Here is a 144,179-nt window from a genome sequence, read left to right on the forward strand (position 1 = left end):
TCCAGTACTTGGACAACATTACACACACGGAACTCAGTGCCCCGATCACTACTCAAGATATCATTTCTACACTCCACGCATAATGCAACACTGCTCCTGGTCACAACTGTGTTACCTAGCATCACCTCCATGAACCTCCCGTCTCCTTCCTCTCCACCCTGGCCAAACTATATAATGTGGTCTTGTCCACCGGCTTCTACTCTGACCTGTGGAACACCTCCTGGATCCAGATGTTCCTGAAACCTGACAAACCGCCATCTGCTGTTTCCTCCTACTGTCCCATCAGCCTTACCTCAGTCATCAGCAAGGTCTTGGAATCCATCCTCACCCAACGCATTCACAGCATCTCCACGCCTCCTTTCCACTACCAAATGTGGCTTTCGGCTGTCCTTCTCTGCTGATGACCATCTCCTTCACCTCACTCACCTCCTCTTTGAACAACTCAACACCCATCGCTCATCCATCTTCCTCTCCCTTGACCTTGAACGTGCCTACGACCATGTCTGGCATTTGCGTCTCCTCTTCAGGTTCCAAACCTTCGCCCTTCCTATTAACTATGTCTGCCTGATCGCCTCCTTTCTTTCCCTCCGTCCTTCCTACATCACCATCCATAACACGGACTTCTACACTTTCTACCCCTCTGCAGGTGTGCCCCAAGGTCCCGTCCTCTCCCCCCTTCTCTACCTTCTTTACATCGTAGACATGCTGCCGCCTTCACCTCCCTTGCACCTTCTCCAGTATGCCGATGACACTGCCTTCCTTGCCCTTGCCCCCACCCTGCAACACTCCCAGCACCTTCTCCAATCTCTGCCCCTCCACTCGTTCCTGGCTTCCAGTACTTGGACAACATTACACACACGGAACTCAGTGCCCCGATCACTACTCAAGATATCATTTCTACACTCCACGCATAATGCAACACTGCTCCTGGTCACAACTGTGTTACCTAGCATCACCTCCATGAACCTCCCGTCTCCTTCCTCTCCACCCTGGCCAAACTATATAATGTGGTCTTGTCCACCGGCTTCTACTCTGACCTGTGGAACACCTCCTGGATCCAGATGTTCCTGAAACCTGACAAACCGCCATCTGCTGTTTCCTCCTACTGTCCCATCAGCCTTACCTCAGTCATCAGCAAGGTCTTGGAATCCATCCTCACCCAACGCATTCACAGCATCTCCACGCCTCCTTTCCACTACCAAATGTGGCTTTCGGCTGTCCTTCTCTGCTGATGACCATCTCCTTCACCTCACTCACCTCCTCTTTGAACAACTCAACACCCATCGCTCATCCATCTTCCTCTCCCTTGACCTTGAACGTGCCTACGACCATGTCTGGCATTTGCGTCTCCTCTTCAGGTTCCAAACCTTCGCCCTTCCTATTAACTATGTCTGCCTGATCGCCTCCTTTCTTTCCCTCCGTCCTTCCTACATCACCATCCATAACACGGACTTCTACACTTTCTACCCCTCTGCAGGTGTGCCCCAAGGTCCCGTCCTCTCCCCCCTTCTCTACCTTCTTTACATCGTAGACATGCTGCCGCCTTCACCTCCCTTGCACCTTCTCCAGTATGCCGATGACACTGCCTTCCTTGCCCTTGCCCCCACCCTGCAACACTCCCAGCACCTTCTCCAATCTCTGCCCCTCCACTCGTTCCTGGCTTCCAGTACTTGGACAACATTACACACACGGAACTCAGTGCCCCGATCACTACTCAAGATATCATTTCTACACTCCACGCATAATGCAACACTGCTCCTGGTCACAACTGTGTTACCTAGCATCACCTCCATGAACCTCCCGTCTCCTTCCTCTCCACCCTGGCCAAACTATATAATGTGGTCTTGTCCACCGGCTTCTACTCTGACCTGTGGAACACCTCCTGGATCCAGATGTTCCTGAAACCTGACAAACCGCCATCTGCTGTTTCCTCCTACTGTCCCATCAGCCTTACCTCAGTCATCAGCAAGGTCTTGGAATCCATCCTCACCCAACGCATTCACAGCATCTCCACGCCTCCTTTCCACTACCAAATGTGGCTTTCGGCTGTCCTTCTCTGCTGATGACCATCTCCTTCACCTCACTCACCTCCTCTTTGAACAACTCAACACCCATCGCTCATCCATCTTCCTCTCCCTTGACCTTGAACGTGCCTACGACCATGTCTGGCATTTGCGTCTCCTCTTCAGGTTCCAAACCTTCGCCCTTCCTATTAACTATGTCTGCCTGATCGCCTCCTTTCTTTCCCTCCGTCCTTCCTACATCATCATCCATAACACGGACTGCTACACTTTCTACCCCTCTGCAGGTGTGCCCCAAGGTCCCGTCCTCTCCCCCCTTCTCTACCTTCTTTACATCGTAGACATGCTGCCGCCTTCACCTCCCTTGCACCTTCTCCAGTATGCCGATGACACTGCCTTCCTTGCCCTTGCCCCCACCCTGCAACACTCCCAGCACCTTCTCCAATCCCATCTTGACCGATTCACCACTTGGTGTAACCAGTGGCTGCTCAAGGTCAATCCTTCTAAGACCCAGGCGATCATTGTAGGCAAAACCACCCCTTCCTTCCGTCTCCTCGATTTCTTTCTCACTATCTACAGCTGTCCTATCAACCTCACCCCCACCCTCAAGTACCTTGGCGTCACCCTTGACCATAGCCTATCCTGGACCCCCCATCTCCAGACAATTCAAGCCAAGGCACGCTCCTGACTCCGCCTCCTCAAGTTCCTTTCTGGCTGCACATGGGGTCTGTACCCCTCCACCGTCCTCCACACTTATAAATCCCTCATCCGCCCTATTCTCTGCTATGCCCATCCCACCTGGATCGCCGCCCCTCCTACCTTCTATAAATCCCTTCAAATCCTGGAATGCCATGTGCTCCACCTCACCTATTGCATCTGCCTCTCTTCCCCCATACGGATCCTCTATGACTTAATTCTTTTCCCACACCTCCTCCTTTCCTCGAATGGATGCAGATCCTTTACACCTCCCGCAAATTTTATCCTCCTCACCCACTTGTCTCTCCCATCCTTTCCCACCCCCATCCACTGCTGTGCATGTACTCCTACATCCCACCCGCTCTCCATCTCTCCACACTCCATACCCTTGCCCAAGGTGGCTTCCGCCAGCTCCCCCTCCATGACCCCTCCTACCAACTTTGATCCTCCCCTTCCTCCCCTTGTGTTTTTCCTCCAGGGCATCCTCTTTCCTGAGCTCCCCCCTAACCTCTCCCCTCCCCCTCCCTTCTCCTCTCCCACTGGCATCAACACCCTACCCCTCTCCCTCCTACCCACACCCCTCTGGCAGGTTTTCGGCTTTGTGCGTGAACAGTGCATCTTCATGCGCCAGAGGTTGTTGCCAGTGCTCGTGTGTGTTTTCATGTCAGTGCTTCAGTGTCTCTCCGTTTGTGCTCCTCCGTTCACGTGTGTAAATCCTGTCTTCCCCGCTGTGTACAGCGATGAACGTTTTTTTATCCAATCGGTGCGCCCGTGAATGGCTTCATTTATTTTTACTATGTCTGTCTCCTGTTTTTGTCCAGCAGGTTTGTTAGTTTTTCTGTCTTTCTGTTTTCCTGTTTGTGTTCACTGTGGCCAAAGAGCAGCGTCTATAGGCCGCTGCTGGCCTACCTTTATTGTAAGGGTATTAAAATAACGATAAAGAAAAAAAAATTTCAAACTCTGTCTTCTCCGCTGTGTACAGTGATGAACGTTTTTTTATCCAATCGGTGCGCCCGAGAATGGCTTCATTTATTTTTACTATGTCTGTCTCCTGTTTTTGTCCAGCATGTTTGTTAGTTTTTCTGTCTTTCTATTTTCCTGTTTGTGTTCACTGTGGCCGAAGAGCAGCGTCTATAGGCCGCTGCTGGCCTACCTTTATTGTAAGGGTATTAAAATAACGATAAAGAAAAAAAAATTTCAAACTCTGTCTTCTCTGTTGTGTACAGTGATGAACGTTTTTTTTTATCCAATCGGTGCGCCCGTGAATGGCTTCATTTATTTTTATTATGTCTGTCTCCTGTTTTTGTCCAGCATGTTTGTTAGTTTTTCTGTCTTTCTATTTTCCTGTTTGTGTTCACTGTGGCCAAAGAGCAGCGTCTATAGGCCGCTGCTGGCCTACCTTTATTGTAAGGGTATTAAAATAACGATAAAGAAAAAAAATTTCAAACTCTGTCTTCTCTGTTGTGTACAGTGATGAACATTTTTTATCCAATCGGTGCGCCCGTGAATGGCTTCATTTATTTTTACTATGTCTGTCTCCTGTTTTTGTCCAGCATGTTTGTTAGTTTTTCTGTCTTTCTGTTTTCCTGTTTGTGTTCACAGTGGCCGAAGAGCAGCGTCTATAGGCCGCTGCTGGCCTACCTTTATTGTAAGGGTATTAAAATAACGATAAAGAAAAAAAAATTTTTCGTCAGTCTGCGATGGCTCACCTGAAGACGACTGGCAGGTGCCCAGTTGAAATATCGTGCGAGGTAGTGAACGACGACCGGCTGCAAGCTCGAAATTTGTTTGAACAAGTATTGAACAACTTACTAATATTTGTTAGTGGTAGGTCATGGGATACCGTCCATTAAATATCCCAGAAGATAAATGCCCCTTGTCAAAGTTTTAAAAACATTGCATGGTATCCCATAAAATTAAATAAAAGTAAAAGTCATCTATCATAACTGGTGTTCAAAAAACTTGCATGGTTTGTTGTTATGAGAAGATTTAGGAATTGAACACAATCGTAGCTCACGCTCTGCAGGCGACATCTGCTGAGAGCGGCGTGCACTAGTCTTAGGGGCCTTATATGCTTTCGTATCCAGTGTGATGTGTGCAATGAGAATATGCACTACATCTCTGGCACCTGCTTTACAGCAGATCTGATCCCATTTTGTTTCCATTGAACTGCGTCACATGTCATAACGAGGTAATCTGTTGCTATCTTCTTATTTCCAGTGTGGGCTGTCAATTTAAGAACAAAGTAGGTTACGTGATTTTTAAAAATACTTTTCAGTCATATTCTGTTTTATTTTATATTGTAGCTCATCACACAGTGTTTTTAGAGCTTTGACAAGGGGCATCTAACTGCTGAGTTATTTTATGCACGGTATCCTATGTATCCATCGCTACCAAATACCAGTAAGTCGTTCAATATTTTCCTGTTTATTCAGTTTCACTTAATGAGGTCACACCACTATCATGAAATTTTGAATTTCTTCCGTAGGGCAATCCGAAGATGCCAAAATAAAGCTGAAATGCTTCATTGGGAAATAAATTAAAAAGTTTAGCATTGAAACCTAGATTATTTGTTTTTTTACATCATATATGCAGGTTGCTTTACCAATCCCGTTATGAAACACAAAAAGAAGCTGAAGAGATAGAGAAAATATGTGAGGATACTGAACAGGTACTTTGGTACATAAAGGAAGATGAAAATTTAATAGTCATGTGGACAGGAATGTGGTTTCAGGGGAAGCAGTAGAAGAAAGAGCTACACGAGAATATGGGTTTGATAATGAGAATGAGAGAAGAGAAAGACTATTTTAGTTTTGCAATATGTTTCACCTATTAGTAGCGAATACTCTGTTCAAGAATCATACGAGCAGGAAAAAAAAAACGTGGAAAAGGCCAGGGAAAAAAGGAGTGTTTGCAGTTAGATTACATCATGGTCAGGCAGAGATTCCGAAATGAGATATTGGATTGTAAGGCGTACTCAGAAGCAGACATAGACTCAGAACACAATTTAGAATTGATGAAGAGTAGGCTGAAGTCTAAAATACTAGACAGAAAGAGTCAATGCGGCAAGAAGTGGGATATGGAAGTTATAAGGAATGGAGAGATAGACTTGGTGTTCTCTAAGGCTATAGATACAGCGATAATGAACAGCTCAGTAGGTAGATCGGTCTAAGAAGAATAATGCCTAAAAGGAGCAATCACAGAAGTGGGAAAGAAAAACAATAGGTACAAGAAGAGTAACAGCGTAGAAATAATGGATGACCGAAGAACTACTCCAGTTGATCGACGAAAGAAGGAAGTACAAGAACGTACAAAAACCTTAAGGACTACAAAAACCCAAGTTATCTAGGAATGAAATAATCAGGAAGTGCAGGGAAGCTCAGGCAACATAGTTGCATGAAAAATGTGAAGAAATCTCTCGAGTACTGACTTAGCATATAAAAAAGTCAAAACAACCTTCGGTGAAATTAAAAGCAAGGGTGTTACCATTAAGAATGCTATGGAAATTCCACTGCTAAATCTAGAGCAGAGAGCGCATAGGTGGGAAGAGTACACTGAAGCCTTTATGGAGGACTAATCTGGTGACGTGATAGAAGAAGAAATAGGAATCGAGAGGGAAGATATAGGGGGTCCAGTATTAGAATCAGAATTTAAAAGAGCGCTGGACGACTTATGATCAGATAAGACAGAAGGGGTTGATAACATTCCAACGGATTTACAAACTCAGTGATAACTAAACGACTATTGAAGTTGGTATGTTGAATTTATGAGACTCGCGATATACTACTAAACTTTTGAAAGAACATTTTCGTCACAATTCCAAATTTAGGAAGAGCCGACGAGTGCGAGAATCATCGCACAATCACCTTAACGGCTCAAGCAACCAAATTGCTGACAAGAATAATATAGAGAAGAATAGAAAAAATTGAGGATGGGTTAGATGACGATCAGTTGGCTTTAGGGAAAATAAAGGTACCAGAGACAGCTCTGACATTGCGTTGACAATGAAGGCAAGATTGAAGAAAAGGGAAGACATAGTCCTAGGATTTTTCGACCTGGAAAAAGCGTTTGACAATGTAGAATGTTGCAAGATGTTCGAAATTCTAAGAAGAGTAAGAGTAAGCTATAAGGAAAGACAGGATGGAACAACAAGAGTAGAGTCTGTAACGGGACATACTCCTCTAGCATTACTTTTCCTCAACAATAGTTGTCGACACCAGTACTATTTTTCGAATTTTAGACTGTCGGTATTATCACAGCTGCTTTTCTGAAAACTTGTATATAATTTTATACACAGTACGTTATATTTCAAGCTAAAATTTATGAAAAGGAATTAATTTATTTTGGATGTTATAATCGATAAGTACTAGTTCTGAATCTACAGTTAAAATTATGTTTTTTAGAAACTTTTGAAATTACGAATTATTTGGTACACTTAAAATTTCTATTATTAATTGCGGAATCTTGTACTGTTTACTATGAAAAGGAATTACTTTATTTTGGATGTTATAATCGATAAGCACTAGGTCTGAATCTACAGTTAAAATTATTTTTTTTAGAAACTTTTGAAATTACGAATTATTTAGTACACTTAAAATTTATATTATTAATTGCGGAATCTTGTACTGTTTACCATGTCTATTTCTGGATTCATTTACAAAATAATAATCGAAACTAACAGACATTTATTTGTTAAGAAAAACTGTAAACCATGTGGAATATAGTTATTTCCGCCGAGTGAGACAATAGTAAGCATGACTCTGTTGTGATCGTTCGTATTTTTGTATTTTGCGCGAAAAATTTAATTTCGGCTTTGTTAATGTGAAAAATCAGAAGACTGTATGATATACTAAAATGTGAGAAAATATATTAACGTAACACCAAAAATTCTGCAACAACGTTCTCCAAATTTACTTAAATCAGTTCGAACATGAGGGCCTAAAACGTGAGAATTTAAGCTTCAAGAATCAGGCCCCTAGACGAAAAGAACTGGAGCCATCTCTAAATGGAAAGATAAGTAAACTAGAAAGTTTATTGTAATCTTCGCTCCTCTCAAATCTTCACAAAAGACTTATGTGGACAATAGCTGCAAATTGGAAGGAGGAGGTAGATTACAAGTCTTTCAGACCTAGTGTTCAATCTATACATCGAAGAAGTAATGAAGAAAATAAAAGAAAGGTTCAAGATTGGGACTAAAATTCAAAATGAAAGTACATCATTGATAAGATTCGCGAACATCAACAAAAGCAAAACGAGGATAATGGAATGTAGTCGAATTAAATCGGGTGATGCTGAGGGAATTAGATTAGGAAATGAGACACTTAAAGTAGTAAAGGAATTTTGCTATTTGGGGAGCAAAATAACTGATGATGGTCGAAGTCGAGAGGATATAAAATGTAGACTGGCAATGGCAAGGGTAGCGTTTCTGAAGAAGAGAAATTTGTTAACATCGAGTATAGATTTAAGTGTCAGGAAGTCATTTCTGAAAGTATTTGTATGGAGTGTAGCCATGTATGAAAGTGAAACATGGACGATAAATAGTTTGGACAAGAAGAGAATAGAAGCTTTTGAAATGTGGTGCTACAGAAGAATGCTGAAGATTAGATGCGTAGATCACATAACTAATGAGGAAGTATTGAATAGGATTGGGGAGAGGAGAAGTTTGTGGCACAACTTGACTAGAAGAAGGGATCGGTTGCTAGGACATGTGTTGAGACATCAAGGGATCACCAATTTAGTATTGGAGGGCAGCGTGGAGGGTAAAAATCGTAGAGGGAGACCAAGAGATGGATATACTAAGCAGATTCAGAAGGATGTACGTTTCAGTAGGTACTGGGAGATGAAGAAGCTTGCACAGGATAGAGTAGCATGGAGAGCTACATCAAACCAGTCTCAGGACTGAAGACCACAACAACAACAACAACAAAATCTTGCCCTGAGTGAGAGTGAAAAACTGCACGATGTGTTGAATGGAATGAACAGTTTAACAAGTAGCAGGAGTGAGAACAGCGAAAAACTTAATATCGAAACTGGGGATAACGAAGTAGATGGAGTTAAGGAATTCTGCTGCCTAGACAGCAAAATAACCCGTGATAGCTGGAACAAGGACATAAAAAACAGACTAGCACTGAAAAAATGGGCTAGTATGAAGGAACAAATTTCTGAGAATGTTTTATCAAACCTCAAAGTATCCGAATGACGTGAATTTCATTCCGCCTGATTCTCATGCAGCCCACAAAACATAGCTGTTTTACAGGTCCTCTAATCTCTTTGCAGTACAATCGTTTGACTATAGAAAAAGGATACCACAAAGGATCACTAGAGAATCTGTTCTTTCAGGAAATCAGTCCAGATGAAAATCAACAGCACGACATTGCAGTACTAGGAAAAGTGTCATAAGAGATGAGACAATCCTTAATGCAATCTTAATGCAATCAATCTTAATACAGTAAGTCATATTTCAAAACCATTACGACACTCATTAGAATTTGAGGTGACTAAGTCCGTCACGTGAGTCATTCTAGATATCTTTAGGCAAAATTAAATGCTTCTATGAATAAGAGTTTTGAGACAGTGTCTGGTGTCCTGAACGTCTAGGACAATTCGAAATATTTTTTCCTTTTGAAAGGTTTTCCGACACCTATTAAACGTCATTCCTGATACGAATGGTTTGTCATAAACTGGATGTTGAACTAACCAGTTAAAAGCAACGCGGTTAACAGTGACAAACACTCTGAAAAGCACAAATTTAACATAGTATCAAAAGGAATTTCTCTGTATTGACGTTTGAGAAATTATTTGAAACTTCCTGGCAGATTAAAACTGTATGCCCGACCGACACTCGAACTCGGGACCTTTGCCTTTCGCGGGCAAGTGCTCTACCAACCGAGCAACCGAAGCACGACTCACGCCCCGTTGCTCAGATGGTAGAGCACTTGCCCGCGAAAGGCAAAGGTCCCGAGTTCGAGTCTCGGTCGGGCACACAGTTTTAATCTGCCAGGAAGTTTCATATCAGCGCACACTCCGCTGCAGAGTGAAAATCTCATTCGAGAAATTGTTTGTCCACATGCTTGAACTTAAGCGACGTGACGATCTTTTTTGTTCTGGCTTGAAACCAAGCACCTGTGGCTATTGTAAACAGGCAAACCTTTAGCGCCTCATCCAGACTCGATAAGAGCAACGTTCGTCATTGGAGACTAGGCACAAAGATTTGTGAAGTATCGAAGTTTTCACCAATATCAGTTAGCAAATATGAACTTGAAAATTTTTGTGCTTTGCCTTTAATCCTGTCAAGACCCTTATCTCCTTGTTAACTAACCACGAGAAACGTTTAATATAATTTCAAGTCTCAAAGTTTGCACGTGTTTAAAGCAAAGTGACATAACGTAAAGTTTTACGATGGGGACTTGTACGCAGCACATAATCAGAATGTTGACTAAGTAAAATTTATGTGGTGCGTGTTTCATAACCCACCTTCCAGCAGGATTATCGATCACAGAAGAAGTTGAACGATGAACGTTTTGATTGTTAAGATTTAACTATCAATGGCACCATATTGATACCAGAAGAGAGCATCGATAATTCTGCATCTAGTAGCACCACGGAGCGTCCTCATTTGTAAGGAAATGACCTCTTTTGTTTCTCTTCCGGTTTGGTAGCCAACGAGACCCAGCTTCCATTTATCTTCCTTCACTATTATGAAGTATGCCATAGCATGAGCTATTACAGCACTCTGCTGATGCATTTCCTTGATGCATTTGAGTCCTCTAGTATCCTATGCCCTCCACCGTTATTAGTCCTGAAGAGGAGACTGGGATTTTGTGGCCAGGCCTTTAGTTACGACCTCTGCTCGCTTTGCCCCTGGCATCCCCTGTCCAGAAGCGTGTGATGTCATAACTTTTCCGTGAAAAAGAAATGATAAACTGAGTGAAAGCGGCGCAGTGTAACTTCGACAGATATTTACACAGTACATCTGACTTTGAATTTCGTGAATGGAGCTATGAACAAGCTAATTGAAAATGGCACAGTAGCTATTCTGCTAGGTTTTATCAGAGCTGCTTGTTTTAGGATGCTGTTTGTGGGAGAGTGTGAGAACTTAGTAGCTGCTAACGCAAATGTCATAAAATTTCGACATAGTGCTGCCAGTGATACTTGTGTGGCAACTGTACATGCAGGAAATGGCTTGAGAAGCTATCAAGCATATATTCTATCTCCATTATTGAAATGCATCAGAAGATGCAGATGCGTTATGCTTTTGCCTATTTTACGACGAAAGTTTGAGGCAATGAAAAAAAGAACTGTTCTTTTCAACCACAGTTACTGGTAAGCTATCATGACACTGCTGCAGTACACCTTACTTCATTATGTCCATGCTTCCTTGTATAAATTACTCAGAATGTGATGTTAGAAAGTAATTATAGCTTAAGTGCCAAATGTGAAATCTAGGTTCAAACAATGAATTTTATTTACTCAGTGTCACTTCTCAAATGGAAGCCATTGAGACTATTTCACTAAGATGATAAGAAAGACCTAAAATCTGGCCGTTGGCTGGCCGCCACTGTACTAATTAAAATGTAATTCAAATTAGTACAGTATCATTACAAGGAAAGTTTACTTTAATAAAACATAAAATATCCATAATCGGAACCAGAGTGTCTATATCATCATGAATTAGTAAGATATTATTCGTTCTGGCCTTCAGAATGGTTCGTATTTACTTGCTGTCATGTGTGACAATGACATAGTATGGAAATGCAGCATTTCATAAATGTTTTTTTTTGTGGTATTCAGTCCAGAGACTTGTTTGATGCAGCTCTCCACGCTACTCTATCCTGTGCAAGCTTCTTCATCTCCCAGTACCTACTGCAACCTACATCCTTCTGAATCTGCTCTTGATCTCCCTCTACGATTTTTACCCTCCACGCTGCCCTCCAATACTAAATTGGTGATCCCTTGATGCCTCAGAATATGCCCTACCAACCGATCCCTTCTTCTAGTCAAGTTGTGCCACAAATTTCTCTTCTCTCCAATTCTATTCAATACCTCCTCATTAGTTATGTGATCTACCCATCTAATCTTTAGCATTTTTCTGTAGCACCACGTTTCGAAAGCTTCTGTTCTCTTCTTGTCTAAACTATTTATCGCCCACGTTTCACTTCCATAAATGGCTACACTCCATACAAATACTTTCAGAAACGACTTCCTGACGATGTATATACTAACACGAATTCTTTACCGGCGAATGGAAAAACTGGCAGAAGCCGACCTCGGGAAAGATCAGTTTGGATTCCTTAGAAATGTTGCAACACGTGAGGCAATACTGACCCTACGACTTACCTTAGAAAATAGATTTTACTGAGTATAGATTTTACTCGATGTTAACAAATTTCTCTTCATCAGAAACGCTTTGCTTCCCATTGCCAGTCTACATTTTATATCCTTTTTACTTCGACCATCATCAGTTATTTTGCTCCCCAAATAGCAAAACTCATTTACTACTTTAAGCGTCTCATTTCGTAATCTAATACCCGCAGCATCACCCGATTTAATTCGACTACATTCCATTATCCTCGTTTTGCTTTTGTTGATGTTCATCTTATATCCTCCTTTCAAGACACTCTCCATTCCGTTCAGCTGGTCTTCCAGGTCCTTTGCTTTCTCTGACATAATTACAATGTCACTGGTGAACCACAAAGTTTTTATTTCTTCTCCATGGATTTTAATTCCGGCTCCGAATTTTTCTTTTGTTTCCTTTACTGTATGCTCAATAAACAGATTGGATAACATCGGGGATAGGCTGCAACCCTGTCTCACTCCCTTCCGAACCACTGCTTCCCTTTCATGCCCCTCGAGTCTTATAACTGCCATCTGGTTTCTGTACAAACTGTAAATAGGCTTTCGCTCGCTGTATTTTACCCCTGCCACCTTCAGAATTTGAAAGAGAGTATTCCAGTCATCATTGTCAAAGGTTTCTGTAAGTCTACAAATGGTAGAAACGTAGGTTTGCCTTTCCTTAATCTATTTTCTAAGGTAAGTCGTAGGGTCAGTATTGCCTCACGTGTTCCAACATTTCTAAGGAATCCAAACTGATCTTCCCTGAGGTCGGCTTCTGCCAGTTTTTCCATTCGCCGGTAAAGAATTCGTGTTAGTATTTTTCTGCCGTGGCTTATTAAACTGATAGTTCGGTAATTTTCACATCAGTCAACACCTGCTTTCTTTGGGATTGGAATTATTATATTCTTCTTGAAGTCTGAGGGTATTTCGCCTGCCTCATACGTCTTGCTTACTAGATGGTAGAGTTTTGGTAGGCCTGGCTCTCCCAAGGCTGTCAGTAGTTCTATTGGAATGTTGTCTACTCCTGGGGCCTTGTTTTGACTTAAGTCTTTCAGTGCTGTGTCAAACTCTTCACGCAGTATCATATCTCCTATTTCATCGTCATCTACATTCTCCTCCATTTCTATAATATTGTCCTCAAGAACATTGCCCTTGTGTAGACCCTTCTTTGCTTAGAACTGGGTTTCCATCTGAGCTCTTGATATTCATACAAGTTGTTCTCTTTTCTTCAAAGGTCTCTTTAATTTTCCTGTAGGCAATATCTATCTTACCCCTAGTGATATGCTCCTCTACATCCTTACATTTGTCCTCCAGCCATTCCTACTTAGCCATTTTGCACTTCCTGTCGATCTCATTTTTGAGACATTTGTATTCCTTTTTGCCTGCTTTATTTATTGGATTTTTATATTTTCTCCTTTCATCATTAAATTAAATATCTCTTCTGTTATCCAAGGATTTCTATTAGCTCTCTTATTTTTACCTACTTGATCCTCTGCTACCTTCACTATTTCATCTCTCAAAGCTTCCCATCCTTCTTCTTCTACTGTATTTCTTTCCCCCTTTCTTGGTAATCGTTCCCTAATGCTCTCCCTGAAGCTCTCTACAACCTCTGGTTCTTTCAGTTTATCCAGGTCCCATTTCCTCAGATTCCCACCTTTTTCCAGTTTCTTCAGTATTAATCTACAGTTCATAACCAATAGATTGTGCTCATAATCCACGTCTGCCCCTGGAAATGTCTTACAATTTAAAACCTGGTTCCTGAATCTCTGATACCTTTTAGTATCTCCAGGGTTCTTCCATGTATACAACCTTCTTTCATGATTCTTGAACCAAGTGTTAGCTATGATTAAGTTATGCTGTGTGCAAAATTCTACCAGGCGGCTTCCTCTTTCATTTCTTACCCCATTCTATGTTCACCTACTACGTTTCCTTCCCTTCCTTTTCCTACTATCGAGTTCCAGTCACCCATTACTATTAAATTTTCGTCTCCCTTCAGTATCTGAATAATTTCTTTTATTTCATCATACATTTCATCAATCTCTTCGTCATCTGCGGAACTAGTTGGCATATAAACTTGTACTACTGTAGTAGGTGTGGGCTTCGTGTCTATCTTGGCCACAATATTGCGTTCACTATGCTGTTTGTAGTAGCTTACCCGCACTCCTGTTTTTTTATTCATTATTAAACCTACTCCTGCATTACCCCTATTTGATTTTGTATTTATAACCCTGTATTCACCTGACCAGAAGTTTTGTTCCTTCTGCCACCGAGCTTCACTAATTCCCACTATATCTAACTTTAACCTATCCATTTACCTTTTTCAATTTTCTAACCTACCTGCCTGATTATGGGATCTGACGTTCCATGCTCCGATCCGGAGAACGCCAGTTTTCTTTCTCCTGATAACAACGTCGTCCTGAGTAGTCCCCACCCAGAGATCCGAATGGGGGACTATTTCACCTCCAGAATATTTTACCGAAGAGGACGCCATCATCATTTAACCATACAGTAAAGCTGCATGCTCTCGGGAAAAATTACGGCTATAGTTTCCTCTTGTTTTCAGCCGTTCGCAGTACCAGCACAGAAAGGCTGATTTGGTTAGTGTTACAAGGCCAGATCAGTCAATGATCCATGCTGTTACCCCTGTAACTACTGAAAAGGCTGTTGCCCCACTTCAGGAATCACACGTTCGTCTGGCCTCTCAACCGATACCCCTCCATTGTGGTTGCACCTACGGTATGGTTATCTGTATCGCTGAGACACTCAAGCCTCCCCACCAACGGCAAGGTCCATGGTTCATGGGGGTCGGATGGGGGGGAGGATTTCATAAATAAAAGTAAATAAAATTTTGTTATTGACTGCTTGTAGCTGTGTCACGAAATGACTAAAAATGTATCCTTGGGCTAGTTTTCGGGTGAATACCTTACCTCACAACTAGTGGGATACTACAGCATTGTGCTCTCTTTTACTGTTCCAGGACAGTTGGGAAAGGTAAATTCGTAACATAAAAGACAAAATTAATTTCATTTTATATGTTGAATGATTTTCCTGGCTTCAAAACGATAAATTGATAACTTTGTTTCACACCTTATGTAATAATCACTCAGATTATTTAATGAAAATGATACACATATATCACTTGAACTTTATAGGCTAATACTGTGTCATTCAGGAAGTAACTTATCGGTCAGGCTTGCAAACAAATCTTGTGTTGTTACTAAGATTCAGGTATACTGCTAGCGGGCATATTCTCTACCATGTTGAGGTCCGGTGACCGAGGAACAAACGCCATTACGGTCGCAGGTTCGAAACCTGCCCAGGCATGGATGTGTGTGATGCCCTTAGGCTAGTTAGGTTTAAGCAGTTCTAAGTGACTGATGACCTCAGATGTTAAGTTTCATAGTGCTTAGAGCCATTTTTTTGAACAAACGACAGCAGATTTATTCTGTCTTGGACCTGAGAGCAAGCCTGAACAGCTCTGCTCTGATGGATGGTACTGTCGTCCTGTAAATAAGCTATTATCTAGTTATTTCATTTATTTATTTGTAATTGGCGCTCTGTATTACCATTTTTGTAGCATTTAAGAATTCATATCCAGTTAGGAACTCACCTCAGAAGATGTTGCCCGCAGTAGGCAACGAAACGTCAGGAAGGAGAAGCTGTTTTATATATGGACCACGCAATCCAGCCCGGAAGTTTTAATTAATGAAACGTAATTATATTACATTATATACATTATTGATATGCAGATGCAATAAATAAGTCAGCATTTCGTGAATATAAACCACTAACACTCCCACCAGTAATTGCATGCAAGTAATTTCCCCGATGCGAGCGATGAGACGCAGTTCTGAGGGAAAGGAGAATTTTATGTCAGCATGCCGCTCCACGTGGCTCAAAATCTCTCGCCAAAATCTCTAGCAGACACAATTAGACGCCGCCGTCACTGCGTAGGCTGCCTGCAAAAGCAACCCTTGTCTGTGCTTTTTACGACGACCCTCTGGAAAGCCTTTCTACGGATAACGGCGGGAGATCCCAGATGAAATGTCTGGAGAATCCCAACTCAAAACACTGGTGACTCATTGTAGCCAACTGCGTTAAAACTCGCATGAAAGAAAAGGCTGTTTGTCTCAGTATTACGTAGCAGCAGTTAAACTCTGCCCTATGAAAGAAACGACGCCTGTGAAAGGCTACAAAAATTCTAGTGGGTGGAGTTATAACAAGTACGAACACCCTGACTGGCCAGAAAGAAAACGCGTGGCCACCAGCTTTGGTATAGGCAAAGTGCAGTCAGAGTAATAGGCTCTTCTCTTCCAGAAAGTCGTCAAGTGTCTGAGCAAGGCGACTCCCACTCCGCTGAGATGATTACGAGAGTCATTATGTGAATAAATGTTCATAAGCTGTTCTTAATTAACTCATAAGGAGTTAAACTACAAAGTTTCCTAGTATGGAGAATCGCACAGACCACTGACAGTCAACGCTTGTGTGCGATTTGAGGGCAACTATGTACGCGCTTTCCAGCCAAATAGTGTGTATCATGCCAGTTAACTTAGCTAGGGAATGACTAGGAGTCTCGGCTTCACCGAAGACGTAGGAAATGTATCCGACTGATGTTTAACAGTCGAGAAAGATTTAGAGCAGATTTTCAGGTTCACAGCTCGCGCCAGCAGGCGCCACTGCCTCCGCCGACGCAAGGTAAACACACGTACGCTCGCGCCGCACCCACAAGTGATTTCAATTGACACTCAGAACTGCGGGTCTCTCCTATTTTTTTGTATATTCAACCATGAGCTGTAGTTAAACATATTCACATTATCGAGCCTAATTGAAGCAGAAACGCGAGATGTCCGTTCTAACGATAGGATTGATAAGCCACTGTAGAGTTATGAATGTTTTAATTGTGTTCTTCTTTACGATTGCTCTTTACCGACTCACATTCAATTTTGGGTATCTTCGTTGTACCTTTTAGCGTAATTGATATCTCTGGCCCCAATTGCACACTCCTGGAAATTGAAATAAGAACACCGTGAATTCATTGTCCCAGGAAGGGGAAACTTTATTGACACATTCCTGGGGTCAGATACATCACATGATCACACTGACAGAACCACAGGCACATAGACACAGGCAACAGAGCATGCACAATGTCGGCACTAGTACAGTGTATATCCACCTTTCGCAGCAATGCAGGCTGCTATTCTCCCGTGGAGACGATCGTAGAGATGCTGGATGTAGTCCTGTGGAACGGCTTGCCATGCCATTTCCACCTGGGGCCTCAGTTGGACCAGCGTTCGTGCTGGACGTGCAGACCGCGTGAGACGACGCTTCATCCAGTCCCAAACATGCTCAATGGGGGACAGATCCGGAGATCTTGCTGGCCAGGGTAGTTGACTTACACCTTCTAGAGCACGTTGGGTGGCACGGGATACATGCGGACGTGCATTGTCCTGTTGGAACAGCAAGTTCCCTTGCCGGTCTAGGAATGGTAGAACGATGGGTGCGATGACGGTTTGGATGTACCGTGCACTATTCAGTGTCCCCTCGACGATCACCAGTGGTGTACGGCCAGTGTAGGAGATCGCTCCCCACACCATGATGCCGGGTGTTGGCCCTGTGTGCCTCGGTCGTATGCAGTCCTGATTGTGGCGCTCACCTGCACGGCGCCAAACACGCATACGACCATCATTGGCACCGACGCAGAAGCGACTCTCATCGCTGAAGACGACACGTCTCCATTCGTCCCTCCATTCACGCCTGTCGCGACACCACTGGAGGCGGGCTGCACGATGTTGGGGCGTGAGCGGAAGACGGCCTAACGGTGTGCGGGACCGTAGCCCAGCTTCATGGAGACGGTTGCGAATGGTCCTCGCCGATACCCCAGGAGCAACAGTGTCCCTAATTTGCTGGGAAGTGGCGGTGCGGTCCCCTACGGCACTGCGTAGGATCCTACGGTCTTGGCGTGCATCCGTGCGTCGCTGCGGTCCGGTCCCAGGTCGACGGGCACGTGCACCTTCCGCCGACCACTGGCGACAACATCGATGTACTGTGGAGACCTCACGCCCCACGTGTTGAGCAATTCGGCGGTACGTCCACCCGGCCTCCCGCATGCCCACTATACGCCCTCGCTCAAAGTCCGTCAACTGCACATACGGTTCACGTCCACGTTGTCGCGGCATGCTACCAGTGTTAAAGACTGCGATGGAGCCCCGTATGCCACGGCAAACTGGCTGACACTGACGGCGGCGGTGCACAAATGCTGCGCAGCTAGCGCCATTCGACGGCCAACACCGCGGTTCCTGGTGTGTCCGCTGTGCCGTGCGTGTGATCATTGCTTGTACAGCCCTCTCGCAGTGTCCGGAGCAAGTATGGTGGGTCTGACACACCGGTGTCAATGTGTTCTTTTTTCCATTTCCAGGAGTGTATTTAATTTGTTTGTATTTTTATCGACCCCAGCCATGGTCATCAATAATCTTACCATTAAAGAACCTTGTAATTGTTAGGAATTTCGCTTCACAGTTGTGAAAACCCAGTATCAATATTTTACCATCCCGTACGTAATTTTGCTAACAATTCTAGGCCATGAAGTCGTACTTAGTGTAAAAATAAACCTGAATAGCGAAATATTAAGATTTTCATTTTTTGCTAACATATAGTCTGTGGAGAACGTGTGGGTGCTATTCTGTAATTCTGTGCAACAGATTAATCTGAGATGTACCCTTTACCCTGTGGCTCCTGCAAGATGCAATTTCCACCCCCACACTACTACAGAAGTCAGACAGACGCTCCTAACGTTCTAAGAGAAATGCCTGAAAAACTTTCAGCAATAAATATCTTCTGGAGTTGTCAACTATAAGGAAATGACACAAAAATTCACAAAATTTCATACGTAACTAGTGGGATACTTGGGTACTGGAGTAGTGTTAGTTAGTGTAAGAAAACCATGAAACTAAAGAAAATTATTATTGTTTTTGAAAAAGTTCTGAGAAATTACAATGGCACTTTTAGTTATGAGCTGAATAAGCTATTTCCGGGTTCTTTTCGGAATGTGAAGTTATCTCTTAAGGATAAGATTCGCTAATAAAATTTCTATACAAAGTTTAAGATGGTTATTGACTTGGCAGAATGGCTGAGAGCCGCGTCTACTCAACTTGAATAATTATCGGTTAGAATGTTGCTAGATATGGTCGAGGCTGTTGCGTGTGAAATGCAGTGAAGTGTCCTGTAATGGAGGAAATATGGGGCTTGCAAGAGCTGTAGCGCACAATACCGTAAGCTGCGATGACTGCTGTCTGCGCCGCTCGCTGCTGACAAATAAGATAACTCTCGTTCTGTCTGGATTGACCTTCGCCAATCAAACTCTCCCTATGCTTTGATGAAGTCAAGGACTCCTATTCGCCCCTAGTCTAATTATTGGGGTGGTACACCGGTCAGATAAACAGTCCACCGTGATGCCACTCAAAAATTCGCTCGCAGGCGTTTAACTGTAAATCTGTCCATTCACACCGCACAATAAGTGAGGCGGTCAACACAGTGAACAACGCTTAATCGCAAGGACTCAATATAGAGTCGCACTCCAATTCGCTCTCCACAGAGGTGCTCTCCCAGTGAAGTACTGAGGAGAGACTTGTTCCTCACTGTTTGAGTACACGTATGAGAGTGTACACTCTCGTTACGTGTTCTCGTTCCAAGAGCGACTACGGAACGGCCCCTCTCCATGCCAGACGTGAGGTCTCTGCCATTACTCCTTCAGCTCAAGGCGTCAGAAATATTGTCTGCCAATCAGCATTGCTCTTCTAAAACGGGAGAATGACGTTACGTTTAAGGCGACCAATCCTGAAATCTGTAACATCAGCGTTTGGCGTTTGCTGTCTCCCTGTGAAAACCTCTGAAACTGCGTGCTATGTTTGTAAAGAATGCATAGGCTGGGCGCTCCCACACAATGTAGCGGAATTTGCTTTTAAGCTGAACACGGGGTCGTTCTCCCTTTCACTTGGGCAAATGCTGTCTGCTCTAAGGGCGGTTGCTGGCCGATGTAGATAGGTTGACTCGTCCTCTGAAAGGACTGGCCTCCTGGCATGCGGTTTGCCTCTCCTGAACTGAAAGCTTTTGTGACCGTCGTGTCTTGAATGTGTGTGTGTACGCCAGCCTCGAGTATTTCAACCTCGGTGCGCACTTGCAATTTACTTGTTATTTGCATATCGTTTACATGAATGCATACAACATTGACTTTATCTTATCGAGTTTGGGTTCGAATGAAACGTCTTGATGTGTGGAATATGGTTGTGAGGGCGTAATATGTAAGTAATGGAGGTCAGGAGACCACAACGTCTTACAATAGTTACACCTGAACCCGTAAGTTAATTTCTGTTAGAGATAACGTTGATGAATTCTTCTCGGGTTATCAGCCAAGTGGTGGCGTCGTTTTGTCGCAACGTTTCAATGAGTTTCGTACCCATCATCTTCTGGCCAGAAGATGATGGGTACAAAACTCATTGAAACGTTGCGACAAAACGACGCAACCACTCGGCTGATAACCCCAGAGGAATTCATCAGTGGAATACGCCGAGAAAGACTGCAATCGCATATAGCGATAACGTTTCCTTTACTGGGAGTGTAGTGGAACCGACATTGAGATCATTGGCTGATTACTTCACAATCTGTACTGCTGCACTCTTATGAGCTCTACGTGTATGAGACGGCATCTTCCTACCTTTCAGGCTGTAGGTTCAACGCCAAATATCTAAAACACTCACAGAGCGTCCTTGCGCAACTGTGGTAGAAAGATAGATCAGAACCAGTCTCGCACATGGTAGATCTAGTTCATCTAAGGATTCTGATGAGATAGTTTGTATGAAAATATGTGAAATGTATGGCTGTATCTTCCGATTGCCCTGACTTTGAATCTTACATTTTGTACATCGCTAAGAGAAGGTAGACTTTAGTTTTTGACATTAAATTTTATCGAAACACCTCTACCCATTCCTGCAAAAAAGGAGTCCGACTGACGCATCGACAACAAAGTTGTCAAATAAGAGTTCCGTTTTTACCGACTGAGGTACGGAACCCATAAAATAATGTTGCAGTTGCTGTCCAGTGGATTACAGAAGACGAAATGCGAACTGGGGATGTCAAGAGAATACCAACCAATGGAGCTGTCGCCATTATGAAATGAATGAATGAATATTTGAAAACTATAGAAACACTTTTACGCTGTTTACTGTTCATACCTGTAAGAAACAAATGTCTCCTTGAGGGTGCAGCATCTCAATGCTTGGCTTCATCATATATTCTAGAATTTTACTGTAGGTCTCTCTGCTGAGGACGCCGTCAATATTCCACAGCGGCCCTGCTCCCGAGCCAATATATAAACCCAAACGCCAACACTTTCCGTCAGATACTTCGGATTCAAACACTCTCCTCATGGACGATACACCCAGTAAATTAACCTTTTAGTAAAGCCGCTTACAAATCCAATAAAACTATTTATTTAACAAATGCTGTATCAAACAAGTATAACTGTAAAAAATGCAAAAAGAATGTATAATGTGTATATTGCAGTACAATAACGTAAATCTAGATTTAACTGAAACGCACACATGTATGATACTATATATGAGCAATTTATTGATATCTCAATTTGGGCATTGATGTCAGAAGAAAATATTTTATCATCAGAAAATACGACTCACCTCCAGCCGAAGTCAATATATTCTTCTGAAAAAGCTAATGCAGTTGATCATCTGATGAACACTGAAGCGATGCTGTCTACAAGCTCTTTGGCATAAAAGTCTATTATATCCCCGCCTCCCTTTGAGGAATGGATTGGTACGTACGTTGTCGGACAGACATTGGTCGCCTTCCTCAATGGACAAACGCAGTCGTCCATTGCTATTCTTCCGCTCGATACGACATGTTTCAACGTACTCTCTCTGCTAACGCCTCGCCATGACTTTTGGCACGCCGCATCTCTCGCCAGCCTCGTACGGGCAGTAATACCCGTCCTCGATCAGTGCGATAACACGAACTCGTAGTCTCTTGATTTCACGGAGCAGTCGTTGGAACTAAATCCTTCGTGATGTAATGCACCCTTTAGAAAAAGTGTGTTTAGGGGCGCTCAACGTCGAGGTTATCAGCGCCCTCACTTACAGGGAAGACCATTTGCCGCTGACCGGAGGAATACAGATATATTAAATAAATATTCAGAAGTTTATCGGGTACTTAATGAGGTGTAAAACGAATTTTGTTACAGTACTACATTAATCAGAAATATTAAGACGAAAAAACAAATGAGACAGTACAAAGGGGCATTACACACTGAAGAGCCAAAGAAACTGGTACACCTGCCTAATATCATGTAGGGCCCCCGTGAGCATGCAAATGTGCCGCAACAAGACGTGTGATGGACTTCAGTAATGTCTGAGGTAGTGCTGTAGGGAACTGACACCATGAATCCTGCAGGGATGTCCATAAATCTCTAAGAATACCCGGGGGTGGAAAAATGGAAATGAGCGTTTGGCGTTACTGGCTGGGAGGCCCCTTACGGGGCAGGTCCGGCCGCCTTGGTGCAGGTCTTATTACATTCGACGCCACATTGGGCGACCTGCGCGCCGAACGGGGATGAAATGATGATGAAGAAAACACAACCCACAGTCCCTGAGCGGAGAAAATCCTCGACCCAGCCGGGAATCGAACGCGGGTCCCTTAGGATGACGGTCCGTCACTCTGCCCATTCAGCTATCTCTTTTTTCTTCTTTTTTTGCATTTTGTTCTGTATTGTTCGTTGCGTTTGGTCTGCGCGGACGTCAGAAGACATTCATTTACGTAGAGTATTGATTCCTTTACTCAGTTTTTTTATTACAGAGGGCGCGCAGGCCTCTGACCGAACACGCTGAGCTACCGTGCCGGCTGCTGGAACTGCTCAAGTCCATCGGAATGCACAATGCAGGGTCGTATCTAAAAGTATCAGGGGTCCCATATCACTCCAGCTGCACACGCCCCGCACCATTACAAAGCCTCCAACAGCTTGAACAGCCCCCTGCTGACGTGCAGGATCCATGGATTTATGAGGTTGTCTCCATACCTGTACACGTCCAACCGCTAGATCAATTTGAAACGAGACTCGACCGACCAGGCAACATGTTTCCAGTTATCAAATGTCCAGTCTTGGAGTTGACGGACCGAGGCGTAAAGCTTTGTATCGTGTAGTACACGAGTGGACCTCCGGCTCTGAAAGCCCATATCGATGATGTTTCGTTGAATGGTTCGCACGTTGAAACTTGTTGGTGGTCCAGCATTGAAATCTGCTGCAATGTGCGGAAAGGTGGCAGTTCTGTCACGTAGAACGAATCTCTTCAGTCGTCGTTGGTACCGTTCTTGCAGGATATTTTTCCGACTGCAGCGATGTCGGAGATTTGATGTTTTACTGGATTTCTGATTTTCACGGCACACAGACGAAACGGTCGTACGGGGAAGTTCTCACTTAATCGCTACCTCGGAAATGCTGTGTCCCATCCCTCGAGCGCTGGCAATTAAAGGTCGACTTGCACAGGCATATACCATCGCACATCAGAATCTGCGGTTAGCGGGGCATCGTTATACAGGGTGGTCCATTGGTCGTGACCGGGCCAAATATCTCACGAAATAAGCGTCAAAAGAAAAAACTACAAACAACGAAACTCATCTAGCTTGAAGGGAGAAACCAGACGGCGCTATGGTTGGCTAGCTAGATGGCGCTGTCATAGGTCAAACGGATATCAAATGCGTTTTTAAAATAGGAACCCCCATTTTTTATTACATATTCGTGTAGTACGTAAAGAAATATTAATGTTTTGGTTGGACCACTTTTTTCGCTTTGTGATGGATGGTGCTGTAATAGTCACAAACATATGGCTCACAATTTTAGACGAACAGTTGGTAACAGGTTGGGTTTTTAAATTAAAATACAGAATGTAGGTTCGTTTGAACATTTTATTTCGGTTGTGATACATGTATTTTTGTGAACTTACCATTTCTGAGAATGCATGCTGTTACAGCGTGATTACCTGTAAATACCACATTAATGCAATAAATGCTCAAAATGATGTCCGTCAACCTCAATGCATTTGGCAATACGTGAAACGACATTCCTCTCAACAGCGAGTAGTTCGCCTTCCGTAATGTTCGCACATGCATTGACAATGCGCTGATGCATGCTGTCAGGCGTAGTCGATGGATCACGATAGCAAATACCCTTCAATTTTCCCCACAGAAATAAATCCGGGGACGTCAGATCCGGTGAACGTGTGGGCCATGCTATGGTGCTTCGACAGCCAATCCACCTGTCATGAAATATGCTATTCATTACCGCTTCAACCGCACACGAGCTATGCGCCGGGCATCCATCATGTTGGAAGTACATCGTCAATCCGTCATTCAGTGAAACATCTTGCAGTAACATCGGTAGAACATTACGTAGGAAATCAGCATACATTTCACCATTTAGATTGCCATCGATAAAATGGGGGCCTCCCATAATGCTGCCCCATACATTAACCCGCCAAGGTCGCTGATGTTCCACTTGTCGCAGCCATTGTGGATTACCCGTTGCCCAATAGTGCATATTGTGCCGGTTTACGTTATCGCTGTTGGCGAATAACGCTTCGTCGCTAAATAGGAAGCGTGCAAAAAATCTGTCATCGTCCCGTAATTTCTCTTGTGCCCAGTGGCAGAACTGTACACGACGTTCAAAGTCGTCGCCATGCAATTCCTGGTGCATAGAAATATGGTACTGGTGCAGTCGATGTTGATGTAGCATTCTCAACACCGACGTTTTTGAGATTCCCGATTCTCGCGCAATTTGTAAGCTACTGATGTGCGGATTAGTCGCGACAGCAGCTAAAACACCTACTTGAGCATCATCGTTTGTTGCAGGTCGTGTTTGACGTTTCACATGTGGTTGAACACTTCCTGTTTCCTTAAATAACGTAACTATCCGGCGAACGGTCCGAACACTTGGATGATGTCGTCCAGAATACCGATCAGCATACATAGCACACGCCCGTTGGGCATTTTGATCGCAATAGCCATACATCAACATGATATCGACCTTTTCCGCCATTGGTAAACGGTCCATTTTAACACGGGTAATGTTTCACGAAGCAAATACCGTCCGCACTGGCGGAATTTTACGTGATACCGTGTACTTATACGTTTCTGACAATTACAGCGCCATCTATCACAAAGCGAAAAAAGTGTTCCAACCAAAACATTCATATTTCTTTACGTACTACACGAATATGTAATAACATATGGAGGTTCCTATTTAAAAGAAACGGGGTTGATATCCGTTTGACCTATGGTAGCGCCATCTGGCGGGCCAACCATAGTGCCATCTGGTTTCCCCTTTCAAGCTAGACAAGTTTCGTTCTTTGTAGTTTTTTCGTTTGATGCTTATTTCGTGAGATATTTGGCCCAGTCACGATCAATGGACCACCCTGTATTTGACGCCCAGCCGAGGTGCGCGGCGTGCAACTCTCCAAGCCACGTCCGCGCTGTGTGTTTACAGGGGTGGGTGGCGCAGCTGCCGGCTGGCGAGGCGCCAAACCCGTCGACTATGACTGCGCCGCCAGAGGCTTATACTACTGCTGTCCGATCCAAACCCCTAACGTGAATACGGACAACCGTAAAAGCTAAGGAGAAGCCCGTAGTGCCACCAGTGATACAGCAGAATCGAGACCACCAGAACCTAAAGAAATTGTGATAGCTGCAACAGTTTCAGTACAACAGACCCCGAAAGATAATGGCAAGGGCATTAGTTCCTCCGCTGTTGCGAATGGTTTTACGAAAACACCAACTCTCTGAATGAGCATCCTCACAGCGAAGAGATATTTCTTATGAAACCGACATGCAATGAAAGTACGAACGAAAAACTGAAACACCACCGTTTTAGGGGACTTGATGAATTCCTAGAAAGACAACAGACAGCGGCAGTGAAACCCAAATGACAAGCATTTGAACAGACTCCTGATGACATTCAAGAACTGGAGCAAAACTCTCACGTGCCAAGGAAATTCTCAAAACAGATCAAAGTGAAAGGTATGACGTGGTAGATGGTAAAATTAAAATGTAAACATCTGGGTGCCCAAGGAATCAAAATAAGTGTTGATATAGGATTGTGTCTTCGGTCGGAAAAACAGACATCCCCAACTCGAAAGAGGAAGTAATATCAACCTCACCTCTCCAACTGAAGAACGGAGGGAAACGGGGTGCAAACTTGGACCTGATAAGGGAACTGCGTGGTCTGATGACGCTGAGTGTGATCAGTCGTACCACTAAATGACGCAAGCATATGAAATTGCCACCTTCAATGTGAACAATATTGTTTTCAACGTGACGTTACAATCTCTAAACGACTGCTTGTACACCGCTGTCATTGACAGAGTGATGATACAAGAAGTAGTTAAGACGAAAGTAGCGGATGTGTAAGATATGAGGCAGTCTGGAACATACGCAATCAGTAAGTAACGGCAATATTGTTCACAAAAGGCATAAGCTGTACTTGAATCTGGAGGAGGAATAACTGCAAAAATATATGATTTACTTCTTGTAAATGTATATGTTCCCGTCGAATCTAGCGGGTAACGTGCGAGAAGGGACTTGTTCCGTTATGATATTGTCCCAATAATGACGGCTGCTCTTTTGAACATAATTTTGGATGGTGGTTTTAACTGCGTATTGTGTGAAGAATATCACGTTCCGAATTTCAACTTTGCGAGGAGCTGTTGCTGTTGACTTGGACTGGATTTAATAGATTGTTGGTGCCACCTCCGTCCGCACACACGAGGATACATATACGTATCGAGTAGTTCGCCAAACAGACTAGACAGGGTGTACGTAACGAAAGGCTTTATCCATAATGTACTTGACTGTGAAATTTGGACCATTAACTTCTCGAATCACTGAGCAGTTCCTATAACTACGCAGCACACTAAACAAGAGACATATCTGGGAAGGGGGCGTATGCCAGGACGTAGATTTGCAACAAGAGATCAACGGCACATGGCAAATGTGCCTTTGGACGCAATCCAGATATTCAGCACCCATCATGTGATAGCTACAGTTTGTTAAACCGCAGATAAAAATGCATCGTGCGATATGGTCTCATGAGAGCGTACTGGCGAAAACGCAACTTGGAGTATCACTCCTTATGCCTCCGCGAGCTGTATGACTACCCCATGGAATTAATAGCAAACAGCTCTAGAATAAAACGCACTAAAGCAAGAATCACAGCGTTGATACGACAATCTCTAGAGGGGAAAAAAGTTAGAGCGCGTTCTCCGACTTAAATTATGCAGGAAAATGTATCGATATACATATGATTCGGGAATGAACTTGTACCAAAGTTACTCCATACTCTCAGCGACGAAAGGGGACACGAATACGATCAACAATCCACAGTAAAAAACTACATGGTGTAATATTATACCGATTTTTACACCGCGTCGGCAATTGATATGACCGCAAGTGAGCCGCTTTTGTCCTACATTCAACCCACGGTCAACGCGAATGACAACCCCGACCGACCTAATATCCAACATTGCAGATGAAGAAATATTTACCATCATCAAAGACTCACCTACAAATAAAACGGGTGGTTTTGATGGCCTGCCCATAGAACTATATGCCTGCGTTTGGAACGTCATAGGGACAGAGTTCATCAAAATGTACAACGAGTTAATGGGGGGCGTGCAGGTGCCACCTCAGTTTACAGAAGGACTGATTGTCCTGATCCAAAAAAGAAGAAGAAGTGGCACTGTGCTGAAGGATTTTCGACCACTAACGTTACTCAACTCCGGCTGTAAAATCTTCAACCGACTCATAAATGGTAGAATGAAATCGCTACTTCCGAAGGTAATTGGCTCTTATCAAATGAGTGCTGCCCCGTGGAGATCTATGTCAAATGCATTATGTGAATATAGGGATATTATAAATTTATCGCCTTTCTAAATGAAACGTTGGTCTCATGTTTTTAGATATTCAGAAGCCATTTGACTGCATCAGCCACCACTTTTTACTAACCGTAATGCAACGAATGGGGTTCAGTGATCATTTTAATCGCTTATATACAAGTGTATAGTCTGAACTTCCGCTCGTGTCAAAATTAATGCCATCTAAGTTCACCAGCCCCGATTAAACAGTTCTACGACAAGGCTGCCTCATTCCTACGACACTGTAGGCAATCACCGTAGAACCATTGCTGTTAAACCTGCTCACAGGTTACAAGGTTTAGTTACAAGGTTTACAGATGTTCCGTACAAAAACCGTGTGTCACGCTTATACTGACGATATCAGTATGATACTTAATACGACGTCTGAAACTGAAACCGTTCAAGAAATAATTCATGTTTACGTTACTTCTTCTGGAGCCAAGTTCAATGAAAATAAATCGAAGATTTTACCCATCGGACCCCAAATTGAGAACATAGAAATAACATGGCTACAAACATCAGAGTGGACAAATCACTTAGGTATTATTTTAGTCTAATTCACGATTGATGACAGTTGCCAACTAGGACCATAAACTCAATATATTTAGGGCTACTCTCCATGAACTTAAAATTAGAACATTAAGCAGTATACAGAGAGGCGTACGCAAAATATATGACATCGTAGCAGTGCTACCGGTACCCAAGGATATAGAGTACAAGATTCTAGCTGCAGAATATTGATTCATCTAGAGCGGAAATATCTTTAAAGTCACCATGGCAACCAAAGTAATAAACCACATTGGTGGAGATATGGGCATCAAAGGCATCCAGAAACTATGCACATAAATATACACTGAAGAGCCAAAGACACTGGTAGACCTGCCTTATATCGTATAGGGACCCTGCAAGCACGCAGAAGTGACAACACTACATGGCATGGCGTGCCTGAACTAGTGCTGGAGGGAACTGAAACCATGAATCCTGCAGGGCTTTCTATAAATCCGTAAGAGTACGAGGGGGTGGAGATCTCTTCTGAACAGCACGTTGCAAGGCATCCTAGATATGCTCAATAATGTTCATGTCTGGAGAGTTTGGTGGCCAGCGGAAGTGTTTAAATTCAGAAGAGTGTTCCTGGGGTGACTAGCAGAAATTCTGGACGTTCGGGGTGTCGAAGTGTACTGCTGGAATTGCAGAAGTCTGTCGGAATGCAGTTGGACATGACTGGATGCAGGTGATCAGACAGGATACTTTCGTACGTGTCACCTGTCAGAGTCGTATCTAGACGTGTCAGTGGTACCATACCTCGCCAACTGCACGCGCCCCATACCATTACAGATCCTCCACCAGCTTGAACAGCCCGCTGCTGACAAGCAGGGTTCATGGATTCATGAGGTTGTCTCCATACCCGTACGCGTCTATCCGCACGATACAATTTGAAACGAAACTCGTCCGACCTGGCAACATGTTTTCAGTCATCAACAGTCCAATGTCGGTGTTGACGGGCCCAGGCGAGGTGTAAAGCTTTGTGTCGTGCAGCCTTCGGCTCCGAAAGCCCATATTGATGATGTTTCGTTGAATGTTTCGCACGCTGACAGTTGCTGATGCCCCAGCACTGACATCTGCAGCAATTTATGGACGGGTTACATTTCTGTCACGTTGAACGATTCTCTTCAGTCATCGTTGGCCCCTTTCTCGCAGGATCCTTTACCGGCCGCAGCTCTGTCGGAGATTTGATGTTTTACTGGATTCCTGATATTCACGGTACACTCGTGAAATGGTCGTACGGGAATATCTCCACGTCATCGCTACCTCGGAGATGGTGTGTCCCATAGCTCATGTGCCGACTATAACACCACTTTCAAACTCACTTAAATCTTGATAACCTGCCATTGTAGCAGCAGTAACCGATCTAACGACTGCACCAGGCACTTGTTGTCTTCTATGGGCATTGCGGATCACAGAGCCGTATTCTGCCTGTTTACATATCTCTGTACTTGAATGTTCCTTTGGCGCTGCAGTGTGTATGAACTGTACCCGCAAAATGCTGCAATCACAAAAACGTTCTTCACCATCTTAGACCCAACGAGAAAGAAGGCTTCAGTCGATGTTGGCCGCATCAATGCTCAACTCGACTACGTTGGCATTTACTACCTGGAAATGAGCTATATTCAAGATAATCCATAGCAACTTAACACCAGCGGGATCTACTGCCACATCACAAGATACAAGCTAAGCCCAATGGAAGGGAAATACCGAGCGATCAACTGGAAAAATGTCTGGAAAAATATTAACAACCCCACCCTCCACTTGAAAATAGTATCCACTTAGTACAAAATAGTAGACAAAAAGGTCCCCACAGGTGAAAAACCGCACAAAATTAAATTGAAGCAATGCACCCTGTAGACACCTCGGCAGTCTGCTGAGACCAGTTACATATATGCAACTGGAGTAAAAAAACCTCGCAACGATCGCTAGGACTACAGAAAGTGCTATAACACTTAAAGAAGTACTTCAGCTAGACTGGAATTTCTTTCCTGAAACAAGTTATGTTTGGATTATCGCATATTTTGCAACTATGAACGAAAATGCGAGTGTAGATGAGTATATACGATACATAATCGAACATCACCATATTCCTATAGAGAGTTCGATATACAAAGCTTTGGCTCAAAATTTTTGCTTCACACTTTACCATAGAGGAGAGGCACTTTTTGGTTGACGCACATTCGTTACGAGTTGCTACGAAGTGCGTATCATTTCAATGAATATGGCCCAAGTAATAAATAAAAAACGGTAGCATGCTCGATTTTCTATGCTCTGGTTGATAGACAAGTAGGTTTGTATCTCGCTGGACCAACTCTGCGGTTTGTAAGTCTTTTTCTCGTTTTCTTTATTTGTCCTGCAAAAGGCCAGAACGAAATTCATTTACTAAATCATGAGACAAATTCTGCATCATAAGCCATCTCGCAACGTCCGTTCAGTACATTGTAGGAGTGAGCAGAAGCAGCTGCTTTGAAAATACTGAGTTACTTAACAAGAAAGGCTCATAAAAGGCTCCAAGGGACTATTAATGACAGTGATTTGTGTGTCGTTTGTCATTAAAGGAATCATCACCCGAGACAAACGTTACTGAAGCAATGAACATACTGAGGTAGATATGGAGGTGAAAAACGTACTGAATATCAGATTTCACGCTTTTTCATATGTTTCTTTTTTGTATCTGCATCGAAACAGATATATTTTCCTTCCAAATATATATTTTGATTACTGAGTGATATATTTGAATCATGTGGCAAGTGTGTATGAAACAGTTTTCTTTCAAAATGGTGCAATTGGCTCTGAGCACTATGCGACTCAACTGCTGTGGTCATACGTCCCCTAGAACTTAGAACTACTTAAACCTAACTAACCTAAGGACAGCACACAACACCCAGCCATCACGTTTTCTTTCACTACATCAAACTTTCGTGGTAACACAGATATGGTAAGTGCATAATTCCTCTGCATTTTCTAATACGTTACAGTTATGGTGATAGAATATATGCTTCAATGATTCTCAAGCCATTTTCTGCACGGTCAATTTCCGCATCAGTGTCGTTGCCATCACTGTGTCGAAATTATATGATACTTTCTTTAGCAGCTATTAAGTTCTCAAATTCTCCCACACATGGAAATCCAAAACAAGCAAATCCGATAAAACCTAGCAGAATATCTGCTGTGTCCGTTTCAATAAACTTACGTTCTTCATAACTGTGTTCATGGAATTCAGAGCAGACTGTCTGCATTTCCGTCGAAAATGCACTTCGCCACTTCCACTCGGTATATCACTTCTTTTTCATGAAAAAGTTGTGACGTTACAGACTGCATCATACCATTTCGTAAGTGGAAACTATGTGATTAATAGAAAGGCTTAGAGGTTAAGTTTTCAATCTGCAGGTAGAGGGCTCAAATCGTCTCACATCCATGAATTTTAAGTCGTGGTAAGAGTTTTTAATTTGGTAGGACAACGAGAATTATTAAGTATTCATAATTTTAAAGTATTCCTACGCACATAGACTCAACACCGATTATGCACCATCTTTTCTGTTTATGTCTCATGATTTTTGCTTGGCATTAAAGGAAAATGAAATCTCCTTTGTGCTTTCGCCTGTATTGGCATCATGTCTGCATTTAAATAAATGCAACACAAATTATCATGATGCTTTTTCAAGACATAAAAAAGCTAAATACTATTGAAAAGAGTGAAATAGACAGCTTACTTTTTATGTAGAATTTGATCCGCAAAAAAAGAAAAAAGATAGGGAACAAACGAATTTTCCTCTTCGTCTAGGGAAAACAAAACGTTCATTTGTCGTAAGCAAAATTTAACCGTAACAACAAAATAATTCAGTCACACTTTCCGTCCTCCTCTACAACTGCATTTCATTTAGTCGCCGGCGAATAGAGGCAACAAATTTCTTGGTGAATCTATTATTCTGTGACAACTCTTCCGATGCGTTACAAACTGCCTCGGGCAGCGCTGTCTTGGTAGTCGGTGCTGCTCTTCTACACCAAATAATTTTCACCACCTCGGCCCACAGGTTTTCCATGGGGCTGAGGTCAGCACCTTTGGGAGGCCAGTCCAACAGCTCAACGTCTCCGCACATTTGAAACGAGCGTTGTACACAGTTCGCTGTGTGGACAGGAGAACGGTCATGTTGAAAGATTACTCTGCCTTCCGAGAATTTCTGACGAACAGAAACAAGCATTACGTTCTTCAGCATTTCGTATTAGCAATGACCGGGAAACGGACTGTCCAGTTGCCACAATCTCCACAACCACTTGCTGATATCCATCCACAAACTGTGACGTCAGTTCGGACACACCCTTGTCTCTGATGGACATTTTTTCTGTCGAATCTCGCTCCACTTGGACGACATACATGGACGCAAGTATTTAGCGCACTAGAAAACACCTTTCAGACCTTAAATATAACTTTCTCCCAGTATAAAAGCGGTTTCCTTCTGTACGCCAGGTGGAAGTTTAATCTGGCGGCCTTATGCTGCTTCTTCTGCATTTCCTTAATCGCCGATTTTCGTCCATACCTTCCCTCCTCGTTGAGACGACGACGAAACGTCGACCTGCTCACACATAACTGGAGCATGTTCCTAATTTCTGTGCTGGTCTAGAAAGGGTCTTCATCACTACGGTGACGTATACTATTGTCATGATCCGCGGTAGTTCGTAGACATCCAGGGCAACGGCGACGGTTGAAGTGGCCTTCCTCCGCTATCCTCTTCACGCAGACACGTATCGTAGATTTGCTGTAACCCAGGGCATGGGAAATGGTGCTGATACAGTACCCATCTTCATAAATTGCGAGAATGCGACCTTTATCAAATTCTCTGAGCTCTTAAGTTCCTCAAGCTAGAACCTACTGACAAGGCAGGAAGAAACGACATACGGTACAAGGTGGAGAGCACTCCCTTTCGCCTCATTTGTCACATTCATTCCCAAGGATAAGTTTTGAAAAAAGATTTAATAAATTAAATCCTTGTGAGTACTGTTTAGAGTATCGTGTAAATGTACATATTTTGTCTCTAAACATCATACGTAGTAATAATAATGACACCACTGTCAGAGACTAAAGGTTAAATTTAGATTCATTTTGAGATGCAGGCCATGTTCCTTCGGCTATCGCATTTTAGTCAACGGTGTTAGCTCACATACTACGCCATAGAAATCTGGAAAAGCGTTTCATGCAACTGGTAGGATACTGGAGTAGGTAAAGTTTGGAGCGTGTAATGTCTTTTTATCGGGTTCGAATTCTGCCGCTTCTACAAATTACGCGAAGTATTGTAAACATTTGAGTATATGGCATCCAATGCTCTGTTATAAATACACCTCAGTTTGGGAATAAACTGAGTTTTCGGTTCATAATCGTTTTGTATTTTTAGCAGTGCGATTCCCTTATATGTTAAAGTCGGTTTCAAGTAATGATTTCCGCAGCTACAGTAACACCAAATGTGAGTCCTCTTAGGCAAACTATGACGCAGTGCTATCAGATGGTAAGATCGACCTGGCACGGACTGTCTACACATTGTTTTTAACCCTTTTTCCACCTGGACAATATGCTTTCTTCATTAGGTAAATTTGGGAACGTTGCTGCTGAAGATGCTTTAAGATTAAACCAAATTCCTTCACCTGCGACAGCGCTAAAAGAAATTTTCTTAACAGCGCTAATTAGCGGTTTTTGAAGTAATTACTGGCCGCATTTTGGCGGATTTCGGTGATTAGAAGGGGAAAAAGATTTCTGACCGAAATAGCTCATCTCGCAGAAGCAAAGGGTGGGATGAAATGAAATCTCTCATGTTATGAGGTCATGTGACTTTTATTTCAGTGACTAGAAAATCAAATGAAACGAAACATGAAGTTGACAGTAAGGGCACACTGTTGGTGTAAGTATGACGTTGCAGTATCTGGAGCCTGAAACGATGCAGAGCCAGTTTAGACCAGGAATTTACAGAAAAGGAAGCCACGGCACTATTTAATTCTGGAGTTCGCATGCTGTGCTTGAGGCGAAATTACTGTTGGAGTCAACAGCAAGTCCTCTGAATCGGATGGGAGTTTTGCAACGTTGAAATATTTTTCTGCATTGTTGAAGTGGATGCTACAGGTAGAGTAATTCCAAGAAAATGTGAACTACGTAGAATTATCTTACTGCAACGGAAAACAGTTTTTCTTCTGTAATATCTTCGTCATTGTGCTATTTGAAAAAGGTGATAAGACCAAGTCATCTGTAGAGAATGGTCATGATGTTTAACAGAAGACATAAACAATGCTTTGGCTTTGAAAGTGGTGGTTTTCTTTGATTTTTAGCATTTTACGAGCTTCGTTGCTTAGCGCAAGTAAATGAAGTAACACAACACAGTGTCTGTTATTAACTCAGTTTTATTGTAATCTGCGATAACTAGACATGTCCAAAATTAACTCGAAAAGATTTAATTAGACATGGAAAGAACTAAATAACTACTCGCTATAGTCCAGCTGCCACAGAGAGTGGCAAACATTTTCTGCAAACTAAATATTTACTTGTTTTTGGGCAACTGCTTCTAAGAATGACCAAGAAGCATTAAATGATTCATTCGAGCAGCAGCAGAATGAAGGCAATAATAATCAATGTATTTGGTAACTTCATGGGAACCGCACGACCGCTACGGTCGCAGGTTCGAATCCTGCCTCGGGCATGGATGTGTGTGATGTCCTTAGGTTAGTTAGGTTTAAGTAGTTCTAAGTTCTAGGGGACTTATGACCGCAGCAGTTGAGTCCCATAGTGCTCAGAGCCATTTGAACCATTTTTTGTAACTTCATACTCTGGAATGGTAAATCCGGGGCTAAGAAAGTTCTTGAAATAGTGAAAAATCTGAAAATTGCTTCGAATCGAGGCTATGGTGGATAAAAGCGTTTCTAGATCCAGCAGACATGAGACTAGCATAATTTCCGTGCCAGAAGTCTGCTGATAATTAACCAATTAATAGAAAACTGAATTTTTTTCACGGTGTCCGATCTGTAAGCTTAGCACATCACACAATACGACACAGTCATGGATGCAGCAAATGTGAGAGTCAGTGGTCTGGTGGATTTATCCTAGTTTCTTAGTGCGAGGTACGATTCCCACTTCCAGAGGGGGTATTTTAAACACACACTAGCAGATCTCCTTCACTTCTAGTAACGCCAAGCGTAGAATGTGAAGTTACACTGTAGTCCAGAATACGTATTATAAACATCATATCCCTTCGCTATCGGAACCGCGCGACTGCTACGTTCGCAGGTTCGAATCCTGCCTCGGGCATGGATGTGTGTCATGTCCTTAGGTTAGTTAGGTTTCAGTTCTTCTAAATTCTAGGGGACTGATGACCTCAGATGTTAAGTCCCGTATTGCTCAGAGTCATTTTGAACCTTCGCTATCAACTGGAACAGGGCTGGATTAGGTTAGACATACCAGAGGCGGAAGTCGCGGCAAAAAGAAACTTCGTCGCTAGTGAGCTTCTTTACACTACAAATATTACTTTATTTAATGAACCAATGGTCATTTAAGCTCATAGGGCTCTTATTTTATTTGAATATGCGAGGTGGAAAAAATTTGGTGCTGGATTTGGTTTCGAATTCCAATTTCCTCTGTCGTGGTATCTGACCCACACGGAGCGAGATAGTTCCATCATTTTGGTGTTTTTCCCAAGGCTGATTACTCCTCTACGTCTCACTGTACCAGAAACCGAGGCACATTGAGCTTACACCATCCAGTCTAGTAGAGAAGAGCTTTAAATACACTGGTACACAGAACAAAAACCGCTTCTTACGAGGACCACTTGGATCCCGAAATTAATAATCTGATGTATGTGTTCCGTCAGAACGGCTATGGGCCACCTGAAATGAAGTCAGCGTTCTCCAAGAAAAAGACACGTGAAAATGTTGAACATTCACGTGATGAGTCACCGATTGCATTCCTTCCTTTCCACCGCTCTACATCCAGCAAAGTAGGCTGAGTTTCGGTAAGACGAGGTGTCAGATCTATTCTCCGACCGCCTAAGAAGGTAAAGGAAATGCTACGCCTTCTTAAGGACAGTCTCGGCCTCAGGATTGCTGGGATTTACAACATCTCACGTGAGTGAGGAAGCAGTTACATCGGTCAGTCCTTCAGCACCGTTTCCGGCCGCTGTGCAGAACATCAACGGCATATTAAAAATCGAAAACTGGAGAAATCTGTAGTTGCACAGCTTCACAAACAGTCTTACTGTCTAATGAAAAGTTTTATCCTAGGCTCCCATATATTATTGAGAATCTACAATTGAAGAGACTATATAAATAAGAATGTGTGAGAAAATCTTCAACCACGACTTCGGCTATAATCTTAGCAGTTCACGGAAGCGAGCTTCCGAAGCAGAGAAGAGCCAGAGACATTCGTTGTAATACTTATTCTACGGCGGGAGCAGTGTAGCCATCTGCGACAGCACGTCGTAAATATCGACCAATCAGACGCCACCAAAGCAGCAATTTTGACAGTCAGTCGCACTTGACAAAAACGGTGGATGAAATCGTCGAAAGCGCGGGGTTTTACCCTGAATTGACGCGGCAAGAAGTCCGAGAACAGCAGTGTCGTCGCGTAATTTGCAACTAAGTCCTTCGATGACTCCATTGGGTCTTAAATACCACATCATCAGATGAAGCTACGAGAATACGTTAGCAGATTGAAATCAGGTGACGGAGGCCGCCAAGTCACGCGACCCTCTCGAGCGATCTGCAAACATGTGTCCAGTCTGGGTACTGGCAGCAAGACTGAAGTGTGTGGGTGTACATTGTGCTAGAACCGCATACGTCGCTGGATTGCAGGTGGCACCTCCTCTAGTAGTTCCAACAGCACTTCTCGAAAGAACGTTGCATGGATATCGTCTGAGAGTCGAGGAGGAAGTATGAGAGGCCAATCAAGTAATTGCGTGCCATGTCAGTCCATAAATTTGTGGTGGACTTTCCTTGATGAACTCGTTCATCGGTGCCATGGGGGTGCTCTTCTGCTCAAATATGACAATTGTGACCACTGGACATACACTCACGGTTGAAGGACGCCTAGTCCATAAACAAATCATACGCAGAATAGTAAGGCTTCGTGCGCAGTGCTGCAAAAATCACTACCCGAACTCCACACGCAGAGCAAAATCATAGGACGTCAACGTCTGTGCCTTCTGAAAATGGAATGGATGGCTTTCCTTCTCATGAACCACATTCAGAACTGCTATACGTTTGCTTTGCAATGTGTGTGTCATAGCACAGGTGCTTGTACGGGTTCCGCATCGTTTCTCTCTCATATCCTCTTCAAATCGTAGGGTGCGTACGCTTTACATGCAACCTACGCGCTTTCGACGTCCTTTGAAAGCATCTGTTCCTCCCTGACGCTAATGAATAGCCGCAGAGTGGTGTGGCTGATACATATTTGGCTTTACATTCATATACAGGGTGTTACAAAAAGGTACGGCCAAACTTTCAGGAAACATTCCTCACACACAAATAAAGAAAATATGTTATGTGGACATGTGTCCGGAAACGCTTAATTTCCATGTTAGAGCTCATTTTAGTTTCGTCAGTATGTACTGTACTTCCTCGATTCACCGCCAGTTGCACGTTAATTGAGGTGTGCCAGCCCCGGCTTATGCATTGGTTTAAACCTAGACTGTTATTCTGCGTTTGGTTTCCCCCGGTTATTGCGGTTAGGTCGTGGTTCTTCTTCTTTTTACGTGTGGCAGCAGTGGTGTGTATCGATATTCGCACCTTGTACTATCTTTGGTCTGGTGCTTATAGTTTCCGGCTAGCCGGTGAGCGGAGTCTGTCGGTTGGTGTGGATCAGCCAGGAAATGTCCGCGTGGCGCAGTGGGCCGGGCCCGCTGGCAGTCTCTATGAGTCTATGTAGTGCCGGAGTGTGTGGGAGCTGTTCCGATTGCTACGAGGTTCGTGGCTCACCGACCCAGGACATCACAGTTGAGTGGTGATTTAATTACCGAAGACAGTCCATTCACATTGTGACGTCGGTTTTCATGGTTGGCTGCTGGCGGTATTCCTGTGAGCAACAGCGAGTGTTCGAGATGGCGAAAGTTCGGCCACCATCCGGTGGAGTTTAACTGTATTTTGGTTATTTGAAGTCCAAGTGCACCAGCGGAATTTTCTGCCTTGTGGCCGTTAGTGTTCCGGTTACCTGCCCTGGCCGTTGACGTAAAATTCAGGCAGTATCCTTTCCTCACCGTGTTGTCGCTGTCCATCATGCGTGTGTAGTTTTGACAGCTTATGCATATTTGGTTGTGGGCAGCTACGCCTTTTACATTTTGGCTTTGGAGTTCCTTGTGTACTGGTCCAGTGGAAGGCAAGTCGTCTTGTCGGTGGCTCCATTGACTGTCTCTTGGTTGGGTTGCCGGCTGATCGGATATAGTTGGGCCGACTACCTGTCTCCCCTAAGCAAACGTTAATATTTCAAGTGCAGACCGACCCCCGGAAACTTCTGAGGGTCGCTGGCTGCACTACCTTTTCTTATTGGTGTTTGATCGTGTATTTTAATGGCTCATAACAGATGGTTTGCATTTGTATGCTTTTAGTTGGGTTTTAAATAATGGCCGGCCGAAGTGGCCGTGCGGTTAAAGGCGCTGTAGTCTGGAACCGCGAGACCGCTCCGGTCGCAGGTTCGAATCCTGCCTCGGGCATGGATGTTTGTGATGTCCTTAGGTTAGTTAGGTTTAACTAGTTCTAAGTTCTAGGGGACTAATGACCTCAGCAGTTGAGTCCCATAGTGCTCAGAGCCATTTGAACCATTTTTTTAAATAATGGGCCTTCAGTCGTTTTAGAATTTAAAGTTCCTTACTTGTCAAGTCTTGCATTGTTTGGGACCTCAGCCTACTTTAAATATTTTTTTCTGGATAAAGCTTTGGACCTTCTGTCTTTTGAAAATTTATTGTAGCTGTTTTTTTTAATCATGGGCCTTCAGCCGTCTTAAAATTAAAATTCCTTACTTGTTAAATAAGATTTTTTTGGCCTTCAGCCTCATTTAAAAAGAAATTATTTAAAGATAAAGCCTTGGGCTTTCTGCCTTGTAAAAACTAAAGCAGTTGTGTTTTGAATCATGGGCCTTCAGCCGTCTTAAAATTAAAATTCCTTACTTGTTAAATCTTAGATTTTTTGGGCCTTCAGCCTCATTTTTAAAAAAAATTATTTAAGGATAAAGCCTTGGGCCTTCTGCCTTGTAAAAATTTATTGTAGTTGTATTTTGAATCATGGGCCTTCAGCCGTTTTAATGGTAAAATATCTTATTAAGTATTAGATTGTTTGGGCTTTCAGCCTCCCATTTTAAAAATTAAGGATAAAGCATTGGGTCTTCTGCCTTTGAAAATTTATTGTAGTTGTGTTTTTAAAACATGGGTCTTCAGCCATTTTAAAATTAAAATTCCTTACTTGTAAAGTCTTAGATTGTTTGGGCCTTCAGCCTCATTCGAAATATTATTTAAGGATAAAACTTTGCGCTTTCTGCCTTTCGAAAATTTATTCTAGTTGTGTTTTAAATCAAGGGCCTTCAGTCGTCTTAAAAATTAAAGCCATAAGATTGTGTGACATATTCGGTCAATAGTTAAGCTCGGAAATTTGCACTGTAATGTTTGGACAACTAAATAAAGTTATATGTGTTCGAGTGTAACTGACAGCCGTTCATTTCTGGTCCCTTTCCACAAATCCAACTACCTGTTCTGTCCTGTGGATTTAACCAGGCATCTCATTAATGTAAATTTGCATAACATTTACTACTGTGCAACCATAAAATCCACACTGGCTTCGTCAAGTGCAACATCAACGGCCGTGGAGCGTAGACGTATGGTGTGACATCATGAGGAATTACATTATGGGACATTACTTCATCTCAGGCCTTCTAAATTGACATTCATCCGCACACATTCTGATGAACATCCTGCCGGTTCTTTCAGAAGACGTACCACTGGATATTAGTGTATGTGGCTTCAACATGACGGTTGTCCAGCTCACTCGTTCCCTGTTGCGAAGCAAATACTGAACGTTCCTGGACCTTGGGTGGGACGAAATGCTGTTTTCAAATGGCCTGCGAGGTCCCACTATTTGACTTCTGTCGATTTCTTTCTTTCAGGATCATTCAAAGATGCAGTCTATGACGAAGCCCCAACTATACCAAAAGACATGTGTCGTCAAAACGCCAGAGCATGCTCTACCATATCATACATTACAATTACATCTGTTCATCATTCTTTCGAACGGCAAGAGCAAATGTGCCTTTTAGTCTATGGCCAACAGGTTGGAGACATGCTTAAATAAAGCATCAAGTTATATTTTTTGGAAGACAAAATTTATGTTATGTGATTTGAGTCGTTACCAAATCGTTGTTAGTAAACTGTTTATTTCATTTACATGTGTATGATATTGCACTGCAGTGTCAAATAAGGTCAGGCACTGCTGAGTTGGTCGTTATCGTATTCACTCTCATTAATGAGCTCATTGTATATTACCCAAAGTCTTACTATTAGTTTACAGCCAGCAACGAGACCTAATAATTTCATAGATTTTTACTTTTTTCTTAATTTTTGCCCTTTCAACAAACACATCCTTTTTCTGATAATTTTTATTCTCTAGGTACAGCGGGCTGTTCGAATAATGATCCGCGTAGAGTCAGGGACTTTCCCACTCCAAATACGAGGCGAACTGTTAGTGGGGCTGGGCGAATCCCAGCTGGGAACCGTAGAGAAGGGTTTTCAGGTTCCTGCAGTTGCCTTACAGCTATGTGAAACTATGAGGATTATGGCTTAAATACGATAGTCAACCACAAGTATGATATAATTTAACGACAATTGGGATATGGTTTTCAAAAAAATACGTCATAGCAAAAGTGCATCCACGATTGGGTCCTTCAGAAAGCTAGACCACCAAAGGGTTAGCCAAAATATATACTATATACTGATTAGGTTCCCTAAATTAATTGCAGAATACTTCGCTCATTTCTCGCCCATGGAAATTCGCATTTGTTCAGTCCCTCTACCTCTAATATGAACACCACAGTCTCAATTACCTTTGGTAAACTAAGGAGCTCAACGACATGGGAACCTCTCAGCACACCTTTTCCAATGAAAGCATTTAAGAGTGACGTTAGTCTTGGATTTGTAGCAAATATTCCCCACACTCCCCCAATTTCTCCAAAGCTACAGGTAATAACTTTTCCGGCTTCCAGTTCTTTCAGGCCTACTCTTTCAACAGAACAGTCTTACGCGTAGCAGACATTTTATATCGTAATTTACTTAAATAATGACAGTAATTATAATTTTGTAGACAGTAAGAAGTGAAAAGATGATTTGGAAGAAGGTCTGCATGTGTCTCAAGGCACTGATAAAGTACCGACTAAATGTTAACAAAAATAGCAGCGAAACTACCATCTGTTAGATGGACGCGGGAGGAAATGGAGAAGGTAAATTGATGTTTTTACTATGCTAAAGCGTATGGTGCTGGGTCTGCAGCAGATTTTTTAGGATTTGACGAGAGCGAAATCTATACTTGAGCTTTATCTTGACTAACAGTAGCTCATCTCACAACGAAGGTTCATACTACTGTGAACAAAAACATTTTTACTGACGAGTTGGTACGCATACAGAAGGGTGCTAAGCATTCCCTTACCATCGCTAACAACTGGATTCCTATTGATGATCTCGTTCAGCATTATGAAAATAATAGTATGGAACTACATCTCCCTATATTAGTGAAGAAGGGAAAAGCAATAGACACACAGACTAAAACACTATGCCAACATCTTTATGAGGAGTTAAACTAACCACAATGAATCACAGACAGATACAAAGCTACATGAAACGTTTAAGTCAAGATAAATCATATTGAGAATTACGCGCTAGATGCAGTGTTGTAAGAGTGATTGTGTATATGCTGCTGGATTTGTAATACCTGACATGACTTTAGGAAAATAGATCCTCATAGTTTCCAGCGATAAATGGGAGAAATGGATGCATAATCAACCTGGGTGAAGAGGGTCAAGCTATATATAGCTACCATACGTAAGACTAAGCTCTGTTGACAAAAGGGACGAAAAATATTAATATAGACAAATTTGTTCTCAAATTTGTGATATTGAACGGAACTATATTATTATAATAACTGATTTTCGGGACATCATTACTGAAACACTTAAAGGAAATATTTAGTAAATGCACAGAGAGTTGGTAGATACTAGAAACGACAAAATCTCCGTAGTCTGAATAGATCTTTCGGTTAGAAATGAATTAGTTCTATAGAGGCTTGAATGAGTCAGAGACAGGTGAAATAGTTTTGAAACGGTAGGATGGCTCTGGGCAAATCTTAGTTTCAATAAAGAGGATCGATCGGGTATCATGTACCTGCTTGGAAAAAGTGGCAAGAGCATATTACCTAAGATTTACTGAACACCTCTACACGAGAGTTTTACAAAGAAATCACGTTTCCTCTTCGGCTACAACTGGGCCTGAGTCTGGCGGTCGTTAGAAGTCTGGGCCCACCCCTGGTACTGGAAATTACCCACGCCTTCACACATACATCTTCAATTTGTGTTTTGGTGGATTTGAGCTATATTAGCTGCCTATATCGTAAATTAACGACATTTTCGAGTTTGTTGGTGACCATGACCCCAAAAACGTTTCAGAGAATCAATAAATTTTTATTCAAAGTTGTTCTGTTGTCAAACGGATACCTTCTTTTGGCTTAAAGTTACTTGTTTACTGTTTTTAAAATGTTGCACTAGTAACAACACAGTACCTCTGTGAATACTATTCTTAGGCACATGATGAACTAGTTGGTGTCCGAAAGCAGCTGAAAATCGCCCTGACTACTGTCAAGTCATTGGTTGCTCTTGCGAGAATCTTGTATCGGAGATACGAAAGGATACTTCAAGTACTGTCCGCCCTTGTGCATCCCGTCACCTTCGCGTGAAGTATGGGATCTATAATTTATAGTCGTTGACTATGAGCGCCGTGTCAGTGTTAGAACCGGATGACTTGTACAGGGGAAACAGGGGCAAGAGAGACGTAGTGTTATCTCCATTCTCCCAACCAACAAGCTCGAAGTGCTCTCTTCATCTAAAACTGAAACGAAGCTAGTGAGACTCACCTAACCTGCAGGGAATTCTGCTGTGTTGAGAGGACGCAAACAAAAAATTGTGGGACCTGTCAACTGCCAGCAATTCAGACATGCGGGAAATAAAGTTACTACTTAGGGAAATGGCAGATTGGGATGAATAGGAATACCAGGTGCACGCAGTGCGTATGCCTAGGGGCTTCAGAATGTTGACCGTGCTGTTCTTCGCAGCCACTGAGGAAACAGGGTGAAACCAACTGTGGGTTGTGGCGCAAACGATCTTATCGTTTGGGCTCCGAGGTCATACTAGGATCATTAACGCGATTGCCAGAGAAGGTTGAAAAGACTATCCTTGCTTATAGAATTCCATCCTGCAGCCGACATTTGTGGCCGAGAGGTTCTAAGCGCTTCAGTCCCGAACCGCGCTGCTGCTACGTTCGCCGGTTCGAATCTTGCCTCGAGCATGGATGTGTGTCATGTCCTTAGCTTAGTTAAGTTTAAGTAGTTCTAAGTCTAGCGGACTGATGACCTCAGCAGTTACGTCCCATAGTGCTTAGAGCCATTTGAACCAACCTGCAGTATTGTCCCCGGAACTAATCGTGCCCCTCCATTTCCTGGTAGAAGACTTTAATTACAGACTTGAAAAGTTGTGTGACAACCTAAGCTGTGACTTATTAGACTTGGACCATATGGTTGAGTACTGTAGGATCCCCACCATATTGGTCAGCCCCTCCTCCATGGCCACAGCCCAGAGTATTAAAATCATAATGGATAACGCTGGAGGGCAGCGTGGCGGGTAAAAACCGTCGAGGGAAACCAAGAGATGAATACAATAAGCAGATTCGAAGGGATGTAGGTTGCCATAGTTACACCGAGGATAGACCAGCATGGAGACCTGCATCAAACCAGTCTTTGGACTGAAGACCACAATAACAACAGTAGTTAAGGATCGAAGTGTGCCAGAGTTTCAAGCGCTCCTTAAAATCAGAGAAGCTAAGATAATACTTGTTAATTGCCTTGCCGCAGTGGTAACACCGATTCCCATCAGATCACCGAAGTTAAGCGTTGTCGGGCTGGGCTAGCACTTGGACGGGTGACCATCCAGTCTGCCGAGCGTTGTTGGCAAGCGGGGTGCATTCAGCCCTTGTAAGGCAAAATGAGGAGCTACTTGATTGAGACGTACCGGCTCCGGTCTCGGGATCTAACATACGGCCGGGAGAGCGGTGTGCTGACTACATGCCCTTCATATCCGCATTCGATGACGCCTTTGGGCTGAGGATGACATGGCTGCCGGTCGGTACCGTTGGGTCTTCTTGGCCCATTCGGGTGGATGAGAAGGAGGAGGAAGATAATACTAGGTACAAGAAGCTGGTTACAAGGCTAAATCTGTGAGATTTTTAGGCAAAATTTAGGGGTACATCAAAAGTATAGGGTAATGTAAAATTGCTGCAGCGAAAAAAATGAAGATAATGTTCTTAATGAGATAACTGAGTTCAAAAACTAAAAATATTTCAGTAGCCTTAATCTGTTTCCAATGCAACAGTTGTAACTGTTAGTACGCGGACGTCGTTGCGAAAGAAGCGATAACTGATACCTAGCCCCGCACTGCCAGAGCATCGTAACCTTATAGGCGTGTAAAGTGTACACTCATATATAAACGTGTTATGCAGTGAAGAACATCGAAGTCGGTGTGAGTGTTACAGAGTAATGTTAAACAGTACCGCCAGTTTACCCGAAGGAATCACAACTCAAATGAAGCTAAGGAACGTCGAAATCGTACGTCAGCAGCTGATAAATCGTGGTGACTTTCCTTCAGAAAAATGAAGCTTGAATTTATTTAATATTCGCCTCCAACTCCGAGTACTACGCCAGTGCGGACGGTATTTGCTTGGTGTTAAAATGGACAGTTTACCAATTGTGGAAAATGTCGATATCGTGTTGATGTATGGCTATTGTGATAAAAATGCCCAACGGGCGTGTGCTATGTATGCTGCTCGGTATCCTGGACGACATCATCCAAGTGTCCGGACCGTTCGCCGGATAGTTACGTTAATTAAGGAAACAGGAAGTGTTCAGCCACGAGTGAAACGTCAACCACGACCTGCAACAAATGATGATGCCCAAGTAGGTGTTTTAGCTGCTGTCGCGGCTAATCCGCACATCAGTAGCAGGCAAATTGCGCGAGAATCGGGAATCTAAAAAACGTCGGTGTTGAGAATGCTACATCAACATCGATTGCACCCGTACCATATTTCTATGGACCAGGAATTGCCCCTGGGTGCAAGAGAAATTACGGGACGATGACAGATTTTTTTGCACGCGTTCTATTTAGCGGCGAAACGTCATTCACCAACAGCGGCCTAATATGCACTATTGGGCAACGGAAAATCCACGATGGCTGCGACAAGTGGAACATCAGCGACCTTGGCGGGTTAATGTATGGTGCAGCATTATGGGAGGAAGGATAATTGGCCCCCATTTTCTCGATGGCAATCTAAATGGTGCAATGTATGCTGATTTCCTACGTAATGTTCTCCCTACGTTATTACAAGATGTGTCACTGCATGACAGAATGACGATGTACTTCCAACATGATGGATGTCCGGCATATAGCTCGCTTGCGGTTGAAGCGGTATTGAATAGCATATTTCATGACAGGTAGATTTCTTTCTATGGGGAAGGTTGAAGGATGTTTGCTATCGTGATCCACCGACAACGCCTGACAACATGCGTCAGCGCATTGTGAATGCATGTGCGAATATTACGGAAAGCGAACTGCTCACTGTTGAAAGGAATGTCGTTACACGTATTGCCAAATGCATTGAGGCTGACGGACAACATTTTGAGCATTTATTGCATTAATGTGGTATTTACAAGTAATCACGCTGTAACAGCATGCGTTCTCATAAATGATATGTTCACAAAGGTACATGTATCACATTCGAACAACCGAAACAAAATGTTCAAACGTACCTACGTTCTGTATTTTAATTTAAAAAAGCTACCTGTTACCAACTGTTCGTCTAAAATTGTGAGCCATATGTTTGTGACTATTGCAGCGCCATCTATCACAAAGCGAAAAAAGTAGTCCAACTAAAACATTCATATTTGTTTACGTACTACACGAATATGTAATAAAAATGGGGCTTCCTATTTATTAAAAAAACGCATTTGATATCCGTTTGAAGTATGGCAGCGCCATCTAGGGGGCTAACGATAGTGCCATCTGGTTTCCCCCTTCAAGTTAGACAAGTTCCGTTCTTTGTAGGTTTTTCGTTTGACGCTTATTTCGTGAGATATTTGGCCCGGTCACGAACAATGGACCACGCTGTATACGTAAAAACCAGTGTGAGATGAAAAATTAGTGTATAAAATGACGTAGCACAGATAAATATACCGTAAAGTGTCTCTGTTATCATCAGAAGGGTTCTGGTAACCTCATGCTGTAGTAGTAAAGCACATGCAAAATTTTTTTGCACTGTTTCCAACATCCCATTAGGTGAATACCGAGCTAGTACCCAATTCCTTCATCAGTAACACATTTCGTAAACGATCAAAAAACTTATGCTTTCACACGAATAATACTACACGCAAACAGACGCGCTACACATATTCCGTCCCAGGGGGTAGTCGGCTAGCGTCAGGGAGGACGTCCGACCACCCCTTAAACTAAAAAGGCTAAATTCTTTAATAACCATTCTGACACTGCGCCGATGCGGGACAAAGGTAGAATAAAAAATTTAAAAAAAATCAGGGAATAAAGGAACAGAGGGAACTGGACCGTCATAATGTAAATAGTGTATCACAAGAGTATTGCTTCATAGCATCGGAAGCTGTGTCGTCCAATTCAACAGATAACAGAAGACGTTTTGCTGAGCTTCGCGTCAAAATAATAGCAACTGCAGATAATACTGGACGTCGACTTCTGAGTGCTCCTCTCCTACATATCGCTACAGCCACTCCATCAGTAGGACATTGCACGATATTGTAGCTATAGTATTACTGTTTTCTTTAGATTAATTAATTACTTATGACACTTCATTGTTAAGTTATAATGTTACTTAAAATCCGTCTTGATTGCAAATTTGCAATCATGACGGATTTTAAGTAACATAAAATCACTGATTGCTGTTATCCCATAAGACATTATGTCTGTTTTTGCAAAATCATTAAGTGACGTACGTGTCTGTATGTATACGCTCCTAAAGATAAGCAGAATATATTCGAAATGCACAGGCTTATATTAAGTTAAAAATATAATACATTTAAATGTACTGATACCAGTAAAATACAAACAATTATATCATATATCCACGATTTCTGCACTTAGCCACTATGGCATAATTAATCAGTACTACAGAACGTGAAGTATGCTTTGCCCAAAATCCCATGATGCAGTGAAGGCGGTTAAAACAGAACATGAATTACTGTACGGAACCGTGCATGTCGCGCGTGAAGTATTGTAAAACTTTTTGTCATCATTCGTGGTGTTCAGTAAGCTCGAACTAATATGGGGTACACGTGGCTATACTCAACAATGTAATTCTTGTTGCAAAAAATAATGATTATAGATTGGAGACAGAAACGGCGTTTATGAACGTACAAGAATGAGGCATTTCTACATTACTAATTGTACCCGTGGTCTAGGGGAGCCGGCACGGTAGCTCAGCGTGTTCGGTCAGAGGGTTAGCTGCCCTCTGTAATAAAAAAAAAAAAAAACTAAGTTAATCGATCAACAACGAACTTAAACGGATGTCTTATGACGTCCGCCCCGAGCAGATGCAACGAACTAAAGCGAACAAAATGAGATTAAAAAAAAGGGGTAGCGTTTTTGATTCATAATCAAAACGTCTTCGGTCCCGGGTTCGATCCCCGCCACTGCCTAAATTTTGATAAATAATCAGCATTGGCGGCCGAATACTTCCGGCATAAGAAGTCAGCCTCATTCTGCCAACGGCCTTGTCAAAGAGGGCGGAGGAGCGGATAGAGGTTCAGGGCACTCTCTTGTCCTAGGGGTGGGAAATTGCCCCTAAAGGCGGAAGAATCAGCAATGATCAACGACATGAGGATGCAGAAGGCAATGGAAATCACTGCATTAAATACACGTAACGTGTATCCACAGGACATGTGGCCTGCAATTGAAGAAGTGTCATGATGATCTCTCCACTGGCAAAAGGTTCCGAAATAGTCCCCCATTAGGATCTCCGGGACGGGACTGCCAAGGGGGAGGTTACCATGAGAAAGAGTTGAATAATCAACGAAAGGATAACGTTCTACGAGTCGGGGCGTGGAATGTCAGAAGCTTGAACGTGGTAGGGAAACTAGAAAATCTGAAAAGGGAAATGCAAAGGCTCAATCTAGATATAGTAGGGGTCAGTGAAGTGAAGTGGAAGGAAGACAAGGATTTCTGGTCAGATGAGTATCGGGTAATATCAACAGCAGCAGAAAATGGTATAACAGGTGTAGGATTCGTTATGAATAGGAAGGTAGGGCAGAGGGTGTGTTACTGTGAACAGTTCAGTGACCGGGTTGTTCTAATCAGAATCGACAGCAGACCAACACCGGCAACGATAGTTCAGGTATACATGCCGACGTCGCAAGCTGAAGATTAACAGATAGAGAAAGTGTATGAGGGTATTGAAAGGGTAATGCAGTATGTAATGGGGGACGAAAATCTAATAGTCATGGGCGAATGGAATGCAGTTGTAGGGGAAGGAGTAGAAGAAAAGGTTACAGGAGAATATGGGCTTGGGACAAGGAATGAAAGAGGAGAAAGACTAATTGAGTTCTGTAACAAGTTTCAGCTAGTAATAGCGAATACCCTGTTCAAGAATTACAAGAGGAGGAGGTATACTTGGAAAAGGCCGGGAGATACAGGAAGATTTCAATTAGATTACATCATGGTCAGACAGAGATTCCGAAATCAGATTCTGGATTGTAAGGCGTACACATGTACACATACAGACTCAGACCACAACATAGTAATAATGAGTAGGCTGAAGTTTTAAGACATTAGTCAGGAAGAATCAATACGCAAAGAAGTGGGATACGGAAGTACTAAGGAATGACGAGATACGTTTGAAGTTCTCTAACGCTATAGATACAGCAATAAGGAATAGCGCAGTAGGCAGTACAGTTGAAGAGGAATGGACATCTCTAAAAAGGGCCATCACAGAAGTTGGGAAGGAAAACATAGGTACAAAGAAGGTAGCTGCGAAGAAACCATGGGTAACAGAAGAAATACTTGAGTTGATTGATGAAAGGAGGAAGTACAAACATGTTCCGGGAAAATCAGGAATACAGAAATACAAGTCGCTGAGGAATGAAATAAATCGGAAGTGCAGGGAAGCTAAGACGAAATGGCTGCAGGAAAAATGTGAAGACATCGAAAAAGATGTGATTGTCGGAAGGACCGATTCAGCATACACCCGAAAGTCAAAACAACCTTTGGTGACATTAAAAGCAACGGTGGTAACATTAAGAGTGCAACGAGAATACCACTGTTAAATGCAGAGGAGAGAGCAGATAGGTGGAAAGAATACATTGAAAGCCTCTATGAGGGTGAAGATTTGTCTGATGTGATAGAAGAAGAAACAGGAGTCGATTTAGAAGAGATAGGGACTCCAGTATTAGAATCGGAATTTAAAAGAGCTTTGGAGGACTTACGGTCAAATAAGGCAGAAGGAATAGATAATATTCCATCAGAATTTCTAAAATCATTGGGGGAAGTGGCAACAAAACGACTATTCACGTTGGTGTGTAGAATATATGAGTCTGGCGACATACCATCTGACTTTCGGAAACGCATCATCCACACAATTCCGAAGACGGCAAGAGCTGACAAGTGCGAGAATTATCGCGCAATCAGCTTAACAGCTCATGCATCGAAGCTGCTTACAAGAATAATATACAGTAAAATGGAAAAGAAAATTGAGAATGCGCTAGGTGACGATCAGTTTGGCTTTAAGAAAAGTAAAGGGACGAGAGAGGCAATTCTGACGTTACGGCTAATAATGGAAGCAAGGCTAAAGAAATATCAAGACACTGTCATAGGATTTGTGGACCTGGAAAAAGCGTTCGACAATATAAAATGGTGCAAGCTGTTCGAGATTCTGAGAAAAGTAGGGGTAAGCTATAGGGAGAGACGGGTCATATACAATATGTACAACAACCAAGAGGGAATAATAAGAGTGGACGATCAAGAACGAAGTGCTCGTATTAAGAAGGGTGTAAGACAAGGCCGTAGCCTTTCGCCCCTACTCTTCAATTTGTACATCGAGGAAGCAATGATGGAAATAAAAGAAAGGTTCAGGAGTGGAATTAAAATACAAGGTGGAAGGATATCAATGATACGATTCGCTGATGACATTGCTATCCTGAGTGAAAGTGAAGAAGAATTAAATGATCTGCTGAACGGAACGAACAGTCTAATGAGTACACAGTATGGTTTGAGAGTAAATCGGAGAAAGACGAAGTTAATGAGAAGTAGTAGAAATGAGAACAGCGAGAAAACATCAGGATTGATGGTCACGAAGTCAATGAAGTTAAGGAATTCTGCTACCTAGGCAGTAAAATAACCAATGACGGACGGAGCAAGGAGGACATCAAAAGCAGACTCGCTATGGCAAAAAATGCATTTCTGGCCAAGAGAAGTCTACTAATATCAAATACTGGCCTTAATTTGAGGAAGAAATTTCTGAGGATGTACGTCTGGAGTACAGCATTGTATGGTAGTGAAACATGGACTGTGGGAACGGAAGAGAAGAGAATCGAAGCATTTGAGATGTGGTGCTATAGACGAATGTTGAAAATTGGGTGGACTGATAAGGTAAGGAATGAGGAGGTTCTACGCAGAATCGGAGAGGAAAGGAATATCTGGAAAACACTGATAAGGAGAAGGGACAGGATGATAGGACATCTGCTAAGACATGAGGGAATGACTTCCGTGGTACTAGAAGGAGCTGTAGAGGGCAAAAACTGTATAGGAAGACAGAGATTGGAATACGTGAAGCAAATAATTGAGGACGTAGGTTGCAAGTGCTACTCTGAGATGGTTAGCACAGGAAAGGAATTCGTGGCGGGCCGCATCAAAAAAGTCAGTAGACTGATGGAAAAAAAAGAATTGAAAGAAAGAAAATTAGATGTATTGCCCCAGCGAGGAAATAGCTGGGAAGTAGCTGAGATCTGGATTGAAGAGGAGGGCTGTTCGGAATGTCTCTGAAAATCCCACTGTGCCACAGGATGTAAACTGGTCTGTTGCATCGCAAGTATAACACGAAAAATAGATCTCGGGGTGGGAACATGGATCGAATAATTATTCTTCCAACAATCACTCACTTTAGGCATAGCAAAGAAGCAGCACAAATCGTCGAAGTGCCTGTTTTAAGGTGGCTGTAAGTTCCTTTATATACGTTCAGCTTTCGTGAAAATACAGTCATATAAATTCGTCCAATAGTTTAAATCGTGCTATAAAATGGTCGGACAAAAAAGGAAAATAAAAATTATCAATCGAGAATGCCGAGGAGTGAGCCGTTGTTAGAGGTACGACTTTTAAAAATAAAACTGGCTCCCCGACATCCACTTTAAGTGTACGAGGAAGCTGAATATTTTAAAAGCTGTTTCAGTGCCGACTTTTTCCCCTCGCTGCCGAAATTAGACCGTGCTCCTTCCGCCGTTACGTTCTTGGCGAAGTAATTAGGCGTCGGCGGCCAGGCAGCTCTGGTGCGTTCGATTAAACTCGGCGAGCAGGCCAGTGAGGAGTACTGCTCCCACAATCCCCCGGTAATTAGCTATTTAAGATACGGCTCCAAGATACATATTTATGAAGGCGAGATTATTAAGAGAGATTTCCAATGCGAATGGATTCATTACAGAGCTCCCGAACGGAGAGACAGAAGAAAACGTAGTGTGTGTGTGTGTGTGCGTGTGTATGTGAGAGGGTTGGTGGTTTCGGGAGGTTGAGCTAAACCGAGTTTGTAGAACTAAATTGACATGACTAAGATTCCTTTGCCTAATGAAGTACATCCGTGGAAGAAGAATGCACATTTTTGTAATCTTGTTAACTTCCAGTTAAGAAAATTATTTCCGTCGTCGACAAGCCTCGTTGAGTCTCAGAGAAATTGAAGTCCCACAATTGCCAATGACTTTTGCTTCTCCTGTGTATGTAAGATACACAAAGGAACCAAAGAGCATTGCGCTCTTCCTGCTGAACTGTACGATCTTCTTAGACAGGGCGTGGGTCTGTGTGGGCTGTCGACATTCGTGATTATCTGTTTACTGGCCGGTACAACAGTAAATATGATACATCAAGTAAAAGCGTGTCAGGCAGAATAACTGGATAATTTCTTGGCTAGTTTTATCTTTCATTGTAAGGTACATTTGTCGAGTGGTTTCCTACCCTTTCTGCTGTGACAAGCTTATCATCAATACAACATCCTCCGTAATTTGCCTTGCCAGTTTTCCCCCGTCAAACTGCTCCGGGTCAATTGTTTTTAGATTCCTCTGCAGACGTTACACTATCTTCTTATGATATGAATAGTGTAAAATGGTCTCAGATTATATTGTTTATAATGTTGCCCCATCCTCTCTCCTTCTCCTATCTTCAATCAGAGGGTGGTATTAAAATGGTGTTCCAGATATGCAATAAAAAATAGTTTTAAAGTCACTATATCTGTGAGTAACACGTATCTTTGACTTAATATTAAACCATAGCCAAAAAGTCAACGTTAGGCATTACATACCTAACCTTGCATACCTCTGGCATAATATTAAAATACCTACAAGGCCAAAGGCATTCATTAATATGTACACACCCACTCATACACACAGACACATATATCTGTATTCAATGAATCATATGCTGTCAGCTCTAGTAATCATTTCTCTTCCTCTCCCTCTCTCTCTCGCTTCACTGTCTGTCTGTCTCTCTCTCTCTCTCTCTCTCTCTTTTTCTTTCTCTCATGCACGTCTCTGTATTTCATACAGCAAATATGCAATATACCCAGTGGCCACAGACATCCGTCATGTGTATGCGAGTTCCGCTTGTGTGGATGTGTGGTGGATTTTGTACTTCAGAAGATGGCCTTTTCGCCAGAACCTTATAGTAGTCCTTTCATTGTTCGTGGAGGTATGTTCCCTCTATGCAACTAACTAAAGGCAGTTTGGTTATTACCATATGCGTTTCGCTACCTTTATTTGGGAAGCATCTTCAGTGGCCTGTAATACATGTTTACTTTTATACATACAATGACCGTATTGTGTGGTAGATAAAATATGCTGCTATGTTACATTTTGTCGTGTTTTGTTCTTGTTTTGTAGGTTAGAATCAATTTTGTAGCACAAATTTCGTAAAGTGAAATTATCGTTTCGCTGTGACTTACGACTTCCAGCCCTGTTAACTCACGCGTGTTGTCCTAGAGGTGTATTCGTTAGTTTTCATGCTCCAGCTGGCGGATTTCAGGCGTTCTTTCACCCGCAATTGTTACATCGCATGTATCACTTGCACTTTCGGTGTGTAATGTTGCCAACTATATGTTTATCTGTCATCTTTTATCTTGTGTTGTGTGTGTGGTTTGGTATTTTTCATTTGGTGTGTGTATATGTATGTGTGTTTTCTGTGTGTAATTGTGCAGATATACAAGGTGAGTCACCTAACGTTACCGCTGGATATATTTCGTAAACCATATCAAATACTGACGAATCGATTCCACAGACCGAACGTGAGGAGAGGGGCTAGTGTAATTGGTTACTGGAAACCATAAAAAATGCACGGAAGTATGTTTTTTAACACAAACCTACATTTTCTTAAAAGGAACCCCGTTAGTTTTGTTAGCACATCTGAACGTATAAACAAGTACGTAATCAGTGCCGTTTGTTGCATTGTAAAATGTTAATTACATCTGGAGATATTGTAACCTAAAGTTGGCGCTTGAGTACCACTCCTCCGCTGTTCGATCGTGTGTATCGGAGAGCACCGAATTACGTAGGGATCCAAAGGGAACGGTGATGGACCTTAGGTACAGAAGAGACTGGAACAGCACATTACGTCCACTTCCTAACACCCTTTTATTGGTCTTTTTGACTGACGCACATGTACATTACCATGAGGGGTGAGGGACACGTACACACGTGGTTTTCGTTTTCAATTACGGAGTGAAATAGAGTGTGTCCCGACATGTCAGGCCAATAGATGTTCAATGTGGTGGCCATCGTTTGCTGCACACAATTGCAATCTCTGGCGTAATGAATGTCGTACACGCCGCAGTACATCTGGTGTAATGTCGCCGCAGGCTGCCACAATTCACTGTTTCATATCCTCTGGGATTGTAGGCACATCACGGTACACATTCTCCTTTAACGTACCCCACAGAAAGAAGTCCAGAGGTGTAAGATCAGGAGAAGGGGCTGGCCAATTTATGCGTCCTCCACGTCCTATGAAACGCCCGTCGAACGTGTACCTCACCCCTCATGGTAATGTACATGTGCGTCAGTGAAAAAGACCAATAAAAAGGTGTTAGCATGTGGACGTAATGTGCTGTTCCAGTCTCTTCCGTACCTAAGGTCCATCACCGTTCCCTTTGGATCCCTACGTAATTCGGTGCTCTCCGATACACACGATCGAACAGCGGAGGAGTGGTACTCAAGCGTCAACTTTAGGTTACAATATCTCCGGATATAATTAACATTTTACAATGCAACAAATGGCACTGATTACGTATTTGTTTATATGTTCAGATGTGCTAACAAAACTAACGGGGTTCCATTTAAAAAAACGTAGGTTTGTGTTAAAAACATACTTCCGTGCGTTTTTTTATGGCTTGTATTAACCAATTACACTAGCCCCTCTCCTCACGTTCGGTCTGTGGAATCGATTCGTCAGTATTTGATATGGTTTACGAAATATATCCAGCGGTAATGTTAGGTTCAAAATGATTCAAATGGCTCTGAGCACTATGGGACTTAACATCTGAGGTCATCAGTCCCCTAGAACTTAGAACTACTTAAACCTAACTAACCTAAGGACATTACACACATCCATGCCCGAGGCAGGATTCGAACCTGCGACCGTAGCGGTCGCGCGGTTCCAGACTGACGCGCTTAGAACCGCTCGGCCACACCGGCCGGCGGTAATGTTAGGTGACTCACCCTGTATATACAGGTTGTTACAAAAAGGTGCGGCCAAACTTTCAGGAAACATTCCTCACACACAAATAAAGAAAATATGTTATGTGGACATGTGTCCGGAAACGCTTACTTACCATGTTAGAGCTCATTTTATTACTTCTCTTTAAATCACATTAATCATGAAATGGAAACACACAGCAACAGAACGTACCAGCGTGACTTCAAACACTTTGTTACAGGAAATGTTCAAAATGTCCTCCGTTAGCGGGGATACATGCATCCACCCTACGTCGCATGGAATCCCTGATACGCTGATGCAGTCCTGGAGAGTGGCGTATTGTATCACAGCCGTCCACAATACGAGCACGAAGAGTCTCTACATTTGGTATCGGGGTTGCGTAGACAAGAGCTTTCAAATGCCCCCATCAATGAAAGTCAAGAGGGTTGAGGTCAGGAGAGCGTGGAGGCCATGGAATTGGTCCGCCTGTACCAATCCATCGGTCACCGAATCTGTTGTTGAGAAGCGTACGAACACTTCGACTGAAGTGTGCAGGAGCTCCATCGTGCATGAACCACATGTTGCGTCGTACTTGTAAAGGCATATGTTCTAGCAGCACAGGTAGAGTATCCTGTATGAAATCATGATAACGTGCTCCATTGAGCGTAGGTGGAAGAACGAAACTAAAATGAGCTCTAACATGGAAATTAAGCGTTTCCTGACACATGTCCACATAACATCTTTTCTTTATTTGTGTGTGAGGAATGTTTCCTGAAAGTTTGGCCGTACCATTTTGTAACACCATATATATATATATATATATATATATATATATATATATATATATATATATATATATATGTGTGTGTGTGTGTGGGGCGGGGGGGGTGGGAGAGGGGAGAAAAGAGAGAGAGAGAGAGAGAGAGAGAGAGAGAGAGAGAGAAGGGAGAAGGAGATTAATTAATTATTTGTCTTTGTTATATTTCGGTTTATTATTGTTTTGGTGGCTAGCATGATCAGAGAGTTATTGCTTGTATGGATTTGGTTGTTGATTACCTTCTTTTCCATTGCAATGACTCATTGTATGTGAAAGTTTTCTTGCAATGTCAGGAGCTTTTTGTTGTGACTATTCACTCTGATAACCGTCATGTCACATTCCATGTTGGATGGTTCGTGTCCACGTTTTATCAGGTGCTCGGCGAAGGTAGAATTGCTATTTTCATATTTCCAACTTCTTATATGTTCTTTATATCTAGTTTTGAAGTTTCTGCTTGTCATCCCCAGTTATACTGATTTACATTCTTTTCATTGTGTCTGGCTGAGACTCAGCATTTCCTGTACATGGTGAGTAGCTATCTATCCTTTCCGTATGTTTTTGCTGTGCACTTCTTAAACACACATGTGATCAGAAATCAGGTCTTGTTAATTTTCCCAGAAATTGCAACAAACTTCCCGATGAAATTACCCTCTGCTCTGTGTCGTCATTTAAATTACTTATTAAAACCAATCTTAATGTGTTTTTGTGCACATCTTTCCTCTTCAGTCTCGTTATTCAATGGAATCTCCCACAACTTTTTTGCGAAAAACCGTAAATACTAGAGCTCTCAAACTTCTTTCGTTGATAACTCACAGTACTCGTGTTATTTAGCTTCAGTGCAGCTCATAGTCTGCTGATGCCAGATAGACTGAATGGAAAGAAGAAGGAGAAACGCTCTCTAACATTGTGTGGGAACAGATTACAGAGGAAGAAAATTCAAACATAAAAATGCGCTAGATGCAAAGTAAATTAGAAAGCAATTTTTTTTCACACAATGTTTTTTCATATGGTTCCATTATTTACATCTTTATAATATTCACATTACATTTTTTAAGTATTTATATTTTTACAATAAATACCAAGTAGGTATTTACAGCATACAGAATCACAATTTTTTCAAGTTTGTAAATGATTTATCCGCTTTTAAGTATTTACATTTTTACATATTACAATAAATAATCAGTTTCTCTAGTATATTTACATTATTTACATATTTTTCAACTAATTACGTAAACTGAATAAAAACCAATCACGTATTTTATTGATATACAGCCATCATTTTTTTAGTTATTTACATTTTTTACCATAAAACAGTCAGTTAATTACAATCATCATCATCATCATTTTCGGTGTGGTGATGTCCCAAGGTCAGCGCATTTAACATATCGGGAAGCACACATGGTTTGTCATTTGAGCTGATAAAGAGAGTTTAAATTGTTTAATGGTTGAAACAACATATTGCTTCGACTGGATGATAACCATCTTAGCTCTGTTTACTTCCGAACCCATGACGCACTGCTTTTTACCGTCAAGGGTGAGCCCATTTTGAGGTGACCGTTTTACACCTTTTACTCTGCACATTATGCATGCAGACTAGCTCTCAAGGACATACATTTTTAAGTTCAGGCGGAGAAATTCCTCGATAGGTACTCCATTCAGTTCTATATTATTCACTAGCAGAATACTCCATTTGTTATTCGCTGGGAACCCGAAGTATCGAACCTAATATGCACCTCACGCCTGGAATCCTCACAAATATTGGTAGTCGAGGCTATCAGTGTCTGTGTAGCATGGGTTTACACAATTTGGAGGGAATTTGTTCAGCTGTTGTTGTTATTGTTGTTCTTGTTGTTGTCTTCAGTCCAGAAACTGATTTGATGCAGCTCTCCATGCTGCTCTAATCTGTGCAAGCCTCTTCATCTCCGAATAACTACTGCAACGTTCACCCTTCTGAATCTACGTACTATATTCATCTCTTGGTCTCACTCTACGATTTTTACCCCACATGCTTGCCTCCAACAGTAAACTGGCGATCCCTTGATGCCTCAGAACGTGATCTAGCAACCGATCCCTTCTTCTAGTCAAATTGTGCCACAAATTCCTCTTTTCCCCAGTTCTCTTCAGTACCTTCAGATTATTTATATGATCCACCCATCTAATCTTCAGCATTCTTCTGTAATTTGTTCAGTACACACCCATAATGGAAGTCGGCAAGGAGTGTTTTCAATAATATAAAATCACCAACTCAACTGAGATTGGTTTGTCGAAGACAACAATTAGTATCCAAAGTTCAATGGCAACAAACTTTTCGCTAAGAATGACAAACCTTTTAAAATTAAGTGGCCGAACCAAACCCTCCCTCCCACGATGCAGCAGGTATAGCGCCCACATAGTTCGTATATTTAGCATGGTTTTGCCGAATAAGGCATTGTTAATGAGATTAAGGAAGTTGTTTTCAAACTGTGCATTCATGGGTTTTTGTGCATTAATGACTACGGGGACGTGTTGCTTCATTTAGGGAGGTTGCCTAAACGATAAGATTTCATAAATCTTTTTTAATACCAATACTGTTTTAGGTTTTTGTAATGAATGCCACAGTTTCTCTTGTCATTCTAAGTGGAAAACAGTTTGTTTGTTTGTTTGTTTTTCTGTCTGATAGAGGTACCACATTGCGGACATAGGAGTAAATCTCAATGTAAATTGTGAATGTTTTTAGGGTACTCAAGATATCCTTCCAGTGTGTGCTCTATGTTCGAATCGCATAGTACCTTTCCCACATAAAAATTTTTGATGCTCTTTGAACGAAGCCGGTTGAAATTAGAAGAAGTTGTTGCAATATCGCCCTGCTATATAAGCCATTCACGCAAGGTGTAAGATGTAAGATTCATCAATGTTTCCATCACAATCAGACCTGAATCTGTTGTTGGCTACTCCATGTCTGCAAGAACAGAGAACAACTCCGCCTTTGACGCTGCGTTCCATAAACTGGAGTTGTTCGATATCGGTTATCAGCTGTGAACCCTCTTCGGTAATTTCCAACTGAACGTCCCATTCCAGACCAGTTGAGGTAACGTAATGAACAAGGTTCAGTTCTTATGTCTCAAGGCAATCACTGCGGAAGTTTTCAGACATCGGCCAGGAGCAGGACATCAATTTTTAAATGCAAGTCAGTGTATTCTCTGAGTGTTATGAACTTAAAAGGAGTCCCTACACTGCAGGCTCTTTGGTATTCAGAGTCTGTTATCGAGCCTCCTGTTAACAGAATTTTAAACTTTTCGATTGAGTGCAAGCGATCTCCTAGAAGAATCGATTAATTGCTGAGGTATTCATGAGCCGTTCCGGCTCGAGTTGAACCTTTGGCTCGTTTATTTGTCTGATTTACTGGCGTTTCGATAGATGGTGTGATTTTAGTGTAGTGTCTCTGGATCTGTCTTTGCTGTCGCGACTTGGAAAAAGAAAAAAAAAAAAAAACCTGAGCTCCAGCCGGGTGTTAATAAGAGACCTGTCCTTGAGTACGACGCCACCTGGCGGCAGTCAGCTCTTTGAAAAACGAGCACTAAGCGCCGAGAGAGAGCCAGAGTCTGACTTGGAGGAGTCGTCGCCTTTATTGGTGTTGAGAGTCGTCTGCGATTGTACTGGATTGCTGTAATTTTAAGTGTTTTGACTGTACAGCACTACTTGTGCAACAGTCGGCACGTCCGCTCACTAAGTTCCTGCCGTGCATGCCTCTCTGAGATCTGTTGCAGTTTAATTTCATGGAACAGTTACCAAACTGTTATTTCAGACTGAATTGGTGTATATTTAGTTTCTCTTATATGCTTATGGGGATTAAGATGTTTTATGGGCCAAGCTGTGGCATAAAATTTGAAGATTAATCAGTACATAGGGAAACTTTTAAAATTATATTCTTGTATGGATATGGTATCTGTTCTTTCGAACATGTCCAAAAGAACAGACACCATATCCATATAAGTACATAGTTCTGGCAATACCGGCCATGACCCTCCTCTTCTGTGCGGATGCACACATATTACCCGAACTCTTACGGGACTTGACTCTTCCACGAGTAATGAGTGTGTTGGGTGGGACACTACGAATGTAGTGTGTGGACACATAAGGTGAGAATGTGGGTCTCGCGGGAGGTGTGCGCGAGATAGTCCCTGCAGTGCTCTCGGGGCTCAGATGCCGCCACAGTAGCTCAGCGTGTTCGGTCAGGGGGCTGTCTTGTGACGTCCGTCCAGACCAAACGCCGCGAAGAAAAAGAAAAAAAAAAAAAAAAGATCCATGTAAGCAGGAGATCCTGGGTTCGATTCCCGGTCGGGGCACACATTTTCACCTGTCCCCGTTGATATATATCAACGCCTGCCAGCAGCTGAAGTTATTAATATATAATTCTAATTTATTATTTCATAGACATGTGTTTTTCTTTAAATGGAGTATTGTGATTTTAGAGGCCATTGTTAATAAGTGTTTGAACTGTGTTAGATCCTACTGTGCAAGCCTAAGACTTTCATAAATTTGTTGGTTGATAAAAGTTATTCTAAATTCAAGACACTGATTACATTAACGGCCCTTTGCCAGATCTGTATTGGTAAAGCCTTATATTTAAAGAAAGTTTTCTGGAGTTGTTCACTTAGTTTTTTCTGGTTCGAGTTAGCTTTGCTCTCTGAGATACTTTGGCGACTGGTGTTCTAAATTTTTCTTGTTTTAAAGTCCTTTATGTTAAAACGTATAAAGACATATCTAGATGCGTAACGGAGTGAATAACTTTCTGGCTTCTTAGCTTTAGCTTCTAAAGGCGCCTTTTGGTGAGTAGCGTTAGAAGAGGTTTGAGTTCTTTCTTTCACTGGAGCCATATCCCGCACTGACGCAGGGTCGGCATTCTTAGGGACGGAATGGGCAAATTAGGATGAAGGGGTGGCCAGATGCCCTTCCTGCCGCCACCCCGTACCCCCCGGGATGGAATTAGTGTACCCCAGCAATCTGCGTCTAGTGTAATTCGTGGAATAGTGCGAACGTGTTCAGATGTCGGCGAGTCGTGTAACTGAGGCGGAACGTGGGGACAGCCCGGTATTCACCTAGCGGGATGTGGAAAACCGCCGAAAAACCATATCGAGGCCCTCGTCGTTAATCCGCCGGGCGGATTCGATCCGGAGCCGGCGCGCCTACCCGAGTCCAGGAAGCAGCGCGATAGCGCTCTCGGCTATCCTGGCGGGTCTAGAAGAGGCTTGAGTTATCTTGGCTTAATTTATCTGCGATTAGGCTATGGTACTCTGGTTGACAGCGTTTGCTAAATGTGCTCCTGAAGTTCGGGCTCCCGCATGATTGTAGCGCGCTTGCCGCGAGCGGGACGCCTGTTGGGTTGACACGGCAGTGTTTGCGCTATCGGCTGGTATCTGGGGCGGCACCGCACGTGGTGTGCAAGTTTGTTTATGTTGGCTGTCTACAGATTAAAGTTGAGTTTTATCAACCTCTCTCTTTCCGGCCTAGACGTTACTGTTTTAACACCTGCCTGTATATATAGACCTCATGTTTTCAGGTTCTTGTGAGCCTTAGATTCAGTCAGTTATACTTATCTCACTCTGTAAAATTGGTTTCATTCAATAATGGGCAACCGGTTACGAATTTCTTTAAATACGTCAGTCTCAATTGCAAAATCTCTATTATTTACAGGAAATGATGCGTTTTGCCCTTTTGGGGCGTCATCAGATAGGCGTAAAAATTAATGTGGAAAACCAACATTCATCCATTAATGTGCACATGTGGCATTAAGATGGTTCCTTAAAAAAATTATCTTGATGATATGTGAGCATTAATGGACGAATGTTGGTTTTCCATGTTAATTTATACGCCAATCTGACGATGTCCCAGAAGGACGAAACGCATTAATTCCTGTAAAACAATAAATATTTTACAACCGAGACTGTCTTAATTCAATTTATTTCACTCTGATTGCTAGCAGGTCGTTTTGTATAAGTTTCTTACGGCAGTGTCTTGCATACAAAATTTTCCCTTAATCTGGTTATTTTTGAAACCCTGATTTTTAGTGATTAATGTTTTACCATAACGTCACCTTGAGTCATGTAAATATTGTTCCGTTTTTGAAGAAAATTTATCTACTTTTCCACTTTCCAGATTTATATCGTTTGTTAAGGCTATTTGGGTCTACCTTCCTTAATGCCAAGATTGTCTGTTTATGGCTTCGGGAACATCTTTTACACAAATCTTCTATTTAACTGTGTCATAAAATATTAATTATAAAGTTACAGCGTCAAAGACTGAATTTTTTTAAAATTATCAAAAAAATCTTAAATTCTATTATGGTGCCATTGATTTTAATTATTGGTTAATCTTAAGTGTGAATTCCTGAGCATATTTAAATAAGCACGTATTGTTCATGCAATTTGTTAAAGTGTAATGTGTATTAAAAGTAAATGACAAATGGTGACAGTTGTGGACCTGCCTTCTAAGTCTTGCTTTTCGATCGCGTCCTGTGTTCAGGGTTATCAAATAAGGAAAAATTCTCTTCTGTTTAACTAAATTGAACTCATATTCATCACGAAAATATGCTGTCATTATTGTGAGTTCTTTTGCGCTCTGGTAAGATGCAGTTTTCAAGGGAAAACGTTTAAAATTTAATGAATCAATAAATATGGTTCAGATGGCTCTGAGCACTATGGGACTTAACTTTTGAGGTCATCAGTCCCCTAGAACTTAGAACTACTTAAACCTAACTAACCTAAGGACATCACACACACCCATGCCCGAGGCAGGATTCGAACCTGAGACCGTAGCGGCCGCGCGGTTCCAGACTGTAGCGCCTAGAACCGCTCGGCCACTCTGGCCGGCAATAAACATGAAATTTGTGTTCCATCTCTTCTCCTTGTGTATTACTGGGATACAATTTGTGTAAGATTTAAAGTTTTCCACATTAGACGGTATTATAGAAACACGACCTGAATTTAACTTAACTTTATCTTCAGTCTCGTCTACCGTCGCTTGTTTACGTAGGTTCGTGATCAAGAAATGCCATTCGTAATTGCTCAAACTGTGAAACACTACGGGTACAGTATAGTGACGCCTATAATTCAGATTTCAGCCGGAATGTGCTGCACCTCGGTACGTGCGTGTGAAATAACAGTGATCTCGATGATGCTTCACATCATCTTCCGCAAATGATTTCTCGCAAATGTGACACTCTTTTATAAAGGAAAATCCTGATTTTTCCTAGGGCTTGATAAAATCTGCTTATTTTGTTATAAAGAGGTTAACACAGTCTCAGAGACTGCATAGAGTTATTGAGTAAACCACTTCTTGCAATCGCTGCCTCTAATATTTTGGTATATTCTATATAAATTTTACTATTCCTAGTTGTAGCTGCAGTGTAGATAGTGGGTCTGATATTCTGGTGTATTCTATATAACTGGCAATATTCGTAGTTTTAGCTGCAGTGTACATAGTAGGTAACACTGAATGGTCTGTGTACAGTAAACGTATCTTACATGAATACGAGTCCGAGACTGTACTACGAATGCAGCCAGTGACTGGCTCCATTAAGCATTCCGTACCAGCATAAATGATGTAAGGCAGTTTCAGCTTATTACCGTTCTGCCAGTTTCTCAATGGCGTTATTGCCGCTAAACATTACACTGGTGACTGGTTTAAATTGCACACTATGGACTGAGCGCGCGCATAACCTTTCGTGGGAATGAAAATAACAGAGACGGCGTTCATGTACTACAACTGAATTGTGGTAATCAGTAATACTATTTCGTGCTAATATCGACAAGTTTTTATGTAATATGTATGAGATATGTCTGTATTACCAGCAACTAGCAACATAAGACTTTCACATGTCTGCGACGAGAGTATTTTACAATATGCGCTCGGAATCATTTGTCTTTCGTCTTATCTTCTACAGTCTTTTTCAGTAATCTGAAAACTGGAGACCATGAACGTTTATAGACACGTCTTCATTGTGTTTTTCGAAAATGTGAACATGTTTGAGCTCTACAGGACACGGTATGTTGGCAACATAAATGGTTTTCATATCACCTGTATTCAGACTCACGTTGTGGATCCTTATTTACAGGACACAGTCCTTCTAAAATTGGCCACTTAAAATATAAGTTATACTTTGACTCGATTCTTTGTCTGCTATTACGTTAGGAAGTTTCGTGCCTACTCCTGTGTAAAAACTCTAAATTTCATCAACATTAACATGCCATTTAATTATTTCCTTTAGTATCCAGCCAGAACTGCGCGCTTGGAAAGTTACCAGGTTTTTAAAAAATAGTTCTAGGACATCGGTTGAGTACCATTCACCGATGTCAGCAATAGACACCAGTAGAGGAGAATTCTCTGTACCGAGCCAAGTCTGTTATTCCTGACCTACCTTCAGCAAGAGAAAACTGCTGACTACGGAATAATTAATGTCAACATATTTGAAATTTGACGAACTTTGGTCTCGAAATGGGAAAACAGACATCAAAGAAATTTTTTGGGTCCTTACATCCAAACGTTTTATCTATAAATAACACCAGTAAATACAAGTCCCCCCCCCCCCCCCCCATGAACCATGGACCTTGCCGCTGGTGGGGAGGCTTGCGAGCCTCAGCGATACAGATAGCCGTACCGTAGGTGCAACCTCAACGGAGGGATATCTGTTGAGTGGCCAGACAAACGTGTGTTTCCTGAAGAGGGGCACCAGCCCTTTCAGTAGTTGCAAGGGCAACAATTTGGATGATTAACTGATCTGGGCTTGCAACGCTAACCAAAACGGCCTTGCTGTGCTGGTACTGTGAACGGCTGAAAGCGAGGGGAAACTACAGACGTAATATTTCCCCAGGGCATGCAGCTTTACTGTATGGTTAAATGATTATGGCATCCTCTTGGGTAAAATATTCGGGAGGTAAAATAGTCCGCCATTCGGATCACCGGGCGGGGACTACTCAGGAGGAAGTCGTTATCAGGAGAAAGAAAACGGATCGGAGCGTGGAATGTCAGAACTCTTAACCGGGCAGTTAGGAACAAGACTTCTAGTCAGGTGAATACAGGGTTATAAATACAAAATTAAATAGGGGTAATGCAGGAGTAGGTTTAATAATGAATAAAAAAATAGGAGCCCTCGTAAGCTACTAAAAACAGCGTAGTGAGCGCATTATTGTGGCCAAGATAGACACGAAGCCCACGCCTACCACAGTAGTACACGTTTATATGCCAACTAGCTCCGCAGATGACGAAGAGATAGAGACATGTATGATGAGACAAAAAAAAATTATTCAGATAGTGAAGGGAGACGAAAATTTAATAGTAATGTGTGACTGGTATTCGATAGTAGGAAAAGAAAGAGAAGGAATCGTAGTAGGTGAATATGGAATGGGGGTAAGGAATGAAAGAGGAAGCCGCCTGGTAGAATGAAAGAAGGTTGTCTACATGGACGAGGCCTGGAGATACTGGAAGGTTTCAGATAGATTATATAGTGGTAAAAGAGAGAGTTAGGAACCAGGTTTTAAATTGTAAGACATTTCCAAGGGCAGATGTGGACTCTGACCACAATCTATTGGTTATGAACTGTAGATTAAAACTGAATAAACCGCAAAAAAGTGGGAGTTTGAGGAGATGGGACCTGGATACACTGACAGAACCAAAGGGTGTAGAGAGTTTCAGGTAGAGCATTAGGGAACCATTGACAAGAATGGAGGAAAGAAATACAGTAGAAGAAGAATGGGTAGCTTTGAGAGATGAAATAGTGAAAGCAGCAGAGGATCAAGTAGATAAAAAGACGAGGACTGGTGGAAATCTTTGGGTAACATAAGAGATATTGAATTTAATTGATGAAAGGAGAAAATATAAAAATGCAGTAAATGAAGCAGGCAAAAAGTAATACAAACGTCTCAAAAATGAGATCGACAGGAAGTGCAAAATGGCTAAGCAGGGATGGCTAGACGACAAATGTAAGGATGTAGAGGTATGCAGGAAAATTAAAGAGACCTTTAGAGAAAAAAAGAAACATTTGTATGAATATCAAGAGGTCAGATGGAAAACCAGTTCCAAGCAAAGAATGGAAAGCAGAAAGGTGGAGGGAGTACATAGAGGGTCTATACAAGAGCGATGTACTTGAAGTCAGTATTATGGAAATGGAAGAGGATGTAGATGAAGATGAAATGGGAGATATGATACTGCGTGAAGAGTCTGACAGAGCACTGAAAGACCTAAGTCGAAATTAGGCCCCGGGAGTAGATAACATTCCATTAGAACTACTGATAGCCTTGGGAGAGCCAGCCCTGACAAAAGTCTATCACTTGGTGAGCAAGACTTATGAGACAGTCTAAAGCCGGCCGAAGTGGCCGTGCGGTTAAAGGCGCTGCAGTCTGGAACCGCAAGACCGCTACGGTCGCAGGTTCGAATCCTGCCTCGGGCATGGATGTTTGTGATGTCCTTAGGTTAGTTAGGTTTAACTAGTTCTAAGTTCTAGGGGACTAATGACCTCAGCAGTTGAGTCCCATAGTGCTCAGAGCCATTTGAACCATTTTTTAGACAGTCTAAATACCCTCAGACTTCAAGAATAATATAATAATTCCAATCCCAAAGAAAGCAGGTGTTGACAGATGTGAAAATTACCGAACTATTAGTTTAATAATTCACGGATGCAAAATACTAAAACGAATTCTTTACAGACGAATGTAAAAATTGGTAGAAGCCGACCTTGGGGAAGACCAGTTTGGATTCCGTCGAAATGTTGGAACACGTGAGGCAATGCTGACCCTACGACTTATCTTAGAAAGTAGATTAAGGAAAGGCAAACCTACGTTTCTAGTATTTGTAGACTTAGAGAAAGCTTTTCACAATGTTGACTGAAATACTCTCTTTCAAATTCTGAAGGTGGCAGAGGTAAATTCAGGGAGCTAAAGGCTATTTACAATTTGTACAGAAACCAGTTAGCAGTTATAAGAGTCGAGGGGCATGAAAGGGAAGCAGTGGTTGGGAAGGGAGTGAGACAGGGTTGTAGCTTATTCCCGATGTTATTCAATCTGTATATTCAGCAAGCAGTATAGGAAACGAAACAAAAGTTCGGAGTAGGAATTAAAATACATGGAGAAGATAAAAAACTTTGAGGTTCGCCAATGACATTGTAATTCTGTCAGAAACACTAAAGGACTGGAAGAGCAGGTGAACGGAATGGACATTGTCTTTAAAGGGGGTTAGAAGATGAACATCAAAAAAGCAAAACGTGGATAATGGAATGTAGACGAATTAAATCGGGTGATGCTGAGGGAATTAGATTGGGAAATGAGACACTTAAGGTAGTAAATGAGTTTTGTAATTGGGGAGCAAAATAACTGATGATGGAGTAGAGAGGATATAAAATGTAGACTGGCAATGGAAAGGAAAGCGTTTGTGAAGAAGATAAATTTGTTAACATCGAGTATAGATTTAAGTGCTAGGAAGTCGTTTCTGAATGTATTTGTATGGAAGTGAAACATGGACGATAAATACTTTAGACAAGAAAAGAATAGAAGCTTTCGAAATGTGGTGATACAGACGAATATTGAAGATTAGGTGGGTAGATCACTAAACTAATGAGGAGGTATTGAACAGAACTGGGGAGAAGAGAAATTTGTGGCACAACTTGACTAGAAGAAGGGATCGGTTGGTAGGACATGTTCTGTGGCATTAAGGGATCACCAATTTAGCATTGGAGGGCAGCGTGGAGGGTAAAAACCGTCGAGGGACACCAAGAGATGAATACACTAAGCAGGTTCAGAAGAATGATGGTCGCAGTAGGTACTGGGAGATGAAGAAGCTTGCACAGGATAGAGTAACATGGACAGCTGCATCAAACCAGTGTCAGGACTGAAGACCACAACAATAACAACAACAACAACAAATACCAGTACATATTCGTCTTCTAAAAGCGCACTCAGCATCAAGACATGTGAGATCTTCGTCTAATTTAATATATAGTGCTGCTGGCTCAGCTATTATAATAATAATATAACTATTACGTTTGTCGACGTAAGTTCAGCCTACCTGGGTGAAGGTTCTTTGCTGACGCTGCTTCCTGCAGATTATTGTCTCCATCATCTGCTCGATCAGACCGTGGCTCGATCAGGAGTACTTCAGATTCTTTGCTGCTCTATCAGGAAGACGGCAGATTATGTAATATTAAATGGAAAGAACAACACTGTATTCATAAGTATGACACACAGAATGATTAAATGATGGTGCGCGTAAGAAGAAGAAAAATAAAATTTATATTTTTTTGTCTAACATCCGATTTCCCACTGCTTTTTAGAGCAGAAAAACTCCAGGAGCTCAAATCTGATGTTTACAGCTCTGAAGCTTTTACAGGAATGCCTTCTGCGAGATGAAGGTCGGTGCTTTATATCCTAAAAAAATTATGGAAGAGGGATTACTTTGGAAATTTCTTTGAGGCAGACAACTATTCAGTAACATTGCTTGAGAAAAACCAAATGCATCTATTAATAATATGGCAAACAGAATGTTTGAATAACAGTCTATGTGAGAAGAATACTTACTTTTTTTCTCGAATTTCTGACTTCCAGTGCACAAACTCCGAATTTTTCCTTTCTTCCCAGTTGCTCCCGGAGTTCAAAAAATATTTACAGCGAGATAAAGCAAGAATGATAGCTGGGATTCTTATACCCTAAAAACACTTTCAGAAACTTCTTGTTGCTGCTTCTGCTGACTTAGCATTCTTATCTCACGTGTTTAATCAGGAGGATTGCTGATTTTGTAACATTAAATGGAATAAGACATATTCATAGTTATGTTCAACAAAATGTTTGATTGTCAGATTGGACAATCAGGAGAATATTTATATTTTCTCGTCCAATTTCCAACTCTGCTCTCTCAACTCGCAACTCATTCCACGATATTGACTGTCCAAGGGTTGAACACCAAGCGATAGCTTCAAAGCAAGGTTTACTGCTTTTACATCCCAACCTCACTGCTGAGTCAGCAGAGATTACTTATCCTTAGACAGATCTAAGCAAGCGGAGGGACTTATTTTTTTCTGATAGGCCAGAAACAGGAGACATATCGCTCTCAGCTTCTCCCTGGCATCTATAAAAAAGACGAGCCGTACTGCATTAAAAAAACTGCCGAGAAACAGTTTTTAAAACATCAATAGTTTTTGTACATACAAACCACAGTGAAAGCCAACGCTCAAACGTTGAATTCCAGAGACAATGATTGCATCAAGGTTATGTAGTTCCTTCTCTAGATTGTAGCACGGATGACAAAATGGTAGATATCGAAATAGGCGCCAGAGAGATAGAGAAACAATTAAAATCGCTCAAAAGAGCAAAGGCCGCTGGACCTGATGGGATACCACTTCGATTTTACACAGAGTACGCGAAGGAACTTGCTCCCCTTCTTTCAGCGGTGTACCGTAGGTCTCTAGAAGAGCGTAGCGTTCCAAAGGATTGGAAAAGGACACAGGTCATCCCCGTTTTCAAGAAGGGACGTCGAACAGATGTGCAGAACTATAGACCTATATCTCTAACGTCGATCAGTAGTAGAATTTTGGAACACGTATTATGTTAGAGTATAATGACTTTTCTGGAGACTAGAAATCAACTCTGTAGGAACGAGCATGGGTTTCGAAAAAGACGGTCGTGTGAAACCCAGCTCGCGCTATTCGTCCACGAGACTCTGAGGGGCCATAGACACGGGTTCACAGGTAGATGCCGTGTTTCTTGACTTCCGCAAGGCGTTCGATACAGTTCCCCACAGTCGTTTAATGAACAAAGTAAAAGCATATGGACTATCAGACCAATTGTGTGATTGGATTGAGGAGTTCCTGGATAACAGAACGCAGCATGTCATTCTCAATGGAGAGAAGTCTCCCGAAGTAAGAGTGATTTTAGGTGTGCCGCAGGGGAGTGTCATAGGACCATTGCTGTTCACAATATACATAAATGACCTTGTGGATAACATCGGAAGTTCACTGAGACTTTTTGCAGATGATGCTGTGGTGTATCGAGAGGTTGAAACAATGGAAAATTGTACTGAAATGCAGGAGGATCTGCAGCGAATTGACGCATGGTGCAGGGAATGGCAATTGAATCTCAATGTAGACAAGTGTAATGTGCTGCGAATACATAGAAAGATAGAGCCCTTATCATTTAGCTACAAAATAGCAGGTCACCAAATGGAAGCAGTTAATTCCATAAATTATCTGGGAGTACCCATTAGGAGTGATTTAAAATGGAATGATCATATAAAGTTGATCGTCGGTAAAGCAGATGCCAGACTGAGATTCATTGGAAGAATCCTAAGGAAATGCAATCCGAAATCAAAGGAAGTAGGTGACAGTACGCTTGTTCGCCCATAGCTTGAATACTGCTCAGCAGTGTGGGATCCGTACCAGATAGGACTAATAGAAGAGATAGAGAAGATCCAACGGAGAGCAGCGCGCTTCGTTACAGGATCATTTAGTAATCGCGAAAGCGTTACGGAGATGATAGATAAACTCCAGTGGAAGACTCTGCAGGAGAGACGCTCAGTAGCTCGGTACGGGCTTTTGTTAAAGTTTCGAGAACATACCTTCACCGAAGAGTCAAGCAGTATATTTCTCCCTCTTACGTATATCTCGCGAAGAGACCATGAGGATAAAATCAGAGAGATTAGAGCCCACACAGAAGCATACCGACAATCCTTCTTTCCACGAACAATACGAGACTGGAATAGAAGGGAGAACCGGTAGAGGTACTCATGGTACCCTCCGCCACTGAATGAAGGGCTTGCGGAGTATGGATGTAGATGTAGATGTGCTAGTTGTGTTGCATGACATCATCAGTATCAAATTTCCTTTGTATTTTTTTGTTGTTTCCTCTTGCATTTAAAAATCCACCCAAATAATTTGAGACAGCAGTGCTTGTCTCTTACGACCAATGGTGATGCAAGCCAATGTGTCCTCGCAAGTGGGATAAGATTGCGTATCTATCTTGGGGACCCTCTGTCAACATAAAGCCGATCAGTGGTACATGCCTCGGAAGGACAATAAAGTGTTTCCAGACGTTTTACAAGCCACTAATCCATCATATACGTTTTAGTCAATAACTGAAGCTCCTCTTCAGTTTTATTATTCCCTATCGCTTTCGACTGGTTCATTTATAGCAACACTGTAAAATTAGAATGTGCAGAAATTTCTGCTCCACAGTTGGCAGCTGTAAGGAGCAGAACTTCATCTCATAAAAAGTCATTTCTCTTTTAACTTCAGAGCAGTAACATCATCGTAGGAAGGTCAATTCGAAACAGGTGCATCAGATTTTAATGGAAGTTTTGTCGCTATTGAACATAGCAGACTAAACGTCATCTTCGCCAAATCAGTCGCAGCTGGAATGGTGATTGTGGATAATGGGAAGATGTTTGTCATTATCGACTACACGTTCCAGACCTTCCAACCTCAGACAAATCTAAGGAGGTAGCGGGAATCGAACCCAAGTCCTTCCACACCAAAGGCAGTGATGCTAACCATTCGACAATTTTATTGTGTATGTGAGAACAAGATAAACCCTCTGTCTCTCTCTTCAGTGGTTATTTTAATCATACAATAACGTGGTAAACTGAATGAAAGGCTGTAATGAGTGAACAAGATTACAGTTTTTGCATCGTGTAACAGGCACATTGACAGTAATTCTTGGTGCATTTTAGACTGGACATTACATGAACAAAGAACCATACCCTACTGGAGAGGAGGTTTTTTTTTATCTTCATCCTCAGCTTGAGAGAATGTAGCGTGCAACTGTTAATAATAATACCTCTCTCTGACGGAGGGAGTTAAAGCATGTATTCTCTCCAACACATTAGTGAAATATTCGTCTTATGTAGGAATTCCTGAACACAGACTGTGGTTTTTGTGTATAATATCTTGAAAGAAATCGTACAAATTTCTTTAAAAAAGATTCTGGAGGTAGGATTGTCCCGAAATATTTGGATGAAATACGTATTCATGCATAAATTTAAAAAGCTCTTATTGTGCCCGCCCACGCTAAGAGATTGTTTGCATGTATACGAGTTTACAGTCAGCTCCATGGGATAGGACAGGATATACCTCCCCACCAATTCTCTGTGCAGTGCAAAGGAGGCCGACATCCAATTACGTTCTTAGCAGGGAATAATACACTAGTCACTGGACTCTCTTGCAAGAACTGAATGTATCGATCGGTCTTATATGAATAATGATTTTTGGTGAATAACACTTATCTGATAGAATGCACTAATTCATACCTTTGAACTTGGCCTCATTTTTGAGCATTACGCCAGAGGTATATATGTGCTCACAATTTTGCATATTAGATGTTAGGTGTAAGGCATTATGCGTCATACGTTACACTTTATACATCAGCCGTTAAGCATCAGAAGTTACTGGATCTTTAACAGTATTATGAAATCTAATGGAAACACTTGCTGGAGGGGGGCCATAGGCGTTAGGCATTAGTTACATGCTTCCTAATACTGTGTGCAGTAGAATTCAAGTCTTCTAATGTATATACACTTACCCAGCTTAAATATAACTATTATATAGAATACATACCTCATCTATGTTACGTCCTCCTAGTTATATATATATCCCGCTTATAACGACAGGTGGTCGAGCGGTCAGGACTTACGAGGTGGGGGTCCAGTGCTGATGCCAAATGATAGAACAGGACATTAGGTTACATAATGAGAATATACACTCCTGGAAATTGAAATAAGAACACCGTGAATTCATTGTCCCAGGAAGGGGAAACTTTATTGACACATTCCTGGGGTCAGATACATCACATGATCACACTGACAGAACCACAGGCACATAGACACAGGCAACAGAGCATGCACAATGTCGGCACTAGTACAGTGTATATCCACCTTTCGCAGCAATGCAGGCTGCTATTCTCCCATGGAGACGATCGTAGAGATGCTGGATGTAGTCCTGTGGAACGGCTTGCCATGCCATTTCCACCTGGCGCCTCAGTTGGACCAGCGTTCGTGCTGGACGTGCAGACCGCGTGAGACGACGCTTCATCCAGTCCCAAACATGCTCAATGGGGGACAGATCCGGAGATCTTGCTGGCCAGGGTAGTTGACTTACACCTTCTAGAGCACGTTGGGTGGCACGGGATACATGCGGACGTGCATTGTCCTGTTGGAACAGCAAGTTCCCTTGCCGGTCTAGGAATGGTAGAACGATGGGTTCGATGACGGTTTGGATGTACCGTACACTATTCAGTGTCCCCTCGACGATCACCAGTGGTGTACGGCCAGTGTAGGAGATCGCTCCCCACACCATGATGCCGGGTGTTGGCCCTGTGTGCCTCGGTCGTATGCAGTCCTGATTGTGGCGCTCACCTGCACGGCGCCAAACACTCATACGACCATCATTGGCACCAAGGCAGAAGCGACTCTCATCGCTGAAGACGACACGTCTCCATTCGTCCCTCCATTCACGCCTGTCGCGACACCACTGGAGGCGGGCTGCACGATGTTGGGGCGTGAGCGGAAGACGGCCTAACGGTGTGCGGGACCGTAGCCCAGCTTCATGGAGACGGTTGCGAATGGTCCTCGCCGATATCCCAGGAGCAACAGTGTCCCTAATTTGCTGGGAAGTGGCGGTGCGGTCACCTACGGCACTGCGTAGGATCCTACGGTCTTGGCGTGCATCCGTGCGTCGCTGCGGTCCGGTCCCAGGTCGACGGGCACGTGCACCTTTCGCCGACCACTGGCGACAACATCGATGTACTGTGGAGACCCCACGCCCCACGTGTTGAGCAATTCGGCGGTACGTCCACCCGGCCTCCCGCATGCCCACTATAAGCCCTCGCTCAAAGTCCGTCAACTGCACATACGGTTCACGTTCACGCTGTCGCGGCATGCTACCAGTGTTAAAGACTGCGATGGAGCTCCGTATGCCACGGCAAACTGGCTGACACTGACGGCGGCGGTGCACAAATGTTGCGCAGCTAGCGCCATTCGACGGCCAACACCGCGGTTCCTGGTGTGTCCGCTGTGCCGTGCGTGTGATCATTGCTTGTACAGCCCTCTCGCAGTGTCCGGAGCAAGTATGGTGGGTCTGACACACCGGTGTCAATGTGTTCTTTTTTCCATTTCCAGGAGTGTATTTCAGTGTACGGAATGAACGGAGCGCGACTGAGGCAGCCAACAAGATCGAACAAACTGAAGAAAGTGGGCAACGGAGGCGGCTCACTTTAAGCTCAGTGGTGGACTGTCAGGAGGTGCAGAGCCAGAGGCTCTGCCACCCAAGAAGGACGTCTGTCCTATCTGTCCTACTCTAGGTCTCGATCCCAAGAGAAAGACGAGGTTGCGTTCTGCCCTGCAAGACCCTCCAGCGTTCACAGAGTCGACCTGCCTCCCACGTATGCTATTGGCTAAAGCGATAGCGTGAATTCGCTGGCAATTTCATTAGAGGGCGGAAGTGGTCTCTTGTCAGCAACCTTAACTGGACAGAATTGTTTCAGTTCTGACAGGCAGGCGGCTTGGGTCACGAAGGGACAACCGAAGTTATTCTAGGAGAAAGCTTGTAATAAGTTGAATGGGGTCTTTGTAACAAAATTTTTAAACCAGTTCCCCAAAATATTTCTTGACTGGCTGCCACCTTATACACATGGTAATGTTAGGAAGGTGTACTTCTACAACAGACATGTTTTCTGTTTTTTCCAGACTGACAAGAGTGCCACATATGGTCAGTGATCAATGATGATCAGTTATCCGTGAATCTCAGTGATCAGTGGCACTCAGTGATCGATGATGGTCAGCAATCCCTCACTGTCGACGATCAACAGGCGTTATGCACTAGACATAACGTGTTATGTGTTAGGTGTTACTGGGTGGAAAACTATGTGGAATGTTGATGACGTAAGGGCAACGGTGACGACTCAATTTGACTTTGACAGAAATAAATTGACACAAAGGCCGGCACCATGCTCGTCGACGATGATTGTGTGGGGTAGTGCAGAACCACGATACATCGCTTAACATTATGTGACGTCATTCATCAGCAGCATCACACTTGCTTCCGGCTCATGGCTCTGCTGGAAGTGCAACTGTTTGTGTTGTGGTGTTAATGGCGACCTAGGCATGAGAAAGTAAATTCTTAGTCCTGCTACTAATATCTCCCGACAAATGGCGCAGTATGTTGCAGGGATTCCATATACAGTATGTTCTCGGATGGCAGGCATAGATATGAAGGTGTTACGATGAGCTTGATGAATGATTTCGTCATTCTTCCTTGTGTTGTTCAGACATTGTCGACTGAAACTTTGACGAACAGAATGCCTGTCCTCTCATTCACGCTGCCCAGCATCGTATCACTGTCACAGATGAATGCACCAAAAATCAGGATGTCGCACTATTCGATCAGCTGGTGAAATGAAAACCCACAATGAGGCCTGTTTCCAACTGTACAGGATGGCAGCCAGTCAAGGAATATTTTAGGGAATGAGTTTACAAAAAAAAAATTATTTCAAAGGCCCAGTGGAATCTTTACACTTTTTCTCCCAGAGCAATTCATGCTGTGTCTACGTGACACAAGTCGCTTGCCTTTCAAAACCGAGGCAGTTCTGTTCAGTTAAAGCTGCTGACAGGAGACGCCCTGAGACCTGCTGAAACTGCTAGCTAATTCACGCCATTGGTTTTAGCCAATAGCATGCACGGGATACTGATCACGTGTGTGGACGCTGGAATCTTCTGCGGTGATGAACACCGTTGCTTCCCTCTCTTGTAATCCAGACCTCGAGCAGAACAGACGTCTTTTCGGAAGGCAGAGCCTCTGGCTCTGCTTTCACGGCCGGCCACCAACGTAAGTTGACATGAACCGCTTCCCCTTCCGTTGCCCATTTTAATTAATTGTTCGACTTCCTAGACTGGCCTAAACCTGCTAACTTCCGACACTAGGCGCGCCTTTTGTACTCCGTATATCGAAATACATCCTCTTTATTGTACTTAATTCCCTGTTTTGTCATTTAACGGCCGCCCTGGATGCCCACTATCAAATCCTGACCACTCGAACCTCCTGCATACTGCCGCCACGAGGCATATTTAACAACCTTCTTCCCCCTTCCCTGCTATTTTATACGTTAACATTGGTGTCAGAAGTTCCTCTCCCCATCCCCAAAACAAGTACTCCTTTACAATTGGTGTCAGAAGTGGGATGTATCAATTATATCCCCCCTTCCCGGCACGAACTCTTTTACAGAACTCTGCCAGGTACCGATTGCATTTTCTCACTCGAGTATGCGGCATCACCGCGTGCGTCACAGTTATCACTCACCATTAAACGCTGTTCACTCCCCTTATATACCCTAACAGGCATGGCAGCAACGCTACTCTGGTGTCAGTTCTATCTGTCACCAAGAATTTCAACCCTAAACGTTTACATACATTTCCGCCGACGGTGTGCACTTTTACGAAGACACTTTGACTGTCGATCATGTCTGCTGAGTGTTTCATCATTTTTGTCAGGCACTGTAGATGATCTGATCACGTCTCGATAAGAATTGGAAATTTGTAATGACACCAACTATGTGACCTCAAGCCCAAAAAATACAGAATAGTTTTTGGCAACAATTCACTTCTGCCTTGTCGATATAATTTCTCGAAAAGTGTACCTACGTCACACAACAGAGTAATCAGTTTTCTGGCAAACACCTGTAGAAAATGTTTTTGTATAATATGTAAAAAGAATTAAATAAAAAACTAAAAAGTCAGTCTCACAAAGATTCAAGCAGGTAATACGCTTCACAATGTGAATTATTTATGTTTCTATTTGGCTAATGCAAATATGACATAATTCCTACATTCTGCCTTGTATTCTAAATAAGGGGTCCTGCCCAAACTAAAAATTTGAAAACGAAATTTAAAAAAAAATCGCGAACTTATAATTTGCTGTTAATGTAACTTGTCTTCCAATTATTTTATCGAGGTATAGATATAATTCGGAACAAATTTTCACTCTGTAGTGGAGTGTGCACTGATTTAAAACCTCCTGACAGATTAAAAATATGTGCAGGACTGGAATTCGAATCTGGTACCTTCGCATTTCGCGCGCAAGTTCTCTACCGACTGAGCTATCCAAGTTTGGAAAGTAGCAGCAGAGGTATTGGCACATGTGAAACTGTGAAGCGCTCTCGGGAGTTGTGTTTAGATAGCTCAGCTGGTGAAGCACTCGCCTCCTAAGGGCAAAGAGCCCAGGCGCGGCACAGACTTTCAATCTGCTAGGAAGTTTCAGTAAAACTTTAGGCACAGGTATCAATACCAAATACTGTATCGAACTTGTGTAGGAAGATTCCTAATGACAGTCGCTTTCTCCATATGAATTACATGGTCGCAGATTCATGTGGTAAGGGAATCAACAACCTTTCGGAATGCCTTAGACACGCCTGCAAACTCGAAGCGTGCGCAGAGTGTGCGTGCCGAAGTGCTTGTGCGGTCTTCAAACCCGCTGAGGATCTGAGGAGGTGGGGGTTGGGGGGGGGGGGAGGACGTCGCACTGCCGCACTCCGCCTCCGGACCATCTCCTTATCTTTGCCAACAAACTGCTCCCACTGAATCACTGAGACTGCCCGGAAATTCGCCGCCGACTGTTTTTCCTCTGTGAAGCGCAGACACACGAAGACAGAGCAGCGGAAAAAAAAAAAAAAAATGTCCAGCTTCCAGCCCGACCTAACATGTTTCTGCGTTTCTGCAGACCACCGTCGTATGTTCTGTTCCTGCTACCAGGGGCTTCTCTGCCATTTGGCTGAGATCAAAGTGAAAGACCCTCCATTGTAGCAGCGGAGCTTGTCAGGAGCATTACGGGGGCTGTGCATTACGGGTGGCTGTTTGACAGCAAACAGCAAAACATCGGCCGCTGCTGTTTTCACGTTTGTACAATGTATGCGTGACTTTAAAGGGTAGATTAATCAGTTTCGGAAACGGCACTATATAAAATCTTTGCCCAAGCAAATTGTAATCATGATCATGGACCTAAACTACTTTAGTCCAGTATGAGTGTAATTTTTTAAGTTCTGTTTCAAAGTAAAATCCATTTGCACTGATTTAGAAGCTTAGATTTTGTACACGACATAAATTTCAACTTTATACCTCTACCCGTTCCTGCGAGAAAGGGATCTCAACAGACAAACGGATGGACAAGAAACTGATCCTGTAAGGGTTCCGTTGTTACTGGCTGAGCTTCTTTTATGGAGTCATAATCTTCTGACTGGCTTCATGCGTCCCGCCACGAATTTCTCTCCTGCGGCAAACTCTTCATTTCAGAGTAGCGCTTGAAACCTACGTCCTCAGTTATTTGCTGAAAGTATTCCAGTCTCTGTCTTCCCCTACAGTTTTTACCCTCTGCAGTTCCCTCTAGCACCATGGAGTTTATTCACTGATTCCTTAAAACATGTTCTGTCATCTTGTCCCTTCATATTTTCACGGTTTTCCATATGTTCCTTTCTTCGCCGGTTCTGCGGAGAACCGACACAATCATTACCTTATCTTATTGATTGGCGACTCCATGTTGTCTTGTGCACAACGACCAGATAACAGGTATACTTGAAAAAAGAGACAGCATTGGTCGTATATTTTTTTTATACTATTGCAAAATCGATTTTCTGTCACTGAGTGACCATCTTCAGTGCTATATTGTATAACTTAAATTGGGATGCACTGTTATCACTATGCTTACGGCGATCACATAGACTGACTATGTGATCGCCGTAAGCATAGTGACAACAGTGCATCCCAATTTAAGTTATACAATATAGCACTGAAGATGGTCACTCAGTGACAGAAAATCGATTTTGCAATAGTATAAAAAAATATACGACCAATGCTGTCTCTTTTTTCAAGATTACCTTATCTGTCCACCTGATTTTCAACATTTTTCTACAGCTTCGATATCTTCTGCTCCACTTTATTCATTGTCCACGATTCACTACCATACAGTGCTGTCCTCCAAACGCTCATTCTCTCTGTGCTAACTACTTCTTAAGTCCTCCTTACTTCGTCCAACATGGTTTTTTTGCTTCCAAGGTAGCTGAATTCTTTAATGTCGACAACCTTGTGACCACCAGTTTTAAGTTTCTCGCTACTCTCATTCTGCTACTTCTCATTAAGTTTGTCTTTTACCGCTTTACTGTCAATCTACACAACTGGCCATTAAAATTGTTACACCACGAAGATGACGTGCTACAGACACGAAATTTAACCAACAGGAAGAAGATGCTGTGATATGCAAATGATTAGCTTTTCAGAGCATTCACACAAGATTGGCGCCGGTGGCAACACCTACAACGTGCTGACATGAGGAAAGTTTCCAACCGATTTCTCATACACAAACAGCAGTTGACCGGCGTTGCTTGGTGAAACGTTGTTGTGATGCCTCGTGTAAGAAGGAGAAATGCGTACCAACACGTTTCCGACTTCGATAAAGGTCGGATTGTAGCCTATCGCGATTGCGGTTTATCGTATCACGACATTGCTGTTCGCGTTGGTCGAGATCCAATGACTGTTAGCAGAATATGGAATCGGTAGGTTCAGGAGGGTAATACGGAACGCCGTGCTGGATTCCAACGGCCTCGTATCACTAGCAGCCGAGATGAAAGGCATCTTATCCGCATGGCTGTAACGGATCGTGCAGCCACGTCTCGATCCCTGAGTCAACAGATGGGGACGTTTGCAAGACAACAACCATCTGCACGAACAGTTCGACGACGTTAGCAGCAGCATGGACTATCAGCTCGAAGACCATGGCTGCGGTTACCCTTGACGCTGCATCACAGACAGGAGCGTGAGCGATGGTGTAATCAACGACGAACCTGGGTGCACGAATGGCAAAACGCCATTTTTTCGGATGAATCCAGGTTCTGTTTACAGCATCATGATGGTCGCATCCGTGTTTTGCGACATCGCGGTGAACGCACATTGGAAGCGTGTATTCGTTATCGCCATACTGGCGTATCACCCGGCGTGATGGTATGGGGTGCTATTCGTTACACGTCTCGGTCACCTCTTGTTCGCATTGACGGCACTTTGAACAGTGGACGTTACATTTCAGATGTGTTACGACCCGTGGCTTCACCCTTCATTCGATCCCTGCGAAACCCTATATTTCCGCAGGATAATGCACGACCACATGTTACAGGTCCTGTATGGGCCTTTCTGGATACAGAAAATGTTCGACTGCTGCCCTCGCCAGCACATTCTCCAGATCTCTCACCAATTGAAAAAGTCTGGTCAATGGTGGTCGAGCAACTGTCTCGTCACAATACGCCAGTCACTACTCTTGATGAACTGTGGTATCGTGTTGAAGCTGTATGGGCAGCTGTACCTGTACACGCCATCCAAGCTCTGTTTGACTCAATGCCCAGGCGTATCAAGTGGTTATTACGGCCAGAGGTGGTTGTTGTGGGTACCGATTTCTCAGGATCTATGCACCCAAATTGCGTGAAAATGTAATCACATGTCAGTTCTAGTATAATATATTTGTCTAATCAATATCCGTTTATCATCTGCATTTCTTCTTGGTGTAGCAATTTCAATGGCCAGTAGTGTATATTCTGTACTCATTAGACTTTTCATTCCATTCATCAGATCCTGTAATTCTTCTTCTCTTTCACTGAGAATAGCAAAATCGACGAATATTATCACTGATATCTTTTCAACATTAATTTTAATGCTGCTTATGAATCTTTCTTATTTTCCATTACTGCTTCTTCGGTGCATAGATCGAACAGTAGCAGCGAAAGGCTACATTCAAGTCGAGCACTTCATTCTTCGTCTTCCAGTCTTATTGTTCCCTGGAGGTCTTTGCACATTTTGTTTATTACCCTAATTTTATTGTAGCTTAACCCTATTTTTGCATTACCTGACATTGTCGAACGCTTTTTCTAGATCCACAAATCCTATGAGCGTATCTTTAATTTTTTTCAGTCTTGCTTCCTTTACGAAGCGCATCGTGAGAACTGCCTCTCTGGTGCTTTTACCTTTCCCAGAGCCAAACTCATTATCGTCTGATAGACCTTTAATTTTCTTTTCCAACCTTGTCTACATTATTCTTGTCAGGAGCTTGGAAGAATGCGATGTTAAGCTTATTGTGTGATGGTTTTCGTATCTATCTGCCATTGCTATCTTCTGAATTGTGTGGATGATATTTTTTCGAAAGTCTGATGGTAAGCCACCAGTGTCATAGGTTTCACACATCAATTTGAATGGTCGTTTGGCTCCCATTTCTCCGACTAATTTTAGAAATTCCGATGAAATGTTATGTATCCCTTATGCTTTATTTGACCTCTTTTAAATTCCTGACTCTAATACTGGGTCACTTATGTCTTCCTTAACCGCTCCCGTTTGTTCTTATACCTAGTCATCAGACAAATACTCCCCATCACAGAGAATTTCAGAGTATTCGTTCCACCTGCCCGTTCGTTCCTCTGTGATTAACAGTGGAATTCCTGTTGCGGAGACTGAGCCACGGAATACTAAGCCAGACGTGGGGCGCAGGTTGGGTGGTGTCGCGACTCACGCTTGCGGCTTCTAAACGGTAGTCGGAATGAGACGGACATTTTTTCAAATAATCTCAGAGCTTCAGAGACTCTTCCTTTGTCGTCTATGTTACTTTAAAGAAGTCAGTCACGGTTGAATAGCCAATAGTAGCTTAATGAAATCAGGTCTTGATCTTTGATTTAAATAATAGCTAACCTTGTGAAACACTCTGACACTGCGGCAGCATAAAATCGTCAAGATATACGATACCTCATTATAATTGTAAAAGGTACAGCTATTTAAAGCTGTCAGCTCAGTATCACACTTCTTTTCATTTGCGGAAAAATGAAAAATAAACTGTTAGCTGATTTCTTGCTGCGGATTCTATGGTGCTGCGAGATATCGGGTGGCTATACTCGCCATTCGACAGCGGCCATATGGAAGTACGGCATCAGGGTTCAGAGTGAATTCACCTAGTCAATGTTAATAAGAGAAATTGCATCTCATGGCAAAAATTCCGCTCTATGAGAATCTGTTCGGAAGAAAAGAATTAAATGAACTATCCAATAGGTGCAAGCATTCTTCATGAAGTAATTAAATAGGAAAAGGTAGTTTATTTTCAATTACTTATTTCTTGCTTATTTATCCTAACCAGTTTAGTGTTTTAATGGCATCTCTTACATCTGACAAGGTGCAATACATACCAAAGTTATTACAATACCTTCCCAAAAATAAAAGCAATACAACAATATTGATAATAATAATAATAACTGACGCTAATAATAATAATAATAATAATAATAATAATAATAATAATAATAATTCCCGCGGAGGCCCGGGAAAAGAATAGGCCTCCGGTATGTTCTGCCAGTCGTAAAAGGCGACGAAAAGAACAAACCACTAATAGGGCTAACCCCCCTTTTAGTGTGATTAGTTGGTTCAGGACAGAACTAAAGAAGCCTCGGACAAGCGCCGTCATGGTCGGGGACGACGCTTGAACCCTATGCCCGCCCACAATGGTAACGACACTGCTAGCCAACTGGAAAATGATTTAAATCCAAATAGAGGTGTTTTGCAGGATATGCTTCCTGCAACCACCCTAGAAGGAAAACAAAGACAGAGGATGAGATGGTCAGATGAAGTTAATCGACACCTCATGTTCTGTTATTACCAAGCAACAAACCTAGGAACCAACACAACTGGATACAGAACACAAGTATACACAACATTTATTACCAGATACCCAGAATTAAAATTTTTAACAGAACAACGACTAGCTGATCAGATCCGTGTAATAATCAAAAATAACAGGATACCCCAGTCAGAATTAGAAAACATCAAACAAGAAGTACAACAAATACTGGAACAAAATAATGTGCAATCAGAAGAAGAAGAAAATACAGTAATGGACTCAAACATCCCAGAGCAAACAAACAAAGAACAACACGCACCAATTACACAATCAGAGGAAAACGAAATCTTAAGACAGCCACCAGAACAAGCACAAATAGAACACGAAGTGACACAGATGCTAGATATAGAAGAAAAATTTCAGCTAACATATATAGAATACAAAGACACAAATACAGACATAAGACCATTCTTGCATAGACCACCAAATAACCCACAAGTCGAAACAACAATAAAAACTATCAACACAATCATACACAACAAAATAAATGAAAACACAACTATGGAAGAGTTACAACTACTGGTTTATATAGGAGCACTCACTACACTAAATATACACACTAGACAGAGATCAGAACCAACCAACACACAGAAGAAACCCACAAAACCAGCATGGCAACACAGGCTACAGATCAGAATAGAAAAACTGAGAAAAGACATCGGACAGCTAACACAATTTATAAGAAATGAAATCTCGGAAAAAAAACGAAAAAGGTTAGGTAAAATCTCACAACAAGAAGCGACAGAGCAATTAGACGAAAAGAAGCAGAAATTACAAGCATTAGCCAAACGACTCAGAAGATACAAAAAAAGTGAAAATAGAAGGAAACAAAACCAAACATTCAACACAAACCAAAAGAAATTTTACCAGACAATAGATAACACACACATTAAAATAAACAATCCACCAAACATAACAGACATGGAACACTTCTGGAGCAACATATGGTCAAACCCGGTACAACATAACAGGCATGCACGGTGGATACAAACAGAAACAGACACATACAAGATGATACCACAAATGCCTGAAGTGATAATTTTGCAACATGAAGTCACCCAAGCAATTAATTCTACTCACAATTGGAAAGCCCCTGGAAATGATAAAATAGCAAATTTCTGGCTAAAGAAGTTCACCTCAACACATTCACATCTAACTAAATTATTTAACAGTTACATTGCAGACCCATACACTTTCCCTGATACACTTACACATGGAATAACTTATCTGAAACCTAAAGATCAAGCAGACACAGCGAACCCAGCTAAATATCGCCCCATAACATGCCTACCAACAATATACAAAATATTAACTTCAATCATTAAACAGAAATTAATGACACATACAACACAGAACAAAATTATAAATGAAGAACAAAAAGGCTGTTGCAAAGGAGCACGAGGATGTAAAGAGCAACTGATAATATATGCAGAGGTGACATATCAAGCTAAAACTAAACAAAGGTCGCTACACTACGCATACATTGATTACCAAAAAGCATTTGATAGTGTACCCCACTCATGGTTACTACAAATATTGGAAATATACAAAATAGATCCTAAATTGATACAGTTCCTAAACATAGTAATGAAAAATTGGAAAACCACACTTAATATCCAAACAAATTCAAATAATATCACATCACAGCCAATACAGATTAAGCGTGGAATATACCAAGGAGACTCATTAAGTCCTTTCTGGTTCTGCCTTGCTCTGAACCCACTATCCAACATGCTAAATAATACAAATTATGGATACAATATTACTGGAACATACCCACACAAAATCACACATTTGCTATACATGGATGATCTAAAACTACTGGCAACAACCAATCAACAACTCAACCAATTACTAAAGATAACAGAAGTATTCAGCAATGATATAAGTATGGCTTTTGGAACAGACAAATGTAAGAAAAATAGCATAGTCAAGGGAAAACACACTAAACAAGAAGATTACATATTGGATAACCACAGCGACTACATAGAAGCGATGGAAAAAACGGATGCCTATAAATATCTAGGATACAGACAAAAAATAGGAATAGATAATACAAATATTAAAGAAGAACTAAAAGAAAAATATAGACAAAGACTAACAAAAATACTGAAAACAGAATTGACAGCAAGAAACAAGACAAAAGCTATAAATACATATGCCATACCAATATTGACCTAGTCATTTGGAGTAGTGAAATGGAGTAACACAGACCTAGAAGCACTCAATACACTTACACGATCACAATGCCACAAATATAGAATACATCACATACATTCAGCAATAGAAAGATTCACATTAAGCAGAAGGGAAGGAGGAAGGGGATTTATCGATATAAAAAACCTACATTATGGACAGGTAGACAATTTAAAAAAATTCTTTATAGAACGAGCAGAAACTAGCAAAATACACAAAGCAATCACTCATATAAATACATCGGCTACACCACTACAATTTCATAACCACCTCTACAACCCTTTAGACCACATAACATCAACAGATACGAAGAAAGTAAATTGGAAAAAGAAAACACTTCATGGCAAGCACCCGTATCATCTAACACAGCCACACATCGATCAAGACGCATCCAACACATGGCTAAGAAAAGGCAATATATACAGTGAGACAGAAGGATTCATGATTGCAATACAGGATAAAACAATAAACACCAGGTATTACAGCAAGCATATTATTAAAGATCCCAATACCACAACAGATAAATGCAGACTTTGTAAACAACAAATAGAAACAGTAGATCACATCACAAGCGGATGTACAATACTAGCAAATACAGAATACCCCAGAAGACATGACAATGTCGCAAAAATAATACATCAACAGCTTGCCTTACAACATAAACTTTTAAAACAACAAGTTCCTACATACAAGTATGCACCACAAAATGTACTGGAGAATGATGAATACAAATTATACTGGAACAGAACCATTATAACAGATAAAACAACGCCACATAACAAACCTGACATCATACTCACCAATAAAAAGAAGAAATTAACACAACTAATCGAAATATCCATACCAAATACAACAAATATACAAAAGAAAACAGGAGAAAAAATTGAAAAATACATCCAACTGGCTGAGGAAGTCAAAGACATGTGGCATCAGCATAAAGTTGACATCATACCAATTATACTATCAACTACAGGAGTCATACCACACAATATCCACCAGTACATCAATGCAATACAGCTACATCCACACATATATATACAACTACAGAAATCCGTAATTATTGATACATGTTCAATTACCCGAAAGTTCCTAAATGCAATATAACACATACCGTACAGTTAATGGGAAGTGACGCTTGATCAAGGTCCGCATCACTTTCCATTCTCAACCAGACTTAACGTCTGAGAAAGTAAAGAAATAATAATAATAATAATATCCCCCGTGGAGGCCCGGGAAAAGAATAGGCCCCCGGTATGTTCTGCCAGTCGTAAAAGGCGACGAAAAGAACAAACCACTAATAGGGCTAACCCCCCTTTTAGTGTGATTACTTGGTTCAGGACAGAACTAAAGAAGCCTCGGACAAGCGTCATCATGGTCGGGGACGACGCTTGAACCCTATGCCCGCCCACAATGGTAACGACACTGCTAGCCAACTGGAAAATGACTTAAATCCAAATAGAGGTGTTTTGCAGGATATGCTTCCTGCAACCACCCTAGAAGGAAAACAAAGACAGAGGATGAGATGGTCAGATGAAGTTAATCGACACCTCATGTTCTGTTATTACCAAGCAACAAACCTAGGAACCAACACAACTGGATACAGAACACAAGTATACACAACATTTATTACCAGATACCCAGAATTAAAATTTTTAACAGAACAACGACTAGCTGATCAGATCCGTGTAATAATCAAAAATAACAGGATACCCCAGTCAGAATTAGAAAACATCAAACAAGAAGTACAACAAATACTGGAACAAAATAATGTGCAATCAGAAGAAGAAGAAAATACAGTAATGGACTCAAACATCCCAGAGCAAACAAACAAAGAACAACACGCACCAATTACACAATCAGAGGAAAACGAAATCTTAAGACAGCCACCAGAACAAGCACAAATAGAACACGAAGTGACACAGATGCTAGATATAGAAGAAAAATTTCAGCTAACATATATAGAATACAAAGACACAAATACAGACATAAGACCATTCTTGCATAGACCACCAAATAACCCACAAGTCGAAACAACAATAAAAACTATCAACACAATCATACACAACAAAATAAATGAAAACACAACTATGGAAGAGTTACAACTACTGGTTTATATAGGAGCACTCACTACACTAAATATACACACTAGACAGAGATCAGAACCAACCAACACACAGAAGAAACCCACAAAACCAGCATGGCAACACAGGCTACAGATCAGAATAGAAAAACTGAGAAAAGACATCGGACAGCTAACACAATTTATAAGAAATGAAATCTCGGAAAAAAAACGAAAAAGGTTAGGTAAAATCTCACAACAAGAAGCGACAGAGCAATTAGACGAAAAGAAGCAGAAATTACAAGCATTAGCCAAACGACTCAGAAGATACAAAAAAAGTGAAAATAGAAGGAAACAAAACCAAACATTCAACACAAACCAAAAGAAATTTTACCAGACAATAGATAACACACACATTAAAATAAACAATCCACCAAACATAACAGACATGGAACACTTCTGGAGCAACATATGGTCAAACCCGGTACAACATAACAGGCATGCACGGTGGATACAAACAGAAACAGACACATACAAGATGATACCACAAATGCCTGAAGTGATAATTTTGCAACATGAAGTCACCCAAGCAATTAATTCTACTCACAATTGGAAAGCCCCTGGAAATGATAAAATAGCAAATTTCTGGCTAAAGAAGTTCACCTCAACACATTCACATCTAACTAAATTATTTAACAGTTACATTGCAGACCCATACACTTTCCCTGATACACTTACACATGGAATAACTTATCTGAAACCTAAAGATCAAGCAGACACAGCGAACCCAGCTAAATATCGCCCCATAACATGCCTACCAACAATATACAAAATATTAACTTCAATCATTAAACAGAAATTAATGACACATACAACACAGAACAAAATTATAAATGAAGAACAAAAAGGCTGTTGCAAAGGAGCACGAGGATGTAAAGAGCAACTGATAATATATGCAGAGGTGACATATCAAGCTAAAACTAAACAAAGGTCGCTACACTACGCATACATTGATTACCAAAAAGCATTTGATAGTGTACCCCACTCATGGTTACTACAAATATTGGAAATATACAAAATAGATCCTAAATTGATACAGTTCCTAAACATAGTAATGAAAAATTGGAAAACTACACTTAATATCCAAACAAATTCAAATAATATCACATCACAGCCAATACAGATTAAGCGTGGAATATACCAAGGAGACTCATTAAGTCCTTTCTGGTTCTGCCTTGCTCTGAACCCACTATCCAACATGCTAAATAATACAAATTATGGATACAATATTACTGGAACATACCCACACAAAATCACACATTTGCTATACATGGATGATCTAAAACTACTGGCAACAACCAATCAACAACTCAACCAATTACTAAAGATAACAGAAGTATTCAGCAATGATATAAGTATGGCTTTTGGAACAGACAAATGTAAGAAAAATAGCATAGTCAAGGGAAAACACACTAAACAAGAAGATTACATATTGGATAACCACAGCGACTACATAGAAGCGATGGAAAAAACGGATGCCTATAAATATCTAGGATACAGACAAAAAATAGGAATAGATAATACAAATATTAAAGAAGAACTAAAAGAAAAATATAGACAAAGACTAACAAAAATACTGAAAACAGAATTGACAGCAAGAAACAAGACAAAAGCTATAAATACATATGCCATACCAATATTGACCTAGTCATTTGGAGTAGTGAAATGGAGTAACACAGACCTAGAAGCACTCAATACACTTACACGATCACAATGCCACAAATATAGAATACATCACATACATTCAGCAATAGAAAGATTCACATTAAGCAGAAGGGAAGGAGGAAGGGGATTTATCGATATAAAAAACCTACATTATGGACAGGTAGACAATTTAAAAAAATTCTTTATAGAACGAGCAGAAACTAGCAAAATACACAAAGCAATCACTCATATAAATACATCGGCTACACCACTACAATTTCATAACCACCTCTACAACCCTTTAGACCACATAACATCAACAGACACGAAGAAAGTAAATTGGAAAAAGAAAACACTTCATGGCAAGCACCCGTATCATCTAACACAGCCACACATCGATCAAGACGCATCCAACACATGGCTAAGAAAAGGCAATATATACAGTGAGACAGAAGGATTCATGATTGCAATACAGGATAAAACAATAAACACCAGGTATTACAGCAAGCATATTATTAAAGATCCCAATACCACAACAGATAAATGCAGACTTTGTAAACAACAAATAGAAACAGTAGATCACATCACAAGCGGATGTACAATACTAGCAAATACAGAATACCCCAGAAGACATGACAATGTCGCAAAAATAATACATCAACAGCTTGCCTTACAACATAAACTTTTAAAACAACAAGTTCCTACATACAAGTATGCACCACAAAATGTACTGGAGAATGATGAATACAAATTATACTGGAACAGAACCATTATAACAGATAAAACAACGCCACATAACAAACCTGACATCATACTCACCAATAAAAAGAAGAAATTAACACAACTAATCGAAATATCCATACCAAATACAACAAATATACAAAAGAAAACAGGAGAAAAAATTGAAAAATACATCCAACTGGCTGAGGAAGTCAAAGACATGTGGCATCAGCATAAAGTTGACATCATACCAATTATACTATCAACTACAGGAGTCATACCACACAATATCCACCAGTACATCAATGCAATACAGCTACATCCACACATATATATACAACTACAGAAATCCGTAATTATTGATACATGTTCAATTACCCGAAAGTTCCTAAATGCAATATAACACATACCGTACAGTTAATGGGAAGTGACGCTTGATCAAGGTCCGCATCACTTTCCATTCTCAACCAGACTTAACGTCTGAGAAAGTAAAGAAATAATAATAATAATAATATCCCCCGTGGAGGCCCGGGAAAAGAATAGGCCCCCGGTATGTTCTGCCAGTCGTAAAAGGCGACGAAAAGAACAAACCACTAATAGGGCTAACCCCCCTTTTAGTGTGATTACTTGGTTCAGGACAGAACTAAAGAAGCCTCGGACAAGCGTCGTCATGGTCGGGGACGACGCTTGAACCCTATGCCCGCCCACAATGGTAACGACACTGCTAGCCAACTGGAAAATGACTTAAATCCAAATAGAGGTGTTTTGCAGGATATGCTTCCTGCAACCACCCTAGAAGGAAAACAAAGACAGAGGATGAGATGGTCAGATGAAGTTAATCGACACCTCATGTTCTGTTATTACCAAGCAACAAACCTAGGAACCAACACAACTGGATACAGATCACAAGTACACACAACATTTATTACCAGATACCCAGAATTAAAATTCTTAACAGAACAACGACTAGCTGATCAGATCCGTGTAATAATAAAAAATAACAGGATATCCCAGTCAGAATTAGAAAACATCAAACAACAAGTACAACAAATACTAGAACAAAATAATGTGCAATCAGAAGAAGAAGAAGAAAATACAGTAATGGACTCAAACATCCCAGAGCAAACAAACAAAGAACAACACACATCAATTAAACAATCAGAGAAAAACGACATCTTAAGACAGCCACCAGAACAAGCACAAATAGAAGTGACACACATGTTAGATATAGAAGAGAAATTTCATCTGACATATATAGAATACAAAGACACAAATACAGACATTAGACCATTCTTGCATAGACCACCAAATAACCCACAAGTCGAAACAACAATAACAACTATCAACACAATCATACACAACAAAATAAATGAAAATACAACAATGGAAGAGTTACAACTACTGGTTTATGTAGGAGCACTCACTACACTAAATATACACACTAGGCAGAGATCAGAACCAACCAACACACCGAAGAAACCCACAAAACCAGCATGGCAACACAGGCTACAGATCAGAATAGAAAAACTGAGAAAAGACATCGGACAGCTAACACAATTTATAAGAAATGAAATATCACACAAAAAACGAAAAAGGTTAGGTAAAATCTCACAACAAGAAGCAATAGAGCAATTAGATGAAAAGAAGCAGAAGTTACAAGCATTGGCCAAACGACTTAGAAGATACAAAAAAAGTGAAAATAGAAGGAAACAAAACCAAACATTCAACACAAACCAAAAGAAATTTTACCAGACAATAGATAACACACACATTAAAATAGGCAATCCACCAAACATAACAGACATGGAACACTTCTGGAGCAACATATGGTCAAACCCGGTACAACATAACAGGCATGCACGGTGGATACAAGCAGAAACAGACTCATACAATATGATACCACAAATGCCTGAAGTGATAATTTTGCAACATGAAGTCACCCGAGCAATTAATTCTACGCACAATTGGAAAGCCCCTGGAAATGATAAAATAGCAAATTTCTGGCTAAAGAAGTTCACCTCAACACATTCACATCTAACTAAATTATTTAACAGTTACATTGCAGACCCATACACATTCCCTGATACACTTACACATGGAATAACCTATCTGAAACCTAAAGATCAAGCAGACACAGCAAACCCAGCGAAATATCGTCCCATAACATGCCTACCAACAATCTATAAAATATTAACTTCAGTCATTACACAGAAATTAATGACACATACAACACAGAACAAAATTATAAATGAAGAACAAAAAGGCTGTTGCAAAGGAGCACGAGGATGTAAAGAGCAACTGATAATAGATGCAGAGGTGACATATCAAGCTAAAACTAAACAAAGGTCACTACACTACGCATACATTGATTACCAAAAAGCTTTTGATAGTGTACCCCACTCATGGTTACTACAGATATTGGAAATATACAAAGTAGATCCTAAATTGATACAGTTCCTAAACATAGTTATGAAAAACTGGAAAACCACACTTAATATCCAAACAAACTCTAATAATATCACATCACAGCCAATACAGATTAAGCGTGGAATATACCAAGGAGACTCATTAAGTCCTTTCTGGTTCTGCCTTGCTCTGAACCCACTATCCAACATGCTAAATAATACAAATTATGGATACAATATTACTGGAACATACCCACACAAAATCACACATTTGCTATACATGGATGATCTAAAACTACTGGCAGCAACAAATCAACAACTCAACCAATTACTAAAGATAACAGAAGTATTCAGCAATGATATAAGTATGGCTTTTGGAACAGACAAATGTAAGAAAAATAGCATAGTCAAGGGAAAACACACTAAACAAGAAGATTACATATTGGATAACCACAGCGACTGCATAGAAGCGATGGAAAAAACAGATGCCTATAAATATCTAGGATACAGACAACAAATAGGAATAGATAATACAAATATTAAAGAAGAACTAAAAGAAAAATATAGACAAAGACTAACAAAAATACTGAAAACAGAATTGACAGCAAGAAACAAGACAAAAGCTATAAATACTTATGCCATACCAATATTATCCTACTCATTTGGAGTAGTGAAATGGAGTAACACAGACCTAGACGCACTCAATACACTTACACGATCACAATGCCACAAATATAGAATACATCACATACATTCAGCAACAGAAAGATTCACATTAAGCAGAAAGGAAGGAGGAAGGGGATTTATCGACATAAAAAACCTACATTATGGACAGGTAGACAATTTAAGAAAATTCTTTCTAGAACGAGCAGAAACTAGCAAAATCCACAAGGCAATCACTCATATAAATACATCGGCTACACCACTGCAATTTCATAACCACTTCTACAACCCTTTAGATCACATAACATCAACAGATACGAAGAAAGTAAATTGGAAAAAGAAAACACTTCATGGCAAGCACCCGTATCATCTAACACAGCCACACATCGATCAAGATGCATCCAACACATGGCTAAGAAAAGGCAATATATACAGTGAGACAGAAGGATTCATGATTGCAATACAGGATAAAACAATAAACACCAGGTATTACAGCAAGCATATTATTAAAGACCCCAATACCACAACAGATAAATGCAGACTTTGTAAACAACAAATAGAAACAGTAGATCACATCACAAGCGGATGTACAATACAAGCAAATACAGAATACCCCAGAAGACATGACAATGTCGCAAAAATAATACATCAACAGCTTGCCTTACAACATAAACTTATAAAACAACACGTACCTACATACAAGTATGCACCACAAAATGTACTGGAGAATGATGAATACAAATTATACTGGAACAGAACCATTATAACAGATAAAACAACGCCACATAACAAACCTGACATCATACTCACCAATAAAAAGAAGAAATTAACACAACTAATCGAAATATCCATACCCAATACAACAAATATACAAAAGAAAACAGGAGAAAAAATTGAAAAATACATCCAACTGGCTGAGGAAGTCAAAGACATGTGGCATCAGGATAAAGTTGACATCATACCAATTATACTATCAACTACAGGAGTCATACCACACAATATCCACCAATACATCAATGCAATACAGCCGCATCCTAACATATATATACAATTACAGAAATCCGTAATTATTGATACATGTTCAATTACCCGAAAGTTCCTAAATGCAATATAACATGTACCGTACAGCAAAAAGGAAGTGACGCTTGATAAAGGTTTGCGTCACTCCATTCTTAACCAGACTTAACGTCTGAGAAAGTAAAGATGATAATAATATTACTAGTAGCAGATGAAGTAGTGAAAGGCATTTACAATGATATCGATTAGCTTAGCATATCTGAAGCCATGTTTAGTATTATCAGAAGCGGAGTGGATAAGGGAACACGAGCAGACTTAAGTGACCATGACAGTAGCTGTTAGGAAAGAACAGAATATAAACATATAACTCCAGCGACAGGGGGTATTGAAAAATTGTGTGGAGGGACACTGATGAGAATCAGGTCCACAGAATGGAGGAGGGATCGCTATTGCGATAAAAGGGGAGTCATTAACTATCTTTTTCAAGAAGGTCATAGGTCCGTAGACTTACACACTACTTAAACTAACTTATGCTAAGAACGACACACATACGCATGCCCGACGGAGGACTCGAACCTCCCGTGGGAGGGGCCGGAAGAGAGAACTTTCTCACTCTTCAGACTACGCTTTTGTTTGGCGACTTCGGTTTTGCTTACCGTGTCATAAGAATATTCTGTAACGACTTCAGTTTGTATATTGTTATATAATGCAACATAGCAGTTTAGGTTAATGCTGGCTGATCACTCTGTTAATTATTTGACAAGAAGTTATCACTCAGTTAAAACAAATAGGAAAAATAAGAGATTAATTGTTGACAGATGTAAGTAACACTTTCAGGCGCAATTAACATATAACACGCGAAGCTGATGTACCGTTGTGGTGCAAAGTTAAGCATACAAGTTCATATGTGAAGAACAAAGCAAAACTGCCAAATTTTAGCGTCTGATTCCAATCTGTTTCACTGAAAAGATGTGATGACTCCAGAATACCAACAGGGCTCCGAAAAAAAGTTCGATGAAAGTATCCGCTCCCCCCCCCCCCTCCCCGGCTCTACGTGAAACAGACAACTCCCAATAACCCAACTGCATATTAAAAGTATTACGCGATGCAAAAACTAAGTATTTTAAGGTAAATTAATAAGTTAAATGATGTCAAACTAGACGAAGTAACTCAGTTATGATGCCTGTATCTCTACATTTTAAGAACATAAAAGGAAATGGATAGAATTTCTAAATGCTAAAATTAAATTCAAGGTCCAGTGGAATTACAACACCTATTTTTTCTGCATGCGTTCGCACGATGTCAACAAGGCAAGGTATTGACTGACTCCTGATTTTGAGATCAACTTCCGGTTACATCGCATGACAAACGTCGATGTGTTTTGCCTTGCCGGAATCGTGGAAATGTCTACTTTTAATTGATGCGTGAATTTTATGTCTTTGCTGAAAATGGGATGAAATACGCGGTAATATTTAAGAGAAAGCGTGGCTTTTCGAGCATATTTTGACGAATGTCAACTCCAAAGAGTCACAGAAGTAAGACTGTAATTACGATAACGATTTGCTTTGTACAGCTTACAGATGCAATCGTTCTCTGATTGCAAGTTGGTTGATTGATTTGGGGGAGGGCACCAAACAGCTACTCTACTTACAGGCTGATTTCCACTGGTTTCCGATTGGTAGTTTTGTCGTAGTAATAGCGTATGTAGTTTGTCGAATTCGTTTAATGCTGATGCGTACGAACAAGACGAAAATGTAAATTGTAGCTCTTTTGTTGCCTTTCACAAATATATCGTTATGCACATAACTACATAAAGCGCTGAAACCACATATTTAATTTATACGCTTTTGCATCCTTGTGCGTTGCATGTAAGTGCATGTTATGTTGCCGGACGTCTCAACAATATTTCCGTTTCATTGTTCATTGTTGCAGTCTTTACATCGGGCTTCCCGTTATACAGGAAACAATCGTACTGCCATTCGTTGTTTTGTACTCGTGTGAGACATCCTCTAATCTTCATGATATTATTAGTGGCCTTGTGCTTTTGACACCATGAATCATTCACGGAGATGTAAAAATGTCCATGGTTATCAGCGCGCATGTTTACTTTGAAATTGATGAAAAAGAACATGACTTATGCACCAGAAAATGTACACTATCTCAGGGGAAGTTTTCGAGAGTGGAGTGGTTGGAAAGGAATAGTTCAAACTCCGTCCGGGGCTGGAAAAAGAATTATAATGTACCACATAGGGAACGAAGACAGGTTCGCGAAAAGTGCCAGCTTATGTTTTACTACGTAAAAAGGAGGTGCAGATTGTCATTATGAGATGAATAAAATACTAAAGTTTAAAGGAAGCTCAGCGTTGGTCGTAATATTGATGTTTTATTGATAGCAGAATCGATTTTTGATCACATAGTGCTATCAATAAAATATCAATATTACGACCAACCCTGACCTTCCTTTTAATATAACATATATGGTCGTGGTGCACACATCACTCCATGCGGTCGCCAATCAATGAATAAAATACACTGTGAAGATCCGTTTAGGAGTGTTTCCGAAAATTTACCAAACTTACCTTCAATTGTTATAGAGCAGGCTCCAAACTACTCGTTGATGAATCCATTATCTCGAAATCCATCTGTGGAATGGAAAAAGGATTCTGTTATTGAATGGATGGAAAGCAACAATGTAATGTCATATCATAACGAGGAATTTAATGAAGTACACCTAATCGAACACGCTCTACCATATTTCACGCCGCAAGAATACTTTTTGGAAGTATATTGCGCTCAGTGGGCAAGGAATTTAAACGTTTGTGGTTGCCTTTGGCACACAACGAATGCGACAAAAAGGAAATTATTTGGGCCTTTGCAAGAAGGAACTGAAGGAGTCATGTGCACAAACTTGAAAACAGATATGCACAAAGAGCCCACTGTCTTGAGGTCGCAATAGAACCGTTGCCGATCGAAGTAGACTACTGCGGTTGAAGCAGAAAGATTTCAGACAACCGCGAAAGCCATTAAGGTAGGCTTCATGTCACTCATCATTCTTTTCCGCAAAATTTATTCGAGGTAATCGATTTTTCTTTTACTGTGAAAATGTGCAGTACCTTCCATTTTTCGTTTATTTTGAGGTGCTTGTATATCGAACGCTGACTCGCAACTTCCTATTGTATTGCCTCTTACTCCTACCAACACCAACGGTAAACTCAAACGCAGCAACCTGCATTCGACGTTATACTGACGAAACAACTAATCAGAAAACAAGGAAAAAGGTTGTATCTTTAAACAATGAAAAGGAAATTTTTCTCCAAAATATGGTCTGATATCTACTACTCCTCAAAGCTGGCAGTCTCCAAAAAATGCACCAGAGTAACTATTCTCTTTTTAAATATTAGCGCGAATGTCTATCCCCGTTTTAACTCAAATGTAATGTTCATACAAACTCCTCGCAAGACCATGAAGGATCAGGGGATGTCTACCGGCCGCCGTGTCGTCCTCTGTTTTGCGGTGTCATGCGAATGCGGTACGGAGGGGGCATATGTGGCCAGCACGCCGCTCTCCCGACTGTTTTGCATGACGTGAAGCCACCTCTAGTCGGTGAAGCAGCTGCTCAGTTCGTCACGAGGGTGAGTCTACACCTTCCCATTCTGCCCACCAAGGAAAAATCCTTGGCAGTACCCAGGAATCGAATAAGGCTCCTCCGCACGGCAGCCATCTAGACTGAACACCAGCCGCGGAAGTGGACTAATGTTTGCACATCAAATAAAAGTAGACATTTCCACGATTACGGGAAGGTATAACATATGTATGTTCGTCATGTGATGTAGTAGGAATAGGAGCTCAAAGTCGGAGGTCAATTAATATGAAACGAATAGTTGACAGGAGTATTGTTTCACTTTTTCCATTGCATTATCGTTCCCAGATTTGATGTTATTCTCCTTTCTCCTCCTCTTCATTCCCTTTCATTTGGTTTGCTTATCCTTAAGTGTTCAGCGGAAAATCGGGAGGTAAGGAAAACGGGAAGAACTGGGCCCACAAATCAACTGGTTATTATATCAATTAAATAACAATTCGTAGAAAATTTAAAATTAAACTTAAAATTAAAGAAAGAAATATTGCAATTTAAATATTAAGGCCACATTTTAAAAGAAATATGACATTCTTTTAATAATGGTAATAATAAAAGGGCCAGCTACGCAAAAGTTGAGATGAAATTTGCAATTTTAATGTTAAGGCCACAGTTTGGAGAAATATAACATGCTGTTAATAATAATTACAAGAAAAGGACCAGCTACGCAAAAGTTCAGGTGAAATTTGAAATTTAAATCTTAAGGCCGCAGTTTGGAGAAATGTGGCTACAAGGTTACTCTTTTCAGACTATTGTAGTCAAAGCTACACTTAATACTCGTTAGTGCAAGGTGTCGGCGCTGCAGGATGCAAGAGGTACCTTGAGATGGTAATTTTTAAACAAACAGTATCCGGCAGATTGATACAGGGTGAAGCAGACCAATCAGGCTGCGAGCAACGTGAAGCGGCAGTCCATACAACCCGATGAATTACGGTGTCACTAACCAACGATCGGATTGCCCCTTTTCCACAGCCGGAGGCCCGCACTAGCTGGTGGACACGACGAAGGGAGAGCCCACCAACCAACACGCCCCAAACACCATTCGCTCAACAGCCAATTTTCTGTGTCTTTTCTTTTCTGTTGATTGCGTTTTGTTCGTTATTGGTCGTTGTATTTGTTCGGGGCGGACGTTCCATGACGCCTGTTCAAGTTCTTCGTTAATTCATCCACTCAGTTTTTTTTTCTTTTTTATGTAACACTCTGAGCTATCGTGTCGGCGTTCGTCGGGCGGATGCGGCTTTCGCAGACCAACTTGCTCAAACAGCCCAACTCAGCTCTCACATAGGAACCCGATGTCACAAACAACTCGACTCCAAGCGTGCAACTCCCCTGTGTCGGAGCAACTGTCTTCCCACCCAGAGACACACCGCACGGCCAGCACTTCGTCCTAGGCCGACTTCGGCCAAAGATGCTTGCTGAACAGATAGTAAACCGATGGCAAACTCGAGCCAGTGGCGTCAGACAAGACCCAAACGAAGTAAAATATGGCACCACGGCTCAAGTCATATTCTGTACTACTTATATTCGCCATTGCTTTCAGAAAGTTGGAGACATTCTTATTTCCAGCTAGAAGGGTTGCTACCGAAACTCTCCTTCACTTTCTTCATTGCTTGTTCGGCGTACGGGTTGATACATTTTCAATTATGATTGATACCCACTGAGTCACAAACAACAGTCGCCAACACAATTTTTATCAGAGCGCTTTGATTTTCTTCAGATCTCTCTTTCTTTCCCATTTTAATCAAGACTCGTATAAGGACGCCAGATGTTTTGAGAATAATACCTTCACTTTCGTGAACACGGTTTTGAAATGTTCTTCTTTGAACATTTCTTGTTTGGAGCAACAACCGCAGCACCCATGATTCATTTGATGTGTAATACATCTACATCTGCATCTGCATCTACATGGATACTCTGCGAATCACACTTAAGTGCCTGGCAGAGAGCTCATTGAACAGGCTTCACATAAATTCGCTATTATCTCGAACAGCGCGCGGAAAAAAACGAAAACCTAGATCTTTCTGTGACAGCTCTAATTTCCCCCTTACGGTGATCGTTCTCCCTATGTAGGTCGGTTGTCAACAAAATATTTTCTCAGTCGGCGGGGAAAGTTGTTGATAGAAATTTCGTGAGAAGATCCCACCGCAACGAGAAACACCTTTGTTTTAATGACGTCCACCCCAAATCCTGTATCATTTCAGTGACACTCTCTCCCTATTTCACGAAAATACAAAACGAGCTGCTTTTCTCTTAGCTTTCTCGATGTACTTCGTTAATTCTGTCTGGTAAGGATCCCACACCGTGCAGTAGTAATCCAAAAGACGAAGGACAAGAGTAGTGTAGGCCGTCTCTTTAGTAGATCTGTTGCATCTTGTAAGTGTTCTGTCAATAAAATGCAGTCTTTGTTTCGCCTTCCCCTCAACATTTTCTGTGTGTTCTTTTCAATTTAAGTTGTTCGTAACTGTAATTCCTAGACATTTAGTTGAATTTACGGTTTTCAGATTTGACTGATTTTTCCGTGTATCAAAAGTTTAACGAATTCCATTTAGCACTCACGCGCAAGACCCCATACGTTCATTATTTAGCGTCGATTGCCAATTTTCGTACCATACAGTAATACTTCACTCAAGATATTGTGTACCAGTTCATTTCATATGATTGCATGAAACTGAATGTAAGCGCTCTCTGCCATGCTGCTACGAACTTTATTGATAATTTGGTAAGAACAAATCTCAATCGCGCATCTTCAATACAAAAATACCTATACTTGAAGGTCACTAAATTCATTTACAAAGTAATACGCTACCTTAAGTGCAGGTCAAATGCCCTCATTAAATTCTTTTGACTCCATTTGTTCATGGTGTACAGTCAAATTTTAAAATAAAAATATTTAGCACTGTTTGATCACCGTGTTTTTAACATGAATGAACTCCATTACGATTCCACGAAATACTGAGAGACGTTGTTTGGCTTTCCTGTATGCGCAAATTATGTTCATTATTTCGCCGTGAACTGTTTTGTTTGCTTCAGTCCTTCTCCTTACCATTGTTGAACTTTAGATCGAAAATTCTCTGTTCTGGATACATTTTTGTGTGAGCCTGCCAGTTTCAGAACCTTTTATTTTTAGTTTTCAAATCGATTTCGTGTGGATTTACCCCTGGTTCAAAAAAATTCAACTATGTACCTATCCATTTTCTTACTTCTGGTATGCAGGTAAGATTTTAATCTCTCTTTCCTAATGTCACTGTGAATATCAGTGTTCTGTTCGCGTCTTAACCTGAATTTATCCATGCATTCCATTCTCTTCTTTAAAATGTTTTCGATATCTCCTATTCTGTTCATAATTAGTGTTTCTGAGAAGTTAAGGAGTTCTCGTTTAGTTACGGAATTTTCGTGATTAAATTCCTTATATTTGAAGATACACTTGTTGTTGTAGACATTTTGTGTGATTGTTCCGTTCCTACTTTTCTTGCATCTAATTTCATTAGGTTTCCTTTCGATTCCGAAGGTACTGAAAATACTGAAATCGCTGGATATTGAGATATTTTGCTAGTTTTTTGCAAGTGTAGTGCCAAGGCTGCAAACGACCACCAGCGTACAAAAACGAGGACTTAGACTTGGCTGAAAGGTGCAAAAGAGTAGCACCCTGTGACGTCATCTTCGGGCTTGGCGACGCTTCAAACAGCAACGTGTCGACACGTGCGAATATAGGAACAGAGCTCAGAAGTTCAAGAGAGGTGTAAGGTGGGCTAATGACGTCACATTGGTACCAAATTTCACTAAAATTCTGCCCAACTCCACCGTGGACGTGTCAAGCGACGAAAAGGTCGTCACACCACCTCTTACACACATTTCACCCCTTGTGTTGATGCCTCTGAGATGGAAGTGAGAAACGCGGCGCCCAGAGTTGGAACACTTCAGATACACCAGCGTTGGGAATCGGCTCAAAAAGATCTTGGGGGGTTGAATAAAGTTCGTCAATGTAACCACCCCTTTCTTTGAGGCGTTCATACCCATAGATTTCGCTGTCGGAAACGACAGTTCGCTGCGTGGTGAACAACAAGACGACGTTGTTAACAGTCATTGACTCTGCTGACATACCCCAGATCGTTCCACCTTCTGCAACTGCATCGTGGGCCAGGGATCCCATTAAACGTGATTGCACCCCTTTGGGGTGCAGTATGACGACAGTTTTTTCTCTGATTTCTGGAAGACCAAACCTAAGGGTGTAGGGGACGTAGTCTTTCACCTCTAATGTTCAATCACTATATCGAAGAAGCAGTGACGGAAATAAAAGAATCGTTCAAGAATGTGATTAAAATTCAGGGTGAAATGATATCAATCATAAGATTTGCTGTTGAGATCGGTTCAAATGGTTCAAATGACTCTGAGCACAATGGGACTTAACATCTGCGGTCATCAGTCCACTAGACTTAGAACTACTTAAACCTAACTAACCTAAGGGCACCACACACATCCATGCCCGAGGCAGGATTCGAACCTGCGACCGTAGCAGCAGCGCGGTTCCGGACTGAAGCGCCTAGAACCGCTCGGCCACCGCGGCCGGCTGATGACATTGGTATCGTCAGTGAAAGTGAAGAAGAATTAGTGGCTCTGTGGAATGTAATGCACAGTCTAATAAGTACAGAATAATGTTTGACAGTAAATCTATGGAAGAATAAAGTAATGAGAAGTAGCAGACATTAAAACAACGAGAAACTTAACATCAGTTTAGGTAATCAATAAGTAGACGAAGTTAACGACTCCTGATACCTAGGCAATAAAATAACCCATGGTGGACAAGGCAAGGAGGATATAGATATAAAAAGCAGACCAGCACTGTCAGAAAGGTCATTCCTGGCCAAGATAAGTCTACTAGTATCAAACGTAGGCCTTAATTTAAGGAAAAAATTTCCGAGAATGTACTTTTGGAGCACAGTATTTTATATGGTATGGTTGTGAAACATTTACTTTGGGAAACCCAGAAGAGAATAGAAGATTTCAGATGTGGTAATGTACACGAATGTTGAAAATTAAGGTGGACAGATAAGGTAAGGACTGAAGAGATTCTCCACAGACACGACGAAGAAAATATATGGAAAAAACCACTGACAGGAAGGGAGAGGCCAACAGGAAATTTGTTAAAACATCAGGGAACAACTTCCATGATACTTGAGGGATCTGTAGAGGATAAAAACTGTAGGGTCGGACGGAGCAAATTGGATGGGGCTGCAATTGCTGCTCTGAGATGAAATGATGGACACAGGAGAGGAATTAACGGCTGATGATCCGAAGCAGGAAAGGATACCCATGCTTTTTCAGCCCTCCTGTTTCACGCCCTTCTCTGGTATGATCACGGAGGGGTGTGACATTGACACATGCTAGAATAAAACGGCAAAGCGTCCCCCTTAAGACCACCAGTTAAGCCACAGCCTTGGCGCCCCCTGCTTACTTTTGTTCAGCACTTTCTAAAAGGTACCTGTACAGAGACAAATCAGAACGGAGTCCTTGGAACTTTCAAACAGGCATCCCCTTGACACTCCTCCAGATCCGAATGCTTACTACCAGGTGCAAGAGCAGCAACTGTGACGACCATTACATGCGATCTTACCCGAGAAGGGAATACGAAAAATCTTTCAGATTACATAACGTCCAAAGTCAGACTGATTCATTGGCTAATCGTGGTTTCAAATTACATGGAACGTTCATCAGGTCGGTGAGAGAGAAATATGTTTTGAAGTTTTTCATAACAAATGTAGTTCTGTCAAATATCACTCTCTCGCCCTGTAATAATGAAGACACTAAGTGCTACCTTTGGAATTAACTGGCTTGACTAAAATTCTGTAACTGCAAAACTTAAGATTATTAGCGTGCCAATTTCTGTTGCCACTGGCAAATCGGACTTCGTCGACATAAAACAAAAAGTCTCTATGTAATAAATATAAATTGTGAGCACCTCAGTGAGATGGCTACAATGGCGGCTGAACAGATCGCTCCGAAGCTGGCTAATTCCGATCACAAAACTTACCGCGGCATCCGTGAGATGAGCTGTTAAAATGTAATATTGAGATTAAAATGAAGAAGAAGAAGAATATAGTGAATTCCATTTATCTTTATTTGTTAGTCAAAGAGACTTATATAGCAATATATTCGTGCAGATACAAGTAAGAAGGAGACCGTAAGAAAAGCTAACAAGAAATGCTAAAACACGTGACAAAAAATGACAGAGATTCTCGCTTTTAGACATGAGTTAAAAATGAAATCAGCGGTATTTCGATTCTAGTCCAAACACTATGCAGTTCTTTTCTCCTCGTAAAAATATTCTTTTCTTTTCAGTAAAACATCACTGTTTATTCAAGATAGTAAAATGAATCACTGAGACATTTCACAGCATAGCCTGCCTGCAAGTTCCTAGGACTCTAGTCGCAGTTTGTCTCCTTACAGGTATATTTTAAAGTGTTTAGCAAAGGCGGGCGGATGGCACCGAGGATGTTGCCGAACTGGGGGATCTGAAAGGGACATTTTGGTTTTTTACTCACACTTCCGTGATTACGACAAAGGACGGCGCGAAACAGGAGGACTAAAAAAGCAAAGGCACTCTTTGCTGCTTCGAGTTGCATTCAAATTTCGTCGAATGGTTTTTTTTGAGCACTCCATAGTGATTCCACCCTGTACAGCAGAGCAAAAACTGCGGTCACACCGCACTCCAAACGGATGCGATCACGTCCAATGGAATTGCTGGCGTCGATGTTCTTGGAGAAGGGGTGAATCGTTCGGGGGATGTCAGCAGTGTCGAATTCTTAAACCATTTTTCATCCGTAATGTCTTGGCCAAACAGACTACATCCGAAGTGTGTGCCAATGTATGCAAATAGTAAACAACGTTTCTCACACGCAAGGATTTGGGTAGAGCTTCATTAAATTCCTAGCCTATGCTAATATAGGGCAACATATCACTTCGTCAATCGTCTGTATTGATGTGAGCAAGCAATTCGCACTATACCTCTTCCTCGATAATGTAAGCAATATGACCACCTCCTTCATTTTCTGTGATGATTCTGGTCTACAATTCCCAACATTTCATGTTCTTTATAAGATGGACTAATCGATTAATAATTCACTAGTCCCTAGAGAGGCACACTAAGGTCGTCATTTCTGACGATGAGTGTCAATTGATCATTAGATTACATGTCTGACATGATAAGAGGCAACAACACATTCCATCCCTCATACCTGATGTTGTGAAACAACATGCCAGCAAAATGGCTCTGAGCACTATGGGACTTAACTTCTGAGGTCATCAGTCCCCTAGAACTTAAAACTACTTAAACCTAACTAACCTAAGGACATCACACACATCCATGCCCAAGGCAGGATTCGAACCTGCGACCGTAGCGGTCGCGCGGTTCCAGACAGTAGCGCCTAGAACCGCTCTGCCACTCTGGCCAGCCAATATGCCAACAGTTCACCGTATTTCTTGCCAGTGATAATATAGACCAACAATTCACTGTAATCCTCACAGATTAAGATGTGGTACAAAAATCCATTAACCTCCTCACGCAGGATTGTATAGCTGAATGTAAAACTACGTTGCTCAAAAATGATCTGTGGGCTTACATATCTCTTTTTTGAAGCTGCAGCTCTACATCCTTTATTTTCATAGTCTGTGTTGAACTGGGCAAAAACATTAGTCATCGATCATGATGTGTACCAACCGTTTCTACGCTTCTTCTTTCTGATACTGCTTGACAACCGTCTTATTTGACGAAATTGGCCAGCTGTTCACTTCTTTCCCCATTTGTGATAATGTGAGCTACTACATTTGCAAATCTGATCTGATGTTGGCCCAAAATCCATTATTATTCTAGTCCGCGAAGATGTGGATCAAGAAATCAGACATTCCTTGTATGTAATGCTTGTAGGACAACACAAATCATTTCACGTCTATGAGGACATGTGCAGTCAGTTTAGTCATCTATTTATGATGATCTATCATGATGAATGGAGATACCATAAAACCCAGTCTGCGATAACGTAGGACAACAATTAAGTACATTGCTTGCTCATTTACTTCATATTAATTTGTATTTCAATATGACTCCTTACCGATCAATGACAGATGAGTTTAATTTACAGGAATAGTATTTAGTTTAACAACAGATGTAAGCATGTTATACTTTTGTAAAATAATAAAAGATCCTAAACACAACATAAAAGTTAGCCAGTGTGAGAGTATTAGCTTTCTTTAATACACAACTTTGCTATCTGATTAACGTTTAATTTCGTTGGGGAAGTGATTAAACGTTTTGGTAGCAGCTCTATTCTTCCCTTTTCGAGCTAAAACCGGTTTTAAAGAAGAGTAATGAACAGTGTTCTTCCTGCCAGTGTTGATGTTATGGAAGCCATTATGCATTCTGAAAACTAAGTAACTATTTACAACATATTTCATGAAGGAAAAATGTGTACTGTGATGCTATAGGGAAAAAGCCTAGTACCATAAATGTTTTCGTATCTGATGACTGCGTGTCATCACAACTATGTTCTCTTACGGAGAATGAGGAAAGAAGGAAGGAATGAAGATTAGGGATTAATTTCCCGTCGAGAACACTGTCATTAGAGATGGGAGAATCACGAGGAAGTCTAACAACGCCACGACTCTGTGAAGACAGACGGCAGTGCAGCATTTCAATTTTGTTTCAACTTCAGAAGCGCACGCCCGCCGATGTCTATAGCAAATGTTTGACTTCGTGGAGTGGAATTCGTGATAGGAATAGCAATCTCAAGACATCTGATGCTGGAAATCTAGTCATGCGCGTGGTCTGCATATAAACTACGTGAAGTGAACTGCAACTTTGTGAATCGCTGTAATCTGAATACGATTTCTACCTAGTCCACACCGGAGATGTCTGCGAAGAGACATATTTGGAAGCGAGTGCTAAATATCTTGTCTTATCCACTGATAAGAATCGGAACGGGGATGTTCTTTGTATTATAGAATCTGTTGGTAACTTCGTCGTACTCGTGCAACACCAAAACGAGAATTTTTTCGCCTATGTGAAACACAGTTCAATGTGAAATGCATTCGCATGTTTCTTGAAATTAACTTCCTAGTTAATAAGTTTACAGTCATCAACGTAGGACCCGCTTTAGAGTTGTTGTTTATTTCCACGCCGTACTGCTTTGTAATGTAGGGGTCCTTAAGGAAGAGAATGTTCAACACAACAGTAAACAATTGAATGTATGACTTACATAAAAATCTTATTCGTGAGCGAATATTTTACACCGTGTTAGAAAGGATGCGACGACATTTCATAGTGGGCGCCTTCGAACTCCCTGACTTAAAAATACACGTTACTACTAACAAGGGAACAGTCCCAAGTCCAAATAAACGATCTTGATGAAACAGCGCAGGTGTGTAGAAGCACTCCGTCGTCAGGCCACGAGTGGCCTACCGGAACCGTCCGACCGCCATGTCATTCTCCGTGGAGGATGCGGATAGGAGGGGCGCGGGGTCAGCACACCGCTCTCCCGGTCGTTATGATGGTTTTCTTTGACCGGAGCCGCTACTATTCGGTCGAGTAGCTCCTCAATTGGCATCACGAGGCTGAGTGCACCCCGAAAAATGGCAACAGCGCATGGTGGCTGGATGGTCACCCATCCAAGTGCCGGCCACGCCCAACAGCGCCTAAATTCGATGATCTCACGGGAACCGGTCTATCCACTGCGGCAAGGCCGTTGCCCAGGTGTGTAGAGGGGGAAAAATAATGCAATATGTATTTTTTATTTGGGCCCGGTTTCACTTTTAGGGGGAAAAACACACCCTAAAAGGCAATCAGACATATTAGGTTTAGAGGGAATATCTTCAAAACCATGATATTTTAATATATCATAGTTTCGATGATATTAGCTCTAAACCTAATGTATCAAATTACGTTTTAGGGTGTGTTTTTCCCTTTGAAAGTGAAACTGAACACACACAAAAAAATACGTTTTGCATTATTTTGGCGCGTCTACACACCGGCCAAGTTTTTATCAAGAATGTCCACTTGTAAGTAATCAACTCATATTTTCAAGAATAGCTTTGTCTTGATCACGGGGAAAACTTGCGTATGTTGCAAATTTTACGTTACATGGAGTTGCCGATTTCTAAACGTCTTTTGGCAATAGAGACTGGATATTTTTGGGATTCAGTAGCAACCTCTTTTATGTGTTCTCTGTTACCGAACATTAGCGAAAGTATTGACTGAGTAATTCGTCGGTGCTCTAACTCCGTCACGGCTCGTGGTGCTTGAAAATACACTCCTGGAAATGGAAAAAAGAACACATTGACACCGGTGTGTCAGACCCACCATACTTGCTCCGGACACTGCGAGAGGGCTGTACAAGCAATGATCACACGCACGGCACAGCGGACACACCAGGAACCGCGGTGTTGGCCGTCGAATGGCGCTAGCTGCGCAGCATTTGTGCACCGCCGCCGTCAGTGTCAGCCAGTTTGCCGTGGCATACGGAGCTCCATCACAGTCTTTAACACTGGTAGCATGCCGCGACAGCGTGGACGTGAACCGTATGTGCAGTTGACGGACTTTGAGCGAGGGCGTATAGTGGGCATGCGGGAGGCCGGGTGGACGTACCGCCGAATTGCTCAACACGTGGGGCGTGAGGTCTCCACAGTACATCGATGTTGTCGCCAGTGGTCGGCGGAAGGTGCACGTGCCCGTCGACCTGGGACCGGACCGCAGCGACGCACGGATGCACGCCAAGACCGTAGGATCCTACGCAGTGCCGTAGGGGACCGCACCGCCACTTCCCAGCAAATTAGGGACACTGTTGCTCCTGGGGTATCGGCGAGGACCATTCGCAACCGTCTCCATGAAGCTGGGCTACGGTCCCGCACACCGTTAGGCCGTCTTCCGCTCACGCCCCAACATCGTGCAGCCCGCCTCCAGTGGTGTCGCGACAGGCGTGAATGGAGGGACGAATGGAGACGTGTCGTCTTCAGCGATGAGAGTCGCTTCTGCCTTGGTGCCAATGATGGTCGTATGCGTGTTTGGCGCCGTGCAGGTGAGCGCCACAATCAGGACTGCATACGACCGAGGCACACAGGGCCAACACCCGGCATCATGGTGTGGGCAGCGATCTCCTACACTGGCCGTACACCACTGGTGATCGTCGAGGGGACACTGAATAGTGCACGGTACATCCAAACCGTCATCGAACCCATCGTTCTACCATTCCTAGACCGGCAAGGGAACTTGCTGTTCCAACAGGACACTGCACGTCCGCATGTATCCCGTGCCAACCAACGTGCTCTAGAAGGTGTACGTCAACTACCCTGGCCAGCAAGATCTCCGGATCTGTCCCCCATTGAGCATGTTTGGGACTGGATGAAGCGTCGTCTCACGCGGTCTGCACGTCCAGCACGAACGCTGGTCCAACTGAGGCGCCAGGTGGAAATGGCATGGCAAGCCGTTCCACAGGACTACATCCAGCATCTCTACGATCGTCTCCATGGGAGAATAACAGCCTGCATTGCTGCGAAAGGTGGATATACACTGTACTAGTGCCGACATTGTGCATGCTCTGTTGCCTGTGTCTATGTGCCTGTGGTTCTGTCAGTGTGATCATGTGATGTATCTGACCCCAGAAATGTGTCAATAAAGTTTCCCCTTCCTGGGACAATGAATTCACGGTGTTCTTATTTCAATTTCCAGGAGTATAGCTTCCTGCTGTTGTGGCGTAACAAGCTAGTCACGCCACACTGAGGAGGAAGCCGAAAGGCACGCGTACACACACGCCGACTGGCGTCAAGTCTGGAACAGGATAAGTTATGACTGCTATAAAGAAAATACGTAGCTTTGGAATATACTTAACTTTTGATCAATCCTTGCGATACATCTCTCTTGACTATACAAATGAGACTCGTAAGATACATGCACTGTGACAATTGGCGCCTTGCTAAGTCGTAGCCATTAACTTAGCTGAAGGCTATTCTAACTGTCTCTCGGCAAATGAGAGCAAAGGCTTCGTCAGTATAGTCGCTAGCAACGTCGCCGTACAACTGGGCGAGTTCTCGTACGTCTCTCGAGACCTGCCGTGTGGTGGCGCTCGGTCTGCGATCACACAGTGGCGACACGCGGGTCCGACATGTACTAATGGACCGCGGCCGATTTAAGCTACCACCTAGCAAGTGTGGTGTCTGGCAGTGACACCACACCTGCCACAACTAATGTTGGTTGGCTGTAGCCGATTCATTCAAATTCAGATCATCTCACAGATAAATGTACAAGTAATTATTCGTGACTGTGATACGATTCATTTATTACTTTGAAACGTCCCCTTTTGAAAAATTTATACAAACGACTGTCCTTTAACTGACACACAATATTTTTAGCGCAACGCAATCTGACTTTCAAAAATCCCTACAAAAGAATGGCCCTGACTAACATTAACCTATACTTTTCACAAATCACTTACCTCACAAAAATCTTGGTTACTCGAGCTACTGCAATAAAGAAGCGCCACAACTGCCAGCTAAATAAAAGATTCAAACTACTGAAGGCACTAACTACTGATAGGGATAGTTAGCAAATGAAAGATATTAATAGAGAACAAACAATGTATTTACCTTGATATCATCATATATATATATATATAGCAGTTCATGACAAATTTCAAAACTCCACCATCTCTCTCCCCACATCCACCACTGCTGGCGGCTCACCTCCAACTGCGCAACGCTACGCGCTGTTCACAGCCAGCTGCCTAACACTACAATGGCGAGTATTACAACAATGCAAAGCAGCCACAGACTGCACACAGCACAGCCAGTGATTTTCATACAGAGGTGGCGTTACCAATAAAAAAAAACCTAAACAGCCTACTTACATAGCCCCCATGCTCCCCACAAAAATTTTTACACATGGTTTTGGGCAGTGGCCAATACAGATTTGAAAAAATTTTTCATAATTACAGTAAGAAAGATATCAAATGCACACACTTATTAATACAATGTTGGTCAAAAGCTAAAATTTTCTCACAGTCCATAGATACAGCCTTGATCGTTCATCACGGTAAAATAGTAGTGTTTTTCTCAAAGTCTGAGCAGTAGAAGAAAATACACACGAAAGTAGTGGATTTCCATGCAGTCTTGAAGAAGTAGTGTTGTCCTTCCAACGAAAAGACAGTGCTGACACTCGACATGCAGACAGGTAATGGGCCACAACAGAGCAAACCCACAACAGAGTTAGTCGAAGTTTTGAAGAGTATTGGTGGGTAGGTCATCACAGAGCAGACCGACTGTAGTCCTGGTAGAGATTACGGTATTGGTGGGCCACCAGAGGTGCAGACCAGTGCAATCCTTGTAGAAATAATGGTACTGGTGAGTCAGCAAAGACGCAGACCCACTGTAGTCCTTGTAGAGATAATAGTACTGGTGGGTCATCAAAGATGCAGACCCACTGTAGTCCTTGTAGAGATGGCCAGCAGCCATCTGTTGTGACTGTGCAGGTGCACAATCACAATTGAAGAGTCTTGCGTATAATATAGCAAGTCCATAAACCACCACTTGTCACTCACAAAAAAAATTTGTTTGACATGTCCTTTGAACCAGCAATGCTGTTATCCAGTCCCTTGCTGAATTATTAACACACGTGCAAACACTAACAGTCCCTACTTCTCACATATTGTCCATATACTATGACCAACAGGAACGTGTGCAGTGAAATGGAACTTACAAGTTAATAATATGATGAATTGGTGTCAATTACAATTTTATAACATAAGAATACAATTACAAAGGTACAAAATACATCATTAAAGAACATAACAATACAGATAACATTTGTAGTACAGGCTTTACAAAAGAATCAAAATAACATATACAACAATGTTACAGGAATTATGAGATAAGTAGATACATAAAAGATCAGAATAAATTTTGAAACATCAACTTCACACATGAGCATTAAAACAAAACAGAATAAATAATGTCTAAGCATATTTACAAGGTAAATAACATATTATTAATGTCAATTATATTTGAGGATAACAGTATTCCTCATCATAGTGAATGTAGCTTAGTATTAGAAAAATTCTACAACATAAGTCTGATCAGATAAACATATAAATACAGGAAAAACATAAATACACAAGGGAACACAAACACATAGTGGGATAACACAAAGAAAGGACAGGGTTTCTTTTACTGCAGTATTTTGCAAACAAAACTTTCTTTACTTCTCGGAGATCTCCCTTCATTCATCATTATTCCCAAAAAGTGCTATCTACACCTGCTTTCTGTATTCTATTCATATTTCTTTCAAAATAAATATTTCTCAGTGCACAATACTCATTTTTGCCAAATCTGTTTCATATAACTTCACAATGCATTCTTTCCTTATTCTTCATAGTTAGTTTCTAATATAGTCTACCCCTCTTAAGCTAACTTAAATCTACTGAGCTCAGATGCTAAAGTAAGGAACGAGGCAATGCAGCAGCACAAAACAATTAACGCAAACAGCAATGAAAAAAAATGCAGATTATAGAAATTAGCAAAGCAATTACAATCTTACAACTAATATAAGGCAATGTGCAGCAAACAAGAAAAATAAATCAGTAGTAAACTGGCTTAGAAGAGTAACACAAATTAAAATTCAGTAGCACTATGCCTGGCAAACAGCAGCAGAAAATGAAATGACTTATACCTAAACATGACAAAGTTCAAGCAGAAAAAATAGTACACTAAAGACAACAATGCAGATAAGGGAAATGTCTGTTCACATCTTAATGTCTATGTAATTAAAGTGGTGCACCACAAAAACTTATTCTATGAAATAAATTACCAAGTATTGTAAAGAAAATTATGTATGCAGTTCCTGTGAAGGGAAATGTCTTTTTGTGCTCCCTCATTTTTTTGGAAATATATCACAAAACTATTATTTACTGGATCTGTAGACAGAAAATATTTATATTAGTACATCTATAAAATTTTTATTTTAACCAATGCTGCAGTACAGCTAGAAACTAGATATTAAACAAAATAGGCAAAGCAAGGCGTGAAACGTCATTCACTAGCCATATGGCATTTCATAGTGCAGTAAACAATCTTTCAACTAGAAAGCCAGTAGATGTGAAATGTTTCTCATCATTTTATTTTAGTAAATATCATAAATTAAGAGCTCCACAGTGGAATCATATGTTTTCAAGTTCGACCGTGTCGTTTTTGCGATGCTTTCTACAAAGGAACGTCAATAGCGAGGATAATGGCCTCCCTTTTTTTTTTACCTGTGCCTCTGGCACACACTAATGGCTTTTTCTCCAGGCGTCTGACACAGCTGGGTGCCCGCGACGCATTACATGCAGGTGGTCACTTAACTTTCGTACGGAAATATTTATGACAGCAGTTTCCGCTACAGTGGCAGTCTCATACAAAAAATTGCAGAGGTCGGGAATTTGCATTGCAAATGTGTAAATACAAAATCTTATGAATATAACAGTCGATTCTTGGTTTCCAACAACCTGTTTCAGAAACCAGAGTGAGTCCCTAACCACTACTCATTATTCCTTACCTTATTTGTCGACACTTCTTCAATATTTTATGATAACAGATACGTAGCATCAGCTTATTGATCATAAACATACCGCAACAGCATAATACACATAGTCATAATAATAATATCATAACAGCTCAGTCAACTCTCAAAATCGTCGTAGCTTCCTCCAATAATTTTAAAACCTAAAAAAAATTCTCTACTCATGTCAAAAGTGTCATCTACCTCAAACGTACCTTAAAAATCATGATCTCATACCAAATATATCATTCAAAGCTCTCATAGTATCACAATGGTTCCAAAAAAATATGAACAGTTTACAAAGTACAGACCAAATACAATTTCATAAGTGTGAAGTTATCCAACTGTGTAATTACGTAAACATCTGTCACTGATGCAGTAAAATAAATGTTTATTTCTCTGTTAAATAATCAGATAGCTGTGTAATTTGTGTGTTACAGAAATATGGTACTGATGTGTAAAGTTGTATAAGCAAATACCATATTAGCTAGGGCTCCTTGTGCTTGCCAAACACATGGTACACAAAGTAAGCATGTACCCCCCTGAGGATTAATGTAATTATACCCTCAGGTGTTACAGATTACAGCAATGGAATGAAATGTATCATGGAAAACCTTCTTTGCAATTCAAAAATCTTGAAAAATAAATGGCTTAAGTACAAAATTAATCTCTCAAATGCGTCTCCTGTAGCGCTAAATGTGCGTCTTGCTGTAAGATAATTCTGTGGAAGTGTCGTAGTTATCGTCCTCTGTAAGCAAAGTTCTGCTGAAGTCAATGTACTTACCTCATCATAAACGAAAGTGAAATGCTTTGCGTATAGATATCCTAGTTATTACGCTTATTGTTGTGATGAAGAAAGTACTGTACTGTAACGTATTGTTGTGCTACGGAAAAGGCTGTCTCATTGTAGCTATACCACAAAAGTTGCTACTAAAACATGTTTTACTTTCCAGAATAATGCAGAAAAACTGTGCAGATATAAAACAGAAACACTGCAAAAGCAACATTGTAAATTGTGTCACACATTAGTAGCGTCGTGATATAGTCATGTAGCTGTCAAATAAACTAACCACTGTGTCATCTGGTATTTCTCAGAAAGCACCTTGAATCCATAATGTATTTTCAAGTAAACCAAAATGTTGCACTAAAATCTCATTACCAGTACTGGTAAATGTTCTAAGTATGTAAGCCTTATAGTCGTTACATAATCATGCAACTAACAAGCAAGAATGTACACACACAATAACACTGTGACGTCTGTTCACTATAACAATGCATTCGTAATTTCTGTTTCAATAAGTTCTCTTGGTTCTTGACTGGATATTTTACTTCAAACATTGTTGCATGTTAACAGTTTCTTAAGTCTAACAAAGCATACTAGTAATATAAAGTGAAAAATTTTATGGCAAAGACTAAGTTAAAAATCAGATTATCTCTCAATAAACGGTTTTACATGTGAAATGTGGTGTAAACCTTTACTCTTCCTAGTACGCAGAGTTTCAACTTGAAATCGATTATCATGTGGTATACGTCGGTAAAGAATACTGGAATTTTTCTCAAGGTTAGCGTCTATGTTATTTTTCTGTGAGCCAGCCGGCGCACGTGGCTGCTTGTGGTGCGAGTCATTGTCTGCTATCTCTTTGTTGCCGCGCGTCGTTATTGCGGTTAGGAGACCTAACTTCTACAAATTCACTTTGACGAGAAGGCCCTGCCCTGTTTAAATCCCGCCAGTTCTGATGCAATTCAGGTCTGTCGTTACGAATATATCGTCTGTCGTCATGTCGGTAGTTTACATAGTTTCTTGTTTGTCGGTCATGTGGTGGAGAATTTCTCCCTGAATCGTAACTGCGCGCTGAACTGTTGCGTCTGAAAGTATTCTGTCTCCCTTGATAATAATAGTTCTGGTTACCATATTGTCTGTTTCTATGATTGTCTCTGTCATATTCATTACTGCGGAAATGCGATCTTTCTCTGTAACTGTTATTACTCTGCCAGTGGTTGTCATATGGGTGGTGTCTGTTTTGGTCACGATTTGCGTTGTGAGAATAGCCTTGTCGTGTCCAGTTATTATTTCTTTCATCGCGGAATTGCGACGGATGTGACCTGTAATTGTTGTGCTCCTGTTTTCGCGTTCCGCGACTGTCAGTGTCAATTTCCCGTTCTTGTAAGAGCCCCTGAAAAGCTTCAATGTCGTCTTTGCAACGTCCTGCCAAAATAATGTGTCGTAAATGTTCAGGTAATTTGATTAAGCAAATGCGGATGAGTTCTGAGGGGCTGTATGGGTTTGAAAGATATTGATTCTTATGCAACATGTCTTCAAAATATTTGACAAGACTGGAAAATTCTGATTGTTCAAAGTGTTTCATCATCATGATGCTATGTTTTACTCGGTCTTGTGTAGCTTGAGACCAATATGCTGAGAGGAAGGCATGATAAAATTCTCCTTCGCTGTGGCAATCGTGAATGACCGATCGCATTCTTACAGCTGGTTCATTCTCTAAATAGCCACACATAAATTCTAATCTGTGCTCTAATGACCAGTTGGGAGGAAAACAATGAGAGAATTGATGCAGCCACGCTTGTGGATGAATGTCGTTGGCAGAATTCTTAAACGTTTTGAATTTACGTGTAGTAATGAACAGCTTATAGTCAAAATCATCGTGTCGGGGAGTAGCATATCGGTCATTGTTACGTCGTGTCGGCGGTTCCATCTCTAAATTCGGTGTGCCTTGCCAATTTCTTTCATAATTTCCGAATCGTCCTGTGTTATTATTTTGTGGTTGTTCCGTATTTCTATGTCCCTCTTCCCGTATTGGGGCGCGAATGTCCTCTGAAATACGTAATTCTTGTATTACCTGTGTCAGCTGATCTTGTACTTCGCGGATTTCTCTTTTGTGTTGCGTATTAATTTGATTTTGATTTTGTTTGAATTTTCTAATTTGTTCATACTCTTCTGTGTCAGTGAAGGCTACAGGTGTAGTGTCATTCAGATCATCATCTACCTTCGTAGATAAGTTAGTGAACTGATCTGAAAGTTCGGCTACTTTATCCGATAGTGTACTTATTTCCTCAGTGTGTTTTTCTGAACCAAGTTTCAGAGTATCTACTGTGTCCTTTAAGTTTTCCTGAGATTTTGCAAGTTGCGTAACCGAATCGGTAGATGCAACTGAGTCAATTTTAGCCGACAAGGTCTCATGATTTTCATGAACAATGGTTTGCAGTTCTTTTATGGCTGCTTCGTGATTCTGTAATGCTTTTTCATGACGCGACAAAATAGGTTGGAAATGCTCACAAATTTGTGTTTTTACGTCATTACAGACTTTTTGACATTTCGATTCAATGTTATGTAACTCAGTAGTTAAATCTTCACGTGTTTGTTCAAGAGTTTGTTCCAATGAGTCTAACTTTTGTAGCTGTTGCTGTGTTTGTCTCTGATTTTGTTCAATTGTGTCTAATTTTTGAAGCTTTTGCTGTGTTTGTCCCATTTGCTGTATTAATTGTAATAACAATGCACTGGTGTCTGGAATCTGTTTCTCTATGCTTTTTGGCAGTGCATTTTCACCGGCAACATTCACATTTTGACAAGCAGAAAATGTCTTGACTCATTTGAGAAAACGGTGAGGACCCAAAACCTAAGTCTACAATATTTGCAAAATTGTGTCCTGTCATTCCCGATTCCTGAGGCGAGCTGTTGCCGACCGATCGATCGATAACGCTTCCCTCTTCACTAATTGTTTCACTGTCCACGCCATTGTTTGCCGCCCGCTCCATTTCCCTACGCACAATTACCAAATTACTACTTTGAACATCAGTTAATTCATTACTCGGTGGCGCTAACACACTGCTTTCGTTTTCACTGTCATTTCTCAGTTTACTTTGGAGCCTAGTGTTACGTTTTTCACACGCCATTATTGTCACAATATTTCACACGATAACACAGAAAAGCACAATTTGAAGAGCAAAAATAAGAGAACACATTAACATAGCACTGAAAATAATATCTAGTTAATTGCAGCTGCGAAATACTTGGTGCAAATCTACATGCATGCCACAACTGTTTTACTGTACAACAATGAAAAACTACAACTACAAAGGAAATTCCCTCTATGATTACGCGCTAGCAATAAACAATAGCTACACTAATTACACAAACTACAAGAAAAAATCAGAAGATTCCAGTGAGGTATCCTCGGCTAAGGGTCGACATATGAAACGTCCCCTTTTGAAAAATTTATACAAACGACTGTCCTTTAACTGACACACAATATTTTTAGCGCAACGCAATCTGACTTTCAAAAATCCCTACAAAAGAATGGCCCTGACTAACATTAACCTATACTTTTCACAAATCACTTACCTCACAAAAATCTTGGTTACTCGAGCTACTGCAATACAGCGAGCGCCACTACTGCCAGCTAAATAAAAGATTCAAACTACTGAAGGCACTAACTACTGATAGGGATAGTTAGCAAATGAAAGATATTAATAGAGAACAAACAATGTATTTACCTTGATATCATCATATATATATATATAGCAGTTCATGACAAATTTCAAAACTCCACCATCTCTCTCCCCACATCCACCACTGCTGGCGGCTCACCTCCAACTGCGCAACGCTACGCGCTGTTCACAGCCAGCTGCCTAACACTACAATGGCGAGTATTACAACAATGCAAAGCAGCCACAGACTGCACACAGCACAGCCAGTGATTTTCATACAGAGGTGGCGTTACCAATAAAAAAAAACCTAAACAGCCTACTTACAACTTTAATGCGAATTTAAGTATGTCTACAAATCAGTAGTGCTTACCTAACTGTTCTTTCGAACTGAACAACAAGTGAAAATAATAAGGAAGGCCTAACTATTCGAAAGATTTAGAAGTTAATGTTGTTCTCTTTAAGTACTTCAACAGTTCAGTCAAAGAAAGAAAACACGACGGCAATCATAAAAAATAATTTGACTCAAAAAACCATATCAGATTCCACAAATGTTCAGATGGGGGGCGGGGTGTCACAATATATAACAGGACATGAATTTATTGTAAATAATCAGGACAATAAATTTTTTCATGACAATCCTGATATTAAAGAGAAAATCATACAGTACAAGATATTTATAGATTAGGTTTTATCATACGTAAGATACATAAACACAAAACATAGCGCAGGAAATAAGTTCTCAGATTCCGAAAATGAAGTTCAGTGTTGAATTTGAGGAAGACAATTGTACAAACTTCTTTGATACGGCACTAAAAAAGACGGGGAGAAAACATGAATTTGGCATAGTTAGGAAACCTACATGTACAGACGTCGTCGTTATCAATGGGCGTTCGTGGCATCCTCGACGATAAAACTGGCACTATGTTAATAATTTAATCCAACAGTGTGTTGGTTATTAAGATTTCCGCTCCACCAGCATGAGAATTTACAGCGAGTGGAAGCGGCGAACGTACAGGGGTTGGAGAAAAATAAGGAAGCAGGAGGAGAAAGCATGCTTAAATATAAAGGCAGATGTTAGCCAAGCTCTGTTGTAATTAAGTACGAACGGCATCTGTGCAATGTCCTCAATACGTGGAAAATGTCAGAAGTGGTTAGAAGAGTGTTGTGTGTAGTTGTGAGTGCATCATGTCGGAGCCACGTGAATTCGAATGAGGGCAAATTGCTGGGGCTCGTATGGTGTTTCCGCAACCATGAGAGACGAAGTGTCTGGGTTTCAAGAGGTAACGTATCGAAGATTTATACCGCGTATAGGAAAAGTGAAGAGACATCATCCACTAAGTCACAACGCGGACGAAAGTGTGTGTTGATTCGTCGTGACAGGAGGTAATGGAAGAAGATTGTGACGAAAAGTACTCGTAAGAGGACGACAACAGCCAAACTTACTGGAGAACTGAATGTCGCACTCACCGGCATTGTCAGCACCAAAACAACACGAACTGAGCTCCCTAACCTGGGAATTGCAGTTCAAGCTGGAATTCCAAAACCACACATCAGTGATGCAAATGGCCGGAACTGGAGAACGTCGTGCCGGAATCATAAATCCTGGACTACGGAGCTATGCAAGAAACTTATTTGGTAGGGTGAGTCTTGTTGCACGGTGTTCCCAACTTTCCTAATTTTCATTCCAAGACTGGAACACGGTGAGGATTCTGTGCTGATGTTGGCAGCTATATCGTGGTATCCCAAGGGCGCCACAGTTAATCTGCAAGTTCGCATTAATGCCAAGGATTTTGTGACCAGTGTGGCTGATCAGGGGCGTCCCGTGGTACAATGTTTGTTTCACAATGGTGATGCTGTGTTCCAAGACAACAAGACACCTGCCCATACAGCTCGCACAGTTTTGGAGTGCTTTTGTAAGTGCGAGGATGGACTGTAGCGTGTCGCTGGTCGCAACAGTCACTCGATCTCAATATTATTAAGTTTTTGTGGTTTACTTTGAAGAGAAGCGCTCGTGATGGCTATTCTCCTCCATCATCGTTATCTGTACCTGCCACTATTTTGCAGTACTAACAGAAACAAAAAATGATAGGCCATGACATATAACGCAAAGACTTCCTACAAAATCGAGAAGTGTTTTCTTGAAACGCATCTAAGAATAGGTTGTCGAAAGAATAACAAGCTAAAATTTAAGCTGCATCTTGAAATATGTAACGGAGGAAATAATCTTTGGATTTAAGGTGTATATAGTATAGTACAGGGTAGGCGAGGGGGGGCTTGGAAATTCGATTCAGGGCGCACACGTTGTAACTCGCAAGCCAACACCGCGTTTGGGGCAGATATGATACCTTTAGAACACTCTATCACTAACATTGATCAATTTCTGGACATCTTAGAGCTCGAAAGAGACCATAATTTAACGTTTTAAAACTCGAAAGTTACAGCCACAAAACAAGATCCGGATATAATTTTGAATTAGAGAAGCCAAACGAATCACAATGCCTATTTCAACATTTATGAAGACTTAGTGAGGACCCGACATTGGTCTGATGGCGATCCAACCCTCACCGTTAGTTCTTGTAATTTTCTTTACTCATCACCCCCTCCGCCCACCTCGAAAGGGAGAGAGCGGAGTTTTGCTGAATTTAGTACTTTCGCGCCCGGTCTAGCTAATATGGGGCCAAGGGGTACCCAATTCGGAATAATAAGGTGTCTCACGCCACGTTATTTTTGAACTTGCAGCCCCTATGCAGTCACAATGAGGTATTGGCGGTCCACGCTACTAACAAGTCTCTGTACCTCTGGTTTAAGGTAAAGCTGTCGTCAGCGTCTCTGGCCAGGTGAGCCAGAAAGACAGTTCCACGTACACAATTTTAGTCGGCAGAGCCCACAGAGAGAGCATTTGCGTTTCTAGTCTGGTCATACGTATCAGTTCGCGTTACTAGCTTCGCCTCTCGGTATTTTTCACTGTAACACTGGTGGTTGTATTCACAGAATGCAATTTTTTTAATGTAAAATTTTGAAACAATTTCAAGTACTAAAGTAGTTGCACATTTTACGTATATTCGCTAGTAGAAATTAATATAACGTCTAGGTGGTTCTGATTTTCTATGATACGCAGCTGTTAGGACACTGTTTTTAAGAGCACGGATGATTGGAAAGGACAGCTCACGGCAGTAGAATCCTGCAGCTGGACGCCAGCACTATACAGCGTAATTCAACTGCCCTTACCAATGCAGTTTTATGCAATCCGAAATTCTATATCTGGCCTTCGAAAGCCAAGCGCGAGATTTTCATATATCCGCAAACAATTAATCTTACAGAAAAAAAATGAACAGAACCTTTGTGTAGGAAATTTAATGTCCTGGTAGTTAAATTTTGGGAAATTTAATGTACTAATAGTTAAAATTTTTGCTGGAATGCCTTTTCGCTGGAGGCCTCGGTTTTCAAGCTGTTCAAGAAAAAAGTACAAAAGTATCTTTCAAACGCTTCCCAACCCTAACGCTGTTCCCTCACCAGTCATGACTTCTAGTATGTTGATTGTGGCGCTCCGTCCTATCACTGTATAAAAATTTCTGCCTACATGAACTATTGCCGATTTCGACCTTTTTTGTTCTCTTTTGATTAGGCTATTACACCACCAACGTAGTCAGCTTTCTCGTTAACATTGTCAATTTAAACGTGCCCGTCAAGGTAATAAAAAAACGACTTTTGTAAACGTCACGGTAAAGCAAATTAAGTTGACAGTTCGAGCCAAACTTAATCCTTACAAGGGCAGCAATTTCGCAGTCAGAAAGCCTGACGAATACAACGACGCAATAATTATTGCAGTCTGTTAAAATTCGCAAAATTGTTAGATAAAATTTTAGTAAAAGTTAGTTTTACAATTTGCAAGTGTTCGACTATGACGGTGGCGCAATAAGGCCAGTCAATGGAGACCAAGAGAGGTTGAATGTGGAAAATAATTTGTGCACTTGCCAATTTTTGTACAGTGAAAGGAGGAAGTGCCATGAAGAACGTACCGAAATCCCGGCCGATAGAGTCAGAGTGTGAGAGAGGAGGGTGCGTTTGAAGATCACTTCTGTACGTTATTCAAATAATTCGAAGACTGCGGCCCCTAGCGGAAACGTATCCCAGTATAAAATTTAACTACATTAATCTTCCTACAGGAAAGTCATGTGCATTTTTTTTCAGTAGGATTAATAGTTTGTGAGCAGCGAGCGATAGAATATGAAAACCTCGTGGGTGGTTTTAGGAGGCCAGATATCTAATTGCGGGTTCCATAAAACGAAATCGGTAGGGGTAGCTCAATCACCTTGTATATAGCGGAGTGTCATGATGGTCGCCTGGCAATGGCGACGTCAGCGGTTCGTCGAAGATGATAAAACATGAATCAGTAGCGAACTGGTTCTGTTCCTTCAGTAGTTTATCACGTTCCATTCTTAGATTAACATTGCAGTGGATTTGTAAATGATTTTATTTTATATTTTGTGAACTGTACTTACAGTTTTGAAAACATATGAATAAAATGAAATATCCTCTTACACTACGTGTTATTTTAATCCTTTTCCATGAACAGAAGCAGACTGGGATAAATAAATAAATGTGAAATTAGCAGCTGATCTTAAAAGCCCACTAAGGCACGGCAACAGACGGTGTTAACGAAAGAAATGTTGGCGGTAATGGATTTACCGCTTTTAGAACCTATTTGTACTCGCCCATTCTTAAGCGAGACAGTGTTTTAGTCGGCGTGCACCTTGAGCAATACCTCATTATTAAGAAAGGCTTTTGGACAACAGAAAAGAAGTTTGTGAGTCTTAGTCGATGCCTCATGTTTGGGAGCTTCACAACACCGAGCTTAATAACACACAGAAATTACATTGTAATTGCTGAATAAACGAGAAGCTTAGAAAGAAACGCTCAGTAACACAGAAGACCCTCGCGATAACGTAATTGGGAAACGCTTTGTTTTACAATTGGCAAGTTTTCAGATAGCTTTCGCTCACATGTAAGAAACCAGTACCAACATGAACAAGGAATAGTGAGTTACGCCATTACTCTAAACTTGCCAGCTGTTCCTTCTTGGTACAAACTCTTTCTGTGTTCTGTATGCCATTTGTACTGTCCTTTATCTGTGCACTATTGCACCACAGACAAGCATGAGACCCTATGGTTCCCGTGAATCTTCGTGTGTGACACTAACATAAACAGTTCTATAGGCAAAGTGAATTCGACTTCAGCAGGCCTAGAGACGAGTGTCACTTAACGTCGATCTAAACATACCGTATTAATAAAGGTATGATGGAAACTGGTAGCCAACGGAGCAATATAATAATAAGAACAGAACGGGAAGAGAGAAGAAAAAAGAAGGTGTTATTCGATTATATGATTACTGGTAAACTCCTGGAGACTGTCGCATACTTAAAAATTTTAGGTGTGATTCAGAGAAGCAATGTAAACTGAGATGAAGATTTGGATGGAAGATTTAGATTTTTCGTAGGGCTCCAGCAGATGCAGAAAATCTATAAAGGAAATCACTACAAGATGTAAGTCAACCAGTTATCTAGTAGTATTCCAGCACAGGACAGCAAAAACCCAACGAATTCAGAGTTGCGCTGCAAGTTTCGTAACTTATGAAAGCCTGACAGTGACGTTCAAAGAACTTTGGTGGGAGTCTCTGGAAGAAAGAGGACGTTCTCCTTTCGAAAACCTGTTAGGATGAATTTAAAGAAACGGAATTTGGGGAAGACTGTGAGACTATTCAGCTGCCTTTAACAAATATACCGTGTAGGGATAACGGGAATAAAACGAAAGAAATTAAGGCTTGCACAAAGCGGGACATAGAGTTATATTTACTAAAAGAAATGATTTTTTTACCAACAGCTACACAAATGAAATTTTATTCTATATCGGTTTCGGTCACTCAGACCATCATCACTGAAACACTATCAACAGAAGAATGAAAAATGCAATCATGTCCAGCAAATAACACTAACAAAAAGATTAAACAGCAATAGAAAACTACTTACAAAGATAAATACATTCGATGGAAAAGCATTTCATCTTTCTCTACCGAGCGAGGTGGCGCAGTGGTTAGCACACTGGACTCGCATTCGGGAGGACGACGGTTCAATCCCGTCTCCAGCCACCCTGATTTAGGTTTTCCGTGATTTCCGTAAAATCGCTTCAGGCAAATGCCGGGATGGTTCCTTTGATAGGGCGCGGCCGATTTCCTTCCCAATCCTTCCCTAACCCGGGCATGAGCTCCGTCTCTAATGACCTCGTTGTCGACGGGACGTTAAACACTAACCACCACCACCATCAGTTTCTCTTAGATGTTTAGAAAGTCCTCGACGTTACCATGATTGTAACAGGACTATTTATTATGCATCATGATCTTAAATAGCAACACATTGGTCTAACAATAACGCATGAGCAACTTTAAAGGAACTAACATGAAGATTTATCCCAGTTGACTAGAGAACAGCACAGATCATATATCTGGTAGGAACCTCACAAAATACAATAAATAATATGTCCTGCCATATCCAATGTCGACTGCAAAAAAATATACAGTATCAGCAATTAAAATAATAGAAACGATAAAGTATATCGCAGAAAACATCGTATTTACAGTGTGATTATTTTATCATCCCAACGGAGATCAGTAACATACGTGAAACTAAGTTAACATCATTAGTCAAACAGTGATACATACAAGTAAAGAAAAATTTGAAGTGAAACCGTTCCTTGTGTGAATCTTAAATTGTCAACATAAACCTCAATAACCGTAAGTAATCATTAATCCACAAGTTTCAACTACAAAGTTATTGCAGAAGTAAAGTAAATACGCTCCAACACTTTTTAAGTGCAAAAAATCTTAATCTTACGTTGTATAAGAAAATACACAAACATGTATTAGTTGGTACGTAAGGAATCATACTATTGACAATCTGAATGTGTTGACAGGTTTTATCACTAACAACGTAAACCACAAACGCTAGTCCGTAATTATCTACTTAGTCTTGCATCATGCAGCCTATTATGTACAGTTTTAGCCGTAACGCGAGGTCCTGTGGCTGTGCGAAAAGCATTATTCAACATGGTGGCGTTTGTGTCAGGGTTCCTCCGAGCCATAATCCATAGGTATCGGTCGTCCACTGCAGTAGTAACCCTTGGGCGGCCTGAGCGAAGCATGTCATCGACCGTTCCTGTCTCTCTGTATCTCCTCCATGTCCGAAAAACATCGCTTTGGTTCACTCAGAGACGCCTGACACTTCTCTTTCTGGCACAAAATAACAATGTGGACGCGATCGAACGGCTGTATTCACCGTCTTGGCATCGTTAAACTACAGACAACACAAGCCGTGTACCGCCTTCCTGGTGGAATGACTGGAACTGATCGGGTGTCGGCTATTCATGCGTGCTTGTTTACATCTTTGGTCGGGTTTAGTGACATCTCTGAACAGTCAAAGAGACTGTGTCTGTGATACAGTATCCACAGTCAACGTCTATCTCCAGGATTCTGGAAAGTGGGATGATGCAAAACTTTTTTTCATGTGTGTGTATATTGAGCCGTGCGTGGCTCGTGTTCGTGCCATCTCTAATTTACATCCTGTTTTTCCCGTACTGCCATCTCGTTATGTTAGTTTCAATTACTTGTCACTGAGTTGCTGCTTTGCCTGCCCGTGAGCGGCAGCAGCAGCGCTTGTCGATATAAGCTCTGCTGTATTATCTTTGCTGGACTGCTATTACTTCCCGGTCGTCATGTGTCGACCAGGTCGGTTGGAAAGTGTGAGCAGTTAGTTCTGACCTGGCAGTGTTTGAGTTGGCACGCGGCACAAGTCCAGTCGGGCCGCGGCTGCAGTGAGATCCGGACCGCCACGACTCGCCCGACGGTTGCCGACACACATGATGGGAATGGCGACGACTTTGGTTGGTCGTCGGTCGGTCGTCTTGCCGGACGACGTGTATTTGACCGGCGATTGCTTATGGGTTGGCTGTGTGTGCCGACTGTTATTGTTCAGTCACTGCCGTTACCATTGTCTAGTTCTTCGTGAAATGTTCGTGAAACTGTGTGTAGTTTGTGTGATTTTGATGGACAAGTTATTTTAAATATTCTCGGCGTACTGACTCTGAGCAGTCGGCCAGTTGGCGTGGAGCAGCGAGGAATTCTCGGCGGGACGTAGCTTGGCCGGGGCCCGCTGGCGGTCTCTTCGCGGTGTCGGAGTGTGTGGCGCTGTTCCCATTGCTACGAGGTCCGTGGCTCACCGACCCTGGACACGAAAGTTGAGTTTTGATTTAACCTACCAGCAAGTCAAGACTGTTCACATTGTGTCCTTTGGAGTTCGTTGTCGGCTATTGGGATATTCCCGCGAACAACAACGTGGTTTTCTAGTTGGAAATTTCTAGCCATCCTCCGGTGGAGTTTCACTGTATTTGGTTATTTGAATTGAAGTGCACCAGCGGAATTTTCTGCTTGTGGCTGTTAACGTTCCGGTTACCTGCCATGGCCGTTGACGTAAATTTCAAGCAGTGTAGTTTCCTCATCGTGTTGTTGCTGTCCAGAACGGTGTGTAGTTTGACAGCTCCGCGTATGATTGGTTGTGGGCGCAAATATCTTCTACATTGTTCCGTTGAATTCACTGTTGTGCCCTGGTCGGACGAAGTGGAAGTTATCTTGTCGGTGGGTCCGCTGACTGTCGGTCGGTTGGGTTGTCGTCGGATCGTGAATGGTTGGCCCGACTGCCTGTCTCACCTAAGCGAGCGTTAGTGTTTGAATTACAGGCCGACCCTCCAACATCTGGGCGTCCTTGTTTGTACTGCCCTATTTTTTTAATTTGTTCTTGTTGTTTGTACTTGTATGGCTTCTAGCCCATTTTTCTTTTAAATTAGAGCTATTTTCCTCTTAAGGCCTTCAGCCTAGTTTAAAGTACTGTTCCACGAAAACACTTCGGCATTTTTTTAAAAAAAATAATGTTGTTGAATTTTTAAGTCTTCGGCCTTGAGCCGATTTTGAGCTTCAGTTGTTTGTTCTTAAGGCCTTCAGCCTAAATTAAGGAACTGTTTTACGTAAGGCCTTTGGTATTTTTTTAAAAAATTAATGTTTTGGAGTTCTAAGTGTTAGGCGTTCAGCCTATTTGAATATAACTTCTTTACTTCAGCCTAACTAAAGAACTGTTTTAAGGTAACGCTTGTCTTTTACATTTATGATTATGCTTGCATTTTAGGTTATTGGCCTTCAGCCGTTTTTAAATTAAAGTGGCTTTCAGCCGGCAATTAAGTCCCAAAGATTAAAGCTGTGTGTTTAAAAAAAAATTGTTTTTGGGCTTTCGTAATGTTTCATCAAATAATAAAGTTGTATGTTCGAGTGTAGCTGACAGCCCCTTATTTCGGCACCTTTCCACAGTTTATACTATCTGTCCTGTCTTGCGGTTTAGCAGGGCGTCTCATATATATTTTTTTACCAGAAGTCGGCACGTCAAACATAAAATCAATACTAAGTACAAACACGATACTCATGCACCGACTACGAGTGCTTACACACATCAAAAGCTGGCAACTGACTGAGGATCAGTGTAAATGTGGTGTCACCGCCAGACACCACACTTGCTAGGTGGTAGCCTTTAAATCGGCCGCGGTCCATTAGTATACGTCGGACCCGCGTGTCGCCACTATCAGTGATTGCAGACCGAGCGCCGCCACACGGCAGGTCTAGAGAGACTTCCAAGCACTCGCCCAGTTGTACAGCCGACTTTGCTAGCGATGGTTCACTGACAAAATACGCTCTCATTTGCCGAGACGATAGTTAGCATAGCCTTCAGCTACGTCATTTGCTACGACCTAGCAAGGCGCCATTATCAGTTGCTATTGATATTGTAAAGAATGTACAGACAAGAACAACGTTCACCATTAATGGATTAAAGTTAAGTATTCCACCAAGTACCACCTTTTTTCTCAAGTCTAAATTCCTTGTCCTGTTCCAGACCTCACGCCAGCCTGCGTGAGCTTAAACGCGTGCCTTTCGTCTTCCTCCAAACTCCGTGGGTTGGCTCCCGGCAATCCACAACAGTAAACAACATTCCAGTTGTCGCATAAGCCCACCAGATGGTCCTGTGGTGGTGTGACTCGGTAATGTCGTCTTCCATTGGATAAAAGCGTGGATATATTTTTCGATATAATTAATTTACTTTAAATAACCGTAATTATATAATTTGTTCTTGTTGTTTGTACTTGTATGGCTTCTAGCTCATTTTTCTTTTAAATTAGAATTATTTTCCTCTTACGGGCTTCAGCTTGGTTTAAAGTACTGTTCCACGAAAGGCCATTGGCATTTTAAAAAAAAATTAATATTGTTGAATTTTTAATATATATAATGTTGAGAGTATCTTTTAAAAACATTTTTCTAAAAAGAGCATATTTAAAAATTTTCTAAAAATTTTAATAACCTTTTCTTTAAAAGAAAAATTACACTGTCAGAAACCAGAAGACAGTTTAGGTTTGCTATGTATACCTAACAGTAACAGGAATGAAGCTAAAACTTTATTATAGCCAAGATTACATCGATATCTTCGACTATAATTACCTACATAATGACTAAAAGTAACGCATGGTACATCTGATTTATTTACTTACAACCAAATGAAGGGGAATTAAGCGTGTAACCGGATTAAAATTATTTTTACTAAGATTTCTCCCGGGCGTACCGATAAAATTACGAGCAATACAGCATTTCAGGGTGCTAATTAGATACTTACGATTCCTTCCCATTTGAAAACCGTTCGCCTCCATAGCTGAATGGTCAGCGCGGAAGACTGCCATGCGACGATCTCGTGTTCGATTCCCGGCTGGGTCGGAGATTTTCTCCGCTCAGGGACTGGATGTTCTGTCGTCTCCATCTTCATATCATCCTCATCGACACGCAAGGCGCCGAAGTGGTATCAACTGAAAAAAAGACTTGCACCAGGCGACTGGTCTGTCTGACGGGTGGCCCTCGTCAAACGGCATTTCGTTTCATATAAAAACCTATTCCATTAAGCTCTAACCTTCGTTAACAGTCTGTAGAGTGGCATTGTATCAAATGGTTCACCGTGGTTATCAGGCTATCGAACATTATAGATTTAGTATGGCAAGGGATGATTGGTACTCCAGTTAATTTTCAGAGTGTGGGCTATACGAGTCTTCATTTGCTTCTGAAGACGGTAATGTCTTCTCGAAACTGGTTATTTTTGGTTAGAGGAACAGTGAAAGTCTCAAGCAGAAGTGATTGCTTCACGCTCCAACATGACTGCGTCGTGTCTCGCTGCCCTTGTTTGTAGCAGCAAGGCTGTGCGTCTCCGCAGGCTGTCGGCTTATCGGCGACGAGGCGTGCTGTGAGCAATGGCCGCTGTCGGCTGATGCCGGCCTGAAGGATCGGTCGCGTTCCCCGGCGCTAGCAGATAACTCAACCGCGGTCGTCGGTCGTCGCACGGGCGGCCGCTGCTTCGGGTCCTCTGCTGCAGGGGGGTTCCCTGCTTACACCCAAGGCAGTTCAGCAGTAACAGTTGGAATCTGCTGCCAATGACTACTAAACCGAACAAGTCAGTGGCGGTGTGAGGTGCAGGCTTTGATTCAGATGAACAAACAACTAATTCTGGTCCGTATACAGTATGCACTTTCAAATCATCAATCAGCGATCTTGCTACGAGCTGGATTGACTACCACCATCCAGCACACATTGAGTTGTCCTACTCACAAGAGAATGGTCCAATTTGACACCTCGAAAACCACCGTAATATTTTTTGTGCGGTACGAATACAACGAAAGAAACGTACTGTCAAAATTTTAGCTGCTAAGACGCCCTGCAAGTATTTTTAAAAATCGACCTAGTTGCTCTCTTTTGACGTATGAAGAACCGCTTATGACAGGATTTGTACAGTCCTTCCTGCATAGGGCGCCATCAGCCGCGACAAGAGAGCGTAGTGCTAACATCCTGAGTAACATTAGCGAATACAAAAAATACAAAAAATATCACGTATCATTAATGTTTTGAATGAGGGGCAATGCGAATCGACTGATAAACTGATGCACATGTAATTCTTATAAAGGTGACTAGCAGACGAAAATAAATCAAGGGAGTGTATCATGTTATATTACATCAACTGTGACTGTAAGGTATTAAAATGAAGTATTCCTTAGACATACATTATTTCATAACACTTCCTGAAGCACAGTTATTATGATAATTTTTAAATAATGTGTATTTTAGTTTCAGCGAAACAGTTCCTCCCTTATTCTTCATAGTTGTGGCAAAATTTTAATGATGGAAACAAACATTTTTCTTACCGCAAGAACATCTGACGGAAGAAAAACTAATGCGTTCAGGAACGTCACAGTAATTACTAGTTTTCTTCGACAGAATTGTGGTGGAGTACGAAATAATCCTGGTTGTTGCTTTGCTTATTGTGTTGCATAGTGAGCGTACTTAAGGCTGTTCGTAAAATGTGCCGATGCAAACTGATAATGCAAAAATGACTGAAATTTAAGACTTCTGTTTTGCTGATAAACCACAAATGACACGGAGTTATCGAAAATTATATTGTACGAAAATTTCCTTAGAAATACACAGTAGAAAAAATTCTTTATAGAGAGTTATTACACTGGTTGTACCAGATGGAATCTGAATTGTACAATCTTTTCGCCTTCCTCCTGAAACACAGAGGTATTATTATGTCCAGGCCAAGAGTCTAACAAAAGGAATGAATTAATTTCTGCAGTTGAAAAAAATTGTTTCAAACGTAATGTTAAATATAGCCGGTCGCTGGTGGCCGAGCGGTTCTGGCGCTACAGTCTGGAACCGCGCGACCGCTACGGTCGCAGGTTCGAATCCTGCCTCGGGCATGGATGTGTGTGTTGTCCTTAGGTTAGTTAGGTTTAAGTAGTTCTAAGTTCTAGGGGACTTATGACCTCAGCAGTTGAGTCCCATAGTGCTCAGAGCCATTTGAACCATTTTGTTAAATATAATTCTTTCTTATTTTTCCAGATTTTGATACTTCGATTATAAGATTTTTGACACCAAACCGTACTTTTTTTTTGTTTTTGGTCCTAGTATGCCCTGACGTCCCGGAGGACAGATACACTACTTGATGAAAAGTATCTGGACACCCCCAAAAACATATGATTTTCATATTAAGTGCATTGTGCTGCCACCTACTGCCAGGTACTCCATATTAGCGATCTCAGTAGTCATTAGACATCGTGAGACAGCAGAATGGGGCGCTCCGTGGAACTCAAGGACTTCGAACGTGGTCAGGTGATCGGGTGTCACTTGTATCATACGTCTGTACGCGAGATTTCCACACTCCTAAACATCCCTAGGTCCACTGTTTCCGATGTGATAGTGAAGTGGAAACGTGAAGGGATACGTACAGCGCAAAAGCGTACAGGCCGACCTTGTCTGTTGACTGGCAGAGTCCACCGACAGCTGAAGAGGGTCCTATTGTGTAATAGGCAAACATCTATCCAGACCATCACACAGGAATTCCAAACTGCATCAGGATCCACTGAAAGTACTATGACAGTTAGGCGGGAGGTGAGAAAACTTGGATTTCTTGGTCAAGCGGCTGCTCATAAGCCACAAATCACGCCGGTAAATGCCAAACGACCACTCGCTTGGTCTAAGGAGCGTTAACATTGGACGATTTAACATTGGAAAAACGTTGTGTGGAGTGACGAATCACGATACACAATGTGGCGATCCGATGGCAGGGTGTGGGTACGACTAATGCCCGGTGAACGTCATCCGCCAGCGTGTGTGGTGCCAACAGTAAAATTCGGAGACGGTGATGTTATGGTGTGGTCGTGTTTTCCATGGAGTGGGCTTGAATCGCTTGTTGTTTTGCGTGGCAATATCACAGCACACGCCTGCATTGATGTTTTAAGCACCTTCTTGGTTCCCACTGCTGGGGAGCAATTCGGGGATGGCGATTGCATCTTTCAACACGATCGAGCATCTATTCGTAGTGCACGGCCTGTGGTGGAGTGGTTACGCGATAATAACATCCCTGTAATGGACCGGCCTGCACAGAGTCCTGACCTGCATCCTACAGAACACCTTTGGGATGTTTTGGAATGCCGACATCGATACCTCTCCTCAGTGCAGCACTCCGTGAAGAATGGGTTGCAATTCCCCAAGAAACCTTCCAGCACCTGATTGAACGTATGCCTGCGAGGGTGGAAGCTGTGATCAAAGATAAGGGTGGTCCACCACCATACTGAATTCCAGCATTACCGATGGAGGACGCTACTAAGTAATTCTCAGCCCGGTGTCCGTATACTTTTGATTACAAAGTGTATAAAGCTGCGGAAACAGTAATCCACTTACATTTGTCACTGTTATTCTTGTATATGAATTTGTCATAGCATTAATTATTGCACAAAACACCCTGTTTTTTTTAGCCTCGAATTTATAAAACGCGGTTTGCGCGCAGTTCTTTCGGGTACCTGGGTGATCGGCATTAGTGACAGCAGATGTAGGGATAACAGCAAGCTTCGTCTTCACGACAGCTACTAGTTAATAGCGTCTCCTCTAGAATTTTACGTGCAGTGCACTTCATCGTCTCAATAGCGATTCAGAGGACCCATTCTCGTAGAACTCCATTGATAATGCTAAATTTCTTCTCACGAGCAGCTCTACGTGGTTCATATCTCAAGCATACTCCTTTAAAGAACTGTTGTTCATGTTATGTATTCAGGTTTAGGGGTTTACGTTGGTTATTAGCAGTAACAAGACTTCCTGGAAACTTCGTAGGGCATAACTTTCGGAAAGTTTTTCTTCCACGGTTTGTGGAGTTTCTCTATGGCGCGTATTTATTACTTCCTCTGAATCCTTCTTCCATTTTAAGAGTTCACAGTCACATTTTGTGACGAAAAGCTTGGTCTGCACACTGCTTAATATTAATCATTAAACGCATTGATTATTAATTCAGTTTTATCTTCATTGTTAAGACTTACACTACTGCTAAAACAGTTGGTAATTATTATGAATATTAGATGAGTTGCAATTTTGAGAGAACAGTAAACGTGGAAAATAGTTTCAGAGAAACTATCGACGAGAACTGAAATTTGCTTTAGAAATTACAAACGCGCCGAGGCGTGTTCTCTCGAACACTGCGCACTCAAACAAGGATATGTGCCTTCCAGGTTGGGCATGCACAGTCCGCTACAGCTCCGTGAGGGGTGTATTCTCTAGGTGCCTGGCGAGTTACGATTTTGACAATTTTTTAATTTTTTCGTAAATACTTCAAGTTCACCTTAGAAGCTAAAATTTTGACAGGATCTTTCTTTCGAAGTATCTTCCAACACAAAAACTTACATGGCATGTCTCGTCATGTCGGACTGGACCACTCCCTTGTCAGTACCGTAGGTGCTGTGGTACATGAATACATAGGGAGCAATAACGGATTTCCAACGGAAGTAATGTCTGTCTGAGCTGCAACAGTGTTAGTACCCTTTCTTCATCGCAAATGCACGTATGATGCAGCTTTCTACACTTAGCACATCGACCCTTTTCCATCTTTCTTTCTCTTACTTTTCTTTTTCATCATCCCAAGGCATCTCTTCCAACCTAAATCCTCAATTATTTGCTGGATGCATTCAAAACTCTGTCTTCCTCTACAGTTTTTGCCTTCTACAGCTCCCTATAGTACCACGGAAATTATTCCCTGATGTCTTAACATATGTGTTGTCATCCTATCCCTTCTCTTTGTCATTATTTTCCAAATATTCCTTTTCTCGCTGATTCTCTTTAGAACCTCCTCATTCCTTACCGTATCAGTCAAATTTTCGATATTCTTTGGTAGCACCACATCTCAAATGCTTCCGTTCTATTCTGTTTCTGTTTCCCCCCAACCCATGTTTCAGTACCATACAATGCTATGCTCCAAACGTACATTCTCAGAAAGTTCTTCCTCAAAGTAAGGCCTATGATTGGTATTAGTAGGCTTCCCTTGGCCAGGAATGCCATTTTTGCCATTGTTAGTCTGCTTTTGATGTCCTCCTTGCTCCGTCCGCCATTGGTTATTTTGCTGCCTAGGTAGTAGAATTTTTAATTTCATCTACTTCATGACCACCATTCTTGATGTTAAGCTTCTCATCTATGTTACTTCTCATTACTTTCGTCATTCTTCGATGTACTCTCAGTTCATACTCTGTACTCATTAGAAGGTTCATTCCATTCAGCAGATCATGTAATTCTTCTTCACTTTCACTCAGGATAGGAATGTCATCAGCGAATCTTATCATTGATACCCTTTCTCCTCGAATTTTAATCCCACTCCTGAAGCTTTCTTTTATTTCCATCACTGTTTCTCCGATGTACGGATTGAACAGTGGGGAAAGACTACATCCTTGTCTTACACCCATTTTAATTCGAGCTCTTCTTTCTTAGTCGTCTACTCTTACTGTTCTCTCTAGGCTTTAGTACACGTTGTATTTTACTCGTCTCTCCCTATAGCTTACCCCTATTTTTCTCAGACTTACGAACATTTTGCACCATTTTACACTGTCTAACGCTTTTTCCACGTTGACAAATCCCATGATCGTGTCTTGATTCTTCTTTAGTCTTGGTTCCATTACTAAGTACAACGCCAGAATTACGTCTGTGATGCCTTTATCTTCCCTAAAGCCAAAATGATCGTCATCTAACACACCTCAATTGTTTTTCCCATCCATCTGGATATTATTCTTGTAAGCAACTTGGATGCTTGAGCTTTTAAGCTGACTGTGCGATAATTCTCGCACTTGTCAGCTCCTGCAGTTTTCGGAGTTGTTTATGATATTTTTCCTAAAGTCAGATGCTATGTCACGGTGGTCGAGCGGTTCTAGGCGTCTCAGTCCGGAACCGCGCGACTGCTACAGTCGCAGGTTCGAATCCTGGCTCGGGCATGGATGTGTGTGCTGCCCTTAGGTTAGTTCGGTTTAAGTAGTTCTAAATTCTAGGGCACTGATGACCTCAGTCCCATAGTGCTCAGAGCCATTTGAAGATGCTATGTCGCCAGACTCATACATTCTACACACCAACGTGAATAGTCGTCTTGTTGCCACTTCCCTCAGTGAATTTCGTAATTCTGATGGAATGTTATCTATCCCTTCTGCCTTATTTTATCTTAGGTACTCCAAAGCACTTTCAAATTCTGATTCTAATACTGGACACCCTGTGTCTTCTAAATTGACTCCCGTTCCGTCTTCTATCTTATCAGACAAATCTTCTCCTTCATAGCGGCGTTCAACGTATCCTTCCCATCTATCCGCTCTCTCCGCTGCATTGAACAGTGGAATTCTCGATGGACCCTTAATGTTATCACCCTTGCTTTTAATTTCAGCGAGAGGCGTTTTGACTTGCCTATATGCTGAATCAGTCCTTCGGACAAGCATTTGTTTTTCGATTTCTTCACATTTTTCATGCAGCCATTTTGCCTTGGCTTCGTGTACGTCCTTTTTATCTCATTCCTCAGAGATTTGTATTTCTGTACTTCTGAATTTATTTGAACGTTTTTGTACTTCTTTCTTATATCGATCAATTGAAGTATTTCTTCTGTTACAAAAAATGGCTCTAAGCACTATGTGACTTAACATCTGAGGTCATCAGTCCCCTTGACTTAGAACTACTTAAACCTAACTAACCTAAGGACGTCACACACATCCATGCCCGAGGCAGGACTCGAACCGGCGACCGTAGCAGCTACTCGGTTCCGGACTGAAGCACCTAGAACCGCTCGACCACAGCTGCCAGCTTTTCTTCTGTTACCCGTAGTTTCCTCTCAGTTACTTTCTCCGTACCTAAGTTTTGTCTCCAGCTTCCGTGGTTGTGTTCTCCAGAGATGTCCAATCGTCTTCAACTGTACTACCTACTGAGAAGTTCCTTATTGCTTTATCTATAGCCTTAGAGAAATTCAAGCGTATCTGATCAATCCTCAATATTTCCGTATCCCACTTCTTTGCGGGTTGATTCGCCCTGACTAGTCTCTTAAACTTCAGCCTGCTCTTCAGCACTACTACATTATGATCTGAGTCATCTGCTACGAGTACGGCTTACAATTCAGAATCTGATTTCGGAATCTGTGTCTGACCACGATATAATCTAAGTGAAGTCTTCCCATATCACCCCGCCTTTTCCAAGTATAAATCCTCCTCTTGTGATTTCTGATTAGAGTGTTAACAATGGCTGAAATTTATTACAGAGCTCAGTTGGTCTTACACCTCTCTCATTCCTTGCCGAGGCCCATTTTCTGATGTAATCTTTTCTTCTACTCCTTTCCCTACAACTGCATTTTAGTCCCACATGACTGTTAGATTTTCATATCCCTTTACGCATCCTTATATACTTTCTCTACCTCTTCATCTTTAGCTTGCGATGTCAGTATGTATACCTGAAATATCTTTGTCGGTGTTGGTTTCCTGTCGATTCTGATAAGAACAACCCTATCACTGAACTTTTCGCAGTAGCACACTCTCTGTCCTACTTTCCTATTCATGCCGGCAGCTGTGGTCGAGCGGTTCTAGGCGCTTCAGTCCGGAACCGAGTTGCTGCTACGGTCGCAGGTTCGAATCCTGCCTTGGGTATGGATGTGTGTGATGTCCTTAGGTTAGTTAGGTTTAAGTAGTTCTAAGTTCTAGGGGACTGATGACCTCAGAAGTTAAGTCCCATAGTGCTCAGAGCCATTATTATTATTATTATTATTATTATTATTATTTCCTATTCATAAAGAATCCTACTCCCGTTATACCATTTTCTGCTGCTGGTGATATTACCCTATACTCATCTGACCAGAAATTCTTGTCTTCATTCCATTTCACTTCAATGACCCCTACAATATCTAGCTTTGGCCTTTGCGTTTCCCTTTTAAGATCTTCTAGCCTTTCTAGCACTCTCAAGCTTCCGAAATTTCGTTCCCGGACTCGTAGAACGTTATCCTTTCGTTGATTATCAGTCTTTTTCTCTTGGTCACCTCCCCTTCGGCAGTCCCCTCCCGGAGATCCGAATGAGGGGCTATTCGGGAATCTTTTGCCAATGGAGAAATCATCATGACACTTTTTCAATTACAGGCCAATTGTCCTGTGGATACACGTTATTTGTCTTTAATGCAGTGGTTTCCATTGTCTTCCGCATCATCATGCCGTTGATCATTGCTGATCCTTCAGCCTTTAGGGGCAGTTTTTCAGCCCAAGGACCAGGGAGTGCCTTAAACCTCGGTCCGCAATGAGGGTGACCTCATATTCCGGAAGTTTCGGCCGCTAGTGCTGATTATGAATCAATGTGAAAATTCATGCCCAAGTTGGAGAGAAAGAAAACATTTGTTTGCTCGTTTCAGTTTAGCTGTTCGATCACTGACACGTGCGACCTTCTTAGTGTCCTGCACCCATTAACCGCGAGATTTCCGAAAGACTCAGAATGGTTCTTGTACCTTCTTGGGTTGGTCTCCTAGATTTCGCATGCACATGGAGTACGGTGGCCGTGGAGGGGGTGGGGGGTGGGGGAAACTGGAGGTGGTGGGGAGATTACCGATTATCTTCAGCTTGTTCTGCTTGATAAGTGTCCCGTTCAGTTCCTCGCTCGGAAACTCCATAAGCTGCAAAATATCCCCTTGTAGTAGCACAATACACTTGGCGTAAATTATCCAGCGGTGGCATATGTCATTCGAAAAAGCGCGAAGAATTTTTGGTGCGAGGACTCGACCTTATCTATTCACTTCTAATCCAAGAACCCAGAGAGCTTCATTACGTCGCTGGTGTTCAGTGTATGACGAATTGAGTTCCTCTGCGCGCTGGCAAGCTGAAAGGGTTTTGTACCTTCTATGTATTCTACGTAGGTCTGAATTTATGCGATCCTTGCTGCAATAATGAGATTGGAGGGTCCTCTTCGTTTCTGCGTGCGTCTCAGCCGCCACTACCATAGCTTTCACTAACTGCTTCGGCCTTCCTGTTTATTCAAGGTAGAGACCGATAGGTCCTTTTCGATAGACTTAAATGCTCCCAGAAACGTGCCCATGTTTCTAGATGACCTAAAGAGGTATCCCACTGAAATTGAACGAACACTCGCTGTTACAGACTGTGCCGAGGGAGTACCGGAGATGTTTAAGTTTCCTGCTGATTTTCGATCTGCTTCTCTGTTTCGTGAGACATTCGAGAAATAGTGCGTTTCGCGGCGCCTTTACACTCTTAGAATTTTCGAATGTCATCGTCGAACAGGTCATGGATCGTCTCATCTATTTAAGTGAGCCGGTCCAAAGCGTCCTATTGTTTCTCTTTATATTATTTATAATCCGTGGTCTTGGGGTTGCGTCGTTGATTCATAATCAAAACGTCTTCGGTCCCGGGTTCGAATCCCGCCGCTGCTTAAATTGTGATTAATAATTAGCATTGGCGGCCGAAGACTTCCGGCATAAGAAGTCGCTCTCATTCTACCAACAGCCTTGTCAAAGAGGGCGGAGGAGCGGATAGAGATTCAGGGCACTCTCTTGTTCTCGGGGTGGGAAACTGCCCCTTAAGGTGGAAGAATCAACAAAGATCAACGGCATGAGGATGCCAAAGGCAATGGAAACCACTGCATTAAAGACACGTAATGTGTGTCCACAGGACATGTGGTCTGTACCTGAAGAATTGTCATGATCGCTCCTTTAGTAAAAGGTTCCGAAATAGTCCCCCATTCGAATCACCGGGAAGGACTGCCAAGGAGGAGGTTACCATGTGAAAAAGATTGAATAATCAACGAAATAATGGATATGACGGGGGATATGACGGGGTATCTAGCAGAATACTGAAGTATTGTTCTATGTATGTTAGCCCAGTACTTAGCCATATCTGTAACTTTTCCTTTAGGAGTGGTCGGTTTCCTGACCGATTAAAGTACTCGGTAGTGAAGCCACTTTATAAAAAGGGAGACATTCATAATGTCGACAATTTTAGACCTATTTCTATGCCATCAGTGTTTGCTAAAGTTATCGAGAAGGTTGTATATACAAGGTTACTGGAGCATTTAAATTCACAAAATTTGCTGTCAAATGTTCAGTTTGGTTTTAGAAATGGTTTAACAACTGAAAATGCTATATTCTCTTTTCTCTGTGAGGTTTTGGACGGATTAAATAAAAGGTTGCGAACGCTAGGTGTTTTCTTTGATTTAACGAAGGCTTTTGACTGTGTTGCCCACGAAATATTACTGCAGAAGTTGGACCATTATGGAGTAAGGGGAGTAGCTTACAATTGGTTCGCCTCTTACTTTAAGAACAGAAAGCAGAAGGTAATTCTCCGCAATATTGAGAGTGGTAGAGATGTTCAGTCCCAATGGGGCACTGTTAAGTGGGGCGTTCCCTAAGGGTCGGTGCTGGGGCCACTGCGGTTTCTTATTTATATAAATGATATGCCTTCTAGTGTTACAGGTGATTCAAAAATATTTCTGTTTGCTGATGACACCAGATTGATAGTGAAGGATCTTGTGTGTAATATTGAAACAGTATCAAATAATGTAGTTCATGAAATAAGTTCGTGGCTTGTGGAAAATAATTTGATGCTAAATCACAGTAAGACTCAGTTTTTACAGTTTGTAACTCACAATTCAACAAGAACCGATTTTTGATCAGACAGAATGGGCATATTATAAGCGAGAGGGAACAGTTCAAGTTCCTAGGCGTTCGGATAGATAGTAAGCTGTTGTGGAAAGCCCATGTCCAGGATCTTGTTCAGAAATTAAATGCTGCTTTATTTACCATTAGAACAGTATCTGAAATAAGAGACACTTCAACACGAAAAGTAGTCTACTTCGCATATTTGCATACGCTTATGTCGTATCGTATTATTTTTTGGGGTAATTCTTCAGATTCAAAAAGGGTATTTTTGGCTCAAAAACGGGCTGTTCGAGCTATATGTGGTGTAAGTTCGAGAACCTCTTGTCGACCGCTATTCAATAGTCTGGGAATTCTGACATTGCCCACACAGTATATATTTTCTTTAATGTCGTTTGTTGTTTGCAATATTAGCCTGTTCCCAATTGTTAGCAGCTTTCACTCAGTTAATACTAGGCAGAAATCCAGTCTGCATGTGGAATGCACTTCCTTGACTCTTGTGCAGAAAGGAGTGCAGTATTCTGCTGCATCCATTTTCAACAAGCTACCACAAGAACTCAAAAATCTTAGCAGTAGCCCAAACTCTTTTAAGTCTAAACTGAAGAGTTTCCTCATGGCTCAATATTTCTATTCTGTCGAGGAGCTCCTGGAAGAGCTAAATATTAAGCAAAATCCAGTGTTACATTGTTGATTTCCTTCATTTAAACTTACGACTTGTCACCTGAATATGTTTTTTTTTTATATTTCATTTTATCTGTTTCTAATATCGTGTTATAATTTCATCTATTGACTCGTTCCATGACCATGGAGACTGCTCCTTAATTTGGTCCCGCGGAACAATAAATAAATAAATAAATAAATAACATTCTAAGAGTTGGGACGTGGAATGTTAGAAGCTTGAACGTGGTAGGGAAATTAGAAAATCTGAAAAGGCTCAATCTATATATAGTAGGACTCAGTGAAGTGAAGAGGAAAGAAGACAAGGATTCCTGGTCAGAGGAGGATAGGGTAAGATCAAAGGCAGCAGAAAGTGGTAAAACGGGAGTAGGATTCGTTATGAATAGGAAGGTAGGGCGAAGAGTGTGTTACTGTGAACAGTTTAGTGATAGGGTTATCCTTATCGGAATCGACAGCAAACCAACACCGACAGCAATAGTTGAAGTATACATGCCGACGTCGCAAGCTGAAGATGAAGAGATAAAGTGAATGAGGATATTGAAAGGGTAATACAGTATGTAAAGAGAGATGAAAATCTAATAGTCGTGGGGGACTGGAGCCGGCCGATGTGGCCGTGCGGTTCTAGGCGCTTCAATCTGGAACCACGTGACCGCTACGGTCGCAGGTTCGAATCCTGCCTCGGGCATGGATGTGTGTGATGTCCTTAGGTTAGTTAGATTTAAGTAGTTCTAAGTTCTGGGGGACGATGACCACAGATGTTAAGTCCCATAGTGCTCAGAGCCATTTGAACCATTTTTTTGGGGGGGGGGGGACTGGAAAGCAGTTGTAGGGGAAGTAGGGGAAGAAGAAAAGATTACAGAAGAATATGGGCTTGGGACAAGAAATGACAGAAGAGAAAGATTAACCGAGTTCTGTAATAAACTGCAACTAGTAATAGCGAATACTCTGTTCAGGAAACATAAGAGGAGGAGGTATATTTGGAAAAGGCTGGGTGATACTTGAAGATTTCAGTTAGATAACATCATGGTCAGACAGAGATTCCGAAATCACATTCTGGATTGTAAGGCGTACACATGTGCACATACAGACTCAGACCACAACATAGTAATAATGAAGATTGGGCTGAAGTTTAAGACATTAGTCAGGAAGAATCAATACGCAAAGAAGTGGGATACGGAAGTACTAAGGAATGACGAGATACGCTTGTAGTTCTTTAAGGCTATAGATACAGCAATAAGGAATAGCTCAGTAGGCAGTACAAAATGTTCAAATGGCTCTGAGCACTATGGGACTCAACTGCTGTGGTTATCAGTCGCCTAGAACTTAGAACTACTTAAACCTAACTAACCTAAGGACATCACACACATCCATGCCCGAGGCAGGATTCGAACCTGCGACCGTAGCAGTCGCACGGTTCCCGACTGCGCGCCTAGAACCGCGAGACCACCGCGGCCGGCAGTAGGCAGTACAGTTGCAGAGGAATGCACATCCCTAAGAGGGCGATAACAGAAGTTGGGAAGGAAAACATGGGTACAAAGAAGGTAACTGCGAAGAAACCACTGGTAACAGGAGAAATACTTCAATTGATCGATGAAAGAAGGAAGTATAAAATTGTTCCGGGAGACTCAGGAATACAGAAATACAAGTCGCTGAGGAATGAAATAAACAGCAAGTGCAGCGAAGCTAAGACGAAATGGCTGCATGAAAATTGTGATGAAATCGAAAATGAAATGATTGTCGGTAGGACTGACTCTGCATACAGGAAAGTTAAAAGAACCTTCGGTGACATTAAAAACAAAGGTGATAACATTAAGAGAGCGACGGTAATTCCACTGTTGAGGGGGAAGATTAGTCTGATGTGATAGAAGAAGAAACAGGAGTCGATTTACAAGAGAAATGGGACCCGGTATTAGAATCAGAATTTAAAAGAGCAAAAGGGATAGATAACATTCCATTAGAATTTCTAAAGTCGCTGATGGATGTGGCAACAAAATGACTATTGACGTTGGTGTGTAGAATGTATGAGTCTGGCAACATACTATCTGACTTTCGGAAAAACATCGTTCACACAATTTCGAAGACAGCAAGAGCTGACAAGTGCGAGAACTATCGCACAATCAGCTTAAAGCTCATGCATCCTAGCTGCTTACAATAATAATATACAGAAGAATGAAAAAAATGAGGATGCGCTAGATGACGATCAGTTTGACTTTAGGAAAGATAACGGCACAAGAGAAGCAATTCTGACGTTCTGGTTAATTATGGAAGCAAGACTAAAGACAAATCAATACACGTTCATAGGATTTTTCGACCTGGAAAAAGCGTTCGACAATGTAAAATGGTGCAAAGTGTACGAAATTCTGAGAAAAATAGGGGTATACTATAGAAAGAGACGGATCATATACAATATGTACAACAGCCAAGAGGGAATAATAAGACTGAACGACAAAGAACGAAGTGCTCGTATTAAGATGGGGTGTGGGACAAAGATGTAGTCTTTCACCCCTTCTGTTCAATCTGTACATCGAGGAAGCAATGATGGAAATAAAAGAAAGGTTCAGGAGTGGAATTAATATACAAGGTGAAAGGATATCAATGATATGATTCGCTGATGACTCTGCTGTCCTGAGTGAAAGTGAAAAAGAATTACATGATATGCTGAATGCAATGACCAGTCTAATGAGTACGGAGTATGGATTGAGAATAAATCGAAGAAAGACGAACGTAATGAGTAGTAGTAGAAATGAGAACAGCGAGAAACTTAATATCAGGATTGATGGTCACGAAGTAGATGAAGTTAACGAATTCAGCTATCTAGGTACGAAAATAGCGCGTGACGGACGGAGCAAGGAGGACATGAAAATTAGACTAGCAATGGCAAAAAGGGCATTTCTGGCCAAGAGAAATCTACTAATAACAAATATCGACCTTAATTTGAGGAAGAAATTTCTGAGAATGTACGTCTGGAGTACAGCATTGTATGGTTGTGAAACACGGACTGTGGGAAAACCGGAACAGAAGAGAATCGAAGCATTTGAGATGTGGTGCTACAGACGAATGCTCAAAATTAGGTGGTCAGATAAGGTAAGGAATGAGGAGGTTCTGTGCCGGATCAGAGTGGAAAGGAATATGTGGAAAACACTGATACGGAGAACGGACAGGATGACAGGGCATCGGTTAAGACATGAAGGAATGACTTCCATTGTACTAGAGGGAGCTGTAGAGGGCAAAAACTGTAGAAGAACACAGAGATGTGAATACATCCAGCAAATAATTGAGGACGTAAGTTGCAAGTGCTACTCTGAGATAAAGAGGTTTGCACAGGAGAAGAATTCGTTGCGCGTGGCGGGATGCATCAAACCAGTCAGAAGAATGATGACCCAAAAAAAATCTGTGTATTGCACAGTGTCTGAAAACTTTTGAACCTCCTCGACGAAGCGCTTAATGTTCGCTCTTTCCGTCGTGCGTTTTCTCTTTAGACCGTGTAACCGTGATTCCGAATTGTTGTCAACCACATCCAGTCCGTCACGGTATTCAGAGATCTACGGCTTGCGATCAGCTGTTCCTGAACCGGCGATATGTGAAGTTTGCAGGTATGGCTAGCACAATGAACAACAGTCCGATGGCAGCATTAGTTATATGAGCATACGCTGTAATATTTGCGAATAGTGGATATTATCGTCACGAGCGAAACAACGGTTTTCATTGAAACAGCGACGAAAACACAAAAGATGCGCGCCATCTCACTTATATACTGAGCATCACATTACTTTATTTCTGCCAAAGTGCCTGCGTACTACTCCGAAGGTGTTACATTTTGTAGTTTCACATATCTGTGTTGTAGTAGAAATACGTGCCTTTTCTTGTCCAGCTCGTCTTTGTAGTTCTGCCCTTCGCTGCTCGGCTCTCTCAGGGGTAGCTATATACATGATCCATTACAGGTGATCCGGACTTTGTGTGACAGCAAAACTTCGTGTTGAAAGTTGCCTGTCATAGTCACAACTTTCAGAACTGATTTTTCTTCGACATATCCTACATCGCACGCACTCGGTAGAGATGTTCTGTACTCACACCCGATCACTGAAAATATAACAATCGTTGACGAAACCAGAAGGGACATCTCCGGTATAAAAGCTTGGCGATCTGCAGCGCTGGCCATTCAGAAGTGATCGCGTCACGTCCTCCGTTGGAAATTAGCGATTTAAAGGGACAAAG

This window comes from Schistocerca nitens, chromosome 7 (assembly GCF_023898315.1).
Source record: "Schistocerca nitens isolate TAMUIC-IGC-003100 chromosome 7, iqSchNite1.1, whole genome shotgun sequence".
In the NCBI taxonomy this organism is placed as follows: Eukaryota; Metazoa; Arthropoda; class Insecta; order Orthoptera; family Acrididae; genus Schistocerca; species Schistocerca nitens.